At 39.0% G+C, this 124,787-nt stretch overlaps 2 protein-coding genes and 1 pseudogene across 5 annotated transcripts; 1 reads left to right on the forward strand and 2 right to left on the reverse strand.

The window, feature by feature from the left end:
• The first annotated feature begins 10,646 nt into the window (after window positions 1-10,646).
• On the forward strand, window positions 10,647-11,202 carry LOC122677365 (annotated as a pseudogene).
• A 42,837-nt stretch (window positions 11,203-54,039) lies between these two features.
• On the reverse strand, window positions 54,040-121,240 carry UBE2U (ubiquitin conjugating enzyme E2 U). Of its 4 annotated transcripts, XM_043878204.1 has the most exons (10): window positions 120,734-121,240; window positions 119,356-119,437; window positions 118,267-118,359; window positions 114,861-114,958; window positions 104,029-104,149; window positions 93,442-93,490; window positions 84,502-84,590; window positions 72,644-72,725; window positions 60,338-60,432; window positions 54,040-54,373 (listed from the first exon to the last, which is right to left on the reverse strand). In XM_043878204.1, exons 1-10 carry the CDS (start codon window positions 120,797-120,799, stop codon window positions 54,198-54,200), a joined length of 951 nt encoding a protein of 316 aa, XP_043734139.1. In that variant the 5' UTR covers window positions 120,800-121,240; the 3' UTR covers window positions 54,040-54,197. The 4 variants fall into 4 exon arrangements, with proteins under 4 accessions (XP_043734139.1, XP_043734140.1, XP_043734142.1 ...); XM_043878205.1 differs by lacking the exon at window positions 119,356-119,437 and having other exon boundaries at window positions 120,734-120,745; XM_043878206.1 differs by lacking the exons at window positions 54,040-54,373; window positions 60,338-60,432 and having other exon boundaries at window positions 72,640-72,725.
• Window positions 101,326-101,971, reverse strand: LOC122677896 (histone H2A.V). Its single transcript, XM_043878208.1, has one exon. The coding sequence runs from the start codon at window positions 101,899-101,901 to the stop codon at window positions 101,515-101,517; it is 387 nt and encodes a 128-aa protein (XP_043734143.1). The 5' UTR covers window positions 101,902-101,971; the 3' UTR covers window positions 101,326-101,514.
• Window positions 121,241-124,787: the final 3,547 nt, after the last annotated feature.

Raw genomic sequence — 124,787 nt, forward strand, 5'->3', positions numbered from 1 at the left:
AGAGAAAGACAAATTTCATATGATATCACTCACATGTGGAATCAATTTTTTTTCTTTTTAAAATGTTTATTTTATTTATTTGACTGTGTTGGGTCTTAGTTGCAGCATGTGGGATCTAGTTCCCTGACCAGGGATCAAACCTGGGCCCCCTGCATTGGGAGCTCAGAGTCTTAGCCACTGGACCACCAGGGATGTCCCTCAATTTTTAAAAAGTGATACAAATGAACTTATTTACAAAATAGAGACAGACTTACAGATATTGAAAACATCTGTAACATGGTTACCAAAGGGGACATGTGGCAGGGAGGGATAAATCAGGATTTGGGGATTAGCATACATACACAGGATTATCTATAAGATAGATAACCAACAAGGACCTACTGTATGGCACAGGGAACTATAGTCAATATTCTGTGATAACCTTTATGAGAAAAGAACTGAGAAAAGAATCTGAAAAAGAATGAATATGTGTATGTTTATAACTGAATCACTTTCCTGTACACTTGAAACTAACATAGCGTTGTAAATCAACTACACTCAAAAAAAAAGAAAGAAAAAAAGCAGCAGAGGGTAAGCACTTTTCCATTATCTGCAGTTTGTTTGTTAATTCCTAAATGGCCAAGACAAGTCATATAGCCAAACCCAGATTCAAGCAGTTGAGAAATGAAATTGATGGTAAGGTCTGCAACATATGTGGCCATTCTAAAAACGTATGATATAAGCATTGTTTTGTGGACCTTTCATTTCTTCCATGTTTGAGGGGATGCTGATTGGCCAGTATGATAGATAATTTTATGTGTCAGCTTTACTGGGCCACAGAGTGGCCAGATATTTTGTTGAACATTATTCTGGGTATGTCTGTGAGATTGTGTCTGGATGAGATTAACATTTGAACTGAGTAAAGCAGATTGCCTTTCCCATTGTGGGTGGGTCTCATCCAATCAGTTGAAGATTTGAATAGAAAAAAAGGCTAAAAGGCCATCTGCCCAGTTGCCCTTATGGAACTTACATCATTGACTCTCTTGGGTCTCAGGCTTCAGATTCAGACAGGAACTGCACTACCAGCTCTCAAGTACAGCCCCTGCAGATTTCCCCAAACCAGCCTTCATAATTGCATGAACCAATTTTTTATAATTAATAAATATCCTTATAAATACAAATGTATCCCATTGGTTCTGTTTTTCTGGAGAACATAGACTAATGCATCTAGTATTCCTGGAGTAGTGGCCTGGGTATAGGGAATCATTGCAACACCGATCAAGTGATTGTTATACCCTAGGCACTATTCTAAGTGCTTTACTTCTATTAACTCATTTAATCATCAACCCTATAAAGTAGCCATTTTTAATTTATCCATTTATTTAATAAATGAACTGGAGATATAGAGAAGGTAAGTAATTTACCCAAGGACACACAGCCACCAGCAACAGGACTGGATTTGCACCCAGGATATCTGACTATAGATCTTGTGATCTAATGACTACACTTTACTGGCTTTCTAAGAAGAAAAGAAAATGGAACAAGAAGCAAGAGACAGAGAAGTGGCAAGAAGAAAGGAGTTAAGAGATGATGTGAGAAAGGTCTGCAAGACCCAGATCACAATGAATCTTGTGTGTTGAACTGGGCACTTTGGGGGATGTCTGTATAGGACACATAATCTCTTTTAAGTGTTGTCTCCAACCAGAGATTCTCAGGAGCTGTGTATACACACTCTACCCCTTTTCCTGATCCCCTTTGTTGAAATGGATCCAATCTGGATGACTCCTATTCTTTCAGGAGTTTGGAATTTGAACCAAGAGATTCCAGATTGGTCTGGACTGGAAGAAGTAAACTCAGGAGCTCTGAGGGGCCAAGTCCTGCCCACCATGTGGCCTGGAGAGATTGAGAAAAAAGAAACAGAGACGGATGGATGGCAGGTCTCTGAGATACCCTTTGCTCTCAGTCCCAGCAGCTCCCAGATTCCTGATCTTTGGGTTTGTAACATTTCCTTATGTCTGCCATTTCCTGCTTATGTTAAAGCCCATTAAACCGTGGCTCAAAGTCTGAGGAATTTTGTACACCCAGAAAAAAGTTTAAATTTGATTGGAAAGTGGTGGAAGCCCTCAGAACAAAGGAAAAACAAGGAAGGTTGGGGTGGCGGGGGAAGGGTGGTTTAAATTGTTTGTCTGGACCAAAGTGTGGAGGATAGAGGGAGGCAGTTTGAGCTCAGGAGAATGAAGAACTTGCTGACTTGCACCCCTGGCATGGGGGTGGCACAAGCCCAGAATAAACAACCACACAACAGAGGGAACTCAGACTTCTAGAGGTGCAGGAGTTGGATGAGGCAGTGACTTCTGGGGATGCTTCCACCCTGTAGTTGTATTCAGGATCCTGCTTTGGGACTCTGGATGGTTTTTGGGCAGGACTTTGTTTCTGGAGATGAAGAAAAGCACAGTTGTGCCATCTGCCTAAGGGAACATTTGGGCATATTTGGGCACTCCACACTATTGACATCTGGCCTTGAGAAACTGAATATTTCCTGCCATATCAATAAACAAGGATGTCACAGTGATCAGTGACTCCAGCCCTCCAGGTCAACCAGGAAGGAGAACAATACTGGGATCTGGCAGCCATTAGGCTGCAGCCACTCCCTGCCATGAGTACTGAGGGAAAACTCGGGATACTGGTCCCAGACCACTGAGATCCGTATGAAAGGAATGATCTCAGTGAGCCCAGACTCTTGCATCTTCCCATACATAGAAAAGTGTTAAATTCCTTAACTTGAGATATCTGGTTTTCTTTAATGCACAAAAATACTTTTGATGTTCAGACTACCTGGTTTTGCCGAAAACATCTATATAACCTGACTCCGCCTGCTGCCTCCTCAGAGCAGCTCTCTCAGGGTCACTTGAGATGCTTTCCCCTGGGCTCAAAGTCCTAAAAATTCCCACAGAATAAAACATACCTCTCAACTTTTAGGTTGTGACTATTTTTAAGTCAACCAAGTGGATAATGCTTTGTCATGAGGGGCAGTTATGTGCGTGTTAGGACACTTAGAAGCATCCGTGTTTACCTACTAGATGCTGGAAGCATCCTCCTCAGTTGTAACAATCAGAATCTTTCCCAGATGTTACCAGATGCTTCTGGAGGCAAAACTGTCCCCAACTGAGAGCCAGCAGTGCAGAGGTTACAAAGGTGACCATTGCAGCCTGACCAACCTGGATTCAAGTACTGACACTGACCCTTACTTAATTAGGAAGCCACATGAAAGTTGTTTTTAACATAGTTGGTGCTCAGTTTTCTCATTTTTAGAATGCAGGAGCCTCTAATATTCTTTTAGTGGGAGAGCCTCTGTGAGGAAACAGCTGGCTTCCTAGACTGAGGCAGGAGCCAGGCCTTTCTTGTCTCATTAAACAACATTTCTTCCCCCCTACCCCTGACTGGCCGGCCAGTTCCTTAAGCATGTTAGTGAGCTTGTCCTCATGAATGACCCCTCAAAGGCAACCAAGACTCTGAAAATTTGATGACTGGCTTTTGCTGTTCCACATACCTTTGTTTGCATCTTCTTCCTCTCCCTGCTCCTCCTCGAGGAACTGGTGTTTCAGGTTCTGAAAATAGTAATTACTTATTAGTAAAGAAATCCAGAAAGCCTAAAGAACATGGAAATTCTTCACAATCCTAACACTCAGAAATAACCTCCACTCACTTTTTGGGTGAAAGTCTCTGAAATCTCTGTCTCTCTCACACACATGCTATAATTTAATGATCTCACCCTTGGAGCTGTTTTGTAAGCTGCTTTTTCATTTAATCACCTCTCCTGGACATGTTTTCATGTTGATCAAAATGGACAGACCTGACTAGGCCCCCTCTTCTCCTTTCCTGATGGTTTTCCTGCTTCACCTGGATCATGTTTGCCATCCTAGCCCAGCCAGCCCACGGGCTTCCTTCCCCAGACATCAATAATTGAACAAAAGCCTTTGCAGAGTTGGGGCTGGGTACCATGGTGGCTCCCCATGGCCCAGAGCCTCTCTGCCCATCTCAGCCACAGTCTTCCTGCTGAGGCTTTGGAAGGAGCAGCTGCTGGAGAAACCACACGGAAGGAAAAGTGACAACAAATTTCTTTTGGTTCCTTGGCTGGATTGATTGCCTCTTTCCTTCTTTACAGAGTTCTTGGTTTTGTCTCTAATTATCTAGCACCTAGAGCTTCAGAGCAAGGCTGCAGCTGAGAGGAGGACAAGATTCACACAATTTGTCAAGGGAGTTTAGGATCTTTGGCACCAAAGACACTATACAAAAAGGAATGAATTCAGCTTTGAACACATAGACTTTTGCAAAATGAGAGTTACGGCTTCTCGCAACAGGAATAGTGCCTATAGGTGGGCCTGCCATCAGCATGCCCACTAGCATGTTTGTCCTGATGCAGCCCTGAACCCCTCCTCAGTGAAACTGAAAGTCACTCAGTCGTGTCTGACTCTTCCCAAACCCATGGACTATAGAGTCCATGGAATTCTCCAGGGAAGAATACTGGAGTGGGTAGAGTTTCCTTTCTCCAGGGAATCTTCCCAACCCAGGGATCAAACCCATGTCTCCCACACTGCAGGAGGATTCTTTACCAGCTGAGCCACAGGGAAGCCCAAGAATGCTGGAATGGGTAGCCTCTCCCTTTTCCTGACCCAGGAATCAAACTGACTCAGGAATCAAACTGGGGTCTCTTGCATTGCAGGCGGATTCTTTACCAAGTGATCTATCAGGGAAAAAACAGTCAAAGCTTCTAAACCTTTGCTTCATTTGGGAAGCTTTGTCTTTCCTCTCAATTGGTCTGTAGTGTATATGCTTAGTTGTGTTTGACTCTTTGTAATCCCAAGGACTGCAGCTCACCAGACTCCTCTGTCCAAGGGATTTACCAGGCAAGAAAACTAGAGTGGGTTGCCATTTCCCACTCCAGGAGATCTTCCCAACCCAGGGATTGAACCCAGGTCTCTTGCTTCTCCTGCACTGGCAGGCAGGTTGTTTACCACTGCACCACCTGGGAGGCCCATCTTCCCTCAAGTTGGAGACAATAAACATGGTTTCTCAACCTCTGCACTGTAGACATTTGGGCTGGATAATGCTTTGTTATGAGGGACAGTTGCGTGCAGGGTAGGACACTGAGAAGCATCCCAGGTGTCAACCCACTAGATGCTGGCCGCATCCGCTTCAGTTGTGACAACAAATTTCCTGGTATTACCAGATGTTCAGGGAGGCAAAATTGCCCCCGATTGATTATCACTGGTGCAGAGGTAAAAGGGTGAGTATTGTAGCCTGGCCAACCTGGCTTCAAATCCTGGCATTGACCCTCACTTAACTAGATAACCTCATGAAAATTATTTTTAGCATATTTGGTGCTTGGTCTTATCCTTAGGATGTGAAAAACAACATTACCTCCACTAGGAGTTAGTGAGATGATCACATAATATGAAGGAAATATACTGGTTAACGAAGGACCCAGTGAATTTTTTTTTCACAGTTATTCTTTAAGGTAGTTAATAGCAACAGACCCATTCTTCAGAAAAAAATTGAGACTAAGAGACATTAGGAAACTTCCTTGATTAATAAGTGTCCTAGGCTGTTAATTCCTAGAGCAAAAGGACATCTCAGGCATGCTTGGAATAGGTTACTGATATGCTGAGATTCCAGTTCCCTTAAACCAGGGGCAGCAAGCAGTCTGGGCAGCCCAAACTCATGAACTAGTTGACTTTGTTTACCCCAATGTGCTTCACAGATGCCATCATTTTCTCTGTATGCCAAATTTTACATGAAAGCACTTTTGTAATTTCAAGCCGTTATTCAAATGAAAGCTGTTATTATACAGAATGTATCCCTTTGAGGATATAAATGCCTAAGGGAGAAGGTTATTTACTCTGTAGGAGTTGGACATTATTGACCTTTAAAATGCCTTTCATTGCTAAAGATTTTATGGAGCACATACCTTATGAATGAAGATGCTGAGAACCAGTGTTAATGGTGAGAAAAATAGGATAGAAAGTCTGAGAGTAGCTAGTGCTAAGGAGCTAGGAAGGGGATAAGACCTCAGAAAAAAAAAAAGTGAAAGTGTTAGTCACTCAGTCGTGTCCAACTCTTTGGGACCCCATGGACTATAGCCAGCCAGGCTCTACTGTCCATGGAATTCTCCAGGCAAGAATACTGGAGTGGGTAGCCATTCCCTTCTCCAGGGAATCTTCCTGACCCTGGAATCGAACCTGGGTCTCCTGCATTGCAGGCAGATTCTTTACTGTCTGAGCCACCAAGGAAGACCCTAGACATACAAGTAATCCAGGCAGATTGCATTGCATGGTTGGACTAGAAATTGCTTCCTCTCTGAGGGTAGACTTTTCCTCTGGTCCATCCTGAACTTTCAGAATCAAAACTTAATCATGAGTGAATAGAAGGGTGAATAGATAACTGATAAGCAAGTAGAGGGCTTCCCAGGTGGCACTAGTGATAATGAATCTGCCTGCCAATGCAGGAAACACAAGAGATGCGGGTTTGATCCCTGGGTTGGGAAGATCCCCTGGAGTAGGGCATGGCAACCCATTCCAGTACTCTTGCCTGGAGAATTCCACGGACAGAGAAGCCTGGAAGGCTACACAGTCCATAGGGTCACAAGGAGTCAGACACAACTGAAACAACTTCTTACAGCACAGCACAAACAAACAGAGCAAAATGTTAATGGTAGCATCTAGGTGGTGGGTGTTTGGGTGTTTATTGTAAAATATTCCGCTTTGCAGCATGTTTCAAATTTTTCACACAGTTGCTGTTCATGTGTGTGTTCAGTCAGTTTGGTTGTGTCTGACTCTTCGCGACTCTATGGACTGTAGCCTGCCAGGCTCCTCTGTCCAAGGAATTCTCCAGGCAAGAATACTGGAGTGGGTTGCCATACCCTCATCCAAGGGATATTCCTGACTCAGGGATCAAACCTCCATCTCCTGAGCTGCAGGCGGATTCTTTACCACTGGGCCACCTGGGAAGTAGTATTTATTCTCGGAAAGAAAAACTGGAGTAAAGAGAAACATCCTAAGGGCAGAGTTGCTGGCTGCAGGTACAGCCAGGTTCAAGGCTTCCTCTTCTCATTCTGACCCATTGGAAGCCTCAGTTGAGAAAATGATACTAGGTGTGGCCACCCCCACTTCAGCACAGTGTCTGTGGTCCTGCGGCTTGGGGATGTCTAGGTAGGGATATGGGAAGTTGTAGATAGAGGCAAGACTCTGCGTCCACTCCCAAGGCTGCAGTTTGATTTCTGGGTCCCCTCATTTCTTCTTCCCCTGTCTGTCTCATACACGCAGAAGACCCTGGAAGAAGCAGCTGCCCTTGCCATGGGCCCCAGCTCTGGGGATCCTTCTTCACCTTTCTCTGGGCTCTTCTTCACCTCTCAGTTTAGCTGTGGGCTCAAGACCCTCAGAGGCCCCACTGTGGCTTCTGACACTGAGAGTGAGAACAGTGAGATGGTAGTGGTCTATTACAGTCCCTGCTGGGTGTGCCTATTACTCACTTCCCAAATATATTTACAGTTTTACCATGAACCTAGTAGAGCAGATTTCTTTCCTTTGAACTTCGAACATTAAAATATCTTAAAAAGTTTTTAAAAAAATGTTTTTAAAGCAAATGTTTTTAAAGCATAACATTTCCCATAACTCCTTCCTCTGTCCCCTTATTTTCCCATCAGACATAGTTATTGGTTGAGATCACAGCCTTAGAATAGGTACAGGATTGGATTCTAGCTCTGCCAGCTACATGACCATGGCCAGTCTCACAGCCTCCATAAGCCTCATTTACCTCGCCTAACAGGTAACAGTTCTGCTTAATGTTGTTGTGAAAATGAGAATATGATATGTGTAAAGGTTTCTTTGTGTGATGCCTGACAAAGAGTATGTTCTCAATTAATGGTAGCTATTAATACTCTTGTCATTATTGTATTTCCCTGTTATCTTTTAGCTCTTGTTTGCGTGCCAAGTCACTTCAGTTGTGTTTGACTCTTTGAGAATCTATGGACTGTAGCCTGCCAGGCTCCTCTGTCCATGGGATTCTCCAGGCAAGAATACTGGAGAGGGTTGCCATGCTCTCCTCCAGGGAATCTTCCTGACCCAGAGATCAAAACCATGTCTCCTATGTCTTCTTTATTCGAAGGCAGATTCTTTACCACCAGTGCACCCTGGGAAGCCCTAGCTCTTATTTAAGTAAGTAAGTAAGAGTTAGTCACTCAGTCATGCTCAACTCTTTGCGACCTCATGGACTGCAGCCCACCAGGCTCCTGTGTCCTTGAGATTTTCCAGGCAAGGATACTGGAGTGAGTTGCCATTTCCTTCTCCCAGGGATCTTCCTGACCCAGGGATCTAACCTGGGTCTCCTGCACTGCAGGCAGATTCTTTACCGACTTAGCAACAAGGGAAGCCCATATTTACAGACATCCAAATTTTTATGTTGTTGAAAGAATCATTTACATATAGAGTTTCTGACCGAATTTTTGACACCAAGAGGCACTGGTTACCTGGCTGCCAAGTACAAGGTTGGCATTATCAATCTCTCAGGAGCTGATTTATGTTAATCAAATTCATAGACAGTTGAAATAATCCAAATGTCAATGTCTTGATTTATTGAGAGAAATATAACTGCCTTAATTTTTTTAAAGGAGAAATGTAGGGTCTAAGGTCTTTGCTAATAAATAAATATAAGAGCTTACTTGATTTATATAGTGATGGGTTGGTTTAGGGGCTTCCCAGGTACCACTAGTGGTAAAGAACCTGCCTGCCAGTGCAGTAGGTATGAGATGTGCGTTTGATCCCTGGGTCAGGAACATTCCCCGGAGGAGGTCATGGCAACCCACTCCAGTATTCTTGCCTGGAGAATCTCATTTTGCCCAGCAGGACAGAGGAGCCTGGTAGGCTACAGTTGATAGCAGAGTTGGACACAACTAAAGTGGTTTAGCATGCATGCATACAGAGGCTGGTTTAACACAAAGTTGGATGGTAGATTTGCAGTTTAAGAAACTGCAAACTTAAGTGTTTGCAAACTGCAAACTCTTTTCTGCAACAAACATATTGGGGGTTAAATGAACAACAAGATATTTATAAGCTTTTGCGATCAATCCATGTTTTACTGTTGGAGGTTACATTTGTGTGAGATTAAATAGAAAGTCTGAATTGAATAGTCCTAGAAGAATTTCTAAAAATCTTAAATATCACAAGGAACTTCTTGCTACTTCTCAATAACATAATTAGACTTAAAAAAAATCTGTATCTAAATGTAGTATTTTTATCTATTATTTATTATGTAGATAGCAGAGGCATATGATTAAAAACTCAAAAAGCGTAAAGGTGTAATAGTGAAGAGTTTCCCCACCCACATCCCACAATCTCCCACTTCCCCTCCATAGGGGAAAGCACTATTGTTAGTTTCTTATCCTGTTCTTTCAGAGGTATTTTATGCATATGTGAACAAATAGGATGTGTTACAGTTAAATTGCCCTTTTCCCCACCTGTCTCGACTCTTTGGTCCTTGTGCTTCTGAGGGCACAGAAATGTAAATGTTTTCAACTTCCTTTTCTTATCTCATGAGGGAGGTAATGACTAGCCCAGTGCTTTGAAATGTCAAAGTCCTTATCAACAAGGTTATTTCCTCTCAAAGACTTCTGATTAAATACCATTGTGCTTTATGGTTTACATTTTAATTTAATTCTAATGAAGGCTGAAACAAAGATTTTTAAGTTTATAATTTCTGTTTCCACACATTGAACAATAACAAAAGCATAACAGTATTGTGCTAACCACTGGAAGTAAACACTGGAGAGTATTATGGATCAGAATGCTTCCAATGGGCACGACGAGGCAATTTTTCTCTGTAGATAGGCCACTTAGGAACACAGACATATTCTAAAGTTTCTCAGTAAGAAAGCACAAGGAAATAATAACTAACTATGACTAGAGAAAGATAAAAATTTCTCTGTAAAAAACAAAAACAAAAAACGAGTAAAATTAATAGGAAAAAGACTAACATAGGAAGGGACTCCTTGGTGGTCCAGTGGCTGAGACTCTGCACTCCCAATGCAGGAGGCTCCAGTTCAATCACTGGCAAGGGAATTAGGTCCTATATGCCACCACTAAAGAAATCCCACATGCCACAACTGAAAGAGTCTGTTTGCTACAATGAAGATGGAAGGTCCCACATGCCACAATTAAGACCCAGCACAGCCAAATAAACAAACAAATATGTATATATAAATAATTTTAAAGAAAAACACCGGAAAAGTTTTTGAAAAATAAATGGTAGAAAAATGATTAAGATTCTAATGCTACACAATGAACATTTGCATTCACACTTATGGCTGCCCACCATATTATTGTGAATAACTTTTTTACAATTGGGAAATTCCTAAGTTATGAGTCCAGCCTCCCCAGTGTTGAAGTCAAAGCTCAAATTCCCAGGTTTCCTTGTAGCTAAGTGTCAGATAGAGCAACATGAGACTCTGATCTGGAAGAGAGCAAAGAAAAAATTCTTTCACAGAGCTTCCATTTTACTGATGCTAGGTCAAATTCCTAATAGAGAAGGAACAGTGATTGAGGATGTGCTGCCTAAGAATTAGAGTCTAATTCTTAGAGGGCATAATTCTTTTTTAAAAAACAGTATGGGGGGTGGGGACGCCGGCCGGGCCGGGGGCTTGCAGAGCCATGAACGGGGCAGGGTCGGGCCCTCGCCGGCGGGCGCGAGTGTCCCGCCTCGTCTCCTTCAGCGCGACCCACCGCCTGCACAGCAAATCTCTTAGTAATGAAGAAAACTTGAAATTATTGGGAAGTGCAACAACCCAAATGGCCATGGGCACAATTATAAAGTTGTGGTGACAGTACATGGAGAGATTGATCCTGTTACAGGAATGGTCATGAATTTGACGGACCTCAAGGAGTGTATGGAGGAGGCGATTATGAAGCCCCTTGAGCATAAGAATCTGGATCTAGATGTGCCGTATTTTGCAGACATTGTAAGCACAACAGAAAATGTAGCCGTATATATCTGGGAAAACCTCCAGAAATTTCTTCCTGTGGGAGTTCTTTATAAAGTAAAAGTATATGAAACTGACAATAATATTGTAGTCTATAAAGGAGAATAACTCTTAGAGATTAATTTCCATCCATATTTGAAGATCTTTATCCCCTTGAACAATTAAGAAGTCATCACCTAACTGTTGCACTTCCACATTGTGTTCTGGAATCACTGTGAGTGAGTCCTGTTCTAGACTCAAATCTAATTTAAAACCAAGTTTGTAATGTATTCTGAGTATCATTTAAAGAGTTGTTCATCTATAGATTAAAATCACTTCAGCAAAAAAAAAAAAAAAAAAAAACAGTATGGCTTAGTTAATTCCAAATACTTCCTATATTATTTTTCTTTATTAACACACACTATAAATATTTTACTTAAATACAGTTTTAATGATGGAATGTCATAAACTCTGGTGGATTGTTGGGGAAACCCCTTAAGACAAGATGGACGTAGCAGATTTCTGGAGATGGCCACAATATCTCCCATCCTTCATGCTATTGTACAAAGTGACCTTGCCATTGAGAGATAAAGGCTTATTTCTCACTTTGAATCAGAGCTGGCCTTATAAGGCACTGACAGCCCATAGAATGCAGCAGACATAATTCTGTATAATTTCTGAGGCTAAGTCAGAAAATGTTCCATACCTTCTACCTGATTTTCTTAGATCTCTCCTTCAAAGGGGAGCCAGCCACCTTGACAAGAGCCAGACTACTGTATGATTTCTGTGCTGGAGAGCTAACATGTAGACACTGACACTCAATTAATAGACACAGACAAGCCTAGTCCTCCAGCTCTCCCCACTAAGACCCAGACATATTAATAGAACAGTCTCAGACTCTCCAGTCTAGCCCATGTGCCAGCTGAGTACCACAGTCAAAGAGCAGAAGAGTCATCTGACCAAGTTCAACTGAAATTCTTTGCCTGCAGAATCCATATATACATATATAAAATGGTTAGTGTTTTAATCCTCTGAGTTTTGAAATAACTTATTCCACAGCAGTAGTAACTTGGACAAAGAGTTTTGGGGAACATTCCAATTTAACAAAATAGTTAACTTGGGTCATCCATGGGGAGGCACTGTATAAAGTTCTGGGGATTATAGCAAACAAGATGCCTATTTTCAAGAAGCTTATAAATCACTTAATGGAAGTTAACTTGCAAATAATATAAACACAATCAAGTGCTTTAGGTGCTATGATAGCACTAGGTGTGGAATAATGTTGGGGCCATAACATAGGAATGGAAAATGGTTATGTCACTCATGATTCTAGAGGTGTTTCTATCTGCTTTCTCTTCTGAACCTTTGCTTTTGACCTGATACTGTTGACTAGAAATAGGAATAGCAGACATCCATGATTCATTCTTCATCTCAGAGTAAAAAACCTTAAATATTGTAGAGGGTAGTTTTTGCTGTATTTTGCAAATACTATATCAGATTAAGCCGAGACATCACTCTGCTGACAAGGTCCGTATAGTCAAGGCTATGGTCTTCCCAGTGGTCACGCATCGTTGCGAGAGTTGGACTGTAAAGTAGGTGGAGTGCCAAAGAATTGACACCTTCGAACTGTGGAGCTAGAGAAGACTTGTGAGACTCCCTTGGTCAGCAAGGAGATCAAACCAGTTAATCTTAAAGAAAATCAACCCTGAATACTCATTGGAAGGACTGATACTGAAGGTGAAGCTCCAGTATTTTGGTCACCTGATGTAAACAGTCAATTTATTGAAAAAGTCCCTGATGCTAGTAAAGATTGAGGGCAGAAGGATAAGAGGGAGTCACAGGATGAGATGGCTAGATGGCATCACTGATGCAATAGACATGAATTTGGGCAAACTCTGGCAGACAGTGACGGGCAGGGAGGCCTGGCATGCTGCAATCCATGGGGTCACAAAAAGTCAGACACCACTGGGCAGCTGAACATCAACAACATATCAGATTAAGGCAATTCTCTTCTCTTCTCCTATATATATACATATATACTTAATCTTTAATGGATATGAAGTTTTATAAGTGCTTTTTTAAATTTATGGATACAATATGATTTCTTTCTTTACTCTGTTAATATAGTGAATTACATTGAATGATTTTCCATATTAAACTACCTTTGCAATCCCGGAATAAATCCAATTTGGTAATGATATATAAATTTTTAAATATATTGTTAGATTTGATTTGCTAATACATAAGATTTTTTTTTTAATGTTCATGGGAGAGATTGGCCTGAATTTTCATCTTGTTGTGTAATGTTCTTGTCAGTCTATCTCAAGGCTATGCTAGCATTAAAGATATCTATCTATGAGAGCTTGTGGAAGATTAATCTATTTCTTCTTAAATGATGAGAGAATTTACCAATGAAATCATGTAAGCCTGGAGATTTCCTTGTGGGAAAGTTGCGAATTACAAAATTAATTTCATTTTAAGGGAAAAGACTATTTCAGTTTTTTATTTCCTCTTCCATCAGTATGCTAAGTTGTGTGTTCAAACTTTTGTTCACTTTATTTATTGTAAAAAATTACTTGAAATCTATAGATGGCTTATTTTATTTTGCTTTTTGACCACACTATGCAGCATGTGGGATCTTAGATCCCTAACCAGGGATCAAACCCATGCCACCTGCATTGTGAGTGTAGAGTCCCAACCCCTGGTTCACCAGGGAAGTCTCAGGTCACTTTATTTAAAATTTCAAATTTATTGGCATCATATTACTTATAAAATCCTATTAGCTTTTTAAAGTTTGTTCCTCTAGTCCTAGTGTCTGAGTTGGAACTGTCTTTTCTTTTTGGTAAAACTTTTACCATGTGCCATGTGTCTTCTAAGATCTTTTTACATTTCCCACATGTTTTGCTGTCTATGCTTCAGTCTGAATATTTTCTGTTGACCTATATATTCCAAGTCATTTGACTTTCTTTAACTCTGTCTCATCTGCTGTTATACCCATCCATTCCCAATGCAGGGCTTGAACTCAGGTCTCCTGAACTGTAGGCAGATTCTTTACCATCTGAGCCACCAGGGAAGCCCCATTGAGTTTTTTAATTTCACTTAATATATTTATCTGAAGTAGAAAAGCCATTTTATTTTTAAAATGGAACATATTTTGAAATGAAATTTTATATCTTGTCATCAATTTCTCAGATCAAAATAATCAGCAATTCAAAAGTTTGTGCCTGTGAAGAAATTATGGTTGAAAACTTCCCAAATGTAAATAAGGAAACAGATATCTAGGGACAGGAAGCATAGAGGGTTCCAAACAAGATCGACCCAAACAGACCTACACCATGATATATTTTAATTAAAATGGCAAAATTTAAAGATAAAGAGAGGATTCTAATGCAGCAAGAGAGAAACAAAGAGTTAATTGCAAGGGAATCCTCATAAGGCTAACCACTGATTTCTCTACAGAAATATAGCAGACCAGAAGGGAGGACAAGATATATTCAAAGTCCTGAAAGGGAAAAGCCTGCAATCTAGGATACTCTACCCAGCAAGATCATTATTTAGAATAGAAGACAAGAAAAAGAATTTCCCAGACAAGGAAAAACTAAAAGAGTACAGCAATACTAAGCATATTCTAAAGGAAATACATGAAAGGTCTTCTCTAAAAGAAGCAAGAATCTATAGGAAAGAGAAAAATCACATTGGAAAGTAAATCACTTAAATAAGTCCCTGCAGATAAAAAAAAAAAAATTAAAAGAATTTTTCTGACAGTGATGATAACTACAATGAATAGCAAAAGGATAAACATGAAGCTATAAAAGAAGACATCAAAATCATAAAATGTTGGGGAGGACAGTAAGAAAATACAAGATTTTTTTCATAATGTATTTAAGCCTATATGACTACCAGCCTAAAGTAAATAGATATTTTAATGGGTAAACATACTTGAAAAACAGTGTCAGTTCAGTTCAGTTGGTCAGTCACTGCCGACTCTTTGTGACCCTATGAATCATAGCACGCCAAGCCTCCCTGTCAATCACCAACTCCTGGAGTTTACTCAAACTCATGTCCATTGAGTTGGTGATGCCATCCAACCATCTCATCCTCTTTCGTCCCCTTCTCCTCCTGCCCCCAATCCCTCCCAGCATCAGGATCTTTTCCAATGAGTCAACTCTTCGCATCAGGTGGCCAAAGTATTGGAGTTTCAGCTTCGACATCAGTCCTTCCAATGAACACCCAGGACTGATCTCCTTTAGAATGGACTGGTTGGATCTTCTTGCAGTCCAAGGGACTCTCAAGAGTCTTCTCCAACACCACACTTCAAAAGCATCAATTCTTTGGTGCTCAGCTTTCTTCACAGTCCAACTCTCACATGCATACATGACCACTGGAAAAACCATAGCCTTGACCAGACGGACCTTTGTTGGCAAAGTAATGTCTCTGCTTTTTAATATGTTATCTAGGTTGGTCATAACTTTCCCTCCAAGGAGTAAGCGTCTTTTAATTTCATGACTGCAATCACCATCTGCAGTGATTTTGGAGCCCCCAAAAATAAAGTCTGACACTGTTTCCACTGTCTCCCCATCTATTTCCCATGAAGTGATGAGACCAGATGCCATGATCTTAGTTTTCTGAATGTTGAGCTTTAAGCCAACTTTTTCACTCTCCTCTTTCACTTTCATCAAGAGGCTTTTTAGTTCTTCTTCACTTTCTGCCATAAGTATGGTGTCATCTGCATATCTGAGGTTATTGATATTTCTCCCGGCAATCTTGATTCCACCTTGTGCTCCATCCAGCCCAGCATTTCCCATGATGTATTTTGCAACTAAGTTAAATAAGCAGGGTGACAATATACAGCCTAGATATGCTCCTTTTCCTATTTGGAACCAGTCTGTTGTTCCATGTCCAGTTTTAATTGTTGCTTCCTGACCTGCATACAGGTTTCTCAAGAGGCAGGTCAGGTGGTCTAGTATTCCCATCTCTCAGAATTTTCCAGTTTGTTGTGATCCACACACTCAAAGGCTTTGGCATAGTCAATAAAGCAGAAATAGATGTTTTTCTGGAACTCTCTTGCTTCTCTGATGATCCAGCAGATGTTGGCAATTTGACCTATGGTTCCTCTGCCTTTTCTAAAACCAGCTCGAACATCTGGAAGTTCATGGTTCACGTATTGCTGAGGCCTGGCTTGGAGAATTTTGAGCATTACTTTACTAGCGTGTGAGATGAGTGCAATTGTGTGGTAGTTTGAGCATTCTTTGGCATCGCCTTTCTTTGGGATTGGAATGAAAACTGACCTGTTCCAGTCCTGTGGCCACTGCTGAGTTTTCCAAATTTGCTGGCATATTGAGTGGAGCACTTTCAGAGCATCATCTTTTAGGATTTGAAATAGCTCAACTGGAACTCCATCACATCCACTAGCTTTGTTCATAGTGATGCTTCCTAAGGCCCACTTGACTTCATATTCCAGGATGAAAACAGGGTAACCACAAATGAAAACCATACAATAGATTCACAAAAACCAAAAAGTGTACATAAAGCATAATATGAAAGAAAACCATCAAACCACAAAAGCAAGAACAGAAAGAAATAAAAAAAGAAATACAAAATTAATTGGAAAACAGGTTTAAAATGGAAATAAAAATATATCTGTCAATAATTTTGTTAAATGTCAATGGGCCAAAAGCTCCAATCAAAAGACATAGAGTGGCAGATTGAACAACAACAAAAAGAGCCTACTATATGCTGTTTACAAGAGACTCCTTTTAGGGTGAAGGACATTCATAGATTGGAAATGGAGGATGAAAAAAGTATTTCATGTAAAAGGAAATGACAAGAAAGTGGGGATTACAATACTCATACCAGACAAAATAGACTTTAAAACAAAGGCCATAAAGAAAGATAAAAAGGGAAAAACATAACGATAAAAAGGAGCATTATAAGAAGAGGCTATTATACTCTTTAACATATATGCATCTGATATAGGAGCACCTAAATATATAAAACAAATACTAAGAGACATAAAGGAAGAAACTCATGAGACTAAAACAATAGTAGAAGAATTTAACACTTCACTCACATCGATGAACAGATCTTCCAGATGGAAAATCAATAAAGCAACAGAGATCTTAAATGATACAATAGAACAATTAGAACCAATAGATTTTTTTTCAGGGCAATACATCCAAAAAGCCCAGAACACACTTTCTTTTCAAGCACACAGAACATTTTCTAGGATTGACCACATACCAGAACACAAAATAAGCCTCAACAAATTCAAGAGGATAGATAGAAATCATTTCAAGCATCTTTTCTGATCACAATGGCTTGAAATTATAAATCAATCAAAGGAAGAGAAATGAGAAAAAATGATTACATATAGATTAAGCAACAGGCTATTAAAAAAAACAATGGGTCAACATTGAAATCCAAGAAGAAATTTAAAAATTTCTTGAGAAAAATGACAATGAAAATATAATTGCACAAAATCTATGGAAGATAGCAAAAGCAGTTCTTAAAGGGAAGTTCTTAGTGATATAAGCCTTCCTTAAAAACTAAGAAATATCTCAAATAAACAACCTAACCTACCACCTAAAAGAATTCAAGAAAGAAGAATGAATCAAGGCTAAAGTGAGGAGGAAGGAAATAATAAAGTTCAGAGAGGAAATAAATAAAATTGACATTAAACAAACAATGGGGGGAAAATCAATAAAACAAGAGCTGGCTCTTTGAAAGGATAACCAAAATCAACAAATCTTCAGCCAGGCTCATCAAGAAGAAAAGAGAGAGGACCCAGATACAACAAAAATTAAAGAGAAGAAATCATAGCCAACACAGTAGAAATACAAAAAGCCATAAGAGAACATTATGAACAATTATATGCCCCAAAATTGGACAATGTCCACCCAAAAGGAATGGCCAAGTATCTAGAAACATAAAGAAATTGGTTGCTTTTCTTTACACTAATAATAAAATGGGGCTTCCCTGGTGACTCAGATGGTAAAGAATATGCCTGCAATGCAGGAGACCGGGGTTTGGCCCCTGGGTAGGGAAGATCCCCTAGAGGAGGGAATGGCTACCCACTCCAGTACTATTAAGGAAAAGTAAAAAAAAAAAAAACAAAAAAAACAACCCTTTTGAAATCACATACAAAAAATACTCAAGAATAAACTTGAGCAAGGAGGTGAAAGACCTATATGTTGAGAACTATGAAACATTGATAAAGGAAACTGAAGATGATTCAAAGAAATGGAAAGACCCACCATACTCTTGGATTAGAAGAGTTCATATTATTAAATGGCCATACTAGCCAAAGCAATCTATAGATTTAATGTGACCACTATCAAATCACCACAACATTTTTTTCACAGAACTGGAACAAGTAACTCCAAAATTTATATGGAATCATTAAAGACCCAGAATTTCCAAAGCAATCCTGAACAACAAGAACAAAGTTGGGTGTATAACCTTCCCAGACATCAGGCAATACTACAAAGCTACAGTAATCAAAACAGTGAGATACTGGGGAAAAAACAGACATCTGGATCAACAGAACTGAACAGAGAGCTCCAAAATAAATCTAGACACCTAGTCAATTATTCTTTGACAAAGGAGGCAAGAATATAAATTGGAGAAAAGACAGTCTCTTCAGCAAGTGGTGTTGGGAAAGCTTATAGCGGCATGTAAATCAATGAGATTATAATGCTTTTGAAGTGTGGTGTTTGAGAAGACTCTTGAGAGTCCCTTGGACTGCAAGGAGATCCAACCAGTCCATTCTAAAGGAGATCAGTCCTGGGTGTTCATTGGAAGGACTGATGCTGTAGCTGAAACTTTTTGGCCACCTGATGCGAAGAGTTGACTCACTGGAAAAGACCCTGATGCTGGGAGGGATTGGAGGCAGGAAGAGAAGGGGACAACAGAGGATGAGATGGCTGGATGGCATCACCAACTCAATGGACATGGGTTTGAGTAAACTCCTGGAGTTGGTGATGGACAGGGAGGCCTGGCGTGCTGCAATTCATGAGGTCGCAAGGAGTCGACACAACTGAGTGACTGAAATGAACTGAACTGAATAATGCACTCTCATGCCATACACAAAAATAAACTCAAAATGGCTTAAAACTTATAAATAAGATGTGACACCATAAAACTCCTAGAAGAGCATAGTCAAAATATTCTCTGACATAAATCATACCAATGTTTTCTTAGGTTAGTCTCCTAAGACAATAGATACAAGAGCAAAAAATTAAAAATGGGACCTAATTAAGCATAAACTTTTGCACAGCAAAGGAAATCATAAACAAAAATGAAAAGACAACTTCCAGACTGGGAGAAAATATTTGCAAGCAACATGACTGACAAGGGATTAATTTCCAAAACATACAAACAGCTCATACAACTCAATACAAACAGCTCATACAACTCAATAATAAAAAGCCAAACAACCCAATCAAAAAATGGGCAGAGGACCTAAATAGGCATTTCTCCAAAGAAGACATACAGATGGTCAATAGGCACATGACAAGATGCTCAACATCGCTAATTATTAGATAAGCCAAATCAAAATTACAGGTACCACTTCATACTGGTCAGAATGGTCATCATTTAAAAAGTCTGTAACAAATACTAGAGAGGGCATTGAAAGAAGGGAATCCTCCTACACTGTTGGTGGGTATATAAAATGGTACAGCCACTATGGAAAATAATAAGGAGGTTCCTTAAAAAACTTAAAAAAAAAAAAAACTTAAAATAGAGTTGCCATATGACCCACTAATCCCATTCCTGGGCAAATATTCAGAGATATCTCTTATTTGAAAAGAGTTCAATGCTCATGTGTGTGTGCTCAGTCACTCAGTTGTGTTCAGACTCTTTGTGACTCCATGAACTGTAGCCTGTCAGGCTCCTCTGCCTGTGGGATTATCCAGGCAAGAATACTGGAGTGGGCTGCCATTTCCTTCTCTATCAATGCTATAGAAGCACTATTTATAACAACCAAGACATGGAGGCAACCTAAATGTCCATTGACAGATGAATGGATAAGATATATGTGATATATATATATATACACACACACATATATATATATTTCTCAAAATCATATATATATATATATCAGTTCAGTTCAGTCAATCAGTCATGTCCAACTATTTGTGACACCATGAACTGCAGCACACCAGGTCTCCCTGTCCATCACCAACTCCCAGAGTTCACACAAACCAATGTCCATTGAGTCAGTGATGCCATCCAACCATCTCATCCTCTGTCGTCCCCTTCTCCTCCTGCCCTCAATCTTTCCCAGCATCTGGGTCTTTTCAAATGAGTCAGTTCTTTGCATCAGGTGGCCAAAGTATTGGAGTTTCAGCTTCGACATCAGTCCTTCCAATGAACACCTAGGACTGATGTCCTTTAGGATGGACTGGTTGGGTCTTCTTGCAGTCCAAGGGACTCTCAAGAGTCTTCTCCAACACCACAGTTCAAAGCATCATTTCTTCAGAGCTCAGCTTTCTTTATACTCCAATTCTTACATCTATACATGACTACTGGAAAAAACATAGCCTTGACTAGATGGAACTTGTTGGAAGGGTAATGTCTCTCCTTTTTAATTGGTGTCTAGGTTGGTCATAACTTTCCTTCCAAGGGGCATCTTTTAATTTCATGGCTGCAGTCATCATCTGCAGTGATTTTGGAACCCCCCAAAATAAAGTCAGCCACTGTTTCCCCAACTGTTTGCCATGAAGTGATGGGACCAGATGCCGTGATCTTAGTTTTCCTGAATGTTGAGCTTTAAGCCAACTTTTTCACTCTCCTCTTTCACTTTCATCAAGAGGCTTTTTAGTTCTTCTTCACTTTCTGCCATAAGTATGGTGTCATCTGCATATCTGAGGTTATTGATATTTCTCCCGGCAATCTTGATTCCACCTTGTGCTCCATCCAGCCCAGCATTTCCCATGATGTATTTTGCAACTAAGTTAAATAAGCAGGGTGACAATATACAGCCTAGATATGCTCCTTTTCCTATTTGGAACCAGTCTGTTGTTCCATGTCCAGTTCTAATTGTTGCTTCCTGACCTGCATACAGGTTTCTCAAGAGGCAGGTCAGGTGGTCTAGTATTCCCATCTCTCAGAATTTTCCAGTTTGTTGTGATCCACACACTCAAAGGCTTTGGCATAGTCAATAAAGCAGAAATAGATGTTTTTCTGGAACTCTCTTGCTTCTCTGATGATCCAGCAGATGTTGGCAATTTGACCTATGGTTCCTCTGCCTTTTCTAAAACCAGCTCGAACATCTGGAAGTTCATGGTTCACGTATTGCTGAAGCCTGGCTTGGAGAATTTTGAGCATTACTTTACTAGCGTGTGAGATGAGTGCAATTGTGTGGTAGTTTGAGCATTCTTTGGCATCGCCTTTCTTTGGGATTGGAATGAAAACTGACCTGTTCCAGTCCTGTGGCCACTGCTGAGTTTTCCAAATTTGCTGGCATATTGAGTGGAGCACTTTCAGAGCATCATCTTTTAGGATTTGAAATAGTTCAACTGGAATTCCATCACATCCACTAGCTTTGTTCGTAGTGATGCTTCCTAAGGCCCACTTGACTTCACATTCTAGGATGTCTGGCTCTAGTTGAGTGATCATACCATTGTGATTATCTGGGTCGTGAAGATCTTTTTTTGTATAGTTCTTCTGTATAGTCTTGCCACCTCTTCTTAATATCTTCTGCTCTGTTAGGTCCATACCATTTCTGTCTTTTATTGAGCCCACCCTTGCATGAAATGTTCCCTTGGTATCTCTAATTTTCTTGAAGAGATCTCTAGTCTTTCCCATTCTGTTGTTTTCCTCTATTTCTTTGCACTGATCACTGAGAAAGGCTTTCTTATCTTTCCTTGCTACTCTTTGGAACTCTGCATTCAGATGCTTATATCTTTCCTTTTCTCCTTTGTTTTTCGCTTTCTCTTCTTTTGTAAGGCCTCCTCAGACAGTCATTTTGCCTTTTTGCATTTCTTTTTCTTGGGGATGGTCTTGATCCCTGCCTCCTGTACAATGTCACAAACCTCCGTCCATACTTCATCAGGCACTCTGTCTATCAGATCTAGTCCCTTAAATCTATTTCTCACTTCCACTGTATAGTCATAAGGGATTTGATTTAGGTCATACCTGAATGGTCTAGTGGTTTTCTCCACTTCCTTCCATTTCAGTATGAATTTGGCAATAAGGAGTCCATGATCTGAGCCACAGTCAGCTCCTGGTCTTGTTTTTGCTGACTGTATAGAGCTTCTCCATCTTTGGCTGCAAAGAATGTAATCAATCTGATTTCAGTGTTGACCATCTGGTGATGTCCATGTGTAGAGTCTTCTATTGTGTTGTTGGAAGCGGCTGTTTGCTATGACCAGTGCGTTCTCTTGGCAAAACTCTGTTAAACTTTGCCCTGCTTCATTCCGTACTCAAAGGCTAAATTTGCCTGTTACTCCAGGTGTTTCTTGACTTCCTACTTTTGCATTCCAGTCCCCTATAATGCAAATAACCATCTTTTTTGGGTGTTCATTCTAAAAGGTCTTGTAGGTCTTCATAGAACCGTTCAACTTCATATATATCCATATCCATATGTATATGTATACATATATATATATAGAGAGAGACCATATATATATATGTATGTATAATGGAATACTACTCTGACATAAGAAATAATGAATTAATGTCATTGCCAGCAACTTGGATGGACATAGAGATTATCATACTAAGTGAAGTCAGAAAGAGAAAGACAAATACTATATGATATCATATTTTTGGAATCTAAAATATGACACAAATGAACTCATTTAGAAATAGTAACATTTCCTTCTCTCTAGTGTTTTGATTCCTTACATTCTAGCTCTCTCAATGGTTTCCTGCAGATTTTTTTCTTTTTGCTTATTGTTGTTTTTCTTTTTAATCTAGATTTGTTACTTATATTTGTTCCTTTGCTTTTTTATCTAAATTTTCTGCTTATTTGTTTGTTTTGATTATAGTTACTCCATCACAGCCACAGCTAATTTAATTTTAAATGTAGAAAGATCCCAAATATAGGAATCATATGTTTTCTCATGAAGTCATGTATTAGTTCTGTTTTATAATAAACCCTCAGTTATACATGTAAAAAATTGCACATTCTCAGGTTACTATAATAAACTTGGACATAACCACAGAGGCTCAGAAAACTAAGCCCCATAAATGGAAACTAAGATGGGAAGTCTATTGATGTTATAGTTCCAGAAATGGCTGTTTTAGTACATATCTTTTAAAAATTCACAGGGAGTAAATTTTTGAAAGACAGTGAAAGTGTTAGTCACCAGTCATGTCTGATTCTTTGTGACCCCATGGAACCTGCCAGGCTCCTCTGTCCATGGAATTCGCCAGGCAAGAATACTGGAGTGGGTTGCCATTTCCTTCTCCAGGGGATCTTCTTGACCCTGGTACTGAACTTGTGTCTCCTGCATTGCAGGCAGATTCTTTACCATCTGAGCCACCAGGGAAGCCCACCTAAATTAAATTTCTCAGTTTGCAGAGCAATAAGTGAATGAAAGAAAATTAACTCACTGCCTGACATGTGCAACTGATAATATTTATAAAATAAAGGAAAATGGGTAGAAACTGACATGGTTGTAATGGGGGTTCTGATACTAAAAAATATCATGCTTGAGTTCTGCCAAAGTAAAAAATAATAAATTGATAAAAAACTATGAAGATGTGGATTCTTTTGACTGAAGGGACAAGCTACTTTGATCTTTCATGCAATGAGTAATTGTATAGAAAGATGATCATATTACTTTATTTAGGAGGTCATGCAACTGAAACTATTTCTCTCCACATTCATGAGGAAAAAGAAAAATGTCTAGATAGCAACAAGATGGTAAGGAAAACAGATTTAACAAGTTTCAGGTTTGCACTTAAGTTAGAATATAGGTTCAGTTGTTCTGACAGACCTAAAAGAGTATGCTTTCAATTATATAAATCAAGAGTCAGAAAACCATGGCCTTGGGGCCAAATCTGGCCCACTACCTGTCTTTATAAATAAAGTTTTATTAGAACACACCCACACTCATTTACTTATGAATCATCTATGGCCGCTTTTGTGCCATGACAGCAGCATTAGTAGTCATGACACCAATCATGTGGCTTGCCAAGCTAGAATATTTACTGCATGATCCTTTACAAAAAAACTTTACCAACACCGGGTATAGTCATTTTTCTTTTGTGTAAACAGATAAACAGTTTGTTGGCTCTGCTCTGTGATGTTTTCTGGGGCTCAGAATCTTTCTATCTTGCCACTTGAGCTTCACTAAGTTGTTGATCCTGCCCGGAACAGTACAAAATGACTGACCATGGGGTCTACCTCACAGCCATGGGGAGGCAGTCGTGTGAGTTCCAGTCAACGTATACCTACTCATAAGTGAACTAGTCCTTCATTTATATAACAATCCTTTATTTCTTAAAAAAGTTAATCTCCCTTCAGCATGTCCTGATTTTTAAGGTAGCAAAGCAGTGTATTCTAGAATTATTTCCATTTAAGATTTTCTGTGCCTAAAGGGAAAACTTCAGTTATCTTGTTACCTCTTTTCCGAAGCATGAGAGATAAATGATCTACTTCAGTGTACAAGCTGTATGGTGAAGTGGACACTCTTTGAAGTCAGATAGATCAGACAGACTCTGTCCCTAATTAACTTGGGGTAAGTTCTCTGTCCCTCAGAGTCTCAGTTTCTTCACTTCAAAAATAGTTTGCCGAGCAAGTAGTTGTGAAGAGTAAATAGATATATACACTATGCTGACAACTAGTAGGTGCTCTGTAGCTGTTGGCTTGTTCTTCCTTCTGTGGATTTTCCAGCTGTGTCAATAAAAGCTCGATTCTTAGAAGTGTTAGGGAGACTGGAAGCTCATTTCCCTTCCATAGAAATGTACCAGGCCCTACACACATTATTTATCTCTTATAACAACTTTGTGAAGTTAAGTCCCATTTATGTTGAAATAATTTGTGAAGAGCCTAGTAGGAACCACATATTCTTTCTCCAGATACTGATATTCAAGAGTCCTGTGACCATTCTTGGGTAGTGGGACATTTGGATTGAAGAACATCCCTTATATATTCTGCTTCTGAAGCCTATAGTTGAAGCCTTAAATTACAGTTTATAATTTAGTGTGACAGAATTCTTTTTTGTTAATAAGTTACTCAATAATTTATTTCCTAGTTTTCTCACTATTAATCATGATAAACTAATGCAGTTTTAATGAGGCTGTAATATGTTTTTCCAAGAGAATCCTGAAGTGTTTTAACCATGCACCAAACTTTTACAGCACCATTGTCTCAAGAGTGAGTGCAGCTCAATAACAAAGAAATGCCACTTTCAAGGTCCAGTGACAGGAAGTTCAACAAAACACTTTATACACAGTTGCGGTAGAATCTGGAGATTAAATTGATCAACACTTGGGACAAAACAAATTTGAGGTTCTGGCATGAGATGAAACAATAGATTGTTTCCCTTCCCTGAAAACTACTGTCCACTATGGAAAAATTAAACAAAGAAAAGAGAATCATTGATGCTTTCAGCACTAATGGTCTTAAATGCAGAAACTAACCCATTCCAGGTGCTTGATAATATTCCTCTACTTTTTGAATTCCTTTGTTCATTTTAATGGGATTGATGTTGTTTTGATGTTCATGGACCTTTAACATTTTGTTTAATGTTATCATGCAAGATACCTCATACATTTTTAGAAGGAGGGAGAGAATTAATTCTAAACAGAAAGCCAAATAAACAAATGCATAAGACTTGTTTTCTCTAGAAACATCTGAGAACTGTTGTATATACTACTTAGACTTACCTTCTGATGCTCTAGGTGTTACATTATAAAATTTAGCAACAAGGAAGATAAGTGACCACCAACACTGATTCAATTAAATAATCATTATTTATGTATCTACATAGTCAATATAAAACAAGATGCAACACATTATGAGGGCATAAAGATGGATAAATGCTTCTAGGATCTCACAGTAAAGACAAATGTATACACAAATAACATTGATATATAGAATTGCTTGAAAACTGTTATTATAGAGTACTATAACAACTTTAATTTGAATTATAATATTACCTCTTATAAAAGGCCTTTATGAACATTATTGTTCATTTGGATCTCACAAAAATTCCACAAAGTATATGAAGATTATTATCCCAGTTTTACAGATGAGGAAATTGTGGTTCAGAGTTGTTAACTAACCCAAGTTCACATGGAAAATAGAAGAGGAATGAGGCTCCAAGTCCTTCACTTGATTTACAGTATTATTCTGCTTTTCTTACATAATATGAAAGGGCAGAACATCTTTAAATAATGTTAAGTCCAATAATACGTAAATTTGTCCTGTAGGTGAAGGCTGACCTGCCCACGTCACAAGTAAATCCTTCACTGGAATCCTAAGCCCTGGATGAAGACCAAGCTCTTGGATCTAGTATAGGAGGCCCTCCATCACTGGTGGCTCTTTCTGGAGTGCTCAGCCTCATGGCTTGCCATTTTTGGCCTTGAACTCCAGCAACACCATCACATGCATAGTTCTGCATGTACTCTCTGTAGTTTCTTACCTCTACCCAAATTGTCTCCTCTACCAGCAATGGACTTTCTTCCCATTTACCCAGACAATCTCCTCTCATCTTTATGACTTGACTATTTCACTTCCACTGGAAGTGTTCCAAACTCTATCAGAATCAATTAGGTTTCTGTTCTCTGTGTTTCTATAATATTTTAAATTGCATTTTCCTCATTTTATTATCATTATGTTTATAAGCTTGTCTCCTTTATTGAACTATGACCCCAGTGAGGACAGGGAACTAGGTCTTATTTTCCTCTGGTTCCTGACACATGAGAATGTGCTTAATAAAGGAGGCATGTGTGAAGATGGATTCACCTAAAATGTAATTGTCCTTGACATAAGGTTCAGGACAGTATATGGCACCACTATAAGCACCTTCTCTTATAGTTTACAGGATGAAATTGGCAGATGAGTGGAGAAACCGGTCCCTAGTCAGCATCAGCCTATCCCCTGTGCTTTTCAGCCTAGATTAGAGGCTGCATTAAAAGCAGAGTATAGTAAATTTTTCCTAGTAAAGAGGAGAAAATAAGTAATGACAATCCCAGAATAGTAACATTATAAAAAGTTTAATTCAAAGATGTCTTATTCTCATATACACAATACTATGTATAAAAGAGATAATTAATGAGAACCTAGTGAAGAGCACAGGGAACTCTACTCAATTCTCTGTGGTGACCAAAATAGGAAGGAAACCCAAAAGTGAGGGGATGCTTGTACATACATAGCTGATTCACTTTGCTGTACGGCAGAAACTAACGTAACACTGTAAAGCAACTATACTCCAATAAAATTTAGAAAACAAACAAAAAAGATGTCTTATTCCTAGACGCAGAGGTGCATGGAAGCCAAGAATACCTAGGCCAGTCCTAATGTGTGATGGACATATACACTCACACACAGCTGAACTTGGCTACTAGGACAAATAATGCACATGACCAAGACAGCATTCCTACTACTACATTTCTCTTCTCCAGTTGCTCTTCCACTCTCCCAGATGGCAGTTGTACTGACAGTATCTGGAGCCCTGAGCTGCTTAAAGGGGCACTGGGAACCACCCAACCCAGCTAGTTCATCACCAGGCAACTCAGAGGAAACTTCTGGGGGTCATCTGGCTGGCCAGCTTGTTAGTCTCTTCACAGACTCACCATGACCAAAACTAAAACTCTCAATTTCCCACCAACCCCAAACCTGTTCCTCTGGCAATTGCCCCTCTCTTAGGAAATGGCAATGATGTTCTGTTGTTCAGCCTACTAATCCTGGGGGCATTTTTGATATACCTGTTTTTCACATATCCTATATTCAAAGCATCAGCAAATCCTGTAAGCTCAACATTCAAAATTATCTGATCATTCTGCTTGCCTCCCCTGTTACTACCCTGGGCTAAGCCACCACCCCACTTCCCTTAGATTTTTGCATAGTCTCCTCACCCATCTCTTAGCCACTGCCCACTCCCACCCTGCCTTGCCTGGATGGTCTATTCACCACCCAGGAGCCAGGGCAAGCCTTTAAAATATGCCTTGCCTTGGCTTGAAACACTCCAAAGATTTTCTTTTCATTTGGAGTTAAAACCGAAGGCTTTTACATGACACCTCTCCACCCCTCCCCCACCTGCTCACTTGAGTCCAGCCATCGAGCCTTTTCACTGCTCTCAAAGAGCCCAGGTGGGCCTCTGTACTAGGGCTTTTGGTTCCACTTTCTCTGCTCTGAACCAGGAAGATTCTTCCCTAACAAAGTCTTGACTCAGTCCCTTATTTCATTCAGATGTCTGCTCAAGTATCCCTGATAAACAGGGCTTCTCTGTGCACACTGTACTAAATTCTAACCCTCCTCCCCTCACTCGCTATTACCCTTATACAGTTATTTTTCTCCACAACACTTATTACCACCTGACCTCTCATATATCCAGTATACATTTGTTATTACATATATTACCCTTTCTACCTCTAAAACAGTTCATCTTTGTGTGGACAGAGACTTTGTGTTTTACACTGAAGTGTCTTCAGGAAGTAAAATTGTTTCTGTCACATGGTAGGCATTTGTGTTGATTGAATGAACAAAGAGTCAGTGAATGAACACCTCACTTATCACAGTAATTAAACAATTAAAAAGATTAGTAATACTTAGTGGTGGTGAGGTTATGGGGTAATCGCATTGCATTCTGTTGGTGGAAAAATAAATTGAGACAAACACTTTAGAGAGCTATTCAGCACTTGGAAATATTCATAAAAATAAAAGACAAATATTCCTTTTGATCTAGCAACTCAATTTCTAGGAATATTCCCCATAATAGTACTAGGTTCAAAAAGATACATGGCCAACAATAGTTAAATATTTTTTTCACAGAATAAATCACAATGCACAGTACTAACTGCAAATCTAAAAAGAAAAAATACAAATGAACTTATTTACAAAACAGAAACAGACTCACAGGCATAGCAAACACACTTATGGTTATTCAAGGGCAAGGAAGGATAAATAAGGAGTTTGGGATTAATATATACACTACTATTTATAAAATATATAATCAACAAGGATCTACTATATGGCTCAGAGGACTAAATATTTTATAATAACCTATCAGGGAAAAGTCCTGGGTGTTCATGGGAAGGACTGATGCTGAAGCTGAAACTCTAGTACTTTGGCCACCTCATGCAAAGAGTTGACTCATTGGAAAAAGCCCTGATGCTGGGAGGGATTGGGGGCAAGAGGAGAAGGGGACGACAGAGGATGAGATGGTTGGATGGCATCACCAACTCATGGACATGGGTTTGAGTAAACTCCAGGAGTTGGTGATGGACAGGGAGGCTTGGCGTGCTGTGATTCATGGGGTCACAAAGAGTCGTACATGACTGAGTGAGTGAACTGAACTAAACTGAACTGATAAGGGAAAAGAATTTAAAAAAGAATATATATCCATGTGTGTTTGCATAACTGAATCACTGTGCTACACATGAAACTAATATGATGTTGTAAATCAACTATACTTTAATAAAAAAAAGAATAAGATAAATCAGAACGTAAATGCTCATTAATAAGGAATTGGTTAAACATGTTTCTGTGCCTTGGAAAATAAATTTGAAGGTCAGCAGGCTGATCTGTATGTTAAAACTCCCTGGGATGCATTGTTGAGGGGAAGTACAGTCGGTTACAGAGTTGTATGAATAGAGGGAGACCTCTCACTTTTCCCAAGCAGACATGATGCAGACGTACATGTGCACATGCGTACCTGCACCACACAGGGCCTAACAGGACGTTATCAAACTGCAGCACTGATCGTCTCTGAGAGGGAGTGGGGAGGTAACTTTGCTTCCTGACTCAAGCACTTCTGTGCTATTTGAGTGTTTCCATCAATACCTACTTTATTTAAAAATTACTTTCAAATGCCATATGTCCCAGAAAGCTTAAAAGGGCAATGAAGATAGATATGAAGACTGGTTTGAATACTGACTCTGCAACTTACTAGCTTTGTGACCTTTAGCCATCAATGTGACCTCTCCAGAAATCAAACCCATTACTTGACAGGGAAGCAGGGGTCGTATGACTCCCACCTGGCTGTGGGATGGGGGACCTTCTTGGACACTGAACCACAGTAAGAAGCAGTAGATAATGCAGTAGACGGGATTCGGGGAGAGGGTTAGCATAATGCTGCCTCATGTCATTGAATATGGCATTAATAGTCTCCATAAAGCTCTTCCCCTTTTACCCAGGGTACAAACCAGAAGTCTTTAAGTTTGCAGCAGTTAATTTTATCCATCCGGGCTTCCAATCAATGCTTTTACTTAGAAGATATTTATGTTTAGGATGTTGAAAAGCTTCCCTGACCCTCAGTCAGATCCCCAAGGCATTCTAATACCACTTTCTCGAGTTAAGTGCTGAGACCTTGGACCCTTGATGTGAGAAACAATAAATAATAAGGACTGCGGCACTTGGCAAATATAAAGCTTTGTGCAAAGTTGTAGAAAGAATGCTCAAGCACTCAGAATAAACATGAGAAGCAGAATGTAATGCCCCTAGCTTTTGATCCTAGCAATTAGAAGTGAAAATAGCCACTATAATTTTTGAATGTTGGACCATCCCCTTCCAAGCATTTTGTGCATCAGCTCTCATTGCTTAGTAGGGTGTGTCTCCTTTTCTTTTCAGCCCCTGTTTCCCTAACCTTCCTTTCCTTGCCAAACTCATAATGATTACGGTTCTGTTTATTCCCCAAATACTGTAGTTAGCCCTCTCTCCCTAGACCCTCAGTGGTGTTCGTTTTCCATCTAATCCAGAATATTCAACTTTTCACAATGTAATGTTAACATGTCCATCTTCTGCTTGAATTCTTCCTACTATGGGCAGAATTAAGTCTTTCTTTTTTTAAATGAATTTTTATTGGAGTACAGTTGATTTACAGTGTTGGGTTAGTTTCTGCTCTACAGCAAAGTAAATCAGCTATGCCCACTCTTTTTTAGATTCTGTTTCCATGTAGGCCATTACACAGTACTGAGTAGAGTTCCCGGTACTATACAGCAGGTTCTTATTAGTCACCTATGGTATATATAGTCATCTGTATATATCAGTCTCAATCTCCCAATATATCCCTCCCCTCCTCTCTCCTTTAGGAACAATAAATTTGTTTCTATATATGTGACTCTATTTCTCTTTTGTAAATGGGTTCGTTTGTCCCATGTTTTTAGATTCCACCTATAAGTGATACCATACAATATTTGTCTTTCTCTGTAAGTCTAACTTTCTTAAATTAGCACTCAAGAAGTGCTCTATAATCTGAATACCTCATTCTGGCCTAAGAGAAAGAATAGATGATGTGATATTAAGAGACTTGGGTTCAAGTTAAAGCCAAGTATCTTGTTTGGATTTCCTGACCTCTTTTAGCTTCAATTTTCTCATTTGTAAAAAAGGGATTAATAATAATATCTACCTCTCAAGATTGTTGTGAGGAGCAAATGAATTCATGCCGGTGAAAGCACTCTGTAAGCAGTAAACCTTGTAAAATATAATAACATTTGTGGAGTACTTGTATGAAATGCTAGGTAGCATGCTGCTGCTGTATAGTTGCTCAGTCATGTCTGATCTTTTGTGACCCCGATGGACTGTAGCCCGCCAAGCTCTTCTGTCCTTGAGATTTCCCAGACGAGAATACTGGGTTGTCTGTCATTTCCTCCTCCAGGGGATCTTCCCGACTCAGGGACTGAACCTGCGTCTCCTGCGATGGGCAGGCAGATTCTTTACCACTGAGCTGGTAGGCAGCATACTTGCTCACTAAATCTCACTAATAGGATGCCTATTGTTATTTCCATTTTACAGTAAGATAACCGGGTACATGTGGGTTCTAGCATCTTAGGGACACAGCAGACAGTCCAACACGGGCTCTAATCCTCGAGCCCATACTTCGACCATCCTGAGGCTCTCCTATTAAATATGATGACTGCCCATTCCTCACAAAGAGGCAGCCATGCCAGTGATCACTTCTCCAAGTTTCAGAACAAGCCACACTCACCTCATCTTTGTCCATCCGACATCTTCTTTCTTTTCTGTAGAAACAAATGCTTCACAGACCAGTTCAACTCTCACCCTTTTCAACAAATTTCCTTTGACCACAGTCCCTGTTAAAACCTCTGTTCATCCCTCACCCAGCCCTTGATTGCACCTCCCTTATATTTGCCTTCTCTGTGGACTTCTGCAGGCCGGAAGGATAGAATTCCTCTGTTTTCCCGGCATTCAGCACAATAGAAGGTACTCAGTGAGTAGTTCTTGAACAAGGAAGTATTAGCTAACTTGGTATTCTTAAATTTTACCTGTTTATATAAATTACTTGGAGTAGTTGTTAGAAACATGTATTTCTGTGCCCTGCGCCAGGGCTCCTGAATTAGCAACTCTGGAGGTGGGTGGAACCAGGCAATCTAAACTCAAGAAGCAATTCAGGTGATTCTCATGATCAGGTAAGATTAGAAAGGGCTGGTCTAATTCAGTGGCTCATAACCAGGGTACACACCTGAACGTCCTTGGGAAGCTTTTCACCCCGGGGAAGCCCATTTTCATCTCAACCCATTTCAGAGATTCTGAGTCATGAAGTCTAGAATATGTTTTTTAAAAGTTTCTTAGCTGATTCCTGTGTTTTCGTTTCCAACTCCTGCCTCGGTTAACAATCCATTTCTAGAGGGTTAGGCACGGGATTGTGCAACCTTCACCCTCCCACCCCAAAAGAGACTAAAATATTGATGGTAAGTTTCAAGACCTATAATTTTGAACCTGATACAATGCCAAGGACATAATGGTGTTCAATAGGAAATTGGTTAGTAGAATTAAAATTTCTATTCCATTTCCTTACCCATACACCACTTCCCACCTAACTAGCTTTTGACGCTACCATGTATCCAAACCTATTCCTGGTTTAATTAGGTTTTTTCACTTGCCTGGCTAGCTATCTCTCGACACTGGCATCCATAATAGGTAAGTGGCTTAAAAATCTACCCTCATTAGAATTCTACATCCTTTCAGTTGGTACATTCTGATTTTTTCAGACCATTGACATAAACGCTGCATCACATTCAAAGCATGCCCTGGCTGCCAGTAAGCCTCTGCCTTGCCCTTAGTAATGACACATACACGACATGATCAGTTCTACTGTAAATGAATCCTAGGTCTCCCTGTGATAGGCCTGATTGGACACAGCTGAACTGCTCACAGCTAAATTCTCCCCAGCAGAACTGCCCAGGTGCCTAGAATTTCGATAGAACAACTATATATTTTCTTCCCTTCAGAAGAAAATATGCCCAGAACATGGGGCATATTAAGGTCTATAAACACTCACTAGTTTCTCTGGTTATTTCAAATGCAGGCTTTGAGGACACAGCATGGAGCTAGTGAGCGTGATAAATGGGAGAAGAGGAAGGTTAGTCTGTCTAGCACTTGAGGGCAGAGACTTGAGCAGGATACCCTGAAGCACTTGTCTTTGTGACCACCCACTACAGGTGTAGAAAAGGGTAGAGATATTTGATAACGCTGGGAAAGGGAGGCCGAAAACACAGCTCACAGGTAGCACTTTTTCTGAGAACATAGGAATGAAGTAGGACACTTTCTAACCGTTCAATTCACATAATGTCTAATTTCATGTTCTCCCTCAACCCAATAATCTTAATGTGCTGGTACTTGTTACTCATTTGGTTTTTTCATCCTCTCCTTGGCCCTCTCAGACCCACTCTCATTTCTCTTCCTTGTCTCTAATATCCTTTAAACATGCTATTTTCCCTCGGGATTTGATTTATCACTCTTTCAGAAGACTCTTGAGAGTTCCTTGGACAACAAGGAGATTGAACCAGTCAATCCTAAAGGAGATAAACCCTGAATATTCATTGGAAGGACTGGTGCTGAAGCTGAAGCTCCAATACTTTGGTCACTTGAGGCAAAGAGTCGACTCATTGGAAAAGACCCTGATACTGGGAAAGACTGAAGTCAAGGGGGAGGGGGGGATGACAAAGGATGAGATGATTGGATGCCATCACTGACTCAATAGACAAGAGTTTGAACAAATTCCGGGAAATGGTGAAGGACAGGGAAGCCTGACGTGCTGCAGTCCGTGGGGTCACAAAGAGTTGGACATGATTTAGTGACAGAACAACAACAACTCTCCTTGGACATAAGATGTGTTGCAAAGAAGAAGAAAAGGGAAAAGGCATCAACTTAGAATTCATCATTTGTCCCTTTCATAGTTGATATGTGTGTGTGAGAGAGAGACACTAATTGATTCTATATTTTCCTTAAAGAGAATTGTGACTTCACTGTATTATGTAATTATATATGAGGTTTGGACTTTTTTTTTCTTTCACTTTCTTCTTTCTTTGCTTTCCTTCCCTCCCTCCCTTTGCCTTCAGTTGCTCTGGATCATAATAAATGCTAAACAATCTGCCATTGTATACAATTTGCACACAAGCTGCCAAACTGACTGCCAGTTTTAAGTCCTGATGTGATCAAGAATGGTTGAGTTAAAAAGGCACTGAAAAACCGGTTTTCTACAGGAAATAGGAATTTATTAAAATCAGGCCTCCTCAAATGTCCTGGCTGTTAGGCTGGCAGCCTTCCAGATCAGCCCAGCTGGGAGAGGAGGAGGAGGCTGGCGGATTCGATCCCCCTGCCAGGCTGGGGACACCGCAAGGGCAGGAGAAGCAGCTGTCATCAAACAGATGAGAGAATCTCCCTGCAGATTCTCCCAGGACAGCAGAACGATGGTTTCCTACTCTAATTCCCAGGTTTTCTAGGGAGTGCTATTTGTGGATTCTGGCTATCCGTGGGCTCCCAACCTATATTTTAACTTATCTCTGATCTACCAGTAGTTGTCCCCCAATAGACTAAAATGTTACTAAAAACCTCATGAAGTCTTGGGTTCTAATCCCAACAGGGTTAACTTCCAATATCCGCCCCCTGAATTGTGAGCTGAAACGAAATAACACCCAGTAACTGACAAGTATCACTATGTCTATCATCCCAGCAGGGGGCACCCAGGACAGCTGTCCTCTCTTTTACCCATTGGTTTGGACACCACTTCTGTTCAGATGGTAAAGCGTCTGCCTGCAATGCGGGAGACCCGGGTTTGATCCATGGGTCAGGAAGATCCCCTGGAGAAGGAAATGGCAACCCAGTCCAGTACTCTTGCCTGGAAAATTCCATGGACAGAGGAGCTTGGTGAGCTACAGTCCATGGGGTCGCAAAGAGTTGGACACAACTGAGTGACTTCACTTCACTTTCCGTTCAGGACCTAAGGGCTTGAGAAGGTACCATCCTGGCTCGCTAGTCTTCCTGCTGATGCTGTAATAATGGCTAACACTTTCTAAAGGTGTACTTGGACCAGCAATTGTTTTACCCGTTTTAAAAATATTGACTCTTTGAATCCTCACTGACCACCTCTGAAATTCAGGTCACAACAGGATTAAGTCACTTGACCAAAACCAGTGGTCAGATGGGAATCTGGGAGGTTTGGTTTCAGAGCAGGCACGTAAGTGCCATAGGACCTGCGCTCTTTCTTGTTGAAGGAAGGAAGCTGTTAATATATATATTTGCAGAATGCAGTGCTGGGAATTTGAGAAACAGATGAAAAGACAAACACTGAGGAACAATTAGGGGCAGAGAGAAGCAGGTCAGAATGTGTTTCTGGGGCAGGGAGCAAATGCATCTCCGGTCAGCCTCTCACTGGGAAGAAGTGTCTCAGGAGGGAGGGGACAATGGTCTAGGGGCCCTAGTCTACTACATTTCCTCAGACCCTGTGTCTTCCCTTCTTCCCCTAAGCTCCTGCCTATTTTTAACTCCTTAATTTTCGGAACAGCATCTAGATCTAATGTTCTTCCTTTTTCTTTCCACCATTTTCAACACAGTAATTGTAGTTAGCATTTACTGAATGCAACACTTTGTGAAGCACTTTATATATAGTTTTGTATTTGACTCCAATAGCAACTCTATGAAATATGATGAGGGAGACGAGGCTCAGAGGTTAATTGATTTTCCCAAGGTCACATCTCATAGCCCGTAGGTGGTGGAGCAGTTTTGAGTCAAGTCTGTCTACCTCCAGAACCCAGATTAATTCATTTGTGATAAGGTTAAAATGGATATTAAGTCTGACGATAAAAAGTGAGACAAACTGTGGGGATTAATAGCAACATCCCATCCCAAATTTCTTACCCCTCACCTCAGTAAATGCCCCCGTATCCCTCAGGCCATCCAGACCTCTGACCCCTCTCTCCTAAAGCGTAATTCATCATCCACTTGCATCAGTTCAGCCTCCTGTGTACCCTTGAATCCATCCAGTTTTGTCCTCTCCCTGCTTTGGTCTGGTCACTATCACTTCCCACATAGCCTGCAATTTTGTGCGTGGTCCGACCCCTGTCTCTTTCTCTTGCCTCACTTTTGTTGCCTCTTGCCCATCTACTCTAAGAAACAGTTATAATTAAGTACTTTGAGGTCTTCTCAGGTGTTGTGTCCTGTTACCTGTCTCAGGCAGGTTACTAGACAAACTGTTCTGTCTGCCCCTACCATTTCCTACAATTCTCCTCATTGCCTGGCTAACTCTACTAATTTTTCAGGGCTCAGCTTAGATATTACTTCCTCTGAGAAGTTTTAGCTTAATTCCCCAAGTCCGTTAAGGGTCCTTGTAACACCAACCCAGCTTGAACTTCACTCATCACACCATGTCCCTTTATTCATTTATACTCTCAATTATAAGCTCATTGAGGGCAGGGTTCATCACTATCCCCAGCAATTAACTCAATATATATTTGTTGAATGAATGAATATGCACATGAATTTGAATATTTACATGTATTAGGGTTCTCTAGAGAAATAACCTATAGGATATACATAGAGAAAAATGCATTTATTATGAGCAGTTGACTCACGTGATTATGGAGGCTGTCACGTCCCAATATCTACAGGGTGAGTGAGCAAGCAGAAAACCCAAGAGAGCTGATGGTTTAGTTCCAGTTGAAGGCCAATAGGCTTAAGGCCCAGGAAGAGCTGATATCTCTTGAATATCTGTGAATTCATGTCCATGTGTGCGGGAGCGCTCAGTTGCTTCAGTTGTGTCCAACTCTTTGTGGCCCCATGGACTATAGCCTGCCAGGGTCCTCTGTCCATGGAATTTTCCAGGCAAGAATACTAGAGTGGGTTGCCATTTCTTCTCCAGGGGATCTTCCCAATCCAGGGATCAAATCTGAGTCTGTTGCATCTCCTGCATTGGCAAGTGGATTCTTTACCATTAGCACCCCCTGGGAAGTCCATAAGATAGGGATAATTCTCTCACTCATGGGGTGGTCGGCCTTTTTGACCTATTCAGGTCTTCAACTGATTGGATAAGGCCCACCACACTGGGGCCCAAATGAATAATCAGACAGACCCTCAACTAAGCCGGATGCTGTTGCAGGTACACATGACTGAGCCCCAATGCCACCAGAAGAAATGAAAAGCTAAGTTCAACCTAAACTGCTAAAATAAAGAATTGTGAGCTAAAAAAAAATGGCTACTGGTTTGAACCACAGAGTTTTAAAGTAATTTCTTATATAGTACAAGCTAACTAATACACTATTTGATTCCTTCCTTTTGTGAGCAACAAATCAACTATCACACCCTTGCAGGTGTCAGGATAGAAATAATGGGGATACCATCTGTATGCAAAAGTAGATAACTGATCCATAGAAAGATTGTACTGATGACTCAATTTTAGGACAAATGGAATTAATTTTGGCAAAATTATGAGGTGCTGTTTTAAAGTGCAGAAATTCTCATTTTTCTTTAAATTCACTTCTCTCTTTTTAAATTGGATTGGGAGACAAATTGAATTTGGTAGACTGTATCTATTTTCATTTAAATTTCCTAAGCTTTTTGATGAAATTCAGGCTTTTCCCCCAATCTCAAATCCTTTATTTTAAAAGCTGTTATGTTTATTTACTTATTTATTTTTGCCAGAGACAGGATATCTTTTAGATGCTCTGATCAAAACAAGACAGTACATCCCTTGAGTTTACTTCTGTGTAAGTAAAAGTTCATGTCGATTTAGCTGTCTTGAGAGTCTGAACATTCTTTAGATTTTCTATGATAAGGTTCTCTTTTAATTTTTGGCCAAATTATATTCAATTCCAAATTAAAGATAGAGAAGAATTCTTGAGCTCTTCTGGTTCTCCCTTGCACAAATCAGATTTTTTAAAAATATAGAACAATGGCACAGGACTTCCTTGATCACTGAAGCAATCAACTGAAGGCTGGAGAGGTTGGATACCTAAGTCTCAGAATGCTTTTGTTTATAGGATGAAATCAGTTCTGCATGTCAAAGTCTTAAATGCTGAATCCTATCCTCCCCTACTCCTCCATCAATGCCCCATCTCCAGGACACTGTAGTTTATACTGTTATTAGACAAGTATCTAAATTTCTCCTGATCACGAGTGCATTGCTTTCCAGGGTGCATCAAAGTCTCTTTGACTCTAGACTGCAGTTTATAGTGCATGCTGACATTAAGCCTTCTCTTTCTGGGGCCGCCCTGCGTCTGACCATCCCTGACTGCTGCTATGTGTGTTGTAGTGCCCCAAGTTCTAAGCATACCCTAGTTTATGAGACTTTGGTGGACTGTCTACATCACTGAACCCAAAAATTCTGAAATACAGAATGGGCCTAATCATCCTATGATCCCTTCTTTCCAAGCTATTTTATGACTGAGAAAAAATTACTTCAAGGAAGATCTGATATTAGGACTCTTTTTATATCCTTGCTTTTATGTGGAATGTTAAAAGTCTTTGTCCTAGGCCACCCAGGATATTTGGTTACCTAACCAAGATATAAATGCCTAGAATTTCTGCAGTCTCAATTGCCTGTCTCTTATTTGCTTCAAACGGTGTCAACGTTTTTGTAAGAACAAAAATATAAAAATAAAAAATACAACTTGATACATAGAACCAACCATTTCCTTCCTTATCAATTCAAGCACTTGAAAATGTGGCAGAGGATATTATAAACTACCTGCTGAATCAACCATGAATGAAAAAGTGAAGGTGTGGATAAATTGTATTACTAACAGAACTGATATTAAATTTGCCAGCAGTTTTATTTTCTAGCATTGAAGACACTAAGTCATCTTGAGGTAGTCCTTTGCTCTGGAACAGAGGTAGCAGCCAGCATCACTCCTCATTCTTTCCCCCTCCCTTCTTTCTCTGTTAAAGACAGAGGAGAAGTCTGAGCTGCAGCAGCCATCTTGTAATCATGAAACAGAAAGTATGAAGACAAATGCCAAAACTGTAAAAATGGCACTGTGGAAATATAGAAAAAGCTTAGTCTTAGATGGCATCATTGCACAACTAGCTGGACCACTGGCTTCAACTTCCCACCTTAGAATTCCTTGTTCTGTGAGAAAAATGAACTCTGTTTCTTTAATTCTCTGATAGGGTTTCTGTTATTTGCATCTGAACAAAGGGAAACTTACTTCTTGTGGTCAGTAGGTGCCCAATATGCTACTGGAGATCAGTGGAGAAATAACTCCAGAAAGAATGAAGGGATGGAGCCAAAGCAAAAACAATACCCAGTGTGGATGTGACTGGTGATAGAAGCAAGGTCCGATGCTGTAAACAGCAATATTGCATAGGAACCTGGAATGTTAGGTCCATGAATCAAGGCAAATTGGAAGTGGTCAAACAGGAGATGACAAGAGTGAACACTGACTTTCTAGGAATCAGCGAACTAAGATGGACTGGAATGGATGAATTTAACTCAGATGACCATCAGGAATCCCTTAGAAGAAATGGAGTAGCCATCATAGTCAACAAAAGAGTCCGAAATGCAGTACTTGGATGCAATCTCAAAAGCAACAGAGTGATCTCTGTTTCTTTCCAAGGCAACCATTCAATATCACGGTAATCCAAGTCTATGCCCTGACCAGTAACGCTGAAGAAGCTGACGTTGAACAGTTCTATGAAGACCTACAAGACCTTCTAGAACTAACAACCAAAAAAGATGTCTTTTTCATGATAGGGGACTGGAATGCAAAAGTAGGAAGTCAAGAAACATCTGGAGTAACAGGCAAATTTGGCCTTGGAGTACGGAATGAAGCAGGGCAAAGGCTAATAGAGTTCTGCTAAGAGAACGCGCTGGTCATAGCAAACAGCCTCTTCCAACAACACAAGAGAAGACTCTACACATGGACATCACCAATGGTCGACACTGAAATCAGATTGAATATATTCTTTGCAGCCAAAGATGGAGAAGCTATGTACAGTCAGCAAAAACAAGACCGGGAGCTGACTGTGGCTCAGATCATGAACTCCTTATTGCCAAATTCATACTGAAATTGAAGAAAGTGGAGAAAATCACTAGACCATTCAGGTATGACCTAAATCAAATCCCTTATTACTATACAGTGGCAGTGAGAAATAGATTTAAGGGACTAGATCTGATAGACAGAGTGCCTGATGAACTATGGATGGAGGTTCATGATATTGTACAGGAGACAGGGATCAAGACCATCCCCAAGAAAAAGAAATGCAAAGAAGCAAAATGGCTGTCTGAGGAGGCCTTATAATTAGCTGTGAAAAGAAGAGAAGTGAAAAACAAAGGGGAAAAGGAAAGATATTCCCATTTGAATGCAGAGTTCCAAAGAATAGCAAGGAGAGATAAGAAAGCCTTTCTCAGTGATCAATGCAAAGAAATAGAGGAAAACAAAAGAATGGGAAAGACTAGAAATCTCTTCAAGAAAATTAGAGATACCAAGGGAACATTTCATGCAAGGATGTGGTCAATAAAGGACAAAAATGTTATGGACCTAACAGAAGCAGAAGATATTTAGAAGAGGTGGCAAGAATACACAGAAGAACTGTACAAAAAAGATCTTCATGACCCAGATAATCACGATGGTGTGATCACTTACCTAGAACCAGACATCCTTGAAGGTGAAGTCAGGTGGGCCTTAGGAAGCATCACTATGAACAAACCTAGTGCAGGTGATGGAATTCCACTTGAGCTATTTCAAATCGTAAAAGATGATGCTCTGAAAGTGCTGCACTCAATATGCCAGCAAATTTGGAAAACTCAGCAGTGGCCACAGGACTGGAAAAGGTCAGTTTTCATTCCAATCCCAAAGAAAGGCAATGCCAAAGAATGCTCAAACTACTGCACAGTTGCACTCATCTCACACGCTAGTAAAGTAATGCTCAAAATTCTCCAAGCCAGGCCTCAGCAATACATGAACCGTGAACTTCCATATGTTCAAGCTGGTTTTAGAAAAGGCAGAGGAACCAGACATCAAATTGCCAACATCCACTGGATCATTGAAAAAGCAAGAGAGTTCCAGAAAAAACATCTATTTCTGCTTTATTAACTATGCCAAAGCCTTTGAGTGTGTGGATCACAACAAACTGTGGAAAATTCTGAACAAGATGGGAATACTAGACCACCTGACCTGCCTCCTGAGAAATCTGTATGCAGGTTAGGAAGCAACAGTTAGAATTGGACATGGAACAACAGACTGGTTCCAAATAGGTAAAGGAGTACGTCAAGGCTGTATATTGTCACCCTGCTTATTTAACTTATATGCAGAGTACCTCATGAGAAACGCTGGGCTGGAAGAAGGACAAGCTGGAATCAAGATTGCTATGAGAAATATCAATAACAGATGACACCACCGTTATGGCAGAAAGTGAAGAAGAACTAAAGAGCCTCTTGATGAAAATGAAAGAGGAGAGTGAAAAAGTTGGCTTAAAGCTCAACATTCAGAAAACTAAGATCATGGCATCTGGTCCCATCACTTCATGGCAAATAGATGGGGAAACAGTGGAAACAGTGGCTGACTTTATTTTTCTGGTCTCTAAAATCACTGCAGATGTTGATTACAGCCATGAAATTAAAAGACGCTTACTCCTTGGAAGGAAAATTATGACCAACCTAGACAGCATATTAAAAAGCAGAGACATTACTTTGCCAACAAAGGTCCATCTAGTCAAGGCTATGGTTTTTCCAGTGGTCGTGTATGGGTGTGAGAGTTGGACTATAAAGAAAGCTGAGCGCCAAAGAATTGATGCTTTTGAACTATGGTATTGGAGAAGACTCTTGAGAGTCCCTTGGACTGCAAGGAAATCCAACCAGTCCATCCTAAAGGAGATCAGTCCTGGCTGTTCATTGGAAGGACTGATGCTGAAGCTGAAACTCCAATACTTTGGCCACCTGATTCGAAGAGTTGACTCATTGGAAAAGACCCTGATGCTGGGAAAGATTGAGGGCAGGAGGAGAAGGGGACAACAGAGGATGAGATGGTTGGATAGCATCACCGACTCAATAGACATGAGTCTGAGTAAACTCCGTGAGTTGGTGATGGACAAGGAGGCCTGGTGTGCTGCAGTCCAGAGGGTAGCAAAGAGTTGGATATGACAGCGACTGAACTGAACTGAACTTCTGGTGGTAAAACAGTGTGAGAAATCAGTTATAATTTGAACATTTTTGGACATTAGAGTGGTACTGTCTTATTAATACCACTCGAGGGGCTTCCCTGGCAACTCAGACAGTAAAGAATCTGCCTGTAGTACAGGATTCGATCCCTGGGATGGGAAGATCTCCTGGAGAACGAAATGGCAACCCAGTCTAGTATTCTTGCCTGGAGAATTCCAGGGACAGAGGAGCCTGGCAGGCCACAGTCTATGGGGGTCGCAAAAGAAATATGGACACAATGGACACTACTGAGTGACTAACACACACATCTTATTAATAGCTCTCACTGATGACATAAACTAAGGTTTTAGACATTATTATACACACACTTAAGCAGAACAATACCTTAATTATGTAGTTTGACCTCAACATGTATAACAACTTGTGAGCACATCTATTATATATGATTTTCTTCTCTATAGGAAACATTTTTATCTATCAGTAATGCATTGTTACTGAAGTGACTTAGCACGCAGTGCATTGTTAATATGAGCTAGTTGTTGAGACATGCAAAAAAGTCTCAGGAGATCAGATTGGATGTTGTCATCATATTTGCTGAAACAGAATTCAACTCATAAATATAATTATCCTTGGTCATTAGAGTGAACGCTTTTCATTTGAATTCTGGTCTGGTCTCTAGCACTTAAGAGGGAAATGAGGGGTCTGAGGCAGGATTTGGACATTCAGGCCATGACAGAAGACAAAAGGGCTGGGGTTGGTTAGTACAGATAGTAGATGAGTACGGTGTATGGAGCACTTAAAATTAGCCTTCACATCTATTAAGGGATATTGTTCAGAAAATGAGAACCAGCTGTTCTCCAGTTTTATGATGAAAACCCCCTATGGAGTGGGCTTATATTTTTGCATCTGGAATTCACAGAAGCCAAAAAGAACTCCCTCCTGAAAGGTGAATATTGACTATTCCTCCTGGAACTGAATATTTAGGTAAGATTTAGATCTTATTCTCTGGAGGTAGTGGCTTACATTTAATTGAGTCTCCAACAAACAAACAACTAAACGCTGAGTCTCCTTATCCTTTTTGTTAAGAAACAAAAAGTGGAGATGCATAAGACAGGGTCTCCCATGACACCTCCACCTCCATAGGCAAAGCTGCTGAGCATTTATTCTTTAGGGACACCCAAGGTCTATAAGTAAGAAACAAGGAGACAGAGGCCCTCTAGGTGGGAGATAGGCCCTGAAGCCTTGCGGCTCTCTGCCAGCCTTTAGAGAACTCCTTCCCTCAGGTAGGAAGTAAAGCAGCTCTCAGTGAATGCACTGGTGTCTGGAAGCCATTACACAAAACCCTGAGCTTTTCTAGTTCTCTTTGTACTCATTCTCATCTGTGTGGTACTGCCTAAAGGCATTGGTCAGAACTGACTGATTTCTCCAGGATGGTTCTATGATTTTATCACTGTACATAAAAGTGTAAGCTCTGGATTTCTTCCTTCTTAGTAAACCCTTCCTAGTACGGAGTAAACATCTTTCTAGGGAGGAAAAGCAAAATATTCTCACTCTTAAATTATGTTTGCCTGCTTTGCATACCTTTGAAATGGGAAGAAGATTGTATACCTGGCTTCCGGGGAAAAATATCAGCGCACCTTGACTCCAGTACACAAAATAGCAGCTAACTGGCGCCATCTGGAGGGCAAGAGGAGTCTGAACACCAAAGCAAATTTGAAAAACTTAGAAATGACATATAGGCATATTTCAGAGATATGGCAGGTTCCAGATCACCGCTATAAAGCCAATAATGCAATGCAGTGAGTCATATGAATTTTCTGGTTTCTCAGTGCATATAAAAGTTATGTTTATACTGTGGTCTCTTAAGTGCGCAATGTTTTAAAACATTATGATGTTTAAAAAATCATTATACATAACTTAAAAATATATTATCATGGTGACTAAACTTATGATGATTATTTTGAAATGTATGGAAATACTGAATCATTATATTGGGTACCAGGAACTAATATAGTGGTATAAGTCAGTTATACTAAACAAACACTCTCATAAGAGACCAGATTTGTGGCCACCAGAGAAAGGGCACAGGGGGAGGAGGAGCTGGATGAAGATAACCAAAAGGTACAAATTTCCAGTTATAAATAAATACTGAGGATGTAATGTACAACATGATAAAGATAACACTGTATGTTACGTATGAAAGTTGCTAAGAGAGTAAATCCTAGGAGTTCTCATCACAGGGAAAAGTTTTTACCTATTTCTTTAATTTTGTATCTGTATGATATGATGGATGTTCACTAAACTTATTATGTTAATCATTTAATGACCTATGTAAGTCATGACCTATGTATGTACTATGCTGTACACCTTGAACAGTATGACAATTATAATAAAACTAGAAGAAGAAAAATTTTAACAAAGAAAGAGCACCCAGATATTAAAAAACAGTTACTAAAATATATTATCATCTGACAAAGCAGGGTTGCCACAAACCTTCAATATGTTAAAAAAAAATTGCAAAGTGTAATAAAGCAAACCACAATAAAATGAGGCATGCTTATGAATCTAAACATTATAGAATTAATAGAATTTCCTGCTCCTTTTCTGCTCCCTTTCCTGAATGTGCCTGGGCCATTCACAAGGAGGGCTGGGGGAATCTCTTCAGTTCAGTTCAGTCGCTCAGTCATATCCGACTCTTTGCGACCCTATGGGCTGCAGCACGCCAGGCCTCCCTGTCCATCACCAACTCCCGGAGTTTACTCAAACTCATGTCCATTGAGTCGGTGATGCTATCCAACCATCTCATTCTCTGTCATCCCCTTCTCCTCCTACCCTCAATCTTTCCCAGCATCAGGGTCTTTTCCAATGAGTCAACTCTTCGCATGAGGAGGCCAAAGTACCGGAGTTTCAGCTTCAACATCAGTCCTTCCAATGAACACCCAGGACTGATCTCCATTAGGATGGACTGGTTGGATTTCCTTGCAGTCCAAGGGACTCTCAAGAGTCTTCTCCAACACCACAGTTCAAAACCATCAATTCTTTGGCACTCAGCTTTCTTTATAGTCCAACTCTCACATTCACAAATGACTACTGGAAAAAACCATAGCCTTGACTAGATGGACCTTTGTTGACAAAGTAATGTCTCTGCTTTTTAATATGCTGTCTAGGTTGGTCATAATTTTCCTTCCAAGGAGTAAGCATCTTTTAATTTCATGGCTGTAATCACCATCTGCAGTGATTTTGGAGCCCCCAAAAAATAAAGTCTGACACTGTTTCCACTGTTTTCCTATTTGCCATGAAGTGATGGGACCAGATGCCATGATCTTAGTTTTCTGAATGTTGAGCTTTAAGCCAACATTTTCACTCTCCTCAAGAGGACACTAGATTTCTCTCTCCAAATCAGGTTCTACACTCAGTCGTGGGGCTTTATCACATACTGTGACACTCCCATTACCAGCTGATACCACTCGTCATCCCCTGTTACTCATGTTTGAAATGAATCATGGAGTTATATGGTCTCAAAGTGTCATCCTGTGATCACTTCCATCAGAATCACCTGGAGTATTTAACAAAACTATAGATTTATGGGCTTCAGTTTAGGCTTTTTGGATTTCATTTCTTTTATACTTTATTAGAACAATCAGTGGAAGCAAGTAAAGTTTATGTTTTTTTATTTATATGGTGGTTTAGCTACTAAGTTGTGTTCAACCCTTTGTAACCCCTGTAGCCCACCAGGCTCCTTTGTGGGAGGAGATTTCCCAGGCAAGAATACTGCAGTGGGTTGCCAGAGCACTTATTATAGGTTGGCACTGTTCTGAGCACTTTACAAATATTAATGTATCAATGCATGAGGACTTCTCAACAACCATAGGAACCTAGATGTCATTATTATGCGTCCCTGACTGATGAGAAAACCAAGATACTTGCCCAAGGTCCCATGGCTAGCTAGCACAGGATGATCCACCAGGCATTCTGGCTCCAGAATCTAAGCTCCTAACTACTATCCCATGCTGCACTGCTTAGGTTAAATAATAGGAAATATTCTCCTTCGGGTTTTTTTTAAACATTTCTACTTTGGCCTTGATATATTTTTAGTGTATTTTTCTATTTGTATCTAAAAGTAGAAAATATAAATAGAATTGTAGCCAAGTAATGAAAACATTCTGACATGTTAAGGAATGTTCTCACTGCCTTGACTATAGTGATAAGAAAGGCGGGGGTTGGGGGGAGAGTGGGGTTGGGATAATCTGGGCAATTGGGATCGACATATACACTATAGATACTATGTATAAAATAGGTAACTAATGAGTACGTACTGTATAGCACAGGGAATTCTATTCAATGCTCTGTGGTAACCTAAAGGGAAAGAGAAAGTGAAGCCACTCAGTCGTGTCCTCGACTCTTTGCAACCCCATGGACTATAGCCTCCGTCCATGGGATTTTCCAAGCAAGAATACTGGAGTGGGGTGCCATTTCCTCAAGGGAAGGAAATTCAAAAACGATGGGACACGTGTAAACATATAACTGATTCACTTTGCTGAACAACAGAAACTAACACAACATTGTAGAGAAACTACACTCCAATAAAAATTAATTTTAAAAAAGAATCACCTTATGATCCAAGAAAAGTTAGAAAATAGTATGTACCATAATACCCTCTTACTAGAACCACTGTAAGTTAAACAGTTATTTATTATTATGGATTATTATGACATAATCCACGTAGCAAACTACTTAGCACAGTTAAAAAAGAGAAGATATAAGTCACATAACTACAGAATTTACAGATATTAAAAGGATGATAAGGAAATATTATTAATTACTTCATACTAAAAAATTAGACCCCTTTGATGGAATGGATAAGCTACATGAAAGATGCAAACTAACAAAGTTCACTCAAAAAGAAATGGATAATCTAAATAGCCGTAAAGCTATTTTTAAAAATTAATTGTAATTAAATGACATCCCAGAAAGAAAACTCCAAGCCCAAATGGCTACACTGGTGAATTATACCAACCATAAGGAAGAAATAACATGAATTCTGCAAAAACTCTTCCAGAAAATTAAAAAGAAGGGAATTCTTCCCAATTCATTCTATGAGACTAGCACTACGCTGATATCAAACCTAGACAAATACATTTGAAGAAAACTATAGTTGATTTTCCTCATGAACATAGATATAAAAATTCTAAACAATATGATAGCAAATCAAATTAACAATATATAAAAGGATAACATACCATGACCAAGTGAAGTTTACCCTGGGAATGCAAAGTTGGTTTAATATTTTAAACAATAAATCAATGTAATTTACCATGTTAATAATCTAAAAAAATCATATTTTTATCTCAATGCTAATGCTAAGTCACTCTTTGCGATGCTATAGACTGTAGCCTGCCACGCTCCTCTGTCCATGATATTCTCTAGGCTGGAATACTGAAGTGGGTTGCCATGCTCTCCTCCAGGGGATCTTCCTGACCCAGGGATCGAGCCCACATCTCTTTACATCTCCTGCATTGGCAAATGGGTTCTTCACCACTAGTGCCACCTGGGAAGCCCAACAGACAGGAATATCATCAGACAAAATCTAACTTCCATATTCTACACATGGACAACTGAAAATTAGAAAGAATTTTAAGAGATATTACAGAAGATCCAAATAAAGGAGAATTCATGAGTGAGAAGACTCAATATAGTTAATATGTCAATTCTTTTCAAATTGACCCATAGATTCACTGTAATCCCAATAAAAATCTTCACATGACTTTTTTTGTAGAAATTGATAGGCTTCTCCTAAGATAATATAGAAATTATTTCTATATTTCTCATAGAGATATAAAGAATCTAGAATAGCCAAAACAATTTTGAAATAAACTAACAAAACTAGAGGTCTAATATTAACTTATTTTAAAACAAGAAATTAAAACAATAGTATAATCAAGACAATATGGTATTGATGTAAAGATACACAGGTCAGTGGATCACAGAGTCTAGAAATAGACCCATACATATATGGATAATTGCTTTCTGACAAAGATCCTAAAATAATTCAGTGGAGAAAGGATAGTGTTTTGAACAAATGGAGAAAAAAAGAAAGGGAGGAATGAAGGAAGGAAGCAAAGGAGGTAGGAAGGGAAAGGAAGGAACACACACATAATTTTTATCCATTCCTTATACCATATGCAACTCAAAATGCATCATAGAACCTAAATGTAAAACCTAACGTTATAAAATTTCTACATGAAATAATAAGAGAAAATCTTGTTACCTTGGGTTAGGCAAGAGTTTTCTAAATACAATACACAATCTATAATAGAAACAAAACATATGTAGGACTTTATCAAAATTAAAAACTTCTGCTTTTTGAAGATTCCGTTAAGATAATGAAAAATCAAGTGGCATACTAGTTACTTGCTTGTAAATTATAAATCTGTAAGTCATTTATCTGATAAAGGACTTGTATCCAGAAAAAATAAAGAACTCTAAAAACTTAATAACAGAAAAAACAATAAAAAATGGATAAAAGATTTGAACAGATACTTCATCAGAGAAGATAAAAGGATGGCAAATAAGCACATGATGCTTATCACCACAGTCTTCAGGGAAACATAAATATAAACAACAATAATATACCAATACACACCTTTTGGAATGACTAACATTTGAAAGAATGAACATGCCAAGTGTTGGCCAGGAAGTAGAGGAACTAGAACTCTCATGTACTGCTGGTGAGAAAGTAAAATAGCAAAATCCTTTTGAAAAATAGTTGGCCATTTCTTAAAAATGTTACCATATGATCCAGCCATTTCAATTCTACGTATTTACCCAAGAGAAAATAAAGCATGTGTCCATTCAAGAATGTTTGCATAAGTGTTTCTATCAGCTGTATTAATCTTCTATTTTTGCATGACAAATTTCCCCAAATTTTAGCAGCTGAAAAAACACATACACTCATTATCTCACAGTTTCCGTGGGTCAGGAGTCCAGTCATGGCTTAGTAGGATGCTTAAGATCTCTTAACTGCATCCAAGGTATTGGCCACACTGCACTCCTTTCTGGAATTCAGGCTTTTTCCAGCTCACATGGTGACAGATTCAATTCCTTGTGGTTGTAGGGCCAAGGTCACTATTTTATTGCTGGATGTCACCCAGGGACTATTTTTAGCTCCTAGAAGCCATGAGCATTTCCTGGCCATGTGGGCCTCTTATAACATGACAGCTTACTTCCTGAAAGCCAGCAGGGGAATCTCTCCAATCTGCTAAGATGGAGTCTTATATAACAAAACATTACTGACAATCACCTTTGTCATATTCTATTGGCTAGAAAAAGTCACAGGTTCTGTTTACACTCAAGGAGAAGGGATTCTACAAGAGCATGACTCACTGTGTCATCTTAGGGTGAATCTACCACAGCAACTTTTATATTTGTAACAGTTTCCAGTTTAAAACAACTCAAATACCCATCAACAGGTGAATGGATAAACAAGCTGCAGTATTTCTATACAGTGGAATACTACTTAGCACTAAAGATGAATGGTATACACAAAACATGAATCAATCTCAAAATAATTGTGCTGAGTGAAAGAAGCTAGACAAGAACAAGTACTTACAGTATGATTCCATTTATATAAAACTGTGGAAAATTCACACTAATCTATAAGGTCAGAAAGCAGATCAGGGATGGTCTGGGAATGAGAGTCAAGGGCAGGAAGTGCTGAGACAGGAGAGAGATATTACAAAAAGGCAGGAGTAAAGTTCTGCGAGTGACAGATATGTTTACAATCTTAATGGTAGTGATGATTACATGGCTGTTTCATAAACAAACTGTTTCAAGCTGCATATTTTAAATAGTTCAATTAATTGTATGTCAATCATACCTCACTGAAGCTGTTTTTTTTTTTAAACATCTGTTTTCAGAATCAACTTTGTTTAGATATTGCTGCTTGTTAATGAAAGCTTCCCTTTTCATCACTTGAGTTTTCCAAATTTATTTTTTAGTAGATTCTAAGACAATGCATTGCAGGCAGATTCTTTACCAACTGAGCTATCAGGGAAGCCCCCAATAAAATAGTAGTTTTTTTTTTTTCAAAAAGCTCCATTTACGTATTTAGCTACTTGTTTTATATCCACTTTTTAAGATTCTGTTCCAGTATAGGTCATTACAGAGTACTGAGTAGAGTTCCCTGTGCTAAACTGTAGGCCCTTATTAGTTATCTATTTTACATAGAGAGGCGTGTATATGTCAGTCCCAATCTCCCAAATTATCACTCTCCTCGCTTTCCCCCTTTGGTAACCTTGTTTTCTATGTCTGTGACTCTATCTCTGTTTTGTAAACAGGTTAATTTGTACCTTTTTTTTTTTTTTTAAAGATTTCACCTATAAGTGCTTATCTTATTTGCCTTTCTCTGAAACAGCAGCTTTTCTTTGAGGTGGAAAGAATTGTGGCAGCTGTTGGAATGTGGGTCCCACATGATGAGATCTCCTAAAATGGATTCTATCTGGTTAGCTTATACTTTGAAGATTTAGGGGGAGAGTCAGATGGGCAAACATACAACAATATAACTGCACACAGCTACACACACACTCTCTGAGAGTTTGGGGGTGGGTATGCAGTGTGCAGAGAAGATGTTGTGGAGATGGTACCTGAATGAGTTTCAGGGGATGAAGAGGAGTTGATCAAGTGAGGACGGGAAAAGGCATTACGGGAAGAGAAAATAGCATAAGCAGAGACAGTGAGACGGGAGAGAGCTTGTTACATGTGGAAAAGCAGAAGGAGTTCAGGCACAAGGTGGGGAATCACAGTGGATGAGGATGAAGAGGGTGGGTGAGGGCTGACATGGTGCACACAGTGATGTGGACCTTATTTTTCAGGTAGAGATTCCCTGGAGAATTTTAGGTAGGTGAATGACGTCATCAAAAAAAAAGTATAATCTCATCTGTGGATGAAAAGGGCTTCAAAATAAACAGTGATGGTGAGGACAGGAATGAGGAGATGGATTTAAGACATTGAATGGACAATATGCTAAATCTTGGGCATCAACAAGCCATAAACGAAAGAGTGAAGTCTATAGTAATCCCCAAGTTTTTATCTTGTGGTTATTCCCTAACTGAAAAAAGAAGCATAAGAGGCAGGAGGTAGTCTGCTGGGGGTGGGATGAGGAGGAGGAAATGAGTTTAAGTTGGGCTTGTTGAGTTTCAGGTACGCTGGAAAGTTAAAGCAAAGGTCTTTTAAGGCAGGTAGAAAAAAGTCAGAGACTAAGAATACACATGGGTGGTGCAACTCTCATAGCGGCAAGATGTCCATGAAAAATGTGTAGAGGACAGCACTGGGCTACAGACCAAAAGAACCTTCCACCAAGCGCTAGGAGTAAAAGGGAAATGCATATTGAAGACCCAGAATGAATGGTCAGTGAAGGTAACTAAATTAACTATCCTGTTCTACCAATTAAAGTATCTATTATAAAAACCTGTTCTCTCCCCACTTGCCCCCACCACCCATTTTCACCCCCAGGTCTTCTGGTTGCAGGAAAGGAAATAACAAATGCAACTACTTTGCCCTAAAGAAAAGATAAGAAACAGACAGGATAAAATACATTATGAGACAGCTGATATCAAGGAAATATTTTTGATTGACTGCCCTGTCCAGGACTTCTTGGTGACTGCTGTTTACCTGTTGACAATTCACATGCTTGTCCTCCTAGAGAACTATCAGAGAAGAGTCAGAAGCCCAGCCTGTGTTGTGACCATCAGCAAAATGCACCTTTGAGCTACGTTCTGTAGTTTCACTGAGGTATGGGGTAGGCCATGCACTGTGGCTCTTTTACTAGATGTAGAAAGAACTATAACTGCAATGGAGCTGGATGGGGGTGGTGAATTTGGCTCTGACTGTACTTTAGCATTGATAAAATGAGGAGAGATCTGAGACAGCTGCTGGAATTGTGTGGTTCTGGTTGGGAAGGATAACAAGATCCAGCACTACAACCTGTTGAGAATTTATTTTATGAACTACCACAGGTAGACTTGGAAATATCTACTAGCCAGGGAAGTGCCCAGACATCAAAGTATGTAGACAGAGCTTTTGTCTTTTTTCATAGCAACTAAGATCAGTTTCTCTAGAAATAAGGGAGAGACCTATTTAATACCTAGATCCAAGGTAGGATAGATGGATGGATAGATAGAAAGATAGGTGGGTAGATAGGAAGACATACAATTTGTGGTGTTTGGGGGAGAACTGTGTTGTATAGGTAGGGAAGCTACAAACTAAATCTCTTTTTTAAGCAAGGCTGAAACAAGGGTTTCACAGGTGGTGCTAGTGGTAAAGAACCTGCCTCCAAATGCAGGAGACATAAGAGACAGGGGTTCAATTCCAGGGTTGGGAAGATCCCCTGGAGGAGGAAATGGCAACCCACTCCAGTGTTCTTGCCTGGAAAATCCCATGGACAGAGGAGACTGGTGGGCTACAGTCCACAGGGTTGCAAAGAGTTGGACACGACTAAAGTGACTTAGCACTTAGCACATAAACATTAAAAAACACACACAGAGAAAAGTGATCAATAATATCCAATATAGCCTAGAGGCCCACTAAGATACGGCATCTGTTGAATTCGGGAAATATGGAAGTTTTTGGTGATCATAGTGAATTTTAACCTAGCATAAGATAGATTTTATTGTGCATTGCATGCAAACATGAACTAAAGAAATACAGACAGTCTGTGACAGATTACTATCAATAAATCTGAGAAAATATGAATGACATAGTATTGAGGGAAGTGAAAATGCAGGGTCAGAGGTGGAGATGTAGTTTAGGAGAGATTTCAGTGTATTTTCAGGTTGGGGTAACACAACAAAAAAAAAAAAAAGGAGGGAAAGAATAAAGATATGAGAATATAAGAGGATGGTTAGTTAAGGTCAAAGAGAAAATAGAGCATGTCCTCTAGGAGAAAACAACAGGAACACTGGTGAACTGGACAGATGACACCCTATCCCTTGAACATGCAGGAAATAAGATGCTAAACCAGGCAGATGGAGATAAATGTATAGATCCTGTGTGTGTGTGTGTGTGTGTGTGTGTAGATAAATGTATAGATCCTCTGTGTGTGTGTGTGTGTGTGTGTGTGTTAGTCACTCAGTCACGTCAGGCTCCTTGCAACCCCATGGACTCCTCTGTAGCTCACCAGGCTTCTCTGTCCATGGAATTCCCCGGGCAAGAATACTGAAGTGGGTAGCCATTCCCTTCTCCAGGGGATCTTCCCAACCCAGGGATTGGACCTAGGTCTCCTACACTGCAGGCAAATTCTTTACCATCTGAGCCCATGAATTCTCTACTTGGGTTAATGTCCAGCCTCTGAAACTCCTGAGTACTCCTCTCCAATACCAGCCTCTTCCTGATCCAAGTCCTGCCAGCAAAAATGTGTGTCTGGTAGTCTAAAACTCTGGATATAATACCATTAATTGGAAAACCATAATGAATACTGCTGCTTGGCTAACTTGGGGTCAAACAATGAAAGAGAGCTCAAAAAAATCCAAAGCAACATATTCACTGATTCACACTTATATTTCTAATTTGTTCTTGCAGTGAGTGGATGAGACAAACTTGGAAAAAAAAAAAAAAAAAAGGAAGCCAAGCTGTGAGTCTTCCAGAGTTGCTCCATGAAGCTGAGCTGTGGTTGAGACTGTTCATTTTTTAAATCCTGGAGCTTAATCTTCCAAAGCATCTGTATCAAGGGAGTTGGTCCAGGCAACCAGATCATCCACTTCGTTTTCCCATGGCTCATTTATGCTAATTTCAACCGACTTTCTCTTCCACCATTCCTTTTTTTGGTCCTTCTTTGTGACAGTATCTGTTTCAGTTTGTGAATCAGGAGAAGTTTGAACTATAATGAGAAACACGTAAAACAGAAATTGAATAGACATGGCAGGAAAAACAGTAAAAGAAAGTGTCCCTGCATTTGTACCATAATGCCTAAGATCATCTAAGTGAATGCAAGTAACCTTTTTAAAGTTTCTAAATTTTACAATTGCAATGAGCTTATTTTTCAAAAATCATTCTTTTCATTTTGGTCAATCTTCTTATGCTCATATATTTACTGAGCCCCTGCTAAGTGCCAGTAGGTGTACAAGCGAAAGGTGTCCCTGAGTGCTTCACATAGATGTGAGCACAGGGATGGAATCACTGGATCTAAGGGAAAACAGACGTGGGCTTTGAAAGCCAAGAAGTTTGCTGAAGAGAGAGGGGCAAAGGGAGGAGACGGGACCACTTTAGATGGAGGACACAGCACAAACCACAGCACATAGGTATGAGAGAGAGAACTTCACAGGTTTGGAGGTAATCAGAGTTGATGCTTCAGTATCTACGTTCTGCCAGGTGCTTTGCTAAGCATGTGCTACATGCAAAATATAATTTAACTCATACACAATGCTTATGATGGACAGGTATTATTATCTTTACTTTAAGGATGAGACAATTGAGACTAAGTAGCCTGCAGTAAATTGTCCAAGGACATTCAGCTTATAATAGTTAATCATTGGTCTGCTGGATCCCAAATCACGGTGTTACAGTGTGTGGACAGGTGAGTGGAGGGGTCTAGTTAGGCTGAGGCCAGGTTAGGAACACCTCATATATCATGCAAAGAAGTCTCATCTTTCTTGTATCGGTCTCATAAACAGGGAAATAAACTGATTACATTTTAAAAGAATACAGATACAGTATCTTTATTTCTCAATATTTCTACTCAGTGAGGGGAACTTGCTTTCCAGGGATGACCCCAAGTTGGTGCTATTTATGTTCCGCTACCCCTACAATCCCACTGTATTCTCCTCTGTGTACCTGTTGCCCCTAACTCATTGCCCAGCACGTGGTCCAGGACAAATTCCGTCTCATAATAGTTCTGTGTTTATTTCCCCAGTAACAAATCGAATGAACCTTGTCATATTCATTGTCTTCTAGTTGTGCTATAGGCAAGGATTATGAATGAATTGTTCTCTTGATTTCTTTGGTTATTGCAAAGATTTTCAGAGGATTTGAGTTTAGACAGCTGCCATTATTCTATAAGAAGCCTGATGTCACCATTATTGAGTTTTTATTTTTATACTTTAACATTAATCTCTAGATTTCATTAATTTAGAACTAAATTCTCTTTTCCTTGAGAAAATCTTCCTTATGAACATATCATTGATGGATTAACTATACTTCTTTCTAGCCATGTTTGAGCTGTTCTGAGTTCATATGCTTTTGGTCACAAGAAATACTGTTCAAACCAGTTTAAACAATAGAGAAGTGTCTCATCTCATAGAAGAGGAAGATCAGAGGAAGGGCAGGACTGAATGATACAGTGGCTGAATGATGTCATTTAGGACATTCTTTCCACAGTTTTGCTCTACCATCTCTGGTGTTGTCTTCATCTTCAGGGTCACAGTGAAGAGAGGTGTGGTCATTCTAGTACTCATATCAGACACAGCAATATCCAGAGGAGAAATGGAGTCTTTTCTCCAGGGTCTCATTTTTAAAAGTAGGAAAACTATCTCTGCAAGCTCCTAGTATATTTCCTCTCAGGATGGTTTGTGTCACACCCTGCTCCTAAGCTAGTCACTGGCAAGGAAAATGAGATTACTATGATTGGTCAACAACAGTTGTTAAAGTGGAATGAATATTGGGAGTCAATGACCTTGATTATTTGCCCTCTTAGTTCCTACTGTTTGTTTTTTAAAAAACAAAAACAAAAACCACACTCCCAGGAAGCATAAAGAGAAATTCTGGCTAGATTAGCAGAGCCTAATGCAAAATAAACATAAAAATGTTTCCTCGTGACACAGAAAAAGTAAATATTATTTTGAACTTTGTTCCTCCAGAAAATTGTAAGCATTATAAACCCCTCTGAGAAACCTTGGATTTACTGGTTGGAATGAACCAATAGCTTTGTTACTACATTAAAATAAGTTACAGAAGCACGGATTCTCATTGCCTTATGGTTTGTATGCCTTTCTAGGGTGGATCCCCTGCTTCTTAAAATTTTTTTTCTAGTCTTAAAATAATTTTGTCAGTGAAGAGACTAAATTTTGTTCTGATTGGTGGGCTCTGGTTTATTGCCTGATGGTTAATTTCCATTCACTTCTGTATCACCCTCAGTTTAGTTAGAAAAACAGAGCCCTTATAAGTAATACAAGGATGAAAAGTTTAAGAAACGGATCACACATGTGTGGAAAGACCTGGAACAGTGAAGTCTGGAAGGCCATAGCTGGAGAACTATGGAAGGCCGTAGCTGGAAGAGCATCACTGCTTTATGTCAATCTGATGCAGGGACGTGAGTGGAAACACCAGGAGTGCAAGGGGAGCACAACATGCTGCACACAGCTAGCCACTCTGCATGGGACAGACACTGTGCGCTCACGGAGGTTTCTATGAAGCCCTCACACCTGTAAAGTGAGAGTGTGTGAAGAGCTGCATGAAACTGCTGTGTCTGAGAAAACTGCCACGTACGATACACACAGCTCCTCAAGAATTACGGCCTCTTCTTTACTCCCACCTCCAAAATTTGAGATAAATTTTTTTCACATTAGCAAATTATGATATGCTAACCCTTCTCTGCAAAAGGGAAGCACAGAGTTCATTTCTTTTATAGCTGAGCCATATTTCCCTTTGGTATCCTGGATAAGCTCACTCTTTCTACATTATAAACAACCACAAGATCCCAGTGACATATGACAGCAAGCATTTGTTTAGGTTACACATCTACAGGTCCGCTGAGAGTTGGCCTCTCTGGGTTGGGAATGGCTGGGAAGCTTGGTTGGGAAGCTTGGTGACCAGATGGCTAGTCCAGGCATGCTCTTGGGATGATGGCAGAGGTGAAAAAGAGCAAACCAAATTGCACAAACCCTTCCCAAGCTCTGAGCACATCACACCTCACTAAAATACCATTGATCAAACAAGTAGTATGGCAAAGCTCAAAGTCAAGGGTCAAGGGAGTATATTTCGCCCGTGGTGGTAGAACATGATAGGGAGTGAAGATTTCTGAACAATAATCTAATTGGTCACAACCTCTTAGGTATAGTATCTTCTCTTAGCAGGAAGATTAGATACAAAGGAGAGTCTACCTCAATTTCAAAGCGGGCATGGCTCAGCACTAGAAATTAAATGAGTTACTGGACATTCTTTAAAACGTTCTCTCTCCCAGCTCACATTTCTTACTTTTTCTCATTCACCAGGAGTTCATTCCCCTTTTCTCCAAAATCACAGGGCTGCTGAAACCATGACAACTCTACTCCATTCTATCATTCATTTACTCATTTGTTTATGAGCACTGAATGACTACTACATGCCTATTACTGTGCAGAGAGGTCAGCAGCCCCTTCCCTCAAGGAAGTCACTTTCTATTGAATGAGACTGGCCATAAAGAGACCATTATAACATGGCATGTGTGGTGGACAGACTCTAGAGTGACTTGTTACGATCTCCACATTCTGGTGTTAACACCTTTGTGTAATCCCTTCCCTTTTGAGTGTGGGTAGGACTTGCTACTTGCTTCTAATCAATGAAACATGCGAAAGGTAATGAAATCTCATCTCCATGATTATGTCACATTATGTAAGATTCTGCCTTGCTATCGGACTTGTTCTAGAGACTCTCCTTGCTGGGTGGATGAAGCAGGAGGCTGTGTTAGGAAAGCCCACACGACAATGAACTGCAGGCAACCTTAAAAGCATAGGAAGGCCTCCAGCATACAGCCAGCAAGAACAGCCTTAGTAAAGACAAAAGGGAGTGAATTCTGTCAACAATTCTGTGTATTCACCTCAGTGAGCTTACAACAAACAGATTCCCCATTCGAGCCTCCAGATGAGAATGCAGCCCAGCTGACACCTGGACCACAGCATAATGAGACCCCAACCAGAGGGCCCTGCTACACTGTGCCCTGTCTCTGAGCACACAGAAATTGAAATAAAAATGTGTTGTTATAAGCCATTAAGTATATGGCAATTTGTTACATACAATAGAAAACTAATAGAGCATGATAAGGCATGATAGAAATGCTATGAGAGCCCACAGGGAAAGATTCTTAGAAAAACCTGAGTTGAATCGCAAAGGATTAGGTACTAGAAAGGAAGAAAAAGGAAGCAATGGTCTTTGGGGGCAGGTAATAAGAAAACGGTGCACCTCTCAAATTTTTTTGAAATGAAGACAGGAATAAACAACCATGACCTCCTAAGTCAGTGTGGTGTTTATGGTGTAAGTAAAACATCAGTAAATGATATCACGGGAAAGGCAGACAGATATTAGAGTATTAAGGACTTTGCCTTATCAAAGGGTAGAAATTTTATCCTGAAGGAAATGATAAACAAGAGGTTTTAGATATGTGAAAAACATAAGCAGATTTGAGCTGTAGAAAGCAGTCGACAAAGCATGAACAGAAATTATTGTAATCATCAACTTAACCAGATAGATATGGAGAGCCTGGGAACAGGAAGTTAGAGATAAGGGAGCAGGACCTTGAAGAATCACTGAATGAAGGTTACTGCCTGTGCCTGGGAATTAGATGTGGCTGTGTTTCAAGGACAGGCAACAGCAAAAGCAGTAACTAATAGTTCATAAGACTTCCCAGTTCACAAAGACTTTTTACCTGTGTGGAGTCATTTAGTCACAAGAATCCTGTGAAGCAGGGAAGGATTTTGGAAACAAATACATATTGAACATTTTTCCAGCTCTAGCTGAGGATGAAGAAACTGAAGCTCAGAGGTTAAGAGGCTGTCCTATAATCACACAGACCTGCTGGCTCCACCCAAATTCTCTGACCCCAAACATTTTGCTTTCCCTTCTACAGTAGCTGATTTCCATGATAAATTACCAGCTCTCTCTTATTGCTTAAGACCTGCCCCCAATCTGCTCCAAATGTTTCTTTGAAAAACATTAATTCTAAAAAAATAAAATACCCAAAATATCTCAACTAACTTATTCCTTTCTTTTTAGTCATATTGCAGTTATCTCTAAATCTACACCATGGAATATTACTCAGCCATCAAAAAGAATTCATTTGAATCAGTCCTAATGAGATGGATGAAACTGGAGCCCATTATACAGAGTGAAGTAAGCCAGAAAGATAAAGAACATTACAGCATACTAACACATATATATGGAATTTAGAAAGATGGTAACGATAACCCTATATGCAAAACAGAAAAAGAGACACAGAAATACAGAACAGACTTTTGAACTCTGGGAGAAGGTGAGGGTGGGATGTTTCAAAAGAACAGCATGTATACTATCTATGGTGAAACAGATCACCAGCCCAGGTGGGATGCATGAGACAAGTGCTCGGGCCTGGTGCACTGGGAAGACCCAGAGGAATCGGGTGGAGAGGGAGGTGGGAGGGGGGATCGGGATGGGGAATAAGTGTAAATCTATGGCTGATTCATATCAATGTATGACAAAACCCACTGAAATGTTGTGAAGTAATTAGCCTCCAACTAATAAAAAATTTAAAAAAAAAATAAATAAATCTAAAATGAGCTCTAGGAGTCAGTTTAGTGTTTTGCTTATTTTTGCTACTTTTATACATTTTGAAATTTAGCCTTAGATTTTCAAACTGTGTATTCACCTATTAAAGGCTACAAAAGCTTGAGAGTAAAACTAATCCATTTTTTTTTTTCAAAGCTCCAATTCTTATATAAGTAATTTACTGAGTTTATTTTGTTAGTGAGAGTTAATAAAGCAACTTCAAAAGGAGAACAAAAGATTAGACCTCACACATTTCAACTTATTTGAACTAAACAAAAATTTAAATGCATTAATGCGACTAGTATCTTAGTCCTTAAAACCAAGTAAAACAAATAGATTGAACTCAGTTTACTCGGAGGTACGCAGATATAACTTCTTCTAGTTTGATAATTGACTTTCTGAGCATTTATATTTTCTCTAGCAATCCGAGATACGGCAGCAATATACCTAGAATAACAAAAAGAAGAAGCTGTCACTTATGAATATAAATGGAAAGGCCAAACACAATTTCTAGAAAAATAATATTTAAAAAATCATTGTTAACTTTTGATGTCAATGTGTTGAATAAGTTGGTGAGTTTTTTTCCCCCCTCTGTTTTCTGGAAGACTACATATAAGGTTTGAGTGACCTATTCTTGAAACTTAGGTTAAAAAAAATCTATTAAAAACATTTGTACTTAGTTAAAAGACGAAGAAGAAATTGTCTAATTTCTATGAATTTTGGGACGTGTACATTACTTTTGAAAAAAATAAGGCCAACAAATCCAATGAACCCAAGAAGCAGAGCAATGAGTTTTGACTATGGTGCCATTCTGAGTATTGACTAATGCAATGGTAAACTGAAATTACTCTGTATGCGTTTTCCAGTGGAAGAGTATCTAGAAAATAAACAAATATGGTGTTAGAGTAATATTTTAAGAGTAATAAAAACATCATTTGGTATACCAAGGTAGGTTAATTTCTTAGAGCAGCCATAACAAACTACTACAAACACGGTGACCTAAAATAACAGACATTTAATTTCTCATGGTTTTGGAGACTAAAGTCTAGAAACAAGCTGTTGGCAGGACCATGCTTCCCCCAAAGGCTTCAGGGAAGAATCCTTCTTTGCCTCTTCCTAGCTTTTGCTGATTCCCAGCAATCCTTGATGATCCTGGCTTCTACCATCATTATTCCCATCTCTGCCTCCATCACCACATGATCTTCTTTCCTGTCTCTGTGTCCTTTTCTCTTCTTATAAGGACACCAGCCATTGGATTTAGGGCCTCCCTTAATTTAGTATAGCTTCATCTTAACTAATAATATCTCCAAAGATCCTCTTTTGAAATAAGGTTATAATCTGAGGTGCTGGGTGGACATGAGTTTGGGGTGGAACACTTCAACTCTCTACACAAGAGAACAACTTCACCAGAAAAATTCTTGACATACCTGGTAGAAGACATCAAGGAACCCAAGTCAAGCTACCACAGCATTTCCTTAGAGAAGGAGTTCATATATGGAAATGAAAATTTTTACAAAAATTTCTTTTGGGGATGACTAATTTTTTTACTATGATAAGAAAACTTTCGGTGAAAACACTGCTTACTGTAGCTGAAATTACGTAGAATAGAAATGTTTTTGCCCCACAGGTGTACCTTGTTCATACACACTACTACTAAAAAGCTCATTCATTTGAAAACTATTCATGGAGCATGTACCTTGTGCCAAGTGCTATTCTAGGAGCTAATGATACAGGGAGACCAAGGCAGACAAGGTCCCTGGCCCATCAAGAGGAGACAAAAATGAGCGAATGTGAAAATCAAGATATATCAGATGCGATATGTGCTATGATGAAAATAAACCCTCCAATAAAATGTATGGCGATGCTGAGGGCAGACAGCCTTGCATTGTTCCTGACATTAGTGGCAAAATATTCAGTCTTTTACTATCATGAATGTCGACTGTAGTATTTTCATAGATGTACTTTATAAGGTTGAGGAAGCTCTTTCCTATTCTTAGTTTACTGAGAGCTTTTTATTAAGTCAGGATTTGATGTTGAAATTTTACCTACTGAAATGATCTGATTTCTTATTTTATTTTACATTGTTTGAATTTTTCAAATATTAAGCCAAGGTTACATTCTAGTGTAAACCCCACCTGGTCATATAATTATCATAATTACTTATTATATTTAATTGTGACCAACTGGATTTATACCAGGCATGTAACCCTGCTTTAACATTTTTTTTAAAAAAAAATATTTAACATTTAAACTATATTTAAAATGTATATATTTACATTCAATTTGCTAAATTGTTTTCATCTATGTATATATATAAGGTATATTGATTTGTAGGGTTTTTGTTGTTGTTGTTGTTTTGTGCTGTCTTTGGTGTTGTTATTGAGGTAATGCTGACTTTTAAACAGACAATGGAATATACTCCCCTTCTACTTTCTGAAAGAGTTTGTGTACAGTGGCATTTTGTTTTTCTTAAAGTCTAGAAAATTCTAGACATTTGGCTTGGAGTTGTCCTTGTGTAAAGGCTTTTAGCAATCAATTCAATTTCTTTATTAGACATAGGATTATTTAGTTTATCCTTTTTTTTTTTTCCAAGTGAGTGTTGGTAGATGTTGTCTTTCAAGAAATTTGTTCATTTCATCCATTTTTTTATTCACTGATGCAAAAAATTCTTCATCTTCATTTTAGAGAGATTTTCACAGGGTATAAACTCTGTCCTTTATTGAGCCCATCTTTGCATGGAATGTTCCCTTGGTATCTCTAATTTTCTTGAAGAGATCTCTAGTCTTTTCCATTCTATTGTTTTCCTCTATTTCTTTGCATTGATCACTTAGGAAGTTTTTTCTTATCTCTCCTTGCAATTCTTTGGAACTCTGCATTCAGATGGACATATCTTTCCTTTTCACTGGTAGCTCAGCTGGTAAAGAATCTGCCTACAATGCAGGAGACCCTAGTTCGATTCCTGTGTTGGGAAGATCCGCTGGAGAAGGGATAGGCTACCCATTCCAGTATTCTTGGGCTTCCCTGGTGGCTCAGCTGGTAAAGAATCTGCATGCAATGTAAGAGACATGGGTTTGATCCCTGGGTTGGGAAGATCTCCTGGAGAAGGGAAAGGCTACCCACTCCAATATTCTGGCCTGGTGAATTCCATGAACTGTATAGGATGGTCCGTCTAGTCAAAGCTATGATTTTTCCAGGAGTCATGTGTGGATGTGAGAGTTGAATCATAAAGAAAGCTGAGGGCCAAAGAATTGATGCTTTTGAACTGTGGTGTTGGAGAAGACTCTTGAGAGTCCCTTGGACTGCAAGGAGATCCAACCAGTCCATCCTAAAGGAGATCAGTCCTGAATATTCATTGGAAGGACTGATGTTGAAGCTGAAAACTCCAATACTTTGGCCACCTGATGCGAAGAGCTGACTCATTTGAAAAGACCTGATGCTGGGAAAGATTGAAGGTGGGAGGAGAAGGGGACGACAGAGGATGAGATGGTTGGATGGCATCACCAACTCAATGGACATGAGTTTGAGTAAACTCTGGGAGCTGGTGATGGACAGGGAGGCCTGGCATGCTGCATGCAGTCCATGGGGTCGGAAAGAGTCAGACATGACTGAGCGACTGAACTGAACTGAGCAACTGAACTGAACTGAACTGATGAACCTCTAGGTTAACAATTTCTTCTAAACACTTTAAAACTGGCATCCATTATCTTTTGGCTTGCAAGTTTTCTGACAAGAAGTTATTGGTTGTTCTTATCTTTGTTCCTCTATATGCAGTGTGTATGTGTGTTTAACCTTCATTGCTTTTAAGATTTTCTCCTACCACTGAGTAATAGCAATCTGATTTTTGTATGTCTTGGAATGGTTTCTTTATACTTCTGCTTCTTGGGATTTGTTGAGCTTCTTGGTCTCTGAGTTTGTATCTTTTATCAAATTTGGAAAATTTTCTGCCGTAATTATTTCTTTGCATATTTTTCCTGTCAGTTTTTTGGGAGTACACCAATTATGTGTATTTTGAAAGAAAGTGAAAGTGTAGTCACTCAGTCGTGTCCAACTCTTTGCAACCCTGTGGACTGTAGCTCACCAGGCTCCTCCATCCATGGGATTTTCCACGCAAGAGTACTGGAGTGGGTTGCCATTTCCTTCTCCACAGCCCATTGGGGCTTTAAATCTTTTTTCTCACTATGCTTACTTTCAAAAGTGTTTATTGCTACATTTTCAAGTTCATCAGTCATTTCTTCTTCAGTATCTAATTTGCTTCTTTCCATATAGTGTATATTTAAAGTATTTTGTATTTATTTTATCTCTGGATGTTCCATCACTCTTTTGTATATCTTCCACTACTTTTCATTATATTCATGATTTTCTTCAGATCCTTGAGTATATTTCATAAGATGTATAAAAGCTGCATTAAAGTTCATACTTACTAATTATATTATCTCTATCAGTTATGGATCTATTTATACTGATAGATTTTCTTTTGGCTATGAATTATATTTTCCTGCTTTTTTGTACAACTGATCATTTTGATGGGATGATGAACAATGTAAATTTTATGTTGGCGGGTGCTGAATTTTGTTATTTTCCTTTACATATAGTTGTCCATTGCTGTGGCATGAAGTTCAGTATCTTACAAATCACTTTAGTCCTTCAAGGTTTGTGTTTAGGCTTCCACAGGGGTCCAGAATAGCCTTTACCTGGAGACAAGCTCAGTCCATAAAGCATCTGCCTGCAATGCAGAAGACCGAGGTTCAATACCTGGATCAGGAAGGTCCCCTGGAGGAGGAAATGGCAACCCACTCCAGTATTCTTGCCTGGAGAATCCCATGGACAGAGGAGCCTGGCAGGCTACAGTTCATGGGATTGCAAGAGTCGGACATGAGTTAGCCCTATCTTTTTTTATCTTTATAGCCCCATTCCTAACATATGACCCTTCTGAAGTTTCCATCCAATGTCCTTTGAATTAAGAGTTCTAGCCACTCTAACTAGCAGGAATGTACACCATGTCTAGCTCTGTTAAGTCTTGTATGAATTCCAAAACAAGCAAAATCATTATAATCTTATTTTCCCCAAGGCAAACATGACTTTAGTTAGAAAACAGTATAACTTGATTTATACTGTTTCTCCCCCAGTGGTAAATCTTTGTCCTCAAGAAACTATATACTATTGATATTTCCTCTTTCATTTAAACATTTGCCTTTATCTAACTGAAAACATAAATTGTAAAAAAATCTTGATTGTCACAATTTTAAAATTAAAAATGCAATTAAAATGACTATAAGGGAAGGTGCAATAAATATTAAAAGTAACAAAGCAAAAAACCCTAATGCTTGTTCTTATTAAATTCTTGTATCCTTTTGGTGGCTCTGTAAACTGTTACACATTCTTGAGAAGTTGCTCTATGTACATAACAAGTGTCATAAAACTTATTACATCCTTCTATCTAGTAACCTGACTTTCAGTAACATGCTCTAAGAAACTTCTTGGTCTCCTTTTTATCCTTCCCTTCAGGTAAAATACACACTAATAAGCCTTTAGGGAACCACAGCTGTCTTCAGTCTTACCTTGCTTAGACCAAGGCATTAGTAAATTCATGCAACACGTTTCTGTGGCCTTGGGGAGTGGGGTAGGTTGTTGTAGGGGTAGGCAATGGGGAGAGGGAGAGAGAGAAAAAGAGAAAGAGAGAGCACTCTCTCAGAAGAGTGTTCTATGTGGGAGCAGAACCAAAGAAGTGATTCCCTTTTTGACAGGAGAAGGGGGGTAGCCTAGTATGTTTTTGAATTGAAACCCGTCTTTCTGAAGAGAGATGGAAGAGGAAGCAGCCTTAAGCCACACTGTCTATAACACAGGAAGATCCATCAGATTCTGTGCTACAGCCAAAGATCCATGGTAAAATCTGGGGGCAACCTTCTGAGAGAAAAATTAATGAATCATATCCATAAGAGAGAAACAATAAAGACTAAAAAATTCATTAAAAAAAAAACAGTTGAGAGAACTTGGTGTGTTTATTGTGAAAAAGAGAAAACTCAAGAGGAGGAAAGAGAAAGACATTATGACTATTTTCTGAGACTTAAAGGGCAAGTCCACAAAACAGAGGCGGCTTACCTGTGTTGCTTCGAAGGACAGTAGGAGTACTTTCTCATCTGCCACAACGTGTGTGCCTGCTAAATCTCTTCAGTCATGTCTGACTCTTTGCAATCCCATGGACTGGAGCCCGCCAGGCTCCTCTGTCCATGGGATTCTCCAGGCAAGAAAACTGGAGTGGGTTGCCACGCCCTCCTCCAGGGCATCTTTCTGACTCAGGGATCGAACCCACATCTCTTATGTTTCCTGACTTGGCAGGAAGGTTCTTTACCACTAATGCCACCTGGGAAGCCCCTTCTACCACAGCAGTCTCCCCTGGATAATGCTTTCTACCCACATCCAAAGCCAAGGTGCTTGGTGTCTGAGCTGATGCTCAATCTGATCAAATAAGGCATGCCTTGTAGCATCTGGTAGGTAGGCCTGGATTTGAATTTCAGCTCTGTTGTTCACTGTGTGTGTAACCTTAGCGAATTTGTTTTTTTTTTCTTTTTTTCTGTTAAAATCTTCCTTATAAGATGGAGGCAATTTCTCACTCTCTGGATGGCTTTGCAGACATATGTAAAAGTGCATAATAGGTGTTCAAGAAAAGTCTGTTAAATGAATGAAAGAAATTTGGAGTAGCTGAATATCACAAAATGTTAGATTTAAGTTTGAAATAAGGAAGATTAGAGCTACTTAAATGTTCCTGAAATACTGAGCTTCCAGTCTCTAAAAATATCTGAGCAGCCACTAAGTAAAATTATTTTTTAAAAGAATTTTTCTCTAATTTTTCCATGTCTTTATTTTAAAAGGGACATTTGAAATACTCATTCTAATGCCATTTCTCCCTTCAACCACAAGATGGCACCCAAGGTTTAATCTTTGGGGAATAAAAAAATATGTAATTCCTGCTTAAAAATGCATTAAATATATAATTATGTAAACCTACAAAAACAATGTTTAACATCAATAATCCTGGAAGGATAGAACAAGCAAACATTAAGTTAACGTACCCAGAATAGATACTTTCTATATAACTGGAGAAACTGGAATCAAACATAGTTATGTTAAAGGATGATCACATATTTTTGTGAGTTAAAACACACAGTCAAAAAATCAGATACTACAGGAACTTAGAAACAATGAATATTAACTCCTTCACTTAAAATAAAGTACAATTAAGAGTACATTTTACAAATATAAGAAAGTTTTATGTTGGTATTTTGATATAACACATGATAATCCATTTTAAAATATGCTTACTCCTTGGAAGGAAAGCTGTGGCAAACCTAGACAGCACATTAAAAAGCAGAGATTTATTTTGCCAACATAGGTCCATATGGTCAAACCTATGGTTTTTCCAGTAGTCGTATATGGATGTGAGAACTGGGCCATAAAGAAGGCTGAGTGCCAAAGAATTGATGTCTTTGAATTGTGGTGCTGGAGAAAACTCTTCAGAGTCTCTTGGACTGCAAGGAGATCAAACCAATCAATCCCTAAAGGAAATCAACTCTGAATATTCATTGGAAGGATTGATGCTGAAGCTGAAACGCCAGTACTTTGGCCATCTGATGCAAAGAGCCAACTTACTGGAAAAGACCCTGATGCTGGGAGAGATTGAAGCAGGTTGAGAAGGAAGTGACAGAGGATGAGATGGTTGGATGGCATCAATGACAATGGACATGAGTTTGAGCAAACTCCAGGCAACGGTGAACGGCTGGGAAGCCTGGTGTGTGGCCGTCCACCGGGTTGCAAGGAGTTGGACACGACTCAGCAACTGAATAACAGTGACAACAATCCATTTTTATTAAAGGGCTTCCCTGGTGGCTCAGCGGTAAAGAATCTGCCTGCAATGCAGGGGATGCAGGTTTGATCCCTAGGTTGGAAAGATTCCCCTGGAGAAGGAAAATGGCAACCCACTCCAGTATCCTTGCTTGGAAAACTTCATGGACAGAGGAGGGTGGTGGATTACAGTCCAGGGGGTCGCAAAGAGTTGGCCACGACTGAGCATGCATGCACAAACCGTTTTATACAGAAGAAAAAAGGAACTAACACTGTTTAATAATAGAATTAAAATCGATCCAAAACCACAAAACTTTTTCGCAATAGCAGACTTGACTTATGTTAGTAATTGGGTAGGTAGTATTTTTACATGTACCTGAAAATTTTAAGCTTTTAATAAGCACATATTCATAGGCAGATGGGAAATAGAGTTTCAGTTTTCAAAAACAGTATGTTTTTATCAATAACTTTGGGCAAGTTAGTTATCTCTTTGTGCCTCATTTTTTCATTCATTACAGTTACCCTCTACATTTCCTCCACACTCCTGTCCAGAAACCTAGGAGTCACAATCCAGTTGAAAAGGGAAGCTAGGAACCTTGTCATGAGGCTCTGTCTGTATGACAAGGGAAGTGGTCTGATTTGGAGCGTAGGTTGATTTGCTGTGGCTCTGAAGGTGGCTGATGGATATTCTTGTGGGTTACACTTAGAGGCGTGTGCTTATGCTTGGAGGTGTAAGTGTCCACTCCACAGTGTGGCCAGTGTCACATTAGGAAATGAAGAGAGAATGCATGGCACCACATTAGTTCCCGTTTCCTTTGTGCTTCAAAGTATGGAAAAGGGCAATATTCTCTCCCGAAGTCACACTGAATGTAAAACTTCTCCAGAATTGATAACTTTTATTTAGATAACTTGCAGGCTGACAAAGCTTAGGTGACTGCCATAGTTCTTTCCATGACCAGATAAGCAATCACTAGGTATAGAGTATGATGTAAAAGTCATGTTACATGTGCTTAAGTAAGGATAGTCAAAAGAAAAGCTTGCACTGCTTTCCTAGTTTGTAGCTTTCATTTTCTCTAGAGAAAATCAATATGAACTACTGATTAGATTGTAATCATATTCTTTCCCATTTCTTGGTAGACATAAAGCCTTTTCATGAATAGCCAAAAGTCCGGCAAGGCAATAGGAAAGAAAAAAGACCTTAGAAATGAACACCAAACCAAATGATTGGTTCATGAATATTTATGAGCTGCTAATAATGACAGTGAGTTCCTATTAATACTAACTAAAAACATGTGTAAAACTTAAGAATTTGCATAAAATATTCATGACAGTCATTTATATTTCCAATTTTCAATCACTGCTCTATGACTATACCCTTAGAATACCTCAAATATAACCATAATCAGTACATTAAAATGGGCCCCAACATTTTACTTTTCCTAAAATTAACTGCCTTCACATTTAATCCTTTTATTAAGTGGGAAAACAGGGTGAGTATGTATCATTCAGCTTACATGAATCAAGTGCCTACTAGTTGCCAGGTTCCAGGCTAAGTGCAGAGAATACAAAGCTACAAGAACAGTCCTGCCCCGATCATTCCGCGTGAACAGATGAATTTCCCTACCACAGGCACTGAGAAAGACAGGGACAGAATGCTCCAGAAGGAAAGGATGGGGGGACACGGGGGCCTGAAGCAGGGACCGTTCCACAAAACACAGCTGAGTTGGGTCTTCATGCCATCCTTGTGGAGCGCTTTGCCAGGCTGAAGAGACAACGGGACAGAGAAGGGAAAAGAACCATGGGTAGAGTGGGGTTAGAATAAGTGTGGCCTTGATAGGTGTTGATGTTTGGTTTCTAGACTGAGAAAATTTCAACAGTTTTACACATTTCTATTTTTATTCTCTAAAAAGTTGGGGAACATGGGTTTTTGTCACCCCCTCTCCTTGGGAACTAATATTTACTGAATGTCCATGTGCTAAACACTGTGTGGTTTTTATATGTATGATCTCATTCAAGAGATCAAATGCAAAACCACTTCGTAAGGTAGGTAATATCTCACATAATAGATAAGGAGATAAGGTCAGAGAGGGTAAGAATTTCTCCAAGATCTGTCTGACACTACAGCCCACCCCCGTTCCCCATGCTGCTCAGAAAGAAAGAGTTCCCATGTGACAATCGAACTAGGGCCACAGTAAGGAAAAGATGAATAACAGTGAACCTCAAGTGGGGCACACTTTACGTGTACCAGATACTGGGTTGAAGCGTTTTACATGCACGTATCAGTATATTTAATCCTCACAATCTCCTTGGGAGGTGGCTAGAGTTATTACTGCCATTTAATAGATAAGGAAACTGAGGGACAAAGCAGTCAGATAACATGCCCGAGGTCACTGCGTTGGTAACTGGTAGAGCCAGGATTCAGATGCAAAAGTCTGGCTCCCACGTCCCTGCATTTAGCATTTAAGTGCCCCACGTCCTACCTTTTAACTCAGACCAAATCCTCACTTGAGATCCTGCTGGGAAAGATATCCCAGGCAGAAGGCACAAAGTGGTGAAAAGATCTCATGTTCCCAAACAATAGGGAGGGAGAAAAAAAAAGAATTTAGGGTAGCTTACAAATCAGTCTTGATTGATGAGGGGATGGGATTCCAGACAGTAGGGGGAAGACCATGAGGCAGAAGGGATAAGTCTCTTTCCTGAACTCTGTAGATGAAAGACTCTCAACCTGCATTTTCTGGGTCTTTTAAAAGGGGGAAATTTCCGTGTGAGGAAAGCATTTTCAGATATTAAAAACAGAGAGATGCATAAGGTATTATATTGCATGTACACATAGACCAACTACTCACTTGCATAGATTCCCAAAAATTTTACTTGAATTTGGTGAATTGACCACTTTATTACACCTTATGTGTTTTGATAAACACAAGATTTTTATTAATTATTTTAAAAAATGGATTTCACCATACTTTATATCTTTGCATGCAATAAAATTATGCAGATAAATATATCTTTTAAACACTTTAAATATTGTTTAAATCAACGTTTTGTTATCATCTGATCTAAATATATTCTCATCAACCACCAGATGGCATAAGGTGTGAGAGTTTTATTCTGACAGGGTTACCATGCGCATGATAATCTGACCTATAACTTCAAAATAATGTATTTTGGAAAATGTTCTAGCACTCCAACAGCTCACAATTATTTCAGCCATATGGGAGAAGTGGGTGGATAAGTTGAAAATGACATGGTCCTACTCTTTCTACATTTTGAGTTCTGCGGGACTGGCCTTATATAATGAATCAATAATCAAACAAATAAAACAAAGTATTTCTGTCAGAGGAAATCAAAAAGGAAGTCATGTCAAAGCAAAATTAACCTTATATTCTACGTAGGTTTCTTTAAGTGAAACTTGAAGCAGGCCTTCCAGAAACAAAAACAAAAACCATGCTCATACTTCTTCAACTTCTGCTCCATAAAAACTTTTCTACTGCTTGCAATTTACTCTGAAAGCAGAAAAGTATCTATCTAATGCAAAAGCTTTTCTCCATTTTGGCTCAAAGGAAGGTTGATGAAGAAATTAACTGAAAAAAATTCTCCAACCGAAAAATTCGACCTGAACTATGACATTAAAGGACAGGAAAGTCTATTTTAAGAGCCTCGGTTTCTACACAAATTCATAATAAGCACACTATTTTTTTAATCCTGTATTTTCACCTAGTAAAGAGGTTACAATGCTAACAAGGATTGTAAATGCTAAATGCTAAAAAATGAAGTAAATACAAAAAAATAGGAACTGTAATTCCCCTAGCTTTGTGGTAGCACATTCACTGCATGCTTTGAAATAAACACATCGGAATAAATGACCACTACAACACAGCCAGTACCACAGAGCAGAGATGGAATCTGTGCTCTAAGCAGATGAAGCAAAAAACATGCCTTCAGAAGTCAGAAGACCAAAGCTGAGATTAAGGTCCCTTCCTTAATGTGGTCTAAAAGTAATTCCAAAAGATACTGTCATAATTTATCATTGTATTTAGTTACATACTTCCTCATTAATTTAATATACTTGGTTCCTGAGTGAATAATCCTTTTGTGAAAGAGGAAAAGGTATTTGAAACTATGAGAAAGATGAAATGCTAACTGGTGATCTATACAGATGTGAGAGTTGGACCATAAAGAAGGCTGATCACTAAAGAATTGATGTTTTTGAATTGTGATGCTGGAGAACTCTTCAGAGTCCCTTGGACTGCAAGGAGATCAAACCAATCAATTTAAAGGAAATCAACCCTGAATATTCATTGGAAGGACTGATGTTAGCTGAAACTTCAATACTTTGGCCACTTGATGATAAGAACTGACTCACTGGAAAAGATCCTGATGCTGAGAAAGATTGAAGGCAAACAGAGAAGTGGGTGGCAGAGGATGAGATGGTTAGATGGCATCACTGATTCAATGGACATGAATTTATGTAAACTCTGGGAGATAGAGGTGGACAGAGGAGCGTGGTATGCCGCAGTCCATGGAGTCGCAAAGAGTTGGACACGACTTGGTGACTGAGGATGGAAACAAGAAAATTAATAGGAAAAGTATTGTGAGATCCCTTCACGGTGGCTCAGGTCCTGTCTCCATCTTTGGAAGCCAGTAGATAGCAAAGATATTTCCCACCTGGGTTCATATGAAAGGACAAAATGATACTTAGCTTTGTCCAGGTTTTAAAGAAATTCAATGGGTTTCTTCTAATAGTTCATTAGTAGAAAGTAAATAATAGATATTTCAGGTGCATAGGAAAATATTCTAGACACTTAAAATTACTTACCTTAAACTCCATTCTTTAGTATGTCTTAGATCATCTTTCTTCCAATTATAACACTGTTTAATGAAATTTGGATCTTTAAGAACTGAAATTAGAACAATTAAAAAAGGAGCTATGCATACATTCTTTAACAACAGTTCAAAGCTTAAAATAATTCATGTCTTAAGTTGGTATGTGGCAATAACACATACTATCATAGTTCAAGTCACATCACAATCCTCAGACACTTTCCAAATTCATTTTACTTAAATTTTGTGATATTGGATGTTATTTGAATAATCAGATTGTAACTTTGTAACTTATACAAACTCTTATACAAAGACCATGTGGATCACAACAAACTGGAAAATTCTTAAAGAGATGGGAATACCAGATCACCTTACCTGCCTCCTGCGAAACCTTTATGCAGGTCAAGAAGCAACAGTTAGAACTGTACATGGAACAGCAGACTGGTTCCAAATTGGGAAAGGAGTACGTCAAGGCTGTATATTGTCACCCTGCTTATTTAACTTATATGCAGAGTATATCATGAGAAACGCTGGCCTGGATGAAGCACAAGCTGGAGTCAAGATTGCCAGGAGAAATATCAATAACCTCAGATATGCAGACGACACCACCCTTACGGCAGAAAGCAAAGAGGAACTAAAGAGTCTCTTGATGAAAGTGAAAGAGGAGAGTAAAAACTCAACATTCAAAAACTAAGATCATGGCATCCTGTCCCATCACTTCATGGCAAAAAGATGGGGAAACAATGGAAACAGTGACAGAATTTATTTTCATGGGCTCCAAAATCACTGGAGATGGTGACTGCAGCCATGAAATTAAAAGACGCTTGCTCTTTGGAAAGAAAGCTATGACCAACTTAGACAGCATATTAAAAAACACAGACATTACTTTGCCAACAAAGGTCAATCTAGTCAAGGCTATGGTTTTTCCAGTAGTCATGTATGGATGTGAGAGTTGGACTATAAAGAAAGCTGAGCACCAAAGAATTGATGCTTTTGAATTGTGGTGTTGAAGAAGATGCTTGAGAGTCCCTTGGATTGAAAGGATATCAAACCAGTCAATTCTAAACAAAATCAGTCTGGAATATTCATTGGAAGGACTGATGCTGAAGCTGAAGCTCCAATACTTTGGGGCTACCTGATGCTAAGAACTGACTCATTGGAAAAGACCCTGATGCTGGGAGAGATTGAAGACAGAAGGAGAAGAGGAGGACAGAAGATGAGATGGTTGGATGGCATCACCCACTCGATGGACATGAGTTTGAGCAACCTCCGGGAGATGGAGATGGACAAGGAAGCCTGGCGTGCTGTCGTCCATGGGGTTGCAAAGAATTGGACACAACTGAGCAACTGAACTGAACTGACTGAACTTATCATTATACTGATGACTGTTTATGTATCACTTACAGAAATGAAGACAGTGTTAAAATAGCTCATATAGAAACTGACATCATTGTTTAATAATATTCTAATTCAGCACTTCAAGTGAAAAAAACAAAACCTTGGAGTCTGATGTGATGTTACAGATCATGATTTTCCACAAAGCAAGAATCTGCAACAAATGATCATCCAGCCTCTAAATAGATTCCTTGCCAATGACAGAAAATTCTCCTCTGTATTTTGAGACTGCCCATTCCATTGACAGTTATTTAGGTCACACAGTCCTTCCTTAATCTGAGGGCTTAATCTGAGTTTCCTCTGTTCATCCTTCTGACCCCGTCAGCAATACTGAGTAAATTTATCCCTCCCCCATGGGCAGGATCCCTCTAATATTTGAAGACAGCTCTCAGGGCAGTCTCAGTTCCTTCAACTTTTTCTTAAGTCATGGCTTTCTAGAGACCTAATCGTTCTCAGCCCAGCAGTGAACTTTGTTGATATTCCTATTAGAATTTGTATCCAGAACTGGCTCAGAATCTTGACTTCATACCAATAGCAAGACACAGGTGGGATTGCTGTCTCCCTCAAAATTGACAATCAATTCAGTTTAGATTTGCCTCGGCATTCTGGAAATCACACTACACCACTGGCTCGTATGTCTGTGGTTAATTATAAGCCTTATGCCTTCAATCAGTTTCACATAAAGTTATTGGAAACCTACTAAGCTTAAGCACTGGTAGTTTTTACATGAAATACTATTAAGCCAGATCATTTACATACACACACATATATATCCTTCCTTATCTCCCTTGTCCTCCCCCTGGCTTTCCGCCTCTTCCCCCTCTCCTCCCTTTCCCTTCTCCCCTATCCCGCACTTCTTTTTCTCTCTCTTTCTTCTAATTGTCCCGGGCTTACAGCCCTGAACTATTTAACCAACCTGATGCTCCCTATCAGTCTTGTCCTTATCTGGAGCTTCCTTCTTAACAGTGATTAATTAACACCTTCCAGCTTGATGAAATTTGTCATTAACACAAAAAACATTTAAACTTAGTCATTCTCCTCTTCTTCTATTAATGTTACATGATTGTCACCAGCAATGTTCCTATCTATACTTTAATGTATTTAATTCAAACACACATACATACATAGTCTTAAAGACTTTGTTGATGCTCTTTTTATTGTTATTTGGAATATATTCCTTCCTTCAAGGAAGCAAACCTGCACTCCCCAGAGTCCTTAGCAGGATTATTACTTTTAGATGATTATAATAATTAACTTTAATAGAATTCTTACTATGTATGGGGGTACTTGTAGATATGCAGTCTTACCATCATAATACCCACTTCACAGACAGACAGACAGACAGACAGAGAAAAGTTGAGAAATGTCTTCTCAAATGTACTATTGATTACTCATTCATTACTATTTGAATGATGTACTCTGCATATAGGTTAAATAAACAGGGTAACAATACACAGCCTTGACGTACTCCTTTCCCAATTTGGAACCAGTCTGTTGTTCCATGTCTGGTTCTAACTGTTGCTTCTTGACCTGCATACAGGTTTTGCAGGAGGCAGGTAAGGTGACCTGGTATTCCCATCTCTTTTAAGAATTTTGCACAGTTTGTTGTGATCCACACAGTCAAAGACTTGAAACACACAAAAAAATTTTTTTGCCATACTAGCAGCTTGTGGCATCTCAGCTCCCTGACCAGGGATTGAACCTGGACCACAGCAGTGAAACAGGAGATATTAAGAGAACAGAAGCCGAAGATATTAGGAAGAGGTAACAAGAAGAAACAGAAGAGCTACACAAAAAAGATCTAATGATGTGGATAAACATGATGGTGCAATTACTCACCTAGAGCCAGACATCCTGAATTATAAAGTCAAATGGGCATTAAGAAGCATCACTATGAACAAAGCTAGTAGAGGTGATGGAATTCCAGCTGAGCTAATTCAAATCTTAAAGATGATGCTGTTCAAGTGCTGCATTCGTTATGGCAGCATATTTGGGAAACTCAGCAATGGCCACAGGACTGGAAAAGATCGATTTTCATTCCAATCCCAAAGAAAGGCAATGCCAAAAAATGTTCAAATTACCACACAATTGCACTAATTTCACATGCTAGCAAGATCATGCTCGAAATCATCCAAGTTAGGCTTCAACAGTACGTGAAACAAGAACTTCCAGATGTACAAGCTGGATTTAGAAAAGGCAGAGGGACCAGAGATCAAATTGCCAACATCCACTAGGTTATAGAAAAAGCAAGAGAATTCTGGAAAAAACATCTACTTCTGCTTCATTGACTACTCCAAAGCCTTTGAGTGTGTGGATCACAACAAACCGTGGAAAATTCTTAAAGAAATGGGAATACCAGATCACCTTACCTGCTTCCTGTGAAACTTGTATGCAGGTCAAGAAGCAACTGTTAGAACTGGACATGGAACAGCAGACTGCTTCCAAATTGGGAAAGGAGTACATCAAGGCTGTATATTGTCATTCTGCTTATTTAACTTATATGCAGAGTACATCATTCGAAATGCCAGGCTGGATGAAGCACAAGCTAGAATCAAGATTGATGGGGGAGATATCAATAACCTCAGATATGCAGATAACACCACCCTTATAGCAGAAAGCGAAGAGGAACTAAAGAGCCTTTGATCAAAGTGAAAGAGGAGTGAAAAAACTGGCTTAAAATTCAACATTCAAAAAAATAAGATCATGGCATCTGGTCCCATCACTTCATGGCAAGTAGATGGGGAAACAATGGAAACAGTGACAGACTTTTTTCATGGGCTCCAAAATCACTGGAGATGGTGACTGCAGCCATGAAATTAAAAGTCACTTGCTCCTTGGCTATGACCAACCTAGAGAGCATATGAAAAAGCACAGACATTACTTTGCTGACATGGGTCTGTCTAGTCAAGGCTATGACTTTTCCAGTAGTCATGTATGGATGTGAGAGTTGGACTATAAAGAAAGCTAAGTGCCAAAGAATTGATGCTTTTGAACTGTGGTGTTGGAGAAGATGCTTGAGAGTCCCTTGGACTGCAGGAGATCAAACCAGTCAATCCTCAAGGAAATCAGTCCTGAATATTCATTGGAAGGACTAAAGCTGAAGCTCCAATATTTTGGTCACCTGAAGTGAAGAGGTGACTCGTTGGAAAAGACCCTGATGCTGGGAAAGACTGAAGTCAGGAGGAGAAGGGGATGATAGAGGATGAGATGGCATCACCCATTTGAAGGACAGGAGTTTGAGCAACCTCCGGGAGTTGGTGATGGACAGGGAATCCTGGTGTGCTGCAGTCCACGGGCTTGCAAAGTGCTGCAGACGAATGAGCAACTGAACTGAACAGAACCACTAGGCTACCAAGGCATTTCCCAAAGTTTGCTGTTTCCATTTAAGGATAATTCATGTCTTTGCTTAATTTTTTGGGATTGCCTTTCCTACGTTTTCTATTTGAGTATGTATGGCACTCTCTTCCTTATATATTATGAAATCCCAAATGGCACGGTCATCTTTTCTGAATATTTCCATTATTCTTATATTACAGACTCATTTTCTCCATTGCTTTCTCTACTATCTGAGAGAGGACAGATGCCACCATATTTGTACAAACTTTTAACACAACATTGAAAAAACTAAGATCATGATATCCAGTCCCATCAATTCATGGCAATAAATGGGGAAAAATGGAGATAGTGACAGACTTTATTTTCCTGGGCTCAAAAATCACTGTGATATAGATCAATGGAACAGAATAGAAAGCCCAGAGATAAATCCACGGACCTATGGACACCTTATCTTTGACAAAGGAGGCAAGGATATACAATGGAAAAAAGACAACCTCTTTAACAAGTGGTGCTGGGAAAACTGGTCAACCACTTGTAAAAGAATGAAACTAGAACACTTTCTAACACCATACACAAAAATAAACTCAAAATGGATTAAAGATCTAAATGTAAGACCAGAAACTATAAAACTCCTAGAGGAGAACATAGGCAAAACACTCTCCGACATAAATCACAGCAAGATCCTCTATGACCCACCTCCCAGAATATTGGAAATAAAAGCAAAAGTAAACAAATGGGACCTAATGAAACTTAAAAGCTTTTGCACTACAAAGGAAACTATAAGTAAGGTGAAAAGACAGCCCTCAGATTGGGAGAAAATAATAGCAAATGAAGAAACAGACAAAGGATTAATCTCAAAAATATACAAGCAACTCCTGAAGCTCAATTCCAGAAAAATAAATGACCCAATCAAAAAATGGGCCAGAGAACTAAACAGACATTTCTCCAGAGAAGACATACAGATGGCTAACAAACACATGAAAAGATGCTCAACATCACTCATTATTAGAGAAATGCAAATCAAAACCACAATGAGGTACCATTACACGCCAGTCAGGATGGCTGCTATCCAAAAGTCTACAAGCAATAAATGCTGGAGAGGGTGTGGAGAAAAGGGAACCCTCTTACACTGTTGGTGGGAATGCAAGCTAGTACAGCCGCTATGGAAAACAGTGTGGAGATTTCTTAAAAAACTGGAAATAGAACTGCCATATGACCCAGCAATCCCACTTCTGGGCATACACACTGAGGAAACCAGATCTGAAAGAGACACATGCACCCCAACGTTCATCGCAGCACTGTTTATAATAGCCAGGACATGGAAGCAACCTAGATGCCCATCAGCAGATGAATGGATAAGGAAGCTGTGGTACATGTACACCATGGAATATTACTCAGCCGTTAAAAAGAATTCATTTGAACCAGTCCTAATGAGATGGATGAAACTGGAGCCCCTTATACAGAGTGAAGTAAGCCAGAAAGATAAAGAACATTACAGCATACTAACGCATATATATGGAATTTAGAAAGATGGTAATGATAACCCTATATGCAAAACAGAAAAAGAGACACAGAAATACAGAACAGACTATTGAACTATGTGGGAGAATGTGAGGGTGGGATATTTCAAAAGAACAGCATGTATACTATCTATGGTGAAACAGATCCCCAGCCCAGGTGGGATGCATGAGACAAGTGCTCGGGCCTGGTGCACTGGGAAGACCCAGAGGAATAGGGTGGAGAGGGAGGTGGGAGGGGGGATCGGGATGGGGAATACGTGTAAATCTATGGCTGATTCATATCAATGTATGACAAAACCCACCGAAATGTTGTGAAGTAATTAGCCTCCAACTAATAAAAAATTTAAAAAAAAAAAATCACTGTGGACAGTGACGGCAGCCATGAAATTAAAAGATGCTGGCCCCTTGGAAGAAAAGCTATGACAAACCTAGACAATGAGTTAAAAAGCAGAGACATCACTTTATAGACAAAGGTCTGTCTAGTCAAAGTTATGGTTTTTCCAGTAGTCACGTACAGATGTGAGAGTTGAACAATTAAGAAGGCTGAGCACCAAAGAATTGATACTTTTGAACTGTGGTGCTAAAGAAGACTCTTGAGAGTACCCTGGACTGCAAGGAGATAAACCCAGTCAATCCCAAAGGAAATCCGCCCTGACCATTCATTGGAAGAACTGTTGCTAAAGCTGAGGCTCCAACACTTTGGCTATCTGATGTGAAGAGCTGACTCATCAGAAAAGACCCTGATGCTGGGAAAGATTGAAGTCAGGAGGAGAAGAGGGTGACAGAGGATGAGATGGTTGAATGGAATCACCGACTTGATGACATGAGTTTAAGCAAACTCCGGGAGATAGTGAAGGACAGGGAAGCCTGGCATGCTTGCAGTCCATGGGGTTGCAGAGTCACACATGACTGAGTGACTTAAGAAAATTTTATTCTCATAGTTTTTTCACTCATCTGTCTCCTACCATCTAACCGTAAATGCCTCAAAAAGCTTATCATAATGCTTATCTTTTTGTCTTCAGTACAACCTGCTGTCTAGACAGAGAATATGTTCAGTGGATGATGTTCAAAGGGGACTAATGAAGAAATGAGAACTGGTGAGATTTTGTCAGAAATTCTTCATTAAAATCTCTCATCACTACCAGAACTTGACACTGTGGCAATTTTGTAATCTTTGGTAGAAAAGCATCCTCCATTGCCTCCATAGTATAGTTCTTCCTGCCTTTACTTCTGAGGATTACTGGACATCACTTCTACTGTTTTCTTCTATAATACACCTATTGTCCAATATCTGTATAGGCTGATCTGAAAAAATTTTTTCCACTCTGGGACTGTCATGTCCAAAGAAATATATAAGCATTAACTTACCTTAGTAAGTTCTATTTTCACACATCCTACCTTATGCTAACCATAGAGGAACAACTTAGGATAGAATATTTTTGTCAATGAATAAAAATGAAAAATGAGATACAAAGAGTTAAATGACTAACCTAAATTCACTTAAGTAGGAGTCTCTAATTTCTGACATCAGGCTTTTCCTACAAGGGCCTTTCCATTGCTTGAATATTGTAACCACCTGGGGAGCTGTAAAAACTACTCTCCCTGGGTCCTGCTCCCGAGACCCTATTGTAATTGGTCTGGGGGTGCACCTTTTACATGGGAATTTTCACAAGCTCCTCTGGGGGATTCTAATGAGTGGTCGAGACTGAAACCACTGCACTGGAATTTGATGATACTGCTTCTTGCATCTAAATGTATTTTTGGAGATACCTGCCCTCATCACTAGTTCAAAGGCTCAAGGAATGAAAGTACCCCAAGGTGAAAGCAAGCATTCCCACGATGCTTCAGGCTGTTTGGTCTGTCTTGCTGACAGCAAACAAATGCCAGGAAGCCTCCACTCACTATCACAGGGTACACTGGTCTGAAGGAATTCTTTTCCTGTAACATAAACATTTCCTTATGGGGATCGGATTTTGTCATTAAGGTGCTGCTGCCCACAACCAGATGTATTGGTTTATTCTCTGCCAAACTTTTTATTTGCCATCCTGTAGTGATGGACAGAGAACAGTGGATCATCAGTACATTTTCCCGTGATTAGCTATGATTATGAATAAATAATTGTAATTATTGAAAATGTACCACACATACTTCAGAGTTTGAATTTAAATCTCAAGTTATATAGAAAGAACAATTTTATATCATATTATGAAGGCAGTATAATATAAAACAAAGAACAGTGAATGTGGAATCAGAGGATCTGGTTCAGGTCTTTGGGCCACACTTACTGGGCACTCACTGTACACTAGGCATTGTTGGAGAGTCTCAGTGTTATGAGGCAGGTTCTGTGATTATTCTCATCTTACAGATGAGAGAACTGGGACACAAAGAGGTTAAGAAACTTGCCCAAGGTCACACTTCTAGTAAATTGCAGGGTCTTGGCAATATACGTCCAGAATTTACACTGCTACCAATATGTCATATTCCATGTGTGATTTTAGGTAAATTACTTAGCTTCCCTTGGTCTTGGTTTTCTCATGTGTTAAAGAGAGTAATAATAATAATGCCCAGCTCATTGGGTTCATATACAACACTGGATGACAGAAATTTGGTGTTCAGTAAATATTGGTTGATAAGTGAAAAAAGAATAATAATATTGAAATGATTAAAAAATACAGATTAAGAGGTACAAGCAACTAAGCACAAGATAAACAAGCTACAAAAATATATTATACAACACAGGGAATTTAGCCAATAATTTATAATAACTATAAATGGAATATAACCTTTAAAAATTGTGAATCACTATCATTGTATGCTTGAAACTTACATAATATTGTACATCAACTATATCTCAATTAAAAAAACCATAGGGCATATACTTTGTAAACACTATTATACAGTTATTCTGTATCATACAAGAATAAACTTACTATTTGTGGCACAGATATATGCAATAGAGTTAAAACTCAAAATCATAACCACTCATCACTACTCATAAAATAAAAAGCTTTTTAAAATATGCACAAGAGTTTAATAATCTTTCCAGTGATAAAAATATAACTGTAAAAATGAAGTTAATAGAAGTTTCTTTTATTTCTGAGTAGTTGAAGGAGCATTCTATCATCTGAAAGCTTCATCTTTATTATTGCCAGGAAATTAAGCCATTAAAAAGATAGTATTGGATCTTATCCAGCTGAACTATCCAAAGACAAAATGGCCAGCAGAACATGTAAGGTTTACATTTAATTTTTTTTAATTAAGTGCTGGTTATTATTGAAGGAAAGCTTTTGAAACATTCTTATACAAATCTCTGTAGGAAAAAGAGGCAGAGTGATTGTGAAATCTTGCACCACGGGCTACAATCAGAGTCTCAGAAATTCTTCTGGGCTAGAGGTAACTATTACCAGCTATTGCCTTCACAAAAAGGAATGAATTACATACTAGCTTAGTGACAGATGTAGAAACAAGAACCAAATTAATATTTTGGTGTCAAACTCTTTTGAAGAAATTTCAGCCAGTGATATTGCATTATTTCTTCCATTTCAAAATTATTCTTTATTATAAGAAATCGTTTCCAATTTTCTTTAATTGGGCATGTGCTTCTATTATTTCCTTAGCAGCTTGGAGTTTTCCAGAGCCTCTAATATTTACATGTTATCCCATAAAGCACCATCCTGTAACAACCTGTTTGTTTTCTGGTTGAAGGAATTGGACACTGAACTGTTCCCTGAAGCAAGGCAACTGCCTCTCCACACGTCTGTTAAGGGTTCTCATCTCCTGGAACCCATCTGAGCTCCTCAGGGCCTCTTACATAACAAGTACTCAAGATGCATTTGCTGAATTGACTAAGAAACAGTCAAGCAAAATCTTAGAAATGAAGTCAACGCTCATGTATTCTGGTACCAAAATCAATGAAACTCTTACATACTGATAGTGTTGCTAAAGACTATTTCTTAAAGAACCTTAAACAAATTATTTTTCTTAACCACTAGTCCATGACTCAGTGAGGAAGATAAAGTGTAATTACAAAATAACTAATAGCCAACATCCTGAAAGAGCAAGTAATTTCTTAGAAATTACTTGATCTCACATTTTTATATTTATTATGTTTAGTACTCCTTTTAGGTGTTGTGTGCTAAGTTGCTTCAGTCATGTCCAATTCTTTGCGACCCCATGGAGCTGTAGCCTGCCAGGCTCCTCTGTCCATAGGGTTCTCCAGGCAAGAATACTGGAGTGGGTTACCATTTTCTCCTCCAGAGGATTTTCCCAACCCAGGGATCAAACCCAGACCTCTTATGTCTCCTGCATTGGCAGGCAGGTGCTTTACCATCGCGCCACCTGGGAGGTTCTTTTTGCTCTTATTACTAGATACGATTTTTTGGGGGGTGATATTTTGTTCTCTTAAAACCAGACTATCACAAGGATGAGATGAAACACGATGAGATCACAAATCAAGGCAGTGGTCACACAGGTGGAATAGAGGGAAAACATTTGTAATGTTGCAGGAGATAAACAATACGGCTTAATGAGGGAGATAAAGAGGACTGGGAAATGTACATGATTCTGGCTCAGCAAGTAAATACAAGAATGGTGATCGACTACTAATCAAGAGAAATAATCAGGGAGGGAGAAGAGGTTTGGGGGCAACATAATGAGTTCATTTTGGGACATCTTAGATATGAGGTACCTTATTACACAGCTGGAAATATGTATTCGAAATTCAGATGACAGTCTGGTTAGAGATGAGGCTTTAGGAATTATTGGCACGTGGGCTAATGAAAACCATAGTAATGGATGATGTCTTTCAGAGAGAGCTGGGCAGCGAATACTGAATGAAGAAGTTATTGCCAAGGAAAGAGGCAGAGGAGCACTTGGAAAGGTAAGAGGAAAACCATGGAGTCATAAGGAGAGCATAGCTAATATGACTTCAAGTAAGATAAGGACTCAAAAAAGTAATCACTGAATCTGAGAATTCGGAAGTCATTGATAACTTTAGAATGTACCATTTCAGTTGGATGGCTGGAGGAAAGTCACATTTCAGAAATGTGTGCATACTGGATAACCGACTTTGATACAAATCAGAAAATAGCACTCTAAAGATTAGATTAAAAGGGACCGGAAAGTTGTCCAGCTCTCCCGTTGCATCTTTTCAGCTCTTACTATATGATGGTAACAGATGATTTTTCACTAGACTGATATAATTGAGCAGCCCCAGGTTTTCTTACTGTTTTTCTACTTAGGGGCCTCTGGCTTTGGGGATAATTGTGTTCAGAATTAAAAAGTTTCCACCTGCTCTAAAGGCTTCCTTCTGGGGTGAGGGAGTAAAGTAAATCTCAAAGAACTGAGAACTTTATCTTTTATCCCTCCAACTGTCTATCTTTCCTTCTGGCTTTTGATCAGACTTTAGTCCAGGACTCTATACAAAAGGGACTAAATGAACAGTTATTGAATGATTAGTATATGGAGCCAAAAAAGAAGCTTATCACCCTCAAACTCCAAATATGTGTCAATTAGTCTTTGAAGGCAAGACAAGCTAAGAATGTTCATAGATTAATATACCACCCCACTCCCCACAAAATAAGACAAGGCTAGATCACCTTACATGGAGTTCTGTAATATTCTGTGGCTTTTGATGTGGCTATTCCAGACCATGTCTTGTAGTAATCACTAAATGAGACTGATTTAATTGATCTGAAAATACAAAATAAAATCAGGCAGTGAGTAGCATGCAAACTTGCTTTTTAAAATTATTTTATCAGAGTGGACTCTTTCAGATATTTGGTTATAAGACATTAGTGTGTGTGTGTGCGTGTGCTAAGTCACTTCAATTGTGTCCGACTCTTTGCAATGCTATGGACTGTAACCTGCCAGGCTCCTCTGTCCATGGGATTCTCCAGGCAAGAATACTGGAGTGGGCTATCACACCCTCCTCCATGGAATCTTCCCTACCCAGGAATTGACCCGTGCCTCTTTATGTCTCCTGTACCGGCAGGTGGGTTCTTCACCACTAGTGCCACCTGGGAAGCCCCCACAAACCATTAGGCTGATCTGCAAATTCTAGCATGGTTATTTCTAACAAACGAATCTAACATAATTTTCCACTAATACATGCAAATCACAAAAAAGATCTGCCCAAACCAGTTTTCAATAATAAGTATAAATGTGCATACATGTGTATATTATAAAAAGAAAAAAAGTAGGTTTAATATAACTGTCTTTTGTGACTAACAGTAAAAAGAACTTTAAATAAAGCATCACAGCTGTATATTTTCTCTTTCTACAATAAACAACTTTCTTACATTTCTATGCCGAATTTTAGTAAAATCACCTTTATTTCTTTTTTATTATGAGGAGAAAAGAAACTCCAGAATTGAGATTAGTTTAATTTTTATACAGAAATCTGATCACTTCCAAAGAGGGAAAATAAACAACTCTTTTCTAATATTACTGCCAGCACATTTCCTTCCTCTGTGCTAATGTTACCAAATCCTAATGGAAGAGCAAAAACTGCTACAAAGCATTAAACAGGAATTATGAAACAGTCTCTTACTCTTAGATAACTGCATTTCTGATTTTTTTCCTACAAACATTTTGAATGCAGGGATTCTCAATACTCTATAAACAAAACACTACTTTCAGATAATTTTTAGACATGTGAAATCATCAATTAACTGGCTTGAATGGGTGCTTAAACATCAAATGTAAAAGACCTTATGTCTGTTTTAAATTCCTAGCTCTGGAGGAAGAAGCAAATTTTCAGTTATAATAGGTTATTAGCATTAATTTTTAAATCATAGGTGCTTAAATATTTGACTCAATTTTGAAAGTAATAGGGCAATACCTGAATGTGTTAATGCATTCATTTATTTAAATAATAATTACGGACATCTAAATTTCAAGGCTAACATTTTTCAAGTGTGCTATTGCATCTGTAATCACACTTAAGTAGAAACCTGAAACTTCGTGAAGATAAATTAATCACTACTACTATTTGCTTCCAGAGCTACACTCAGCGCTTTATACTACTAAATGATATACTAAACTAACATTAATTTGCCAACAAAATGTTTCGGCATTTGGCAACGGAGGTAACAAAATGAAAGACTGCATTATATCTCCTGCATGAAAAAGCTTGTGATCAATCTGCTGTCACAGATCATTTAGCAGACAACAATGACCCAAGAGGAAGGAGACTGTCAACATACTGTCTCGTGAAAAAAATACACCATCTTCAGGCACAATCGTCTCCATTGTTTTTTGTCTGTTTCACGACGACCCATGACCCTCTCCCTTCCCAATGGTGTCCTGTTCAATTTCAAGCTGTTAGCCTTCAGGGGCTTTCTTTTCTTCCCCTAGAATAATTAAAAATATTACCCTAAAAGGTATAACTTTAGTATAGTGTGAATATACGAAACAGAATGCCTTGAACACTTGGGAATATCTGCACCTTCAACTCTATAAACAACCCCTTAAAATAAGAGAACAATAATTATTTACTATTATTACTCAGATAAACTACTAATGGATAGATACAGCATAAAAACACCTGTGTTTATAGTTTCAACCAATAATAGGAATTTATTGAGTATTATTTTTGGCATTAAGAATACGAAAAAGTAGAAGACATTATTTTAAACTGAACATCAGGGTTTATTATCCTGTTGGGAAAATACGATATATACCTGAACTATTAAGTAGAATAGCTTTATATATTAACATAATAAATGGTCACATCATTTAACAGACATTTGGAGACTATGGTGAAAAATCTGTCTTTGGCAGTGGCAATAAGGAAGAAAGTTGGAGGAGGGAGCTGTAACTTTATTTTGGAGCCACTTGGGAAAGAGTCACTTGGATTTAGACCTGGGACAAAGGAAGGAGGTATTTTAGGGAAACAGTATTAACAATAGCTTAGATGGCAAGGAGTACAGTGTGTTCATGCCTACATAGAGAGGATGCTGGGGGAAGATGTGATTAGTAACAAGATAACTGACCAGAGGGAAAAGTTCCAATTTCAGAGGAATTGGCATTTAATTAAAAAATAGGTGAAATGAGGCAATGATAGGTCTTCAAATTTAGGCAGAGAATGGATTAGAGTTGATTCAGTAATCTTGATTTATTAGGTGATAGAGAGTAATCAGAAGTTCTCAAATAAGGCAAGTAAACTAAGAAACCAGTGTTTGAGCAAGAATTTTCTCTAGCACTAGCATGCAGAGTAGATTATATGAGAGATTAAATGCAAGAGGACCAGTTAGGAAATAAATTCAGTAACTTAGGCAAGAGATCCTGAGAGCCAGTACTAGGGTGGGAGCAAAGATTATGAAGGGGAGGAGATGAATTTATGAGAATGCTAAAGAACTGACTGAATCAGCTGCCTGATAGAGTGTGAAAAGTAAAGGAATTTGAGGGTCACATATTCTCCTAAAACCCAGAAGGCCAGTTATTTTTGCTATTAATACAAAGTGTCTAGAGAAATTGAAGTAAAATATGAGTTTAATTTTAAACATGGGTTGTAGGTGATGACCTCTAGGAGTGTGATTGAGAAATTGGGACTGGAAATAAGAGATTTAGGTCAAATCAACATAAAAGTTGATAGATGACACCATTAGGGAAAACAAATTCCAAAAGAATAAGTGTTTAGAAAAGAAAGGGCAGAAACCAATTCATAGTTAAGGGGCAGGGGGCGGGGAGTGAAGGAAACCAAAAGGATCATTGAGTTCAGTTCAGTTGCTCAGTCGTGTCCGACTCTCTGCAACCCCATGAATCTCAGCACACCAGGCCTCCCTGGATCATTAAAGGAAGAGAATCACGGTAGCCCTGTTTCATGCAAGCAACACCCCAGCCATTGCCAAAGCCTAATGACTAAATCCTTAAATATCTCTGGATAGGGAATGGAAAATGGTACAGCTTTTTTGTAAGACAGCATGGTGGTTTCTTACAAAACTAAACATACTCTTACCACACAATGCAGCAATAACACTCCTTGGTATTTACCCAAAGGAGCTGAAAACTTAAGTGCACACAGAATCTTATATGCAGATGTTTACAGCAGCTTTATTCATAATTGCCAAAATGTAGAAGCAACCAAGATTCCATCAATGGGTGAATGGATAAGTTAAGTGGTATATATTCAGACAATGGAATATTATTAAGCACTAAAAAGAAATTAGCTAATAAGCCATGAGGACTTCTCTGATGGCTCACTGATAAAGAATTTGCTTGCCAATGTAGAAGATACTGGTTTGATCCCTGCATCAGAAAGATCTCCTGGAGATGGAAGTGGCAATCCACTCCAGTATTCCTGCCTGGGAAATCCCATGGACAGAGGAGCCTGGCAGTCTACAGTCCATGGGGTCAAAAAAGAGTCAGACACAACTAGCAACTAAAACAACAACAACAAATCAATCATGAAGAGTCATGTAGTATCATGACTACATTAGTCATGTAGTATCATGACTATGATTAGCTAACCCAATTAGCTGGCTTGGGTTAAAACACGGTGGCACCATTATTGATTAGCTGTGTGACTGAACAAGTTACCTAACCTCTTCCCGTTTTCAGAGACAGAATTTTCTCCAGTGGTGGTTGTGAGCATTCAATGAAAGCATGCATGAAGAGAGTCAAGGAGGGGTTCAGCACCCCTCAGCACTCAATGTCAGCTGGTCTCCTCACTGCCTTGGATAAGTACCTCATCACTTTTCTCCTGCAAACTCCAAATAGCTTCCTAATTGCTGTTCTACCTTGTGCACGCGTATGCAGTCACTTCAGTCATATCTGATTGCTCTGCTTTGGTTTCTCCCTATTCCAGGTTACCATGTCCCTGCTTGGAAGCCACAGTAGGTTATCTGCTTCTATAGCATAACATCGAAAAACTTTTACATAGAATTTGAGGTGGTTCATCATCTGGCCATTTCCAACCTTTTCTCCCATCATTCATCCTCACATCCAGAGGCTCCATCACATGGAACTGTTTCCTGATGATCCTAAGTGTACCACAATCTTACACATCCATGTCTGTGCAAGCAGTTCTATTAGAGACTCTTTTGCCCTCTGTGCCTGTCAAACTCATACTCATTAAGATTCAGGTCCAATAAAACTAATACATACATGGAGGTTGTCACACTGGACATTGTGGTTGCCTCCCCAAAAGCTGTTCCATTCTTCTCCCATTCCATACACGCCCTGTGGTCTGATGTGGGGACTGGATCGTACCACTGGCTCTAAATCAGGACCTCAGTGATAACCGGCACAGGGACAGGAATCTGACCTGAGTAGCTCCAATAACAGTACAATTTATTCTAGCTTACTAGTATGTCCTCGTCTCTGAGACTGTTGATCCTCTTTGTTCTTTTTCAAGACTGCCTTATTATTTTAAACCCTTTGCATTTCTAGATACATTTTAGAGCACCTTATCAATTGCCAGGAAAAAAATAAGGCTGTTGAGATTTTTGACTGAGAGTGAACTGAATCTACAATTTGGGAAGAATTGATACTGTAATAATATTGAGTCTTTCCTAAGTGGTAAACATTGTATATCTCTATTCCTTTAGGTCTTGAAAAAAATCCTCCCATATATATTTTGTGATTTTCAGTATAAATGTCATACTCATCTTTTGTTACATTTTGATGCTGTTGTAATGGTATTTTTAAAGTTTCATTTTTATGTTTATTGCTCGTATATAAAAACAGTTAATTTTTGAATATTCATCTTCTAGCTAAGATCCTTGCTAGATTTACTTACTAATTTTCAAACTTTCAAGTTTGTATATTCTTTTGGATTTCAATATGTATATAATTGTGTTATCTGTGAATACAAATGGTTTACTGTATTCTTTCCAAATTTTATAACTTTTGTTTTTCTTCCCTCATTGCACTGGCTAGGATTCCAGTACAATGTCAGATAGAAAGAGTGATAATGTGGATATTTGCCTTGCTCCTAAACTCAGGAGAAAAGGATTAAACATTTCACATTTAAGTGTGAGGTTAGCTGTTAGATTTCTGTTCAATTCCATTCAGTCACTCAGTCATGTTCGACACTTTGTGATCCCATGGACTGCAGCACGCCTGACTTCCCTGTCCATCACCAACTCCTGGAGCTTACTCAAATTCATGTTGGTGATGCCATCCAACTACCTCACCCTCTGTCGTCCCCTTCTTCTTCTGCCTTCAATCTTCAAAGTATCAGGGTCTTTTCCAATCAGTCAGTTCTTCGCATCAGGTGGCCAAAGTATTGAAGCTTCAGCTTCAGCATCAGTCCTTCCAATGAATTCAGGACTGATTTCCTTTAGGATTAACTGGTTTGATTTCTGTAGATTCCCTTTATTGAAATAAGGAAATTCTCTTCTATCCCTAGTTTGGTGAGAATTTTTTATCATGAATGAGTATTAATGATTTCTTCTAGATTAACAGAGATAATTCTGTTTTTATTTTTCCTTTATTTGGTTAACGGAGTTACAAGCATTTATTTTCAAATTTTAAACCAATCTGGCTTTCCTGAAACAAAGCTCACTTAGTCATCATGTACTATCCCTTCTTTATATATCAGAGGGTTTAATTTGCTAATATTTTGGTTAGGATTTATACATTTCAGGTTTATGAGAATACTGACCTATACTTTTCCTTTCTTGTAATGAATTCTGATTTTAGAATCAGAATTTGGAAGTTTGGTAACATATTCACTGTCTCTATTTACTGGAAGAGTTTGAATGCCTTTTTAAAAAAGATTTTATTTGAAGTAACTTTAGAACTTTAGAAGTAACTTTAGAAGAGTTGTAAAGTTAGTTGAATACCTTTAAAATTAGCTTTGTTAAAGTATAATTTACATTCAACAAAATGTGTAAGTGTTGAGTACAGATTGATGAGTTTTGATAAAAACATGCCCCTGAATAACCATAAGCCCAAACAAGTTACAGAATATTTTCACTAGTCCTGAAAGTTCCCTACTGCCCCTTCCCAGTTAAGCTCCCTTGACACTTTGGGTTATCACTGATCCAGTCTCTATCACCATAGATGGGTTTTGCCTATCCTAGACTTCATACAAATTGAACTCCACAGCATGTACTCTTTTATTACTGAGTTTTTTTCCCCCCTCAACATAATGCCTGTATTACTATTCCATGTTGTTGCATGTATCAACAATTTTAATGCTGAGAGTATTCAGTTTATAAATACAACACAATTTATTTATATATTCAACTGCTGAATACATATATTGACTGTTGATAGACATTTTAGTTGTTTTCAGTTTGGGATATTACAAAATAATCTTCTATGAACATTTGTGTACAAGTCTTTTGTGAATATATACTTTTATTTCTTTTAGGCAAATACTTAGGAGTGGGTTAGAGGGCAGGTGAACCTCTGACATGACAAGAAACTGTTAAACTGTGTTCTGAACTGGCTGTGGGCAGTCAATAGGCATAGCAACACAGGAGCGCTACAGCACAATCACAGCTTCATCAATAACTGGGATTGTTAGTTTAAGCCAGTAGTGTGATCTTCCAATCTCCCCCATCTTAGTAAGTCACTGTGGTACCCATCCAGTTCAAACCACAATCTATTACTAATCCTTGATTCTACTTTCTCTCTTGCCCCAAATAAGTCAAGCTAAAGCCTTGAATCCAACCATTTCATCCACTTATCTCCCACTCCACATTTATGCCCTTAGCCCTAGCCCAAACCACTCATCTTTTCCCACAAATTCCTCACCTAGTTTATAAAGCCCTATCTACATCTCTTACTCCCTCCATACCCATCTCTTCTTCCCTCTTGCTCTGTTCCAACTGCAGTGGCCTTCCTTCTGATCCTCTAACACATTTGTGTGCATGCTCAGTCCCGTCCGACTCTTGGCAACCCCATGGACTGCAGCCTGCCAGGCTCCTCTGTCCACAGGATTCTTTAGGCAAGAATACTGGAATGGGTTGCCATTTCCTCCTCCAGGGGATCTTCCTGACCCAGAGATCAAACTGGTGTCTCCTGCACCTCCTGCATTGTCAGGCGGATTCTTTACCACTTGAGCCACCTAGGAAGCCCTCCACCACACTTTGCTCACATCCAATACTCAATTAGTCAATACTCTAGCTATTCCCTCTGCCTAGAATCTCATTGTACCTTTTAGACATTATTCTCTCCTCACTTTTCACTTTTTTTTTTCCCTTTCAACGTCATGAATCTTGATTTTCCAAGAAAATACCAACTACGAGTTGATCTCAGCATGGTTCTTGAATCATTTCTGAATACAGTTCTAGTGAACTCTTTCTTCCATGGTCCAGATTTTATAGTACTGTGATCGGTGCTGGATCCTCACGGTGCTGTCTGATGAGGGACTCAGCACCCAGACAAAGAATCAAAGGGCCAAAGTTTCCTCCCTGTAACAGGGTTTCCCCTTCTTCCTGCTCCTGCCTGGGACAAATGCCACCGTTGCTACTGGCTGGGCTTCATCTCAGTGCTGGGGGACAGACGAGGTCAGTGATCTTGCTGTCATGTTCCAATGAACCATTTCGTTAGTTGTTCTCGGTCTTCTCGTTCTGAGTTCTAACACTTCCAGGCACAGAGCCCCTTGGTATAACATTGTCTCACATTCTGGGGGAGAAGGCAATGGCAACCCACCCCAATACTCTTGCCTGGAAAATCCCATGGACGGAGGAGCCTGGTGGGCTGCAGTCCATGGGGTCGCTACGAGTTGGGCACGACTGAGCGACTTCACTTTCACTTTTCACTTTCATGCATTGGAGAAGGAAATGGCAGCCCCCTCCAGTGTTCTTGCCTGGAGAATCCCAGGGACGGGGGAGCCTGATGGGCTGTCGTCTATGGGGTCGCACAGAGTCGGACACGACTGAAGCGACTTAGCAGCAGCAGCAGCAGCACATTCTGGGACAGACTCCGGACCTGAGTGTTCCTTTTGATTTCAGTTTTTGGGGAACATTTTATACTGTTATTAATCCACTAAGAGGATCCTTGTTCTGGAGCATGTACAGTATAAAACCAAGATAAAATAAGTATTATTTCAGCACTAGTAAGTTGACTATTTTCTATGTAGGAATAGTCTGGTTGACTATTAAACTAAGGCTGATGCAAATGTTAGAGAACCTAACAGCTGCAGAACCCACACCTCCAAGCGTTCAAGGTCACACTGTCAGGTGGTCTCCCAAGTGCACGATGGCTTCAACCCTAACTCTCACCATTTTGCTCCAAGACTTATTCTTTTCCTAAACTGTTTGGATTTTTATGATCTATAATGGTCAGGCTATAATGTAGACAATGGGCTTTTTTTTTTTCCTTTTCAGAAATAAAAAATAAAAGACCAGGCAACTAATATAGTTACATTCAATGTTAATTAAATAGTCTAGAAAGAACTCAAGATTTTCACATTCTTCCTGGAAAAAAAATCATTTTTAAAAGGTATTGGAAGGGAAGATATATTTAAATGGAATAATTTTTCTAAGTCAAAAAATGAAAATACAATTATGATAGAAAATACAGTTTAAGTCAATAGTTCTTTTAGTGTATAAATTGGCATAGAACTGCATAAAGGAAAACTTACCTGTTTAGTTTATCTGGCTCTTTTGGCAACTCAGAACCATCCTCTTTCACTATAAAGAAAAATATGAAAAGATTCTGGTTTACTTAAGGAAGACTGAATATATGGCCCTATGTGCATTCTTTCCAAAGCCCCAGTAAGATAGTAAGAAAGGAATAAAAATAAGGTGTATGGAGAAGGAAATGGCAATCCACTTCAGTATTCTTGCCTGTAGTATACCCATGGGCAGAGGAGCCTGGTGGGCTACAGTCCATGAGGTCGAAAAAAAAATAAATAAATAAGGTGTAAAACCTCAAGAAGAGCAAAAGAAAGATGGCAAGAAAAATGTTCAAGATAGAAAGCAGATGTCAAGTGGTAACTATCTTAACAGGTTATAGAAATTTGAAACCTAATGACATGATGAGAGAAGGCCAATAAAAAGCAAACAGATTTACACTTCAGAACTTGAGAAACAACTTAGGAATTGGAGGTACCAGATAACCCTGAAAGGTGAAATGTATAGCGTGGATACCAAAGACATAGCCTTCATCCTATGCAACCAGATGACCACTGCTGCCTAGGCAGGAGAGAAGATACCTTATTCTGGAGAGACTGAGCCAGAGAGATTCAGAGGACAGCAGAACAAGAGTGTGGTAAGGGACCGATGACAGAGAATAAATCAAACAGATCATATTGAATAAGCAATATTCCTTACTCCCTCTCCTTGTCCAGCTCCTAGAGTGTAAGTAGTTAACCTTTCTTTCTTCAGGCATATGACTGGAGGATTCATCTCAGAAGAAACAGTTAAACCTAGCTAATGGTAAGGTCAGATCCTCAGTGAATGATCCTATAATGAAACAAAACCATTAGCAAGTCTAGTCTGTATCCAAAATTTCCAGTCTTTTCAATGAATGACTGTCTTTCATCATTTTCATTCATCATTCAATGAATGATTTTCACACATTATACAGATGCACAGTTAAAGCTGAGTAGATAATTGAGTAAAGTCCTTATTTTGAATGATAACAACAAGAATAAACAGGAAGAAAATAGAAACGAGAAACATACTTTTCTGGACATTTTCCAGAATACAGAACAAAAAACAGAGAGAAGGATAATTGGAGAAAATAGATTTTTTAAAAAGGTTGCATAACAGATCAGTAGATCCGACATCCAAATCTTTGGAGATTTTAGAAGAGAGAACAGGGAAACTGGAGGGGAAGGGAATTATAAAAGAAATCAAATGAGAAAAAAGTCCAAAACTAAAGAATTAGGAGTTCAAGATTCAAACAGCCTATGAAATGCCCTACATGATGAATGAGGAGGAAAAAAATGAAATTATATCAAGAAATACTATCAAGAAATTTCAGATCACTGGGAATAAAGAGAAGATTTTAAAAGCTTCCACTGAAAATAAATCACATGTGGAGAAGCAGACATCTGCATGAAAGCAGATTTCTTAAGGGTAATACTGGAAACTAGTCTTTACAATTCTGAAAGAAAACTATTTTCAAACTAAAGTTTAACCAAATTATGAACATACGAGAGTGGAGTGAATACCTTTTTAAACATGTGAAGTAATGAAAGATTTAGTGCTCCCATACTAGAAAGCTCCTGGCAGAAGTGCTTCAACAAAATAAAGGAGCAAACCAACCAGGAGGAAAAGGAGAACTCCCATTCAATAGGTGGCAGAACGGTCTCCCCAGGATTCCTGTGAGGGAACTGCCCTTTCAGAACTGGAAGAGGAGGATGAGTGAGCGCCTCAGCAAAGGCGTTTCCCAGGGAAGAAACCAAACTGAATACCAAAACTGTTCTTCACGGTTTTGTCAGAAAGTCTGGGGGAAGAATAAATGGTAGATATTCTTCCAAAACACAAACCAAAATAAATCCAAAAAACAAAACCAAGGGAATAAAAATACAGGCCACTTGTCCAAGAAAAGAAAAGTCAGTCATGGCTCATCTGTGAAGAATATTTACTAAGTCATATCAATGTAAATGAATGATACTAGGAGAATGGGGGAGAGAAAATGTGAGTGGAAATGGCACCATAAAACTTCTATCTTTATCTTTCAGAAGAAGCCCATGAGTCATATCTAAACTGAAAAATCCTAGAATTTTAGTATGGAATGCACTTAGAAATACAGTGGTAATTCCAAAAGAAACAGCTAAATGTGTTGAAAGCTGTTGGTACCTTGTGGGGGGTGGGGGCAGCTTTTAGTTATGGATGGTGGGGCTTACAAGTCTGCTGTATTTCCTTAAAAACTGATTTGGATTATTTGTCCTTTAAAGCTATAAACAAATACTTCTTTGATAGAAAATAGATACTTAAGATTTTTAGTAAAACTGCTTTAAAACTTTACTTAACAGTTATTGGACTATCTGGTTCAATGAAGTACAAACAGGAAAAATGAGGTTTGTAACCTCAGCAAACAGATCCACATACACTATCCCTGTTAAAGTCACAATTTTTACATTGCCTGACATCTGTAGATAGCAATCTATCTGTGATAATACTGTAATCATCAACAACAAAATTATGGTTGAATGATGGTGCTAAAAGCTCATGTTAATTAGCAAGTTATACTACTGGACTAAATTTCTCCCTCCTGATATTCAGAAAGAATATTTTTCCAGAGGAAACAAAATTCTTATAGGAATACTCAACAACCAATATCCCTTTGAAGAAAAAAAAAAACACCTGAAATTCTGAGACAACATCTGCTTCAGCTGTAGAAACAAGTTTCTTTAAAACTTGTTCTGTTGCAATGGGGACTTTAAAAAGAACAGTGAACCAACTGAGAACTTAAACTGAAGAAGTGATCAAATGCTTATCACATCTTCCTCATTGTAAGCAGAATGGGATGTATTTGCACAATCATCATGTGTTTTCTTTTTTAAAGTACTACATAATGTGAATTAGTAGTATAATCTCCCTAATATTTCTATAATTCTTCTCTATTCTTGTATTTTGACTGTCAGTAATTAAATTATAGTTTATTTAGATAAGAATCTGAAACTTAGTAGAATGACTCTTCTTTAACAAAAGCTAAAGGAATATGCCTAGCTAAAAGAAAAATTATTACCTTAGGTTTGGCTACTATTATTTATCTTTATATTCTTATACATTTTGTTTCAACCAAAGATTTTTTTAAATTATATGAACTCTATATTTTGAATAGGGCTTCCCAGGTGGCTCAGTGTTAATCCACCTGCCAATGCAGGAGACACAGGAGATGCCAGTTTGCTTCCTCGGTTGGGAAGATCCCCTCCCCTGGAGGATCAAATGGCTACCCACTGCAGTATTCTTGCCTGGGAAATCCCATGAACAGAGAAGTCTGGTGGGCTACAGTCCACCGGGTCGCATAGAATCGGGCACAACCGAGTGACTGAGTATGCACGCATGCATGCTTTAAATATCAAAATAAACATGATAAACAAAAAAAAATGTGACCATATTACCACACAGAAATAAAAATTCACTGGGACAAACTGAAAAAAAAAAGATAAGATGTATGAGCTTACAGTAGTTCCCCATTATTGGCAGGGGATACCCTCCAAGCCCCCGAGTGGTGCTTAAAAACATGGACAGTATGAAACACTATATACATTATACTATGTTTTTTCCCCTATAAATACATACTTATGATGAAGTTTAATTTGTAACTTAGGCACAGTAAGAGGTTAACAAGAATAATTAATAATAAGACAGAACAATTGTAACAACATACTGCAAGAAAAGTTATGTGAATATGGTCTCTTTCTCTCTCAAAATATCTTGGACAAATTTAATGTCTTGTTTCCATCTTAACTAAGCACTTATGCTTTATGGCCATATCTTTTGCAGTTTGAGGTATGACAGCAAAATTAGCATGGATCTCTTTTTGCTTCTTCATAATTTCATGGATAGAAGATTTGTTCTTACTGTAAATCTTAGCAACCTCAGATATGATATTTTTTCTTACTAAGTTGAGAACTTTCACTTAAAGGAAGCACTTTATGGCTTCTCTTGACATGTGTGAATGGCCAGCAGCTCCACTCTTGTGCTTTGGGGTCATGATTAAGTAAGGGTCACTTGATCAGAAGTACTAAGATACCTCAGATATCAGACAGTTCATTTGACAACACAGATGGCTACTAAGTGACTAACAGGTGAGAGATGCTGAACAAAGAGAAGACTCACATGCTAGGCAGGATGAAGCTGGATGGCAAGAGAATTCATCATGCTACTCAGAATGATGCACAATTGAAAACTCATGAATCATTTATTTCTGGAATTTTCCATTTAATACTTTTAGATCGCAATTGACTACAGATGGCTAAAACTGGAAAGTGAAATGGTGGATAAGGGGGGACCACTATATATGAAATCCCTTTGTAACAAATTAGAAAGTCTCTAATTTACTCAGAATCTAGGAGGCAACACAGTTATGATATACATTGTCTTCTTCCAGACCTCCAAGTTTTCATAAACAAATTGAAGTATAACTTGGGAGGCACTTGAAAAATCCCCTTGTCCAACTCCTGACACTGGGCAAAATATTCTTTGACAACATCCCTGAAAATCAAGTCATTAAGCTCTGCCAAATGAATGAAAGCTATGAAAGCATACCTTCAGTGAGAGGGAGTTTACCACCTGTTAACACTGTCTTGCCCATTTGTAAGCGACTTGGTTAGAAAATCCTTCCTTGTGTTTGGCCGGCTGGGACCTGCTGGATGGACTTTCCCATGAGGGATGCTGCAAATGCAACATCTAGGAAGATCAGCTAACCCAACTGACTGTAACTCATTGCTCAAACTGGAATGAAGAGAGTGAAGGAAGTGGAGGGAGAGTGAAGGGAGAACTCAACATAATTACCCCAGGACTGCTCCAAGTAGTCTGGTATGTGTGAGCACACAAGCTGTAAGTAAGGGGGTCAGAGTCCACAGGCCACGAGGAGGAGAGGCTGCCGAGACACGGGAAAGTCATCAGGATCTCCAACAGCTGGGTTTGAGCTCACAGCTTGTGCATTTTTGTCAATCCACCAAGGTAAAGACCTAGCTCTTCAAGCACACAGCAGATGGTAGGCAAACTTGGGGAAATGAGAGGCACTGGCACGTCTACATACCAAATGGGAGTCTTAGGCTTTGCATAACAAAATTAATTCCAGACCACTGATTATGAGAATAAAAAAAAAGTCCCTGGTGTATTCAAGGTACGTTCTGACACAAAATAGGACAAAGCCTGTATATCATGGACATCAGTGGCTACAACCTACCAGTCCTGGGGAAGATATGACTGACTTGTAGCTTCAATATTAGTCTGATATTAGTATCCTGGAGCAACGGAGAAGAAATTTTCCTTTTCTATAGGAAATCCCTTCAAATATTTGAAAATGGATTTTACAACTGCCTTTTAGCTTTCCTTCCACTAGCTAAATGTACAGTTTCTTCATCACAGGAAATGTGAGGCTCCAAGTTGAGCATGCTTGGATGAGGGCACAGCAAACCAGAGTCAGGAAAGCTATCATCTTACACATGCTTGGTAAATTATTATTATTATTATTATTTAATTATTATCCACATTAGGCTTCTGTTCAAAGGGCTTTCTGATAATTTTTCATAGATTAATGTTCTGCTATGAAGTCAGGTCTCTTCTCTTCTGTACTTGGAAATTTTAATTCTTTGATCCCAAATGGATGACTTTATGTTCATTGCATTAAATTGGAGGTTTTCATTGCATTACCCCATTGGAGGGGCAATGGGAATATCCAGGTTGGCTCTCTGGCCTTGTAGCTTAGCTCTGTGTGGCCTTGGGCTAATCCTTTCATCACTGATCTTCAGCTTCCCCACTGAGGAAGAGGAAGCTGAGGATCAGATGGATAAAATGCATGTGAAAGCACTTTGTAAACTATGAAGTAAAATCAGGATCTAAGTTTATGCATTGACAATATTGTTGTAGCCTAAAATTAATGCCTACAGAGATGATACAGTTAGCTACCTCTCGAGTTTCTCATGTATGTAATTAATTATCTGCTCCAGTTCTGTGTTATCTAAGAATGGGATAATAATTTCTTCTATGTACTTTCTAGACCTCTTTATTAATATATTAAATGAATATGAGATCTGATTCTTGCGGTAATGTAGTAGGGACCTTTTTTTCAAGTCATCGAAGTGAAAGTGGCTCAGTCATGTCTGAATCTTTGCAACCCCACGGTCTATACAGTCCATTGAATTCTCCAGGCCAGAATACTGGAGTGGGTAGTGTCAGGGAATGTTTGACAGGAGGATTCCTACGTGCTGTCTCTCATGAGTCCTTTGTCCCTCTTCAAGCGGAACAGCACGCTGCTCCCAGGGACTGAGGTCATTGTGTGAAGCAGGCTTGGGTCTCCTTTAGTAAACATTCTCTTTAGGACAAAACTGCTTAGTCTCATTCCCCTTTCTTGAGATATGGATTGCCTCCTGACCTTGTGACTAACATTACCCCTTGTTCCCTTGGTAACTGTTGCTGTATGTTTGGTTTTCTGATCTTTATCATTCCTGAAAGAAGTTTCTTGTACCACAGCCTATATATACTCATAGAAAATCATTAAAGCACCTTTGCTCCATCAGAGCTTAGGTCCCCAGGTCTTTTTCTCTCTCTCTCTCTTTCTCTCTTTTACTTTCTTATCGTCGACTCCGTACCACCAGGTTCCGGTCCATTAAAGGACCCCAACAGGGTAGCTGTTCCCTTCTCCAGGGGATCTTCCCAACCCAGGGATCAAAGCCAGGTCTCCTGCACTGCAGGCAGATTCTTTACCAGCTGAGCCATCAGGGAAGTCCAAGAATGCTAGAGTGGGTAAACTATCCCTTCTCCAGTGGATCTTCCCGACCCAGGAATTTAACCAGGGTCTCCTGCATTGCAGGCAGATTTTTACCAGCTGAGCTACCAGGGAAGCCCAATTCATTATAGGTAATTAATTCTCACCAGATGTTTTTTTTTTCACAGAAATTCACATGGTACTATACGACCATCTAATTTAGAGTGAACATGGTTTTTTGTTTTCTTTTGTTTTTTTTTTTTCATCATACTATTCTCTTTATTTTTGAAAATTTCCATTATAAAATAAGTTTTTAAAAATGAGAATTTTGTACTGATACTGTTATATTAGAAAACATTCAAGAAGTTCCATTGTCAATGAAGACTTCCAGGCAGAAAAAATATAATTTCCTGATGGACCATTAACTGGTACATTAACTTAAATCTTACAATAGTTACTTAGAAACCGACAAAAATAATTTTTAAAATATTGTACAAATTACTGAATATTACTGTACCAATAAAAGATCACTAAAAGCTGGAATTTTAAGCCAAAAGCAGACAACTTTCATAACTTTCACTTCAATTCTAGGTTTAAGGGTGCGGGTTCTGGAGTCAGCCAAATCTAGGTTTGTATCCTAGTTCTGCCTTTTTCTATCTACTAAATAGATGTTTTCTGGCAAGCCATATAACTTCTGTGAGCCTCAGCCTCCATACCTTTAAGACAGGGGTAATAAAATTTCATCAGTAAAGCACTTAGTGCAGAACCTGCCACAAAGTAAGTGCTCATTAAGTAATTAAAATAATTTCACTCTTGTATTTCATCAGTTCTTAGACATGTTTTTATATTCTAAGATCTCTGAAATTTGGATGCAACTTATAATTGATGACATATCATGGTTTAATTAGCAGTTTTCTTTCTTTAGTGGTATGTAAAATAATTGTTATATACTACAAATAGGTAGCATCTAAGATCCAATATAATATGGTATCAACCATGATAGAAGTTGATTCCCAATTTATTTTTCTGAATATATAACCAATTTAAAATTTTAAAAATTTCAAAGGACGAGCAAAATATGTCCAACACAGCACAAACACATGGGAGAAACCTAGCCAATCAACACAACTGCTGCCACATGAAAAGGTACTTTTATCAAACTTCGAGTCTAAGAACGTACAAATGTTTCTTTTACCATGTCTACAGTAATTGTCTATGGTTTTCCATTTAACTGTTTTAAAAATTCCACATAACCCCATTATTTCTTCTGTCCCGTTACAGTACAATGACAGGGAGGAAGAGGGTTGGTTAAAACAACTCTCTAAGCAGTTTTCTGCTGTCCCTTCTTTCCAATCAGAGACTTGTGGATGTGAGGGATCACTCCACCCCCAGCTATGGTAGCTTTGATAAGAGAATCCAACTCTTCGTCACCACGGATTGCAAGCTGCAAGTGGCGTGGAGTGATCCGCTTAACTTTGAGATCCTTGGATGCATTACCTGCCAGCTCCAGCACCTCAGCGGTGAGGTACTCCAGAATCGCAGCACTATACACTGCAGCAGTGGCACCGACCCTTCCGTGGCTCGTGGTACGAGTCTTCAAATGTCTATGGATGCGGCCCACAGGAAACTGTAGCCCAGCTCTCTGTGAGCGAGACACTGCCTTGGCCTTGGCCTTTCCACTGTCCTTTCCAGCTTTGCCTCCAGCCATGGTCTCGGCCGCTCGTGCCCTCGGTCCCGCCGAGCCGCCGCCGCAGCTAGTGCAGCACCGACCGCCGTTGCCCGAACATGGTTTTTTGCACTTTATTTTCCACCACAGCAGCTGCTTCTGCTTCATTACAGCAGTCTTTCCCTACGAAGCTGCAGAAAATCATTTTCTTCCTGGCACTAAAGGTACTACTCCAGTCCTGCTGTGAGGGCAGGCAAGCTGAAAACTATTCACTGTCTTGGATTTCCACATATTTCACCAACACACATAAAGCAAACCGTGAAAACCTGCCAAAGCTCTATTTGCTTTGTCGCTCATTTGTTCGGTGATTTGGCAACCTGGACAGCTTTCCTGTCTGGGTTGATGGCAAAGCTGGGGGACTGAAAGGCATGAAGGGTGACACTGCCCTGAGAGAAAAGAAGAAAAGAAAGGGCCAGCTTGTCTTCCAGTTTCTTCTCATCCTTCTCTTTCAGGCTAAAACCAAAATCTAATGCACAGAATCATTTATCATGAAAATTCTTTACAACCGGTTCTTAAATTTCCATTCACTAGAATATGAATATAGCTTTGTATAGAATATTCTTGTGCAAGGATGGTACTGTAGGGCTTGATGAAAGATTAACGGATACATATCATTCATTTGCTCATTCCACAAACATTTCCTGAGTGGAGAGGATACAGCGAGGGAATGCTACAGATTCTGCTTGGTCAGAAATATGATCAGTGTGAAGAAGTACCATTCCTCTGTGGACACACCAGCCTTAAAACTGTCAAGAGAATTCTGAAGAACTCTGCAACAATCATGACATATTTGAAGATGCTGAAAAAGATGCCTGATCAATACTGCATCAGATTCAGATGCTCTGTGGAAAAGCACTTGAACTTCAATGCCAATTGTACACATTCAATGGACTGGCAGGTCCCGGAAGGGGAAAGAAGAGACCATGGACATCTAGTGAAGAGAAGAAACACAAGAGAGATCAGTCTGGAAGAGTGAGCCTGAGCAGCAACGCCTGCTGATTGGGGAGGTAACAAGGCCAGTTACCGTATGATGCTGTTGGGTACCACTGAAAGGAAGGGCAGATTGTAAAGGAAAACGCTATGTCACCAGAAGCCCAACCCTACCTGTGGCTAACCCCTCTGGGCAAGAGGAGCCAATAGCTTTGCTCTTCTCATTGCAGAGAAAGCAAAGGAGCCATGGAGGTGATGGAGTTAAGAGTTACGAAAGGGTTGTTGGTTAAGAAGAGAGTGAAGTGACCAAGGGTATCGGAAAAACACTGGTCAACAGAACAGAAGGACTGCAAAGCCTCAGTCATTTCCACATTGATTCTTTGAAGGAAAACGTAGAAGGGGAGCTCTCTAGAAAAAAAAAAATGCTGACAGTTTTCCTAACCAAGGGGAAAGGAGTCTCAGATTAGTAAGATCTGGTGGTTACTGAGGGTGAAGTCTAAGAAACAGCTACTGTAGATCAGAGAGTTAAAAACTGATGTCATATCTTTATGACACGGGCACCATTTGTCCATATGACCATGACATTTAAAAATACTAAGCTTATAATTTTTGATAATTAAAAAAAAAGGATCACACTAAACCAAATGGAGAAAGACAAACATGATACTGCTTATATGTGGAATCTTAAAAAATGACAGAAATGAACCTATATGCAATATAGAAATAGACCTACAGACATAGCAAACAGACTTGTCATTATGAAAGGGGGAAGCAGGGATAAATTAGGAGTTTGGGATTAACATATATACTTGACTATACATAAAATATATAATCAGTAAGGGCCTACTGTACAGCACAGGGAATTAAACTCAATATTTTATAATAACCTATAAGAGCAAAGAATCTGAAAAAACACATATATAAAATAGATAAATATATGTGTATAACGGGATCATTTTGCTGTACATCTGAAACCAACACAACGTTGTAAGTCAATTACTTCACTTAGAAAAAGAAAGGATGACACAGATGGCTTTGACACAGATACAACAGGAAAGATCTCAGTATGACTTCATTACTGAAAATGGATACAGAAAATACTGCAAGTTACTTGCTAGATCATTTACTTGCTACTAATAATTAATACTTGGCAAATAACAATAAGTAGTCACTTCTTACATGGTAACGGCTGGTGGAAAAGTCGTAGAATTATTAGTCTGTACAGAGTTTCATCTTTCATCAGTATATGGGCTGCTTCCAAATTCACTGGATTTTCTAGAACTGGATTAGAAAGCATAACCTATAGGAAAACATATAAAACACAGAATTTTTAAAGCGGCTTTTTTTCTTAGGGGAAAAAGACAAACCAGTACATACAACATTCAAGAAGCATTCATAAATGCTTACAATGTGTCCACCTGGAGACAAAGACAAATGAGACATGGTCCTTACTCTCAAGACACTCATGATCTATCTTGGTTTTACACTGTACATTCATGAGCCAAACATTAGGATCAAAGCAAGTTACAAGTTCCTCCCCGTAAATTATTCCTTCCTATCATATAACTTTAAATTGATTTATGTGTAAAGGGAACCAAACATTAGGAAACACTGAAACATTTCCATTAAAAAAATAATTACATTTTAACATGAGATATTTAGATCATGAATAAACAAACACATGTATTAAAAGCTTGCATGCAATTCAATATCCCCACAGATCACTGAATGCTTAATTTGGTGTCACTAGTAGTTTTCTCTGCTGGGAAAGATTGAAAGGAGAAAGAGAAGAGGGTGACAGAAGATGAGATGTTTGGATGGCATCACCGACTCAATGGACATGAATTTAGGCAAACTCTAGGAGATAGTGAGAGACAGGGAGGCCTGGCGTGCTACAGTCCATGGGGTTGGAAAGTGTTGGATTGAACTTTAACTGAAGTGTTAGAGGCTGAACAACAAAAACAAGTAGTTTTCTCAACATCCAAAAAATTAAGATCATGGCATGTACAGAATTTCGTCTGTCACCAGTATATGGGTTGCTTCCAAATTCACTGGATTTTCTAGCACTGGATTAGAAAGCATAACTATAGGAAAACATATAGAACATAGAATTTTTAAAGCGGCTTTTTTCTTAGGGGAAAAAGACAAACCACTACATACAACATTCAAGAAGCATTTATTAAATGCCTACAATATGTCCACCTGGAGACAAAGACAAATGAGACATTGTCTTTCTCTCAAGACACTCATGGTCCCATCCTTCATGGCAAATTGGGGGGAAAAGTAGAAATAGTAACGGATTTATTTTCCTGGGCTCCAAAATCACTGCAGTGACTGCAGCCATGAAACTAAAAGATGCTTGCTCCTTGCAAGGAAAGCTATGACAAACCAAGGGAGCGTATTAAAAAGCAAAGACATCACTTTGCCAACAAAGGTCCATATAGTCAAAGCTATGGTTTTTCCAGTAGTCATGTACAGATATGAGAGTTGGACCATAAAAAAGGCTGAGCACTGAAGAACTGATGTTTTTGAATTGTGGTGCTAGAGAAGACTCTTGAGTCCTTTGGGCTGCAAGGAGATCAAACCAGTCAATCCTAAAGGAAATCGACCCTAAATATTCATTAGAAGGAGTGATGTTGAAACTGAAGCTCTAATACTGTGGCCACCTGATGTGAAGAGCCGACTCATTGGAAAAGACCCTGATGCTGAGAAAGACTGAAGGCAAGAGGAGAAGAGGGTATCAGAGAATGAGATGGTTGGATGACATCACTGACTCAATAGACATGAGTCTGAGCAAACTCTTGGAGGTAGTGAAGGTCACGGAAGTGTGAATGCTGCAGTCCATGGGGTCACAAAGGGACATGACTTAGCGACTGAACAACCATAGTTTTCTACCACTGCTATAACAAATTACCACAAATTTAGCATCTAAATCAACACAAATTTATTCTCTCATATTTCTACAGGTAGGAAGCTGGGGTTGGTTCTACTGGCTTCTCTTCTCAAGATTGCACAAGACTTAAATTAAGGTATTGGCTGGCTGGGCTCTTTTCAGAGGTTCTGGGAAGAATGTGTCTCAGTTCATTCAGGTTTCTGTTCAGTTAGTTCAGTTCACTCAGTTGTATCCAACTGTTTGTGACCCCATGGACTGCAGCACGCCAGGCCTCCCTGTCCATCACCAGCTTCCAGAGCTTGCTCAAACTGATAGCCATTGAGTCGGTGATGCCATCCAACCATCTCATCCTTTGTCTTCCCCTTCTCCTCCTGCCCTCAATCTTCCCCAGCATTAGGGTCTTTTCAAATAAGTCAGTTCTTCACATCACGTGGCCAAAGTAATGGAGTTTCAGCTTCAGCATCAGTCTTTCCAATGAATATTCAGGACTGATTTCCTTTAGGATAGACTGGTTAGATCTCCTTGCTGTCCAAGGGACTCTCTCTTTTCATCTTTTATATTTTGTCCTACCTCCTTTTGAAGATGATGGGCTGCTTTTCTGGGCACCTGATGTCCTCAGCTAGCAATCAGAAGTTGTTTTGTGAAGTTTGCTCTGCGTTCAATTGTTTTTTTGATGAATTTGTAGGGGAGAAAGTGGTCTCCCCATCCTATTCCTCCGCCATCTTGGCTCCTCCCTCCTCCAAAGGACTCTCAAGAGTCTTCTCCAACACCATAGTTCAAAATCATCAATTCTTCAGCACTCAGCTTTCTTTATAGTCCAACTCTCACATCCACACATGGCTACTGGAAAAACCATAGCTTTGACTACACGGACCTTTGTTGGCAAAGTGATGTCTCTGCTTTTTAATATGCTATCTAGGTTGATCACAGCTTTTCTTCCAAGGAGCAAGCATCTTTTAATTTCATGGCTGCAGCCACCATCTTCAGTGATTTTGGACTCCCCCAAAATAAAGTCTGCACTGTTTCCACTGTTTCCCCATCTGTTTGCCATGAAGTGATGGGACTGGATACCATAATCTCAGTTTTCTGAATGTTGAGTTTCAAACCAGCTTTTTCATTCTCCTCTTTCACTTTCATCAAGAGGCTCTTTAGTTTCTCTTTGTTTTCTGCCATAAGGGTGGTGTCATCTGTGTGTATGAGCTTATTGATATTTCTCCCTGCAATCTTGATTATAGCTTGTGCTTCATCCATCCATTCATTCATTCATTTGCTTCATTCATTCAGCATATCACATGATATACTCTATATATTTAAATAAGCAGGGTGACAATATACAACCTTGTCATACTCCTTTCCTTATTTGGAACCAGTCTGTTGTTCCATGTCCAGTTCTAACTGTTGCTTCCTGACCTGAATACAGGTAAGGTGATCTGGTATTCCCATCTCTTTAAGAATTTTCCACAGTTTGTTGTAATCCACACAGTCAAAGGTTTTGGCGTAGTCAATAAAGCAAAAGTAAAGGTTTTTTTGGAACTCTCTTGCTTTTTCGATGATCCACTGGATGTTGGCAATTTGATCTCTGGTTCCTCTGCCTTTTCTAATTCCAGCTTGAACATCTGGTAGTTCTCGGTTCATGTACTGTTGAAGCCTGGCTTGGAGAATTTTGAGCATTACTTTGCTAGTGTTTGAGATGAGTGCAATTGTGCGGTAGTTTGAGCATTCTTTGGCATTGCCTTTCTTTGGGATTAGAATGAAAACTGACCTTTTCCACTCCTATGGTTGTCTGCTAGATGAATTCAGTTCCTGAATTCACTGTTTGTAGGACTGTTTCCTGTTTCTTTGCTGATGGTTAACTGGGGGCTGCCCTCAACCCTGAGACATCTCTTGCTGGAACTTACACTGGGACCTCTATGTCTCAAGAGGCAAAAGTGAGAAAAACCTGCTTTTGCTTGGACTTCTCCTACAATTTCCTTCCCTCCATCTTTACTGCATTCCTCTGAGAGACTCATCTTCCTCTTCTATTGGTAAGGGCTCATGTGATTATTTTGGTCATCCCCCAGCATAACTCATGAAACCTTTCTATTTAAGGTGAGCTGATTAGTAATGGTAATTCCTTCTGCAAAATTCCTTCACACCTAGAGTTTGACTGAGTAACCAGACAGTGAGAGTCTTGGGGACATCTTCAAAATTCTGTCTATAATAGTATCTGCACATCTGGATAATATAGGTGACCAGTAGGAACCAAAATATGGTGGTTGTTAGGCTATGTTCTTATTTATCTGGAATCTCAAAATTAATATTAACACAAATTTGAAATATTTATTCAATAATTCAGTATGCTGAATGTCAGATTACAACAAATAAACTAGATAATAAAATATAGCCAAAATAATTACAACCAGAATGTCTAAGTGCAGTTACAGCTCAGAGTGGATTATTGTGGCTTAAGAGTCATGGAAATGACGGCAACCTTTCACTAACAAAACCAGTAATCTGACAGAGGATATTTCAAAAGCAACAAGAATTTTCTGACTTTTTTTTTTCATATTTGGAAAACACACTGGGCTATATTTTCAAGAATATTGCAACTGCTTAAACAAGGATTTGATGTGGATTTCACTATATCTTTCAAAGTGGGTGGGAAGCAGATGAAACTTTTCTTCAAGAGTAAGCTTTTGCTCTTTGGTTGGAGAAAGTCTTACTCAGAGAGACACATTTGGTAGAGTTTATTCGGTGGTCTTTGCATTCACCACTATGCTTAAGAACTTGCATATAATATACACACAAACTACATTTAATGATTTTTTAAGAATTGCAATGAAAGGAATAATTAACATACACAAATCAAATACCCCGCAGTAGTAGTAAAAGTCCAGCTTCTAAAGTAGCCTTGTGATAGCATGAAATAACATAGAAAGCTATCCAGAGGATAAATAAATTTGAAGGATCAATAAACAACTACACAAGTTCAGTTCAGTTGCTCAGTCATGTGAGACTCTTTGCAACCCAATGAACTGCAGCACACCAGGCCTCTCTGTCCATCACCAATTCCCAGAGTTTACTCAAACTCATGCCCATCGAGTCAGTGATACCATCCAGCCATCTCATCCTCTGTCATTTTTCTGGGCTCCAAAATCACTGCAGATGGTGACTGCAGCCAAGAAATTAAAAGACGCTTACTCCTTGGAGGGAAAGTTATGACCAACCTAGTTAGCATATTAAAAAGCAGAGACATTACTTTGCCAACAAAGTTCCGTCTGGTCAAGGCTATGGTTTTTCCAGGAGTCATGTATGGATGTGAGAGTTGGACTGTGAAGAAAGCTGAGCACCGAAAAATTGATGCTTTTGAAGTGTGGTGTTGGAGAAGACTCTTGAGAGTCCCTTGGACTGCAAGGAGATCCAACCAGTCCATCCCAAAGGAGATCAGTCCTGGGTGTTCATTGGAAGGACATGCTGAAGCTGAAACTCCAATACTTTGGCCACCTCATGCAAAGAGCGGACTCGTTGGAAAAGACCCTAATGCTGGGAGGGACTGGGGGCAGGAGGAAAAGGGGATGAGTGCAGCACTTTCACAGCATCATCTTTCAGGATTTGAAATAGCTCAACTGGAATTCCATCACCTCCACTAGCTTTGTCTGTAGTGATGCTTTCTAAGGCCCACTTGACTTCACATTCCAGAACTGAGTTTTTCATTTTCTTTAAGTACTAATAATTTAAATTTAGATGACTCTCTGATTATAACCTTTTGAATAACAAGTGATACACATTTATAATTATCACATTGTTATCCATGGGGTTGATACTTGAAATAGTGTTAAAAATATTTTCAAGTCTAATATGCTAATCATATGCTCCTAAATGTCTATGATCTTGATTTCTTTGAAAACTTGTGCTTTCATATATAAGCAAAAGTAAATATCAAACTCATCCACAGAAGGAATTCCAAATTCACGGGCTTTAACTAATTGGATAGTATAAAATATTTTATAGCCCATGACAAGGCAAAAAGATAGGACCCTGAAAGATGAACTCCCTAGGTCAGTAGGTGCCCAATATGCTACTAGAGATCAGTGGAGAAATAACTCCAGAAAGAATGAAGGGATGAAGCCAAAGCAAAAACAACACCCAGTTGTGGATGAGACTGGTGATAGAAGCAAGGTTCAATGCTGTAAAGACCACTATTGCATAGGAACCTGGAATGTTAGGTCCATGAATCAAGGCAAATTGGAAGTGGTCACTAGGAGATGGCAAGAGTGAACATCGACATTCTAGGAATCAGCGAACTAAGATGGACTGGAATGTGTGAAATTAACTCAGATGACCATTATATCTACTACTGTGGGCAGGAATCCCTTAGAAGAAACGGAGTAGCCATCATAGTCAACAAAAGAGTTCAAAATGCAGTACATGGATGCAATCTCAAAAATGACAGAAAGATCTCTGTTCATTTCAAAGGCAAACCATTCAATATCACGATAATCCAAGTCTATACCCCAACCAGTAATGCTGAAGAAGCTGAAGGTGAACGGTTCTATGAAAACCTACAAGACCTTCTAAAACTAACACCCAAAAAAGATGTCCTTTTCATGATAGGGGACTGGAATGCAAAAGTAGGAAGTCAAGAAACACCTGGAGTAACAAATTTGGCCTTGGAGTACGGAATGAAGCAGGGCAAAGGCTAATAGAGATTTGCCAAGAGAACCCACTGGTCATAGCAAACACCCTCTTCCAACAACACAAGAGAAGACTCTACACATGGACATCACCAGATGGTCAATACCAAAATCAGATTGATTATATTCTTTGCAGCCAAAGATGGAGAAGCTCTATACAATCAGCAAAAACAAGACCAGGAGCTGACTGTGGCTCAGATCATGAACTCCTTATTGCCAAATTCAGACTTAAATTGAAGAAAGTGGGGAAAACCACTAGACCATTCAGGTATGACCTAAATCAAATCCCTTATTACTATACAGTGGCAGTGAGAAATAGATTTAAGGGACTAGATCTGATAGACAGAGTGCCTGATGAACTATGGACGGAGGTTTGTGACACTGTACAGGAGACAGGGAGTAAGACCATCCCCAAGAAAAAGAAATGCAAAAAATCAAAATGACTGTCTGAGGAGGCCTTACAAGTAGCTATTAAAAGAAGAGAGGCAAAATGCAAAGGAGGAAAGGAAAGCTATACCCATTTGAATGCAGAGTTCCGAAGAATAGCAAGGAGAGATAAGAACGCCTTCCTCAGTGATCAGTGCAAAGAAATAGAGGAAAACAAAAGAATGGGAAAGACTAGAGATCTCTTCAAGAAAATTAGAGATACCAAGGGAACATTTCATGCAAAGATGGGCTCAATAAAGACAGAAATTGTATGGACCTAACAGAAGCAGAAGATATTTTTTTTCTCTCCCCCCCCCCTTTTTTTTTCATTTATTTTTATTAGTTGGAGGCTAATTACTTTACAATATTGTAGTGGTTTTTGCCATACATTGACATGAATCAGCCATGGATTTACATGTATTCCCCATCCTGAACCCCCCTCCCATCTCCCTCCCCATCCCATCCCTCTGGGTCATCCCAGTGCACCAGCCCCAAGCACTTGTCTCATGCATCCAACCTGGACTGGCGATCTGTTTCACACTTGATAATATACATGTTTCGATGCTGTTCTCTCAGATTATCCCACCCTCGCCTTCTCCCATAGAGTCCAGAAGCAGAAGATATTAAGAAGAGGTGGCAAGAATACACAGAAGAACTGTACAAAAAAGATCTTTACAACACAGATAATCACAAAGGTGTGATCACTCACACTCTCCTAGAGCCAGACATCCTGGAATGTGAAGTCAGGTGGGCCTTAGGAAGCATCACTATGAACAAAGCTAGTGGAGGTGATGGAATTCCAGTTGAGCTATTTCAAATCCTAAAAGATGATGCTGTGAAAGTGCTGCACTCAATACGTCAGCAAATTTGGAAAACTCAGCAGTGGCCACAGAACTGGAAAAGGTCATTTTCATTCTAATCCCTAAGAAAGGCAATCCCAAAGAATGCTCAAACTACCACACAATTGCTCCCATTTCACACTGTGAAGAAAGCTGAGTGCCGAAAAATTGATGCTTTTGAACTATGGTGTTGGAGAAGACTCTTGAGAGTCCCTTGGACTGCAAGGAGATCCAACCAGTCCATCCTGAAGGAGATAAGTCCTGGGTGTTCATTGGAAGGACTGATGCTGAAGCTGAAACTCCAATACTTTGGCCACCTCATGCAAAGAGTTGACTCGTTGGAAAAGACCCTAATGCTGGGAGGGATTGGGGGCAGGAAGAAAAGGGGATGACAGAGGATGAGATGGCTGGATGGCATCATCGACACAATGGACATGGGTTTTGGTGGACTCTGGGAGTTGGTGATTGACAGAGAGGCATGGGGTCACAAAGAGTCAGACGCGACTGAACTGAACTGATAGCTGAGCTACTGAACTAACTGATAGTATCATTGCAACTATGTAAAGACAGATTGGTTGCTTCAGTCATATTACTTAGTATCTACCACAGGAATTAAATTTGTTTCCTGACCTTCAGGGTCTTACACTCTAATAGGGGAAGACAGATAAGGAAGCAGTATTTGCATTATAGCATTATAGTTCTCTCACACACATACTTAGGGCACCACTTCACAAAGAAAGACCCCCTCCCCAAACCAAAGCCATCAATTTCACCTAGGAAAGGAAATCAGGAAAGGCATTTCAGAGGAATCATCTTTTGACCTGACTCTTAAAATGTGAGCAGCTGCTTGCTAAAAGGACTGAGAAAGAGGGAATAAAGTAGGATGCTAGTCAGACGCAGAACTGGACTGAGGACTTTGTAAGGTCCAAGATTGACTTGGTTTGTAACTTTAGAGTTTAGAACTCTATAAATGCTTTTTAACCTGAATTGAACCAAGAACTGTGAGTTAAAAAATAAAAAAATAATAAAGATATAAATATGAGCGGGATGCCATGGTGTGTTTCAGAGGGTTAAGGCCAAGGTGTGAGAAGTAGATCATTTGTCAGGCAACAGAATTTGGCCTTGATCTTGCAGGGAATGTGGAACTGAAGATTTAAAACAAAAACACAAGAGAAAAGATCAGAAGAAAATGTTAATAACAACAGGGAAGGAATTTTCTTTATGATTACCAGTGATTTTCTTTTCCTTTCTACTATCTTAAAAATGTTTTCTAATGTGGGCATATTTGTTTTATAAAACTATTTGAAAAATAAAAGAAACTGTGTAATCTACTGGCTTTTCATGATGTATTTGGGAACACTTTGTTGTCACTTTGTATTACTGGTAAAAATTAAGAACAATAAAATATTAACCAGATTTTATTGAATTCTTTTCTTAGACCACTCATGGTTCTAAGTACTTTACATGTATTTATACATTTAGTCCTTACAAGTTATATGAGTTAGCTACTAACAGCCCCACTTTACTGATGAAGAAATAAAGGGAATGATAAGTGGACAAACTTGTTCCAAAAGTGTTAAGTATTAAGTATTAAAAGTATTAAGTGAAAAAAAAAAAAAAGTATTAAGTGGCAGAACCAAGAAGTGAAGCCAAGCTATCTAAACTCACAGTCCCCAATTTACCTTTATTAAATTATTCTGCAATTCAAACTGTTCACCATTTCATTCTGGTTTGCCCTCACTCATTACATTTTTGAGAACATTCACTTTTACTGTTTTTAAGGCTGTTTCTACTTAGGTGGAAGAGATAGGATGACTCAGGTTGAAAGAATCTGAAAGATCAACCACAAATCTCTGCACATTACGCTCGCTTACTTCCTCAAAGGTTTTGCTCCAATCTCTCTTCCAGAGCATGGCCTGGCACCAGCACATATGCTCAACACACAGTTGTAGAATGAATGAATGATTAAATTTAACATTGAATTTTTAAAAATTTATTGTAAATTTAAATTTATTTTTTAAAAAATTTAAATTTTACTCAGCCTACTAGGATGACTAGATAGAAAATCAAGGATAGTTTTATTTTTGAAAACAAGACATAGGAGAGATGGAATTTTTATTATAATTCTATGTTACTGAGAAAATTCAATTAAGCCAGAATACTTTATTCTCCAGGTATTTCAGATCAAAATTTAATACTTATCTCCAACTATTATTAATGATGAGTAGATAGAATTTTATCATGGATAAAATCTGGTGGATAGAATCTCACCGGGCCAGATGTAAGTGGTCAAAGCAAGTGATGCTCAAATCATTTAACATCTCAGGATGAGAAAGGAGGCTCTTTGAGGGTCAGGAATGACATAACACACTCACAACACAGAAGCAGCTTCTAAATACCATAGATTTAGGATGCAAAGGATGCATTCTATAAACAGGGATCTACTGAGCAGAGGAGGACATTTCAGGTTTAATTGTTCACTGGGTTTGACATGAAAGCTTATCAAAGCAGGTCTCTAGTACTGTCATAAATAAAGGATATAGCTGACTATTTTATGTTGTAGTCACTTGTTCACCTCTCTGAGGAAGGCAAGGTTCATGAATGAAGAAAGATCTAAAAGGCCTGTTCAACATTACAAAGTGACGTTAGGAGCCAAAAGCAAGCCTAAGAGTATATTTCCAGAATTGAAACCATCCAAACAGTTCTTTTCTTCTTTTATAAAATACATATTGTTTGGTTGGAAAGGGCCTAAGCTATCAATTTCACTTTAAAAATAATAGTTTTTATAGTTCAAGTTCCATTTTACAGTTTTGATGTAGAAATATTATTGAGTCATATAAGCTTACTCAAATCCTTTAAAATTTAAATATAACATTGTATATTTTATTCCTTATACTTTGAATAATTGGGTAATTAAATGTATTAAAGAAATCATTGGGCTTCCCTGGTGGCTCAGTGGTAAAGAATCCACCTGCCAATGCAGGAGACACAAGTTTGATCCCTGAGTCGGGAATATTCCCTGGAGAAGGAAATGGCAACCCACTTCAGTATTCTTGCCTGGGAAATCCCATGGACAGAGGAGCCTGGCAGGCAACAGTCCATGGGGGTGCAAAAGAGTCTGATACAGCTGAGAAACTAAACAACAACAAAGACAGCATTTTATTATTAATCTGTTCTTACCTGGAGGGTAAGTAAGATGCTACTCAATGTATAGCTTCTATTCCATTTACGAGGGCTGTCCAAAAAATCTATACAGGGCTTGCCAGAATGTGGGTCTACTGTATTAAAATAACACATTAATATTTATATATAAAATTATCATTTAAAACTTATGAAGATCAACATATCATAGACTAAGTTAGAAAGCAAGTGACAATCTTTGCAATGAATGTGACAGTCAACATAAACCAGTTGTTAGAGCATGGACTTTGGTGTCAGATACACATAAATTTGACGGTTGACTCCTCCACTTATCAGCAATGGACACTGAGCAATGAACTACCTCTCTAGGTCTCATTTTCCTAGTATGTGAAGTGGGGAATATGCTTGAAGTACCTACTTTCACTGAAAAGAGTTTAAAAAACAAAGTCCTTAATATAGTACCTGGCATAGAGTGGATCCTCAAAAAATGATAGTTATCATTATTAAAAATACTTTTATTAACATATAAACAATTTTTATTAAAAAATAATAAAAATATTTATATCCAATGGAAAGATCCTGCAACCTTTAGGAAAGATCTGGGAAGAAAATGTTGACAAGGTGAAAAGAGGGGTCTTCAATTTGGGACACTGTGTTTTAAAGCTACAATAATGGCTTCTTGGCCTTTTGGCTAAGATCAAGTGTAAAACTACAATAATAGTTAACAGTGCAATGGACAAAAGATGTGAATGAACAATGTGATAAAAAAAAGTATTTAGAAAAAAATTCTAGTTGGTATTAAAACTGTGGTAAGTGAAAACTGAAATTATGACTCAGTGGTAAAAAAGATGATCAAGAAATGATATGAAAAGTTTCAAGAACGTTACTCATGGTCCTCCAGTGTTTGTTCTTCCTTTTCTCCATTTCTTCTCTCCATAGTAAGAAATATGATGCCTGCCTCCTCCCCATCCCCCTGTGTCATTTTAGATGAATACATAGTTGCCCACATTTTCCCAGCCTTTCCTCTAACAAGATGTGACCGTGTGACTAAGTCTTAATCATGGGACATCAGCAGAAGTAAAGTGTGCACCTTTTGGATCATATTTTCTTAAGGAAGCTGTTCTGCCCTCTTCTCTTTTTCTCTCCCCTCCCCACTGGCTGGAAATAGTGACAGAATAAATGTCTTAGGTCCAGAAATGAAACCCACAAGTTGATGATGGTAAAACCTTCCTGCCAGCTTTGTTCTATGTACATTGGAAAGTCATTTGAAAAGGTTAGCCTATGCCCTAATACAGTCAATTAACTAACTTATTAGTAGTATTTGGGAAAAAATACACACACTTTTGTGTGTGTAGTTATTGTGTTTTTAAAATTAAATTACATTTTATTCTTCAGAGTATTTTTCATTTAATAGTAAATTGCCAACATATTTTTGGACAAATTTATTCAAAAAATATTTGAACACCAACTCTATGCCAGGGAGTGAAGATTCTAGGGACATAACAATGACCAAAGAGTAAAGTCTTCATATATCTTTCTTGTTATGTGTAAAAGCAATGTATATAGCTATAATACATTTTACTTAAAAATTCCTATATTTATGGACATTGTAGCTATTTATGGACATTTCCCTTTTCTGTACATTCAATACTGTTACTGGAAACAAATCTTTATTAATTAAATATGAATAAGAATATTAAACATATTCTTTATATAGAACCCTAAAGTTTCCATCCCAAAGTTATTAGAATAAATGAATTCAGCAAGTCTGAAGGAAAAAAAATTAATATACAAAAATCTATTGTATTTCTATACACTAATGATGAAACAGTCAATCCTAAAGGAAATCAACCCTGAATAGTCATGGAAGGACTAATGCTGAAGCTGAAACTCCAACACTCTGGTAACCTGATGCAAAGAGCCAACTCACTGAAAAAGATCTTGATGCTGGGAAAGACTGAGGGCAGGAGAAGTGGGTGGCAGAGTTTGAGATGGTTGGATGGCATCATCAACTCAATATGAGCTTGAGCAAACTCCAGGAGATACTGAAAGACAGGGAAGCCTGGGGTGCTGAAGTCCAAGGGGTTGCAAAGAGTCAGATACAACTTAGTGATTGAACAACAATGATGAAATATCATATAGAGAAAGTAAAAAAAAAAAAAAAATCCCATTTAAAATAGCATATAAAACCCTAGAAGTAAATTTAGCCAAGGAGGTGAAAGATCAATGCCCTGAAAACTATAAAATGCTGATGAAGGAAACTGAAGATGATTCAAAGAAATGGAACAATATCCCATACTCTTTGATTAGAAGAATTAATATTGTTAAAATGGTCATACTATTCAAAGCAATCAACAGATTGCTATCAAAATATCCTGAATATTTTCATAGAACTAGAACAAATAATCCTAAAATTCATATGGAGCCACAGAGAAATCTTGAGAAAAAAGAATGAAGCTAGAGGTATAACCCTCTGAGGGTTTAGACTATGCTACAAAGCTGCAGTTGTCAAAACAACATCATATTGTCATAAAAACAGACACATAAATCAATGGAACAGAACAGAGAGCCCAGAAATAAGTCCATGTGCTTGTGGTCAATTCAACTACAACAAAAGAGGCAAGAATATACAATGGAGAAAATACAGTTTCTTCAACAAGTGGTAATGGGAAAACTGGACAGCCATATCAGTGAGCCAAAACAATGAGATTAGAATATTCCCTCATACCATATACAAATTAAATTCAAAACAGTTTAGAGACCTAAATGTAAGACCAGCAACCATAAAATGCCTAGAAGAAAGCATACATGGAATACTCTTTGACATAAATTATAGCATTATTTTCTTGGCTCAGTCTCCCAAGGCAAGCAAAAATAAACAAATGGGACCCAATTAAACTTAAAAGCTTTGCATAGCAAAGGAAACCATTGACAAAATGAAAAGACAACCTATAGAATTTGAGAAAATATTTGCAAATGATGTTACCAACAAAGGGTTAACATCTAAAATATGCAAACAGTTTATACAATTCAATATTAAAAAAAAACCCCAAATCAACCAAAAGTGGGCAGAAGACCTGAAAAGACATTTTTCTAAAGAAGACATACAAATATCATCCATGTTCAAAATTATATATTGAAGAATGTTTAACACTGCAGAAATAAATGTATTATGTCATTTTAAATAAAAATATATACATCTTTGTGTAATAACTCAACTATGGAAATAAAATACATACATGGAAGAAAGGAAATAAATCTCATTAAATGTTGAGAACAGTATCTCTCTGAATTAGGATTCAGATGATAATTTTTCCTGCTTTTTAATATTTTCCCCAATAAGTATGCTTACTTTATAATGTTAAAAATAAACATTATTAAACGCTAATGAAGAATAACATTAATATGGACAGAATTTATGATAATAATTTTATTTGTTCCTTACCATTTGGATGAAAAGGAATTGTTCTGAATTTCACAACTGGAGGGACAAAATTATATTCTGATGTAAAATTCATTCTCAGTTGGAAGAATGCTCCTGTGATACAGAAATAAATATTTTTACTAAAGTGTCACATTAATGATTAACTGTAACCTAACATTGATGTTTATGCCTACAGTTTAGCCTCCCTAATGTCCCTAGAGTTTTACTATAAGTAATTTGAATTAGAGGATGCCCAGACACCTCTAGATGGTATAACAGACTACTCACAATCTAACCCAGTGTTTTCAGCCACATTCTTACCAGTCCTTTTCATCCACTAACTCTGTCCCTCTAATACCAGCCTCTTCACTGGGTTTGTCATATTTACTCTCTGCTCCAGAATCCTCTCTCTTCAGCTCTTGCTAGGCTGTTCAGTCTACCTGCACTACCTTCTGATTCTAAACCTGGTGAATTCTCAGACATTCTTCAAGACCCAATTCAAGTGTCACTTCATTGGGAAGCTGTTCCCGACACTCCAAGGCAAAATTAACTAAGTACTGCCTCCTCAATTTTCCATTCAAAATTCATAACAGGACATGTTATAGTTTATTGTAACTATCCACTTACATGCTTTTCTCCCCTATCTCACTAAGCAAATGTATGTTGTTAATCTGCAACTGTAAGAGGGCATGGTCATTAAAGTTTATGATTGCCTAGTCTTCTTGAGAACTTAACTTATAGACATTTGTGGGAAAATCATAGAGAAAAAAAAATGAAACATAATTGTGGGATTTTTCTGTCAATAGGCATTTTTTTAAGTTATTTTCTGAATTCATGGAAGACTATTAAATGATATTCTCAGTTGATATGTTTTCCTATGTCTGCTTCTTAAAAACATGATAACAGTAAGACTGGGCATAAAGAAAAATTCAAACCTGAAATTTCCATCCATGTTGACAAATGGCAAAAAAAATTAAGCCATACAATGAAAAAATTAACATGTGAAAACTTCAGGCATTCTAGAAAATTTATACAGTGCAACCTTAAAGAAATTAGGCTAGTAATATAAAGGCTTAAAAAAAAAAGTAAATTGGTTTTCAAAGCACAAACCATGCCAAATTGTATTCTGTAGACCTTCAATGTCAACATCCCATTGCATCATATCTTCACTTATAGGAAAGGCAGTGATACCCTAAGCAGCAAGAAAAATTAAAGCAGAAAAAAAGATTAAATATTTATTGCAGCTTGGGAAATCAGATATTAGGCTACAATGAATTCCAAAAACTCTAAATTTTCTTTTATTGATAAAAATTTTTGATTTGAGAAGGTGTTATATATTGTCTTATTACCCAGAAGTTAAGGTAGATTCCAGAAAATACATGCAATAGTAAATTTTAAATAAATCATTAGTATGAAAATCACAAATGGGACCGGAAGGTCAAGAATGGAATATGTGACTTATATATTCTATAGACAATTTAAGATTCAAATTAAAAAAGAAAGGAATAGTTGGAAAGCATGTATTTCTTCATAGCTTTAAAAAAAAAAACCCTATAGATGCTATATTAGGCATGAAGTAAGAAATTTTCATTAAGAAAAACTCAACTCTAAAATTATATATAAAAATAAAATTTTCCTATACTTGAGGCATTATTCCAATGGAGGGAAAAGAATGTATTACTGTGCAAAACAATGAAGACCCAGCCCAAACCAAAAATGATAATATATAAAATTTAAAAAATAAAATTATAAGGGAAAGACACTTATGTGTTATACGTCACAGCAATTGGCAAAAAGTGTACTAGACAGGAAGAAACAGAACTCAAGACTTAAGAGCAAGGGATTTTGGAGTCAAAAACCTTGTGATGGAATCCCGAGCCCAAATATTTACTGAAAGCTTTCTGAGACTTAGGTTTCTGGTAGGTAAAACAAAACACTATCTACTTATTTTACAATATTGTATTGATAATTGAGGGGCTTCCCAGGTGGTACAGAGGTAAAGAATCCACTTGCCAATGCAGGAGACCTTGGGTTTCATCCCTGGGTGGGGAAGACCCCTTGGAGAAGGAAATGGCAACCCACTCCAGTATTCTTGCCTGGAAAAATCTCATGGACAGAGAAGCCTGGTGAGCTGCAGTGCATGGGGTTGCAAAGAGTCGGACACAAATTAGCCACTGAACATGCAGGCACAATTGATAATTAGTGAATGCAACCCTGCACCTACTAGTTATTTACTACCTGATAGACTGTTACATTCAGGGATTAAAGTCCATAAATTACTCAGCACAGTGTGCTCAGTACTGTTAACTATTATTATGAAATACTAATAATTATTATGAAACAGATTATTATACTGAAATAGTTTCATTAAAAAGTCTGTAGTGCAAATTAGATTTAACTAAATTATGCCTTGTAGAACAAAGAGATTAAACTGCTTTTAAAAACTCATACCCCAATGAAACACACCCTCCACGTCTCCAATACTCACCTCATAATTGTTGTTCTTCAACTCTTTGAATTCTCTTTTTAGCAAGATGTAAGCTCTGCTGTACATGATAAGGCAAAAAAGCCTCTGACCCTGTCCCCTCACTACTAGGGTTCGCTCTGAGGCAAGTGTCTGACGTTATGGGTCACTCTCCTATACCTAGTAAACTGACATAAATATTTGCTTTCTCGAGCTTCAGAATGCTGTATACTCCCAAGAGAGGTGGCCCTATGTTGGGCACGTAGCAGCGACTTTCTTTCCTCCTCTGACTCTTCTAAAGGAGGACTTCAGAAGGAAGACGTGAGCATTTTCTCCACCGCGGTGTGTCCTTGCGGCGCCAGCCCACAGCCCAGCCTGAAGGTAAACGTGGATGAAACCCTGAGACCACTCGTGCTGTTTGTGCGTGAAGTGGGCGTAAGAGGCGTAAGTTTAGGGTATTCTTAACCAGTCACCGTCTCCCCTTCACAGGTGTAACTAACTGAGTGCCAGTTGGGCAAGAAGATGCAAATCGGTTGCCAAGCAACAAGACTAACCGGAACTGTAGAGGAGGTGGGCACTTGGCTGCTCCTCATCCAATCAGCGATGTGGGGTGGCCTCTGGCAACCTCCGCAGCCAATCGTCCAAACGGTTCAGTTTGAAAGGCCAATGAGAACCGTTGTTAAGGCCTCCTTTGCCCCCTCTATCTCCGCGCCCGGTGAGACTGCTAGGTCCATCAGTTTTGTTGGGGTAGGGGGAAAAAATCAGAGGGTCTAGCGTTTAAGAGAAGACTTCACTAGAAGTCCTCCGAAATCATCTTTTCTTTTTCTTTGAATATTAGAAATTATCAGGTAACATATGACCGATAGTACTGGTCTGCGCTTGTTTATAACAACTTATATGGCACTTCCCCTGTGGCTCCGCTGATAAAGAATCCGCCTGCAATTCGGGAGACCTGGGTTCGATCCCTGGGTTGGGAATGTACTCTGGATAAGGGAGAGGCTACCCACTCCAGTACTCTGGCCTGGAGAATTAAATGGACTGTATAATCCATGGGGTCACAAAGAGTTGGACACAACTATGCGACTTTCACTTTCATATGGCACTTCAGCGGTCATGATATGTTCGCATACATTATTATGTCATCGAATCCTTCAGTTACTCTGGAAGAATGCTCTGCAACATGAACTACTTAAAATTTCTCATCTCTTGCTGAGTTTTGCCACTTTCTGTCCTTCTGTCTAGATATTTACCACGTTCATTTCATCCTTCCCCCCTCCATTTTTCCTTCACTCATCGTTCAGATTTACCTTTGCCTACGATTCCTTATGTGGCGTGCTGCGATTCATGGGGTCGCAAAGAGTCGGACACGACTGAGCGACTGAACTGAACTGAACTGACGATTCCTTTTTTTTTTTTTTTGCTTTTTTTTCCCCATTTATTTTTATTAGTTAGAGGCTAATTACTTTACAATATTGTAGTGGTTTTTGCCATACATTGACATGAATCAGTCATGGATTTACATGTGTTCCCCTTCCGGATCCCCCCTCCCGCCTCCCTCTCCATCCCATCCCTCTGGGTCTGACGATTCCTTATGAAATCACCGAAGACAAGATTAGGCTCCTTTCTTGTGATCCTAGAGGACCCTATATTTACCTCCTTGTTAGCGTTTGTTGGCCTTCCTCAGTGGCTCAACGGTTAAAAAAAAAAAAAAAAATCCACTTGCAATGCAGGAGCTGCAGGCGACATGGGTTTGATCCTTGGGTTGGGAAGATCCCCTGGAGGAGGGCACGGAAATCCACTGGATATTCTTGCCTGGAAAATCCCGTGGACAGAGGAGCCTGGCGGGTTCTGAGTCCATAGGGTCACAGAGTCGGACAAGACCGAAGAGACTTTAGCAGGCAGGCATGGCATTTATCAGGCTGTATCACAATTGCCCATTGCTTTCTTCAGTCAACTGTGAGCCTCTTAAAGGTGATAATTTGCCCATATCAGCTACAGAAACTGGCATCTTTTCTCAGACTACCTTTTCTTACTGTTTACTAATTTTGTGGAAAACAGGACATCAGTTTAATGAGTTCATTCATTTCACAGATATTTATTTCACACTTCTCATGTGCTGTGCAACAATTCAGATGAAGTGACTACCTTTTTGGCTCCAGTATTCAATAAATAAATATACAAAACAAAAACAAGTGTACAAAGCAAAAATCATAATTTCAGATCACACATACTGTAGACGATAAAACAGTAATGTAATAAAAAGCAGCTAAGGGTTAGAAATGGTGGTCAGGGAAGTCCTCCATCAGGAGTGGGCAGTGAGATGACACATGATAGGTTGGACGAGAAGGAGCCAGTTATTTGAAATGTTGAGGGCAAAGAGTTCCAGGAAGAGGAAAAGACAATTGTTCTCAGTCAGGAAAAAGCTCGGCTTCAAATGGGAACTGGCAAGGCCTGAGAGAATATGGTGGAGATGTGATTAGGTTGGAGCTCTACGTATAGGGAAGTTTGGGTTTTATTTGAATAGAATAGCAGTGGGAATCATTGAATGGCTTTAGGGATGAGAGTGTTTTTCTCTACATTTACAAAATTACTCCAATTCTTTGTGGAGGATGGATTGTAGGGGAGACCACTTAGCAGACTCCCATGGTCAGTTTCATGTCCAGGTAGGGTAGTTGAGGGAGAAGGCAATGGCACCTCACTCCAGTACTCTTGCCTGGAAAATCCCGTGGATGGAGGAGCCTGGTGGGCTGCTGTCTATGGGGTTGCACAGAGTTGAACATGACTGAATCGACTTAGCAGCAGCAGCAGCAGCAAGGCAGTTGAGAAATTTCCAACAATATCTTCACTTTACTAACATTTGGCACAACAAAATGATTTGATTTTGTTTTATAAAACTGAATACTAAGGAATTTTTCCTATGAAAACATCAACTAGGACCTGAGATTGAATTTTGGTGGGGCTCTCCTTCAGAGCCCAACAGATTTTCCCTTGCATTTATGGAACACTGGCAACGTATGGTGGGAGTGAATAAAGAACTGCTTCCGTGAGAAAGGAGTGGGAAACAATTAGGGAATTTTAACCAGGTTTCTTCAATGATACCATGGACTTTGATTCTGCTTTGACAGGAGAAATCTGTGATAGTAAATGCAGACTCTGTGTAAAATTTTGTTCTAGGAAAAATTCAGTTCAGTTCAGTGGCTCTTTGCAACCCCATGGACTGCAGCATGCCAGGCCTCCCTGTCCATCACCACCTGGAGTTTACTCAGACTCATGTCCATTCAGTCGGTGATGCCAACCAACCATCTCATCCTCTACCATCCCCTTCTCCTCTCACCTTCAATCTTTTCCAGCATCAGGGTTTTTACAAATTAGTCAGTTCTTCACATCCAGTGGCCAAAATATTGGAGTTTCAGCTTCAGCGTCAGTCCTTCCAATGAATATTGAGGACTGATCTCCTTTAGGATGGACTGGTTGGATCTCCTTGCTGTCCAAGGGACTCTCAAGAGTCTTCTCCAACACCACAGTTCAAAATTATCAATTCTTTGGTGCTCAGCTTTCTTTACAGTCCAATTCTCACATCCATACATGACCACTGGAAAAACCATAGCTTTGACTAGATGGACTTTGGTGGCAAAGTAATGTCTCTGCTTTTTAACATGCTGTCTAGTTTGGTCATAACTTTCCTTCCAAGGAGTAAGCGTCTTTTAATCTCATGGCTTCAATCACCATCCGCAGTGATTTTGGAGTCCCCAAAAATAAAGTCAGCCACTGTTTCCACTGTTTCCCCATCTATTTCCCATGAGGTGATGGGACCAGATGCCATGATCTTAGTTTTCTGAATGTTGAGCTTTAGGCCAACTTTTTCACTCTCCTCTTCCACTTTCATCAAGAGGCTCTTTAGTTCTTTTTCACTTTCTGCCCTAAGTGTGGTGTCATCTGCTTATCTGAGGTTATTGATATTTCTCCCTGCAATCTTGATTCCAGCTTGTGCTTCATCCAGTCCAGCATTTCTCATTATATACTCTGCATATAAGTTAAATAAGCAAGGTGGCAATATACAACCTTGTCGTACTCCTTT

The sequence above is a fragment of the Cervus elaphus genome, chromosome 20, assembly GCF_910594005.1.
Source record: "Cervus elaphus chromosome 20, mCerEla1.1, whole genome shotgun sequence".
Taxonomy (NCBI): Eukaryota; Metazoa; Chordata; class Mammalia; order Artiodactyla; family Cervidae; genus Cervus; species Cervus elaphus.

What these genes read in the sequence shown, in the direction of transcription:
- UBE2U (XM_043878204.1), bottom strand. Translation starts at nt 120,799, where the DNA reads ATGTACAGCAGAGCTTACATCTTGCTAAAAAGAGAATTCAAAGAGTTG. An exon ending in GCATCTTACTTACCCTCCAG is followed by an intron (nt 104,150 to 114,860) that starts GTAAGAACAGAT and finishes GTTTTCCTATAG; the next exon opens with GTTATGCTTTCTAATCCAGT. An exon ending in TTTCCACCAGCCGTTACCAT is followed by an intron (nt 93,491 to 104,028) that starts GTAAGAAGTGAC and finishes TTTTCTTTATAG; the next exon opens with TGAAAGAGGATGGTTCTGAG.
- LOC122677896 (XM_043878208.1), bottom strand. Translation starts at nt 101,901, where the DNA reads ATGGCTGGAGGCAAAGCTGGAAAGGACAGTGGAAAGGCCAAGGCCAAG.